Raw genomic sequence first — 109279 nt, forward strand, 5'->3', positions numbered from 1 at the left:
TTAACCAGCATACGGCGTAAAAGTTCTACTCCTAGTCACTGAGCTATAAGGAAAGTTTACTTATAGCTCAGTGCTCCTAGGGAAACCCAGCTTTATAGCAAAACTAAAGCGGCTTGTTGCAATGTTTAGAATGTTGAACACTCAGACCGCGCATGCGCGTGATTGGCGCACTCTTCTGGCAACTGCTGGATGGTGCCAACATATCCCCTTTCAACGTTTAATATTAGATATAAAGAACGAAAATTTTGTAAACCTTGCATATGACATCAGTATACTCAGAGAGATATTGACCGGCCCTTAGACGATTCCGTTTTTAAAATTGAACCACTTCACGCCCTGGGCTCGTCCCCCCCCCCACTCCTACCCAGCAGCGGTCCCGGGTATCAGATAAGAATAGAAATGGGGTACTAACGCAACACACAGATTCTTCGGGCAGTAGGCTGTCTTCGCTAGCAATATATTGAGGTTCGAGAGTATGAAGCGAAAAGAGCGAAGCGACAGCACAAACTATTTAAGTATTTAAAAACCCGTAAGGGTGCTAGCTCTTACAAGAAGGGTAAAAACTGAACAATCTGCACAAACACGCTAATGGCTTCACGCACATTCGCTAAGCAGGTGGCGAAGAGAGATGAAGGGGGTATGGGCACGACCACCTAGATAACCTACAATAAGGTTATATAGGAGGTCGTGGTATGGGCCGCTATCACAGCGGCGATTGGGACCCCGGCCCACCAAGTATGGTCATGGTCATATTAGATATATATATACTTATTAATTCTCCGAGAGATCGGTTTACAATTAGTCGAATACCGTAATAGCGAAAATCTCGTTTTAACGAACACTTTTCTAATCCCCAAATAAGTTTGCATAGGCACAGTGCAAAGACCTGGAATTCCATTATAACGACATTTCGTTTTAACGAAGTGATTTCTTCGGTCTCTTGGAGTTCGTTATAACACGGGATTCAACTGTAGTACAGTGGTTAGAGCATGAGACACACATAGCGAAGGTTGTGTGTTTGATTCCCTCTAACCTTACGGGGGCCGCTCCTGTACAATAAATTATCATTTATTGATTCACTAAAAAAAAAAAACTTTCATTTTTTTTCTCGATTTAACTTAAATGTGGTTCAGCTGCATGAAGTTGCCAATAATATAGCTCCTAATATTATATATACCGGAGGTTCTCAAACTATGCGCCGCGACGCCCTGGTGAGCCTCCAATCTTTGTCAAGAGCACCGCTGTGACAAAGGTTATTTTGGAAATATCCTTTGTTACAGCTCTGGGGGAGCCGGAGGAGCTCGCGGATAATCACTGAATTAGGAGAAGAGGCGCCGCGGGTGGAAAAAAATTTGAGAACCCGATATATACTATATATTATACGTTTGGCGATAAGGTGCTAAACGTAACAGCCGGAGACACTTTACTTCAGGTGTTCTTAACCTATGGGTCTCCGAGGCTTCTCAGAAAACCTCCAAAAAAATTTCTTTTTTCATGCTCAGCATTTTCATTTTTTTTTGTGTTTAACACGTGACAAAACATGGAAATGTGAACATTTTGAAGAGTATGAATGTAAGTAGCAATTTTTTGAGATTAACATCTGTCAATCCTTTCCCCCACACACACACGTCTGATCTCGTCCCGCCTCTTCTCTTCGTGGAGACAGTCTGGGCAACACGCCTTGATAATCGAAAGGCGTCAGTTTTTTCTGTCCAGCAAGCTACTCCTGCTTCTGTTATGTAACTTGGAGAATTGCGAAGGAAAATAAACCGCACACTATTGGAGACGATTTGGTTGAGACAGCAGTTATGGATATGAAGGCTTTTTAACAACTGGCTGTTGCGAAGATATATTTTGGAAAGAGAGGAAATTCAACTGCCCCTGCGAGGAATCGAAGTCAGCAGTTGTGAGCTTGGCCTGTCTGGTCCGCCCGTCTATGTACGGTCCCTTTCAGTGTACACGAGCTCCAAGGAAAGATTGAGAGATCTATGCCTCTGTAGTCTAGTGCGTTCACCCGGAAAGTGAAAGGACGTGGGTTCGATTCCCCACAGGGGCAGTTGAATTTTTTCTCTCTTTCCAAAATATATCTTTGCAACAGTCAGTTGTTAAAAAACCTTCGTATAGTAGCGGAGAGTGAATGTCATCCTTGCAGTTATGGATATGGTCAGCATTACACGTGATGAAGAATATGCAAAAAATATTCAACAAATGCCATTGTCCAATGACACAATACGCACGCGTGTTTTTGATGTCTACAAATATCAAAAAACAAGTTATTTCATCCATCAAAACAAGTGGAAAATTCAGTCTGCAACGGAATAAAACCACTGACGTGAGTGTGAAGACCCTCCACTAATTGCTTCGTACGATATGCTGGAGTTTTCGAAATGGAAGAATTTTTATTTTGCCTCCCACCAGTACTACAGGTGCTGACATTTTCAATCTACCGGATTTTCTGTGTCTGTACTGATTTAGGTACCGTCTATGCTTGGGGCACACCAGGGATTTCGCGCAAGAGTGAAGTTATGGAGTTTGTCTTCTGCACAGAGAAAAACTTGCATCCAAGAGGCTATCAGAAGATTTGGGTGTTCTTATGAAAGAGATCATTCAAATTGTTCATTTCATAAAAGCAAGGTAACTTAATAGAATATTTAGCCAAATCTGCTTGGAAATTGGCGCTGCATATACCCACTTATTGTATTATTCTGAAGTGAGATAGCTATCTTAAGGAAATGTTCTTCAGAGAGCTGTTGTCCTGCCGAGGAAATTGAAATCTTTTTGTCAGAGAAAATCATCCTTTGACCTTTCGGATAAAGAATGAATGTTGAAATTAGCCTACCTTTCTGATATATTTGCGGAGCTTAAGTTAAGCACCTCTATGCAAGGCACTGAAATTGGTTTAGTGGAAAAATTGACAGCTTTCAAAGGAAATCTAAAATTGTGGAAAAAGAAACTAAAGTAGCTTCCTTTCCGAATTTGAGACTATTTTTAGATGAACAAAACAAAAACTGTTCTTTTCGGATATAAGTTTGAAAGAAAACCCCATTCTCTTCAATGAAGTTATGACCCCATTTCCTAGTACGTACCTAATGTGAAGCTAGCTTCTCTACACTTGCTGTTATGAAAACTAAAACTAGAAGCATATTACAGCCAAAACATGATACGAGATGCTACCTTTCAAAAATACATCCAGTTTTAAGAGCTCTCAACAATTATGCAAAATCAAGGATCACACTGATGTAAAGTAACTGAAGTTATTTCATAAAAATATTCGTACTATATATCTGCTTCTAGCACATTAAATATATTTTGCATACCTTTCTATTGTATGAATCAGTAATTATCTTTTGGAGACAGGCCAAATATATTAAATTTTTATGAGTCAAGCTCTTTTCGGTCTCGGAAAATTGTCTACAAAACATAACAGGACATTCATTATCTTACGGACGGTGTGACCAGTGCCGTTTAAACGCATGGGTTGACCCGGGACTCAAGAGGAGCCTTAGGAAAAACTCTATTTCAGTCTCAATAAATAAATTAGAGCAGTGTAAACAAAATAATTCCTCTTACTAATTAAAAATGGCACTACAATTTTTATTTTTCGTCCCCATCAATGTGTGCGTTTCCAGTAGTTCAAATGAAAAGTTACCTAGAGCGCAAATTTGAAATCCGTCTTGCGATTGATTTAGAGAGAAGGCAAACACAACTCGTACGATCATTTTTTGGCGATGGATTTCACCAGTATTCTATTCACTGCAGTGGTTATCAAGCTATCCAATCCGTGGCTCTTCAGAACAGTCTGACAAAGAACCGCGGAACAGACACATTATCAACAGCTTGCCAGGACATGCACTCCAGGGCAGAATGCAGGATCGACTTTTTGAGGGGCCGCTAAGGAATGGGGCACACAAGAAATTTCTTCCAGAGAAATTTTGAGTTACCCACCTACAAAAAGCATTTGAATTAACAGAGATTGATTAAAGTAAAACATAAAGATACTGTATTTTCTTTCAATATTTTAATACTTTTAATTGTGTTTGGGGGGGGAGAGCATGAATAAAATTATTTGATGCAAAATACCAGAAAAAATAACTAGATTTATGCATGGTTATCAAACTACTTATAAATTAGTAGTGGTAGTTACTTAAAATAAAAAAACTTACATTTGTTTAACCAAAATTCCAAGCAAGGCAGTAACAGTTTCCTTTCGAGGGCGCCCAGTGTAAAATTTGATGATTTTTATGACATATTTTTGTTCCCTCCTAAAATTTGCCATTCCCCAAAGTTTGCAGCACAGGACAGCTGCCCCCATCTAGTTCTAGCAGGGTTCCAGCATGTCCAGTTATTACCAGGTGTTTTCAAACCTTTTTCGCTTTAGTGGCTAAACGAAAGAGAGCTCCCAAATATTTATCAGGCATTTCTCAAAAGCCAAGAACTGCTGGAATATCAGTTTCAAACTGTTCAAATATTTGACAAAAAAATTACCCATGCAGTTCATGATCATATATCCATTTTGATGAAAAGAAAATTATGAATGTTCCACGAAATCATGGAAAAGTTATTATTCAGCTGATATATTCTAAGATATAATTAAGATATTCTTTTCTGAACAACACATTAAGACAGGCGAGTTGAAAGACTTCGCAACAAGAAAAATATATACGCATGGGCTTTCATGAATGCTGAAACATTTTGAATAAGATGAATGATTTTAATAGAGAAACTTGAGAAAGAACACCACAAAGAAACCAGAGACAGAATATGAAGGCACAAGAACATGTTTACTTCTTTTTGAAAAAAAAAAATCAAAATAGGAAAAAATAAAGGAAAAAAAAACCAGCAAATGGCCAATATTACATACAATAAGAAGCCATCATATATATTTTCTTAAAACTACAATGTAAACAAATTCCATACACACATTGACCATCCATTTTCTCAAAGCCTAAGAACATCCCTCTTCACAGATTTAAAAAAAAAAAAAATGTAAACTCCATACACACTCAAATACAATGCCATTTTCACAATAATGGAAAGGAAAAAAAGCATTTGATAATGTCAACACCAACCAACAATCCCAACAATGCATTATATAATTTTTTTTTGTACATTTGATGATGTTTCTTGTTTTTTTCTTTCTATAAAAAGAAAACATATACAATAACTGTTAAAGGAAGGAAAAAAACCTCAGGAAATAACTATTATCTACAGAAACATACTGACAGCAATCAACATTTTTACAATGCAATCGAGAAGCAGTCAATCCATACAGAAACACAGTGCATAATTTCTGTAAAGGTTTAGATACAGTTATAGGAACAATGTATCACGTATTGCATATAATTTCTGAACATAACAATCATTTTAGAACTAAAATGTCAGCATTTCTGATTTAAAATGCTAGAATGAGATGTAGATTAAAATGAGTAAATGTAGAGTTGTTTATAATTTGGGATTGGTAAAAACTTGTTAGATAAAATCACACAAACGAAAGTTTCTGTCATACCTGAAACATGAATGCTAATTTGATAACTGAGCGTAAAATAATAATGAAGCTCAAATAAATATTAGGCAGGATAAATTCTACTATAAGTTGTACTGATAGAAATGGCTTGAGGAAATCATCTTTTGAACACAAAAAAATTAAACAGCTGTGAATTTTATAATGGAATTTCTTACGTATCACAGCCTAACTGGGACTGAGGATCAGCCACTTGAAAAAATTGTGGTTGAAGGCAGTGGTGCGTTTACTGGGAGTGACAGCAGGTTTGAAGAAGCAAATTTGAGTAATTGGTGGACAAGAACATTAAAATAAGACCAAGAGAAGAGTGACAAACTTTGAATAGCCCACATACAGAAAAATCATAAATCTGTTTCTAGTTGAAGAAAGAAGACTGAAACCGGGGCGGGGTAAAACAATTCTCCTTGTATTGCAATGTGGTATGACTTGGATTTTATTTGAAAATCAGGCAAATAAATTACAATTAAGACAGTGATTATCAAAGCTAATGCAAAAAAGCCATAGGAAATGGGCCTTCTAATATTCATTTACTGCGAAAAATTATGATTAGTTGATTAATGGTTAGATGTGGATTGTATCGTAAAAGATTTTACGTTACATTTTTGCATTTCAATACCAATAACTTCAACACTTTGTGATGATGTGATGTAAAATATTGCTGATATTAGATGTTCTCTAAAGAACAAAAACAAGTGGCAAGTAAAAATCCATCAACACTTTCAATTATCATGATTATTGCCACATGATCAAGAGGCGTGAAATGACAATGATAGAATTCTGACATTGAATGAACCTCTTAGGACATCTGCACAAGTTTGACCACGAATAAATTACACTGAAATTTAAAATAACCAAGTCATAAGAGAGGAGAAAAAATAAAAAGAAAGAAAAGAGGAAAAAACAACAACTATAGTATAAGTGCAACTAACTATCATATTGCCAGCTGATTAGGCCGAAAAAACCACGTAGTTATCAAATTGTTTTTATTTTCAAAAAGTTTAGATGACTGAAATTATGTCTTAAGTTGACTTTCAATAACCCAATAAAAGTTAATGTATGTGATTAAACTGAAATGGATCTGAGAAAAATATTCTTAGTGGGAGTTACCTCATAAGCAAATGCAAAATTTATTATTTGAAATGTTTAAATGGCTGAACAAAAAATAAACAGATACAAATGAAAATAATCGGGAAAAAAAAAATTTAGAAAGAAATTGGTGAAATGGGCAATAGTGTAGATTGTGCAAACTACCGTAATTAACAAGATAGCAAAGTGGTTCTACAGAGGAATGATGTCACGCATGAAGTCAGTTGATACAGACTGCGATGGCTCATAAGACAGCCCCTGCACAGGAACGAAGACTAATATTGCCAATAGGTAATTCCTAGGCTATTCCTTGATTGGTATGGCATAGTGATAATGATGATGCACAATATTGCTGATATTAAACACCCTCTAAAGAACACAAACAAATGACAAGTTAAAATTATATGCAACACAATTAACAATTTTGGAAGATGAAAATGCATTGTTAGTTTGAAAATCTCTTTAAAAAATATCCTTATAGAGGATTTATCACAGTAAATGATATTGTTATATCAAGAGGAGTTTAACATTGCACTGTAGGCAATTAACAAGATTTGAAAAAAAAAAAAAATTGTTTTAAAGGGATTTACTGTTGTAACTGAGTATTACTGTAGATGTCCATGTTTTGAAGAATGACAGAAATCTTCTTAGTTTGAAGTGCAAAAATAGCAGAATTTTAATTATTCTAGGGACAAGGTAAATCAAAACATGTTGACTAACAAACAATTAAAAACTTTTTCTTCTTCTGAATCATTGAAAAATTTATGAAAAAACATGAAGGATGCAGCTCATAATAAATTTGCATACAATAATAAAACAGCAACTGGCAAAACATATCCAGCAAACATAAAAAAAATCTAAAATAAATCCTCTCGCACTCCATCTGCATACCAATTTTTTTTTGTCACAGGCACACACTAATATACATATATATATCTATTAAGAACATCATTAGTAAAAATACAGTTGTTCATATAAATGCTTAGTATATATATACAGACGCGTAAAGCAAAATAATAACACGACAAGCGGAGAAAGAAAAAAGAATTCGAACAAAGCACCCTCTAATTAGTTATATAATCACAATATATATATATATTTATTTATTTATTATTAATACCATTACGTCTCGATAGAAAGTAAATATAACACTTGAGATTGTTACATTAAAAAGTGACGACATTATTTATATATATATGTATGTATATATTCTATTAATATCCCTAAAAATACTTCCCTAAATACAAAACTACAAATTTTGCTAAGTTGATAAATTTCTAAAATTTTCACGACATCGTAGAACGAGGTGATTATAATGATAAATTCATTAGCAGACAATTTTTTCCATAGGAATAGTATAAAGTCGGATGAACATGAATTGGGGAAAAAAATAAAATAAAAACCACAATTATATTAAAACATAATTAAAAACTAACAAGTGTCATTCTCATTTTCGCAGCTATGGTGTACCAGCCTGTCTGCTATAAATGGAAAATTGGTAAAAATAAATTGATAATTATGATAATGACAGCTTTAGAAGCTTTGAAAGGAGAAAAAATAGTTCAGTTTGAAAATATGGGATGCTTGACTCGCTATCAGTACCTAAAGAATTGTTCTTTATAATGTAATCAAATTTGCTCTATGCACATACCCTTGCTATGAATAAAAAAAATTTTCAGGCTCCTAGATCGCTGTAGATAAGGAGTTTGCGCTCAAAATTTCCAAATCCTCAGTGGTTGCGGGGAAAACGTGATTCAATGCCCTTAACACTGGCACTGGAAGTGTGGTACATAATACTGATACTTTCAGTATGATGGTGCAGGGCAAATGGCACCATCCTGAAAAATAGCCAGTACAGAGTTCTTCATCAAACTGATTTACAACCTCTTGGAAGATTCACGCATAGAATGTGATATCCTGTTGTATCAAACACGACGGCAAAAATGGGAACACCTTGGTAAATCATACTCTTTCTCCACCAGGAAGAAGTGTTTCATGCATGATTTTCAGGAGTCTGAAGCTGGAATTTAGGACCTCACTCAAACAAAACCACGCTTCATCTGAAAACCACAGTGTAGTGAAGAATTTCCATAGGGTAAGTTTATCGCAACAACCACAACCTATTGTAGAGCTGCGACTTCTGAAGTGTTGGTGGCTAACTTCTGTGACACAGAGAGACATGTGCAAGCATTCACTTTTTCTAATGGTGACCACTTCCAATATTTGCTGTGATGTCCCAGTACATCTTGTGTAACAATGTATGTAGCAAATTTCAATCTATCTGATAATCAAAAAGGCAACTTGGAACACATGCCAAGGGAAAAAAGTGCAAAACACAGAAGGACCAATAAAGCCGCTAGTTTTGCAAAATTTCCAACCTTCTGAAGTGCATGACCTCACCAGGCCTAAATTTGGTTTGTGTAACAGGAAATGGTCAAAGGGTCATGACCTTAAGGGGGGAATCATGGCTTCCAAAAGATAAATTGATATAATCATCATAAAAACATCAGCAATTGGTAATCATAATTCATAACATAGCCTAACATTCAGCCTAAACAAACTGTGAACGAGTGGAGTGGTAAGATGCTTGTCTACCACTGTGAAGGTTACGAGCGGATCCCAGGTTCGAACAATATAGATAAGATATTTTTCTTAACAGGCTTAAGGAGACCACAGATAGAGGGTGCCTTCGATTCCAACCGAACTTGTCAACAGCAGTAAATTGCAATATAGCAGAAGTTTGAGTATTGTGAAGTAGCAGCACAAACAAACTACGATAACAGGCATTAAAAATTATAGATATGATTATAAGCTGATATCATATCGTCGTTCAGCATATAAGAATCCAGTAATCGTCAATAGTCTTAGTATATAAAATAAATCACAGCAATCATAGTATTAGCTCTAAGACCATACTTACTACCTCTTAATCATATATACACCTACACATTCCTGAGCAGAATTTCTACAGAATCGGTACATGCTGGAATGTGTTGTGTATGTATATGCATAGCCCTAATGTATTTATGTTGTCAGAGTTGTGCTTGGTTCGTGTTCTTGCTGGTGCTGCCACCTGACCTTACTTACTGACATCGTGTCTAGGTCAAAAGAAATCAATTCATGACAATATTCTCCAAAATAAAGTCTCTCAAAATCTGACAGCTTTTTTGCAAGTGAAAAATAAAGGTAGGTACGTCTGCAGTCATGCCCACTCCCCATGATTAAACTAGCTCTTAACAAACTTAAAATTAGAGGGTTATTAGATTATAAACTAGTAAGGTTTAGAATCTAAAGCAACAGTCTATAACTACGATGCTTCTTCAAAATAACAAATTCAAACAATTCAAAACATAATTTGAAACAGCAGCGAATGACAGGCTGGTACAATAAGATCCAAACAGTGAACATCCCATTTATCACACAGCATCATATTATGGAGGGCAAAGTACTGAAACGTGTAACACATAGCATACGATCAATTAACCATTAGCAATGAATATATATAGATATACTTACAAATATGTGTTTTGCTAATCTCAATGTAATGTAATACATACACACAGATCCATGAAAGAGTATTTTAAATATACCACATTTAAAACTAAATTACAACTACAGTAATTTCTTTCAACAAAGCCACTGGGTACAGACAGAAAAAACTAGTGAAAAAAAAACAGTTAAAGCAGTTTTAACTGCAAAATCTCCAACACATGCACACTCCCACATTGTACACAAACAATCACAAGAAATTTGCAGTAAAACCACACTATATGCAACGCACATATACACACACATGTGCAGACGTTTTTTACACATTTATGAAGGATTAAGCTCATTTATTTACAAGTATAAAGATGGACTTTCAAAATGGACCCTTGAAGATAACGTCAGAATTTTTCTTTCTTCTTCAGTGTCAGCTACAAGTGTGCTTTTCAAATGTGAAAAAGTTTTTTTTTTCCAATAATGTTTGAAGCTATTGCAAATGTTATAAGATTCAAGATTAAAAATATCTGGTACGAAAAGTGCTGGTGCCAGAAAAAACTTCGTTCTAAATATTTATGTATAGTCAGTTGTTGGTGAGCTCTTAAATACAACTTCATGCAGTCCCTTCCTCCTTTTCCGTTTTTTTATGATTCTTTTATCAAAATTTTCACAAATTTGAAAGGCATCTTACTACAAACTTTATACCTATTCATTTCTTTAATGTGCAGTAGAACCTGGACCAAATAGAAAAAAAAACAGATTTCATCGCAAAACATGTAATACAAAAGTGACAGCAAATTTCTTTAATTTCTGAATATGCAAAAAAAAAAAAAAAAACTTGTGAAAAAAACATACCTATATTTTGTATTAGGCTGGCAATAATTAGGTTAGAGCGATAAGTAAATGATTTTCTTTATCAAATTCCTACTACACACACACACACAGTGAAAACTATTATTTTGTTCCAACTCACATATTTATTCAGTATTTAATATAGATTGATATTGGTCTTTTGAATGTATCATGTGATCCTGACTGAGCATAGCTTTTTCCACATGATGGGAATGGGTGAACTCCCAAAATTCAAAAAGCTGATTCTCCCAATTTTTACTGGCATGCTGGATACAGTAACAATACCAGTAGTTCGCAATGAATACTAGAAAGAAAAACAAAACATATATCAGGGGATCAGTGACTTCTGAGAACTTGATGTTTCTATGCACGTGTCTTATGATAGACAAAAACCTGTTTTTGTTGTCAATAGTTATCAATAGGAGAAGGCAGAGTTCAAATTCTAAAAATATAGTGCAAACCATCATCCCCTGCCTCACAAAAGTAAAAGCATAAACACTACTACTAAACTGCACTTCCTTCTCATAAATATTCCTCAGAGGAATTTCTAACGAATCAGGAAAAGCATAAACACTGAAAAAAATGTATTTCATTAATGTTGGAAAATTAATGATTCATTAACATAATCTGCCATGGTTATTATTGACATTATGATGACCATCATGATAACCTATAGCATTATGATGACCATCATGATAACCTATAGCATTATGATGACCATCATAACCTATAGCATTATGATGACCATCATAACCTATAGCATTATGATGACCATCATGATAACCTATAGCATTATGATGACCATCATGATAACCGAGTTAGATTGCATTTGTAGATCATAAAAATCAGAACTAAATGGACAAGAGTCAAATAATACACGTGACTTCGAGACAGATCTTTTCAGCATTACTGAAAATCTTGTACAGAAATAGCTCACACGTCTGCTTGAATTTAACCAACAACTACAGATAGAGAAAATTTAATTGTTAAAAACTGTACATTATCATCATTACTAAGCCATCTTTCTATACCGACCAGATTCTACTGCAAAAAAAAACAAAAAAACCAGTTTCCCCTAGTCAGACATCCACAGAAACAAAATATTTTCCTGACAGTAGTTTTTGCACATGATAATGCCCACATTTGTACACACACGAACAACTTTCAAACAACCACTCCTGATATGTTATCAGCATTTATACATTTATATACAAATTCCACAGAATTGAAAAAAAAAGATAAATAAATCTTAGCCAAACGTTGCTTAGATGTTTTGAATGAAATACAATTTTCTCATGATATAAAAATGGATGCAAAATGAAATAAAAGGAAAACTAAATGAACGAAGCAACACAAATTAGTCTAAAATGAAATATTTTCCCCACGTCAAAATGATGTATATAAAACAAAATCATAAATAAATAATTGTCCCGAAATAATCCTCAATTATTCAAAGAAATGAAAATCCACAAACAAATAGGTAATGAAATTTTTCACACAGGAAACTAAACTATATCATTATTCTTTGCCATTTCAACAAAAACTAAATAGTATAAAATACACATGCATCAAATAGGACTAAAAATGAAAAAAACATGCATTGAAATAATAAGTATATAAACTAACTATATCATGATGTTGTGTTGTTACCATAAGGTGTATAGAAGCATTAAAAAAAGCAATAACATTACCAACATATGTATATATAAATCAATACATAAGACTGCTGATTTTATATCAGGATGCCCCAAATCATTATCGTTTTGATACTCAGGTCATTAAACATAAAAAAAACATCAGCGAAATATATGAAAATTTCATCAAAAACTTTATACAGTAGAACCTTGATGCCTTGAAAAAAAAAAGTTTTCTCCTGAACATTAGGTATCAATCCAATCTCAAAGCATTTCCTTTTCAAAATTGTTGATTTCTCATCAGCAAATTGAACGGTATTCACACGATATTCTTTTGGAAAGTGAATTGTGATCTTATCATAAACTTAAGCAAATACGGTCTAACTTTCACCAAGTTCAATTAAGCTCCTTGCGGCATTATATTATCGCTATAATTATGACTTATAATAATAACTCTTCTCATGCAAATGCCAGAACTAAGGACGATTGGGTTTGACCCTTGTAAACTCTTTTCAAGATTATAAAACAGTTTTTGATGGTTATGGTTTAACCAAAGACCAATCAGGACAGTGTTTTTCCCTAATGAAAATTTTTTATAGCTTACAAAGCTATGATCACATTAGGAAAAAGTGAAATCTTAGGTCGAGGTCTTGCAACACCAGCACGGCAATGAAATTAATTAATATTAATTGATTATAATTAATACAGAAATAGGATTTTATTTACCCCACTTAACTTGTGGGTGTGATATTTACTATTTTACTCAAATACTAACTGATTTTTTCAGTTCTGAGGTATCAAGGTTCGACTGTTTATCGCCTACCCCAACTCTACCACCTGGTTCAAATCGAGAATGAATTTCATTAATAAAGCTTATTCAGTCTACTTCACTGAATCTCAAATATATTTGAGCTTTTGTCACCATCAAGCGCCACACATACACGCAAAGAACATTCAACAGAAGTTTGCTTCCCCCCCCCCCCAACCAACATTACACACACATTCTTTTTTTGTTTTTAAATCGGAAATGGAGTTGTCAAAATTCAATCACAATATTTTTGGAGCAATATAGCTGAATGATGGTAGTACACAAACATTATGTTATCGTAAATGATTGAAGATTGTGATATACACGAACACACATACACACAGACATTATATATGTACACATGAACAGCATGATGATGATAAATGGTGTGAATATGTTTTCATCAAAACTCTCTTCCACGGCCAGATACCTAAACATCTATGGCTACACATACACACAGCTGTGAGTTCACACACTCTTTATAAAAGTGGGCACGTACACATAGTTACATGTTTTTTTTGACCCGAACATTCATCCAAAGATTTGTTTTTTGCCTATATATAAGCATATGAAATATATATATATATATATATATGTATGTATAATATAGTATATAATCTTTTCTTTTGCACCACATATAAAATTCCAAGGCATCATCTAAACTATATATATATATATATTTATGTATAAGAAACATCCACTATAATATGTCTACATCCACAGTAACATCACAATAAATACAAATTTTATCACCTACTCTTTATACAAATTCATCGATCATTTATTAATGATATCTTACGTATTACATAATTATGGAGAGACTAGCAAATGAAAACAAACACCACAACATTATCACGATATATGACACAAAAAACAACACTTAAGATATCTAAAAAAACCCTACAAATTAGAAGCAAAGTGAATTTTCCGAGATAAGTAATAACAAAAACTACATTATCCCAGCAAGAAAATAAAAACCAAATAACTTTCCAATATGGATCACTAAATTAAAAAAAAAAGTGTTCAAAAAGGCTACTATATTTCCTATTCTCCAATTTGGAAAATAGACCCATAACTCGAATGGAACTATTGAATCTAACTTCACAAGAATCCATGGGATTATTAAATTATTTCACTCTCCAACATGCTTGTATTGAGGTGATTGGACAAGGTTATATATGTACAATACAAATGCTAACAAGAGTTTTGTCCATTGAGTGTATTATCTATTATTTATTGTGAAATTTTTTTTTTCGTAGCTTGGCGTTTTCATCCAGTTGTAAATTTTCATGTCATTTGAATCAATACTTATGACAAGCATTAGAAATCTGTAACAAGCTAGTCATGTTGACCAAGACAGTCATGCATTATACAATACAGTAGGGCTAGTAAAATAGTTTATTTCATCTTTGGAAGTTTAATGTATTTCAGTAAATGATGCAGATTTGCATAACGCAAGATTTTTTTTTATGCCAGCATTTATAGATTATGTGTTTCAACCATGAGCATCATTTTACAAACTATGGATAAGACAACCCTACTGTACTTTGAACTCCTACTATATCAAAAATGCAAAGCTTAACATGAGTTTTTGAAATTACTTGATGTCATGATTTTTTAATTCTCGTAATTTATAAATCATTCTAATGGTTAAAAAAAACTTGAGTTGAAAAAAAAAGAAAAGATTCTTTTCCAAAATAAATTTATAATTTGAGAATAGTTGAATTAAGAGCAGTAAAATTCAAAACAAAAATTTGTAAATTAGTGGATTTTTACCATGCATGACCATGATGTAAAATGTCAGACATTACAAGAATCTAAATACATATAAACCAACCAGGTGGTGTCTGGCACAGCACGTGTCTCTTTTTCACAAGCTCACCGTTGAATATATTTAATTTGAAGAACATTATAAAACTTCACCCATTCCCTGAATGGTGCTCGCCAAGTGACTACTATCGATAAAATCAAGCAAAATTCTAAAAGCAATACTAACATCAGCACATCAGGCCATTGAGTAATAGAGAAAAAGAGTGAGGGAAGGAAGGGGGATGCGAGGTCAAGGACAGCATTTACGTGCATGTAATAAAAAATATAAAAGCGTCACTGCACAGGAATTATATTTTACATAATTTTCCTTTTAAAAGAAGCAAAAAATTTTAAAATTATTTACAACAACAACAACGACTCAACAAGATCAAATACTTTTAAAAAGTACACACTATGTACAAATATTTACATCATCTTCATCCGTTTTAGATTTTTTTTTTCTCAAACTGTACAATCTCATGAGCATAAACCTTTATGTTCAGAGCAAAGCAAATCATGAAAACAAAAACTGGCAACCATTATACTACAAATAGCGAAAAACTAGGAATTATGAGGTAAGTAATTATCCCATTCGCAAAACGTAAAAAAAGACAAAATCAAAATCTTTTCATCACGCAGAGCTACAAAATAAAAAAAAAATAGTTGATAAAATCTCAGCAATAAAAACATTTTTGTTTTCGATTATAAAATAGCGTGTACTTGAAAAAAGAAAGACAAAAGGCAACAATGCTTCAAGAGCTTCCTTGAAAAACAGTCTTACACTTCTTATATCTAAGAGAAATCTATAAGAATAATAATGGTAGCATTAATAAAAATCAAACATTGCAAGATCATGAATGGGTTACATCATCCCATCAAAGGCAACTAGCCATAAGATATATAAAAAAACAGAGTTAATTTAAAGTCCCCAAACAGATCAGTCACTGAACATCTGATACAAGTGCTGATAAGTTGGTTTACCTGGACTAAGCGAACTCAAACTGTACGCATACGGAGGAGGAACAAGAGTCTGGGCACCAGAAAATGGTGCGATTGGCATAGTGGTGCTTGGAAGAATAGCAGCAGGATTAGGAGGGGCAGTGGGCTGGAGATGAGCCGGAAGAGGAAGTGAAGCATTGTGTGCCGCGGCGGCTGCTGCTGCAGCTGCAGCGGCAGCATAGGGTACTGCAGCTGCTATAGATGAGCGGCTGGAACTATGATGGTGATGTGCAGGAGGAGGTAAAGGCAATGCATTTGTAGAAAACTGAGCTGCAGCAGTAATTGGCCCAGGAGCGAGAACATATTTCGGCGGTTGACTGACTGAGGTCGGGAGGTGATACGCTTGGTGAGATAAATTTGAAGTGACGTAAACAGCTGGACGACAGTATTCCCTGGATAAAAAGTAAAAACATATAGTATAATTACATATATTACATTTAATTATATTTAAAAAGTGACCATAAATTTAAGTTCAATATTGATATAATTATTGTTCAATAAGATATTACTGTATTTTTCAGAATATGTGCTACATGTGTTTCTCCGTTGCAGGGTGGGGGGAAAAAAGTAAAATGTATTAATGTATTTATTTATAAGCGCTGCTACCTCACGAATGTAGAACAGCTCAAGGATAAAATTAATTTTCGTTTACTTACTGTTTACTTGACTCTGCAAATATTTGTTAGCAAATGCCAAGCTGAATGCTTAAAACTACTTACAAATAGTTGAAATACACATTTATTAGTCAATATTTGAAAGTTATAATGTTCATAGTCAATTTTTTGTGGAGATAGTTTTTGTTTCAAAAATCTAACTTGGGTGGCACAAGCCTACAAAATTATGTCACATTATGTTACATATATTACATTACGTTAAATTATATTACATTTACATTTTTAAACGTAACTGCTGCTGCAGATAAGCCACAAAATGCAGTATAACTGATTTTAAAATCTGGCAAAAAAGTTAAAAAAAAAAAAAATTCTAATTTTATCCAATTTTTGATAAAACTGATGTGAGAAGTTATGAGCGAGTAGGTTTTTAGTAACAAAATAAAATTTTAGATCTATTTGATTTTTTTTTTTGTGCACAGGTCCGTGTATCACATTATTCAATAATAATATTATGCATAATAAAACATCAAAAAAATTGAAAATGGTTGAGATTATGTAAATACTAATTCAGAGCAGAGATTAAAGGACTGTCACAAAGCAATTTCTTTAAATAATGCTTCAATACACTCGAAAAAAACCCATCAAATTACCTGTAAAAATCAGGCTGCGTAGTCAGGTACAATGGCTGGCCCACTTGTTGCAAAGGTGAAAGATGACTCGATGTTATGACATTCTGACGACCATTTGACCGACTGTGACTACTACTAGATGAATTAAGGCTTTTCTAGGGGGAAAAAGTAGAAAAAATTAGTTTCACCCATAAATGTAAATTGTAAAAATTGTAACCATTGCAACTTAACTTTGTCAGATGTCTTCCAGAAGTGTAACAGATTATTACTACTAGGGCTTAACTAATCGGGGAAAAATTTTGGTGTCAGACAAATTCCTCAAGACTCACATATTTTCTCCTAATAAAAATAGTTCTAAATATTCTTCTTTTTTTTTTCTACTTTTCCTGAGACTTGAAACTACCCTTTCATGTTGGAAGACATACAATGGAATCTGAAATTTTTGTGTCAATCTTAGAGTTCTTCGACCATCCATCCATTTGGGAAAGAGTGCAAACCATCCCAAGATGGTCTCTTTGGGCAGTCATGTCTGTCTGTCAATCTTAGACTCTGATTTAACAATCACATAAAGAAAAGTTTAGGTGCCAATACCAATTTTATAGTTGCCACGACGATCTAGCATTTGTCACGCTCTGATTACTGGGATAACTACTAAGGAATGTTCCTGGCAAAGTTGTAAGAATAACTGAGATTCTATTGAGAGAAAAATCATAACGTTTGTGTAACAAGTGCTTCGACCAGAAAATCCCAGGTTCGAAGCAGAATTAGTTGTTTAGGGATCGGTTTTGGGTCCAATTTTTTTCACTTTGTTTCCCTATAACATTACAGATTCCTCTATGCAACTTGCTGATGACATGAAATTATATCAAAAATTTTGGGGCATGAATGGCCAGTCTTATTGTAAGAGGCTGGAATCTTTGGAACCGCTAAAATGAAGCAGAGTTGTTGAATCGTAAATTGTATTACGAACTAATCCACTGCATGATTCCACTGCCAACTATTATTTTATCAAGATCATGGACACACAAAGCAACATGTGCAGTTTGGCATTTTCAAAGTTAAAAAGAAATTCAAGTAGCCTATCGTTCAATTCTTATCCTGTTTAATATGTATGCACAATTGATTGAAAATAGATGGTTTATATAGAACGTGCACATACATAGACAGTCAGACTCAATATTTTATATGTAAGTTTATACTACACAGTAAAACCTTGATATAACAATATTAAATCCCTCTACAACAATATTTTTTCTCAAATCATGTTTCGAATTGCACGCATTGTGTAATTCTAAACTCCTCTCGATACAATGATATCCTATACTATGATAAATATCTCTGCAATAGCATTCGTTAACCAGGTTTTGAAATTGCTACAGCAATATTTTATCATGTCTCTCTTAAAATACTTTAATACATTTTCAATTTCTCGATTGTTTTTGGCCTTTCGAAGATGTTTATTAAAATCAATATTTTGTATCATCTACTAGCGGAAAGTGTTAATGAAACTGCAGCGAAGTTAGTTTCTGTGTAGTATACAAAAGTATGTGATAAACCACTTAAAAGGGGTGAAACAAATTATTAAATTTCATTCATCCATAGTTTTCACATTTTTTTTTGTTCATTGTGTCCCTGTTTATATATATTCTTCTTATTCTCTCCCCCCCCCCCCCTGTAGAGTGATCCCGTAGGATTCTATGTTATATCCATAACTATTATTGTCCCCCTCGGAATGCTGCATTATCCCCAGGGGTGATATTTTGCACTTTGGGAAACACCGAACTAATTTATTAGAATTTTTGCTGCAAATAAATACTTATAATTGCATTTTATGATGGTAAACAAAGCCAATTAAGAAGAGATGCTGACAACAGTATGAATTGGGCAGTGCCTGATGATAATGCCATCTCTCGATATAAGGATAATTCCTCTAAAAAACAATTTTTGTTTTCTTGATCCACAGAGTATTGTTATTTTGAAGTTTTGCTGTATCTTAGAGAGCTATAAGAACTTATAAAAATCATAAAAGTAAAATTTTGTTTTTCTTGCAATATTAAACTGCTAAAAAAAGATTAAGATACTAAAATTTACAAAGCTAAAAACGATACTTTCTTAGAAAGATCTTTTCAAAAATGATTTAAAGATAATGGGGAAGGAAAAAAACCCGAAATATTTACTTCTTTGGTTCGCACAGGAGAATTGGTGCATTTGATGAGCTTCTGACCTTCTAAGCTTTGCACCTGCTGTTTTAGATATTGATGATTGCTGCCATCACCCTGATGACGACTTGATGATGATGACGAAACAACTCCATTAGATGGTACGTGCAATCTTGTCTTCACATTATCTACTTGGCACTCAGATGAGGTTGAATGGTGGTGTTGCAAGCAATCATCTTGACTTTCTATTTCCTGTTTTGTTGAAACAATGGCCTGAATTTCTTGACTTTGATATGGGGAAAAACGCTCAGTCAAAGACTCAGCTTGGACTTTTTCCAGAAGTCTCTTCTTCTGTGAAGTTGCTTGAGTGCTGAGGGGGAAAAGGGAGAAAGAAATATGAGAAACTAGGAAAATGTTCAAAGACCATTTAGCTACGCAAAACACAAGTTGATTTGAATAAAAACTCGTACATTTTGATTTCACAGTGCAATAATATAGGAAATCACATCCTTTCCAAATACATTAATTACATCAGTAAATAATCATAGTTCATTAGTCAAATTACTACACAAAGACCATTTCAAACTTATGCTATGATATAATATGATCAAATAAATAACAATATAAAGTTACGATAAATTCTGTATTTACAGTGATTACAGAACCATACAGTATTACAATATTTTGAAGGATATTAAATATAGAACTGAAACTACTTATGCTACGTGCACCTAAAACATTCCTTTTTGAGTGAAATAGACAGATGCTTGAATTTTTGTGTCATGTAAGTATCATGTTATATAATTCTGTCTACTCTCGATGGAAATTATAAATCTGTCTAATCTCGTTCTATTGGGGAAGCAGAAATCCTTAGGGGATACAACAAATTTAGGAACCTGACAATATGTAATACAGTAAAACCTGTCTTAAATGGAATCGCAAGAGACCAAGATTTCTGTCATTGAACACTTCCAAAGGTTCAATTGACATAATGTATAAAATTAGGTTTTGACAGCATCTGTATAAAACTTCACGCTGTTGTTCTTCTGCATTGACAACATTTGCATTCTTTTTGACTTTCTCTAAAATTTGAAGGCGTCAATATCTGTCGTGTCAGATCCAGTTCGTACAATGTCGTCTGTTTATTTAATCCTCAGCACCAGGGCCATAACTAGGAGTTTTGTGGGGGGACGTCGATGACGACATGATTTTGCTACCCTACCACTGTAAAATTCAATGATTTTATAAGTGTTTTTGTCCCCACTTAAAATTTTCCACCCTCTTCAAATTTTGCCACACCCTCATTAGCCCCTTTCACCTCTCTCTAATTCCAACCCTATCAGCACTGCAATCATGGAAAGCAGCTTGCATACAATTTTAAGTCTTGCATATCATTTGGAAATCCAACCCTTGCACTGATTTCTCCCATAGAAAAGCTTGCTTTTAAGAAAAATTTTGTTACAATCTCACAAAGTAATTGCTTCACTACATATGGCTTATTAAGACCACAGCAAAAAGTATGAAAACAGTTTGTGCTAATCTATAAGTGGACAATATGTAGAAATCGTGTTAGCAAGCACAGATTGTATAAAAAATTTTGGTAGAGCACTTCAACATTTTGTATTATCCTTGCTTTATTGGTCACGAAACACTTGAAGTGTCTGCATGAAATTTTCCATTAAGAGTGCACAATTGAAGTGTTCGGCCAAACGGTCCATGTTGTTTTTTCAAACTTTCAAGGATACACCTTTTTGCCTAGATTGTAGCTGTGTAAAGGGGCACAGCAACATCATCTATTGGTTTCTGCAAAAACTTACTTTAGGAATGTGTAACGGAAGATATATATAACGTTATTTTCAGTAAAAAAACTGATTTCACAGAAATGTTATAGACTGTTGTTTGGCCAAGCACTTTAATTTTTCTTTGTTTAAACGTTAGACAGGTTTAGTATAATTCAGGTTTTGAATGTGTACTTTGGCATTGGGATCGCGAGACCAAGATTTTTCCCATTAAAGACAGGTTCTCTTTTTATACAGGTTCCGTTAAAGAAAGGTTTTACAGTATATGAAACTCAATGCATTTGGTTTGCCACAAATTTTAACAAGCTCACTCACTACTTTTAAAATCAATTCATGAATAGCATTTTAGACAATATCTTGAGCTCCCAGAGCTTCCTTTTAATACATTATTTCATTCTCTGAAAACTACACAACAATCATTACCTAACCCCTCCAATGCATAATCAATTTTTCAAAAAAAAAAAAAAAAATCCTCAGAACACCCTGGGCCAACACTGATTAGAAGTCGGTGTGTGTGTGTTCATATAATTGCTCATTTATATAAATGGTAATTTCCTTATTCATGAACAATAAACTTAAAATATCATTTGCACATTAAAATAATGAATTCAATTCGATTCAAGTAAAATATTAAAACTGGTATATTCACACACACATTATCACCCCCCCCCCCATACATTGTTGGTGTCAACTAACCTAGTAGCAGGTGCTTCTTTTTGTGGTTCAGGCTTGATTACTTTGCCCATGACAGTGGCAGTGAAATGTGGTAAAGCTTGCAGTGGACTATAATAACCTTCTGAATCAGAATCTGGTACTGTGACACAGCTGATAACATCTTTGCGGTGCTGCGTTCTTTTAGAGGTTGATAGAAAGGCACCTATCATGAAATTAGAAAATGAACAATCTGGTATACACTAGACAAATAACACTCACTGTAATATCAACATAGTAGAAGTGTGTTTTAGGCCTTGGGAAAAGAGCTATAAAATAGTTCTTGTGAACTTAATTTTCAATGGGGCTGGAAATCTATTAAAATTTTTAGCTGGTTAATTAAAAAAATTTTAATCAATCAAAAATTTTCAAATGCTAACTATTTTTAACAAACCTAATATTTATAACTCTATAATTTGAAACTTTAATACATTCAAATCACGTTTTAACGCATACAGTTGTAGCGAAAATCTTGTTTCAATGAACACTTTTCTAATCCCCAAATAAGTTTACATAGAAACAATGTGAAAAACCTGGAATTCCTTTATAACGAAATCTTGTTATAACGAAGTGATTTCTCCGGTCTCTTGGAGTTTGTTATAACGGAATTCAACTGTATAAGAATACTCTGCAGACCAAGAAAAATGTTGTAAAGGGGGTTATCGTTATATCAAGAGGAAGTATTATCATTAGTTGCCACCGAATTTATGTTGTCATTGGCATTTCTTTTGAATTAGTGCTGTTAGCACCACCATAAAATGTATTTATAGAAGTGGTTCATTGTACAATAGTTTTTGGTACTACACAGAAAGTGGTTTCCCTGCAATGTAATTAAAACTTTCAGAGGGCAAATAGTACAAAATACTGATTTTATTAAATCTTAGATTCAATATCCTCAAAAGAACAAAAAAACTAATACTTAAAAATATATTAAATATACAGGGATGGGATTGCTGTTGACTCGTTTTGGAGCAGTAAAGTTAGTGTTTCGGAGCAGCAATCAGTGAATTCAGAGTGATGCGCAGAATCATTATTACCTTTGTGAAAAATTAAAAATTTTTGAACTGAGATAATCAGATTATTAAATTTTGAACATTTTAACCAGTTATAGGATTCCAGCGTCAAAAATCAGTTTTATATGTTTGATAAAACTTACATCCACTTGTAGGGACGTAAAAATTAACCATAATCCAAGCTGGATGTAAAAAGAAAAAATAATAGTTTACAAATCAAACAAGTAAGCATACATTAAAAAAAACCTCATGACATTTTGTTGACTTTGTTTCTGTTGACTCATGACTGTTTTCCTCTAATTTCTCAAGAACAGTACAAATTTTTTTTTTTCGGTGTTTTCAGCCGAACTTGCCCACTTTCAATGTCTACAAAGTTTTTTTTATCTTTATCCCCACTTCTATAATTTTCTCTGCAGTGTTCAGCATAGTTTTTGATGATAACTGAATTTCCAACTCCTTTTTCTACTTTTAGTCTTGATTCTCATCTGGTCGTGGAACTTTCTTATCAAAAGTTTTTTGGTGCTGAAGTCTGTCTTGGTACTTCTGATGCGAGCTGCGAACAGCTTTCAGAAGATTGGCATCAACATCAATATCTTTAGCATTTTGAGAATCAGGATTCAAGCTACACACAAACACAAAACATGGCCCCCGCTCTGTCCCTTGTGGTTCAAGCTACGGCCACATTTTTTGCAAAATGCGAAAGAAGTGATGGTCACTTTCGCAAAAATACGTACAGGAGGTACGGAACGAGTGGACATCCAACCATCAATCATTAGATTAGCATTGTAGCATTTTGCTAAAGCTTTTCTCCCCATTATCTTTCTTATCAATTCTGGAATTATCTTCCATTATAATGCTGGAATTATCGCTTTCATTAATTTTGGAACTAACTTTCATCAATGTCGAAATTATCTTTCATAAATGCTGTAATTATCACTTTCATTTATTTTGGAACTGAAATTGTCTTTCGTTAATGATAAAATTAGCACTTTCATTAATTTTGGAATTTTATTAAAAATGCTGGAATTATCTTCCATTAATACTGAAATTCTCTTTCATTAATTTTGGAATTATCTCATCGATGCTGAAATTATTTCTTTCATTTATTGTTTTAAACTCCTATTTATGCCATAAGAAAATAACGGGGGATTGTGTGTGTTTTCACCGAGTCACGTGATCTTCCGACGAATGATGTTTCGGACGACGTTCTCAGCACTGCCAAGGTGAAGACCACTGACGTCATACTCCCTCCAGCTCAATGGTGCAAACATGGTGTGTTCGTATTTCAGATTCTGAAAACCAGCGTTGTCTATGATTGGTTAAAAACCCAAACTTTTTTAGCTCGAAATTTGGTTTTTTAATCAATCGGAGACAACGAGGGTTTCTGGAATCTGAAACACGGACGCACTATGTTCATACCCAAATACAGGAAACCTTGGCAGAACCGGTATCTTGATGAATTCTACAAAAAAATTGGAAAATACACAACGGTTTTTTATAAGTTATGGTAGCAACGCCGAGGTTGACGTCATTGAAAGCGAAAGTTGGTTGAAGAGGGAAATTTCGGAGAACCCGATTGGCGCAGAAGCACCAAACTTTCTCGGAAAATTAACATTATGGCGCAGTATGTAGAAGGAAATTGCTAATCGCAACAAGCCCATTCCTGAATATATATTGGAGGTGAATTTGGGTGAAATATACAAAATACTGTTGTAGCAGTTTAAAATCTTCTCAAAAATATCATCATAGAGAGATTTATCATAGTAAAGGATATCATTACATCGAGGAGTTTAACAAAGAAGGTTTGAAAAAATATTGTTGTAGAGAAATTTATCACTAGTGAGGTTTCACTGTAATATTAATTGATGCTATAAAACTATTTTTTATTCACTTCATGCACCTGTTCGCTAGATGTAAACAAATACAGTCAAATCCCATTATAACGAACTCCAACAGACCGAAGAAATCATTTTGTTATAAAGGAATTTCCGATTTTTAGAATTTTAACATTCATGATTATAAAAAGAATGAACTTAAATTCAAAAAATAGCTCAAACAAATTAGGCATTGATTTTTTTTGGATAAGTTTCACCTAACATTTGAGGCAAATAACCTGCAACCATTATTATTATTTTTTTGTACAAGCTTTGTGAAAGCCAAGTAATCAACAAATTCCTTTTAAGGAATACATGTGCTCAAACGCTCGAAATGCTTGAAACATTTAACATTCAAAAGCGCATGCAAATTCCAACGTCTTTCTCATGAGTGGACTGGTAACCAAAATTTTCCAGAAAACATGTGTTTCTTGAAAATGCCTTGAACTAATGTCCTGAAAAAACAGTTACACCCACATCTTGAAAATTTGAAAGTCTAGTCTTTTTCTATGGGATCCTATAACTTCTCTTCTTAACCAGATCATCTTCTGCTGCTCTGTCTCAACAGAGATATAAGCAGGTGGTCAAAGAAGGCTTAGGCCATGCTTGAAAAGGATCCTACAGATGCTGTTTGAATCAGGGTTGTAAAAAACCCGGGTTTTTTGGGGAAAATTGAATTTCCTATTTCCCACAACCTCAACATATCTAATTTAAACATGTATGTACATTCTTTATGTGTACATCTTATATTATGTCTAAATATACATTTTTGGTGCACGTTAAACTATGTATTTGTTTAATAAAATTGACATAAAACAAGGGAATAATTTTTCACACACAAACACACCCACTTCTGCATAATTGTATCTGAACCTTGAGCTGTATGCAGAACTGCAGCCAGAAAATTATTTGAGGTAGAACAAATGAATTTGGATAATGAAATCATTTGATCATTTTTTATGGCAACACGGTCACTTTCTGCACACGAGGGCTAATTAGACCGGGATCTACAATTTATTGCTGATTCCGAACGGCAGGCTTGTTTTTTATACTCATCGAGAGTTGTTTTTTCTTGACAAGGACGAACCTGGTATCGAACTCGGGACACCTCTAAACATCCTTTGGTACTTTAAGTGAGTATCTTATCGACCGGGCTACCACACCCCTGGATAATGAAAATTGTGAGAAATCAGGATGGTTCCTGAATTTTTTTTCTTCAAATTTTTCAAACCCTGCAGAAAATGTATTCGAAAGTGTTGTGATCCATCAAAAATAAAACCTTTAGCTTCATAACCAGAACCATTACGTTTTTCTTTTTTTAATCGAACCCAAACGTTCAGGAGCTGAAGTCACGTGCTTCTGTTTTTCTTGAATTCTTCACTGTTGAAAAATATCCCTGCTTCATTAAATTAAATTCTGAAATATTTTTAAAAGAGCAGTAATAATTAAAAAATGATCTGGTTAAGAGGAGGAGATAGCAGTCATTATGAGGATTCATTACTCTGCAGGTGCTTTCCACTTGTCCAAATTAGCCAATTTTGGGAACTTACAACTACAAAATAACTTGACTTATCATTACATATACAAATGTCAATAACATTATTGTACATTAATATCACTTTATACAAGACAACCTGTCGTGTATAGTAACAGAATGTCATGTGGCTGACGATTTTAACAGGCTAATTTTCGGGGGAGGGGGTTGGGCTTATGTGCATCGAAAAATCAAGCTAAGGCTTATTTTCTGGTTAGGTCTTATTTTTTTGGAGAAAAACTATACTTTTTGTTCTGTTTCACTTGAAGGTGTTCATTACCAATATTCATTTCAAGAACCTCACAAAGTTTTTTTTTTTTCGAGCTAATGTTATTTTTGTCTCTTGATATTTCAGTTATGAAAGCCTGATGTACCTGTATAAAACTTATAAAAATGTAATGCAAACATGTAAATATTTTTTGAATGAAAATTCAGTTTATACATACATTGGTTTACTTCTCCACAGAGGCTTCAATTTATTTATACAAGGATTTGTGTGTGTGTGTGGAAAACTATTATGTATTATAAATAAGCAATAATTTCTTTGGATATGTTTATCATATATTACATATCAGGTATAATACATATATTACATATCATATAAGTTCATGGTTACATTTTCTGTTTGTGGTTTCTTGTAATATTTTAATATGTGAATCTTGTACCTAAATGCTTACCAGGGTTGGTAAAAAAACCAAAAACTGGGTTTTTTTGGTTTAAACTGTTTTTTTTTTTGTTTGGTTTAAATAGCATTAACATTAAAAACAATAAAATTTCAGAAAAATCATTTAAACTTTTAATAATTAAAATAAGTAATTGAAGAAAACCTGGGCAGCACCGGGAATTGAAGCTAGTATATTGATAAAGGCAACCATTGAATGAGATTTTAAAAAGCTTCAGAACTATAAATCTACTGATTATTATAAGTGACTTTTTCCTAACCTTACTCACTTTTTTTAAACAACTGTTCATCACTTTGATAAGTCTAAAATGTTTTCATATAATGTTTATGCTTTATTTTTTCCTCACAATATAACAGAAGGTCTGGAGAGTCGTTACAACATACCACGTACTCACATATTACAGGTGAAAAAAAAACACACAATTCACAAGTATAAATATATATAACCAACCTCTTTGCGGAGTTGATCTCAAACTATACGATCCTTCATCATCAGGAGTAACAGGCAGCACACTTGCACAGTTGTTGCTGGTAGTGGTTGTAACATCTGCTGTACTACTACACCGAGAGCGATCTTCTTTTGATTTACATGGCTTACAACCCTTTTTACTGCAGCTTGAATATTTGGGGAAGGACAAATAAAAACATGGATTAAAGAATATTATTTGCAAATTCATTCCTCTGCAATACAAGAGTTATGAGACAATGATTTTGAATTATGTATAATCTGCAATATATACCATATAGGAGCATCTGCATCCTCGTCAGAATCAGAACTTATGACAATCACACTAACTGGGCTCGGTGTATCATGTATGATTATAGTTTGCTTTGGTCGATTTCCTTCAGATGGTCCTTGTACTTTTGGTCTGTATTAAATCAATGAGACACACATTATTATTAACTGGAAGAAGTTCAAACTATTTTTTTATAATTTCAAAAAAAAATTCGAAACTGCATTTATGACATAGGTGTGCTGTCATGTAAAATATATTCTTTTTACCCAAAGGTCTTAAAAGAAAATGTGAGAGAAGATAAACTAATAGAGACAAGTAACAAATTACACTACCAAATTGAAAGAATTACAAATTCCTTAGTCATTAACATGCACTTCATTGGATAAAATAAAAACGGTATGAAAAAATTGTGTTTAAAAAAAAAATCATTTTTAAGCATTTTTAAGAAATTTAATTAAGCATTAATGAATAAACTACAAAAAGAGCTACAAGCCAGAAATATAAACACCAAAAATCTGTGTTTATGCAACATGAAAGATCATTGAGCTCAAATTAACTTCATGGATTAACTTTTTTTTATAGAAGAAAAGTGCTTTTATTCATGATCCTTCCCCTTCCCCCGTTAAAGTGAATGAGTGGTGACAACTCAGCATTACGCATATGGTGCAGGTATTCCAATTCACTGGATGCACAAAATAAAGCTTTATACAAAAAAATAATACCTTTTCTTTTTAATCAGGGGAACCCTAGTGCCACATTGAAATGCATTGAAAAAGCTAAATGCCAAGTTCAACTCCCTATATTCTTCTGCCATTTTTTCCATGCACAAAATCTGTAAATAGAGCAGCTTTCTTTCTGCACTGTATCTAGGGATAAAGTTCAAGTCTATATTTACCCTTAAAGATCTATACTTCTTTTAATCACGAACTTTACCACGTATCAGTTACATGCATACCGTATCAGAGATTATTTTTACTTCAATATCATTGAAGTTATGTGAAGAGAAAACAAAATTTAAATTTTTGATTTAAATCAATGATTTAAAAAAAATCATGAATTTAATCACGATTTAAATCAGCTTGTATTTAAAACAACACTATTTAAAACATTTAATATACAGTGGCATTTTTATGTACTGATGCTCAAAGGACCAGAGTGTAACAAATACATTTACTTCAACTGGCGGGGTCATGTTAACAGTGTGTTGACAGACTCTGTACATGAATAATATTGATGAATTTTGTTGTTGTTGAGACTAATTCTCGGATAAAATAATACAGTGAGAAAGCAGTTACTGATCAGTGTAGTGATGATACTAAGCACTATTGTGACATCATACAGAAATTTTCAAGCCCTGCCAAAAACTTATGGCTGCCAACAGGTGTGCTTATGCTGTATTGTTAGGCATGCTGTTACAGTGCCAATATAGCAATGGACATTTGGAAGCAATTTTGCTAGGGTCTTACGGATCCTCCACCTTGCAGCTCAGATCTCTCCTCTTGTGACTATCATTTAATTACTGAAAGAGACCATGGAAGGCAAGGGCTTCACCTTTGATATGGCTGCTTTGTGAAACTGTAAAAAAGTATCTAAATCTGCAATCAGCTTCATTCTGTAGAAAGTAGGGAGTTTTTTCCAATATTGGGAAAGACGCCTAAAAAATGGGATGATCGTGATTATCTGATGTTTAGCAGCATGCTGTTATGAAATATGATGTTATATAGTTTCTCTTTGCATAAGTATTTTCAGACCCGTCTATGAACTGTACAATTTGTATATTGAAAAAATAGCTTTGTGTTTGAAAAAAATTATCATTCGATATAAATTGATCTGCATAAAAAATTGATCACCTCTCTTGTGTCTTTTGATGAGATGATTCCCACTGAGAGAATGGTGGGCAGCAGTCTTGAGAAAGTTGCGCACGATCATTACCACTGTTGGGATTATGCTGGGAACTCTCCCATTTAGGTGGAGAGCTTTCTTTCACACGTTTTTTCACCGGAGACAGTTGGCAACCACTTACATCTTTATCTTTCCCAGCCCTTCATTCAAAACATAAATGAATGAATAAATAATGAATGATCGGGCTTTATCAAGATTTGCCTTCTATACATAAAAAAGTGAAATAACAGAATAAGTTAAAATATAAAAATCTCACCTGAGTTTAGTTTGTCGCTTTGATGATGATGAAGAGGATGATGAAGATGTAGATGAAGTGTGAGTTGCAGTTCCTCCCGGCAGTCTATGAGTAATTACTGCCTGCTGCCTGGTAGGTAAGATGGCATTATGGGACAAGTTTGGGTTTGCTGCAACTACACCCCAAGATTGTGGAAGAGATGGAGCAGCCAATGCAGCAGCCTGCTGAGATAACAAAGGCTTCAGCTGGCCTCCTCTATCTCTTATATGCTCATAAACAGTAGCATCATGAAGTTCCTTTAAAAAATAAATGATCTTTCAATAATTGGTGGAAACCATATTATCCTATGCATATACTAACACTATCCATATAAAATATAGATTCATTGCCACAAATAAACCCTTTAAAGATGCTTTTACATGTACACATATACATACAAAAAAAAAAAAAAAAAAAAAAAAAGAAAGAAAAAAGTGATCAACAACTTCTATTGCTTGAGATTTCATTATTGGTGAATAAAATATGCAGTTATGCAGTGTATGCTGCTACAGATTACAGAGAGGAAATTATGTTTTTTTTTTCGCATGCAAAGTTTTTCTACATCAAGATAATTGTTTTTTTTTTCTTTTTACCTGTTTTCCTGAATATCTGTCCAAAGGAATGTCATTTTTTAATAGTAATATGGTTTATAAATCTGGTCTATCAAAAGGAACAAGCTGTTTGCTTTCAGAGGCATGAAATCAATGTTCACATGCCTATCAAAATAGATTAGAATAGCAGGTGTGTGACTAGTTGCAATGTCAGTAATGAGCACTGCTTTCAGAAATTTTTCTTTTTTCAAGGATGGCAATACATTTAGCTTGAACTGTGAAGTGATGATCATAGCTGTCTTCAAAAATAGAAGCTGTCACTTAAGCCATTGGATTTCCATTTCAAATCTTTGACAAAGCTTCAATTTTTTTAGCTCCCCACATTACTTTTAACCACTCAAAAACCAAATAGCTTGGTTACTTAGTGTTCTGACTGATTGGACAATTATTGATTATCACATCCATAATAATTATGCTTGAATTCAAGAACTGTACATTTTTGTGTGCAACTTTGATAATTCTTTAGCTCTGAGCCGGGTATTGCTGTGTTTTAATTACAGAAAAGTAAATATTAAATATTAAACATTTCAGTAAAAAACCCTTTTTTCAAAAGATGCTCACCACGGGTATGACAGCTGATTGATCAGACAATAGTGCTGCACGTTCCAGCACTAACGAACGATTCCAGGGGTCTGTGTCAGGAATCAATGGCTGTTGAAGACCTCTTTGTGATGATAATTGTTGCCATGATGGAACAAACATCTGGCGGCTGCTTGGCCATGCAGATTGGACAGCATTCTAAGACAAAGATAATTTTAAAAATCACGAGAAAAAAAAAAAGTTATCATACTAGATAAATAAATAAAAAAAATTATTTGTTGAGAATCCATTAAACACTTATAATCTAAGACTATATGATTCATTAACACATTATGTATCAATAAAAAAAATATGAAACTAAATACACTGCCAGTACAACTAAACATGACCAAACTTTAGAAATACATCATTTTTTCCCCAAGGGATTTAAAAAAAAATGGCTTGCATATTCCCAGTATTTTGCGAAAAAATTTCATCCCAAAATTACACAGGTTTAGATCAAGAATTTAAAAACATTGTCAGAAAATTTAAATTATTATTAATTAGAAATGGATTACCTTTTTGTGTTTGATTATCCGATTAAATAATCGACATTTGGGTGTACCCAAAATTCCAAAACGAACACGGCTATACGCGTTTTATATGAAGTTCCTTCATCAGTAGCAGAAACAAAGAAGAAAATATTGAAAAACTCCTTATAGCGGGAGTTACTCGCTGTTGTAGACAAGAGGAAGGAAAAAAGAAAAATGGCAGAGCCAATCGCAACCGAGAACGTGATAGTGATGCTGATGAAAAAGAATAATTATTGCAGAAACTGTTGCCAGATTTTTGAGAAGGGTGGTGTGCTAGATAGGTCGTTGACCAACTGGTTTGTGTTTTTGTTGATGTGAAATGATTCGAAGAAATCCAAGTCAGATGGTGAGGGACATTTTTGGATGATTTTGGCAGAAGAGAAGTCAAATTTATGGTCAAAGGACCAACAGTGTTGGGCTATGGATGAGCGGTTAAAGTCTTGGTTGCTTACGTATCTTCTATGCTCATAGCCGTGTTCGTTTTGGAATTTTGGGTACACCCAAATGTCTATTATTTAATCGTATTATTATTAATAATTTTACAGCTTCACTGTACAAAGACAAATACAAATTATAGAATTCAGCTTATATGAGAATTACAGCTTATACATGTTTTACAGCAACTAAACAAAAAATCTTTTTTCCCCAGACAAATGGGAAGCTAGTACTTCCAGGGTTCATACAAAATTTTCAAAATGAAAAGTAAGGAGTTTTTAAGGAGTTTCAAGCTGTTTTTAAGGAGTCATGGCAAACTTCATAACTCAAGTTTTACAGCAAAAAAAGGGGCGGGGCACATATGCAAATTTATTTTTAATTTGCAAACAAACTTTCCCTCTTCTCAAAAATATAGATGTAGAAGTGGTTCAAAAATTACAAGTTTTGATTTGTTACCCAGCATCATAAGAATTCATAAAATAATCAATCCACATGAATGCTTTCTGTTGTCACCAAAGTGTTCTAAAACCTCTAAAAGTGATAAAAATTCTAAAATTCTAACTATAAAAATTCTAAAAGTGATATTCATTCCCCCTCCAATTATTTAAAATAAAAACCACAGCCAACAAAGATTTTTCTTACAAAATTATTTATATTTGCAGCAACCCTAGGGGCACACACACACTTCCAGCACAACTTCCTAGATAGTAAATTGCCCATAGATGGTAATAGACCTGAGTTGTGCTTGGTTTGAAAGAAAGAACGCCCCCTCCCTGCCCCCCGGAAATCATTCACTCAAACAATCTGGGAATGTGCCGCAGGCCGCTCAATTGAAGTAAGAATTTGCCAGCAGCACCTTGAGGCAGGCCACATTTAGGCCATGTGTTGAGCACATGTATGGTTTAAAATAAGGGGCTGTTCAAGCAAATTTTCAGCAATTTTTGACTCACCCCTCTTGTCAGAAAAAGTCAGCAAAACTCTCACCCTCCCCCTGTCAGCGCTCTGTCCCCTTCCTCCTAGTGCTTATTGGTGGAATCTGAATTGGGGGCTTCCCCCCAGATGATCAAAAATTTATTTTTTTAATCCACAAAATATTTTTTAAAAGAATTGTAAAAATATTTTTTACAATTTCAAAACAAAATATCTTTATATGTTATTATAATCAATTTTTGTTAATTTCAATGCTATTTGAAGGCTAAGAACCCGAAATTGCTCAAGAAATTCATTGCGACCCTACCTCTCTAAGCCCTTGGTAACCCTTGACCCGCGGCAAACATTCGGCCTGTGCGGACCAAATGTGGCCCTGGCGTTATGATGTGACCTGCCCCTAAATCTATTTTTGTAACAATGAACCAAGTGACACATTTACAGATCGCTTAAGTGACTCGTGGCACAATTCCAGACCATTTAAGCGATCTGTGGCACATTAAGCGATCCCTTGAGTGACATGTGACAAAGTTTTAGAGCATTGGTCCTGCCACCAGTGCGGTTCTTCATCACTCAAGTTATCCGCAGCACATTCCCAGATTACTTAAGTGATCTGCGGCATAATCACGGTTCACTTATATGATGCGGGGCACAGCTCCAGAGCATTCAGATCCGCTAAGTATTTGAAGATCACTAGAGTGGCTCTGTAGGGGACTCAATAGGGAGAATGTTAGTTCAGGTGCCCACAAACTAGTGAAAAGTTTTACTCGTTTTTCGCGCACCGAGTAAGATGCCATTAAGAATATTTCATATTTTTTTTATAAAGGGTGGTTGATGACGTAAGAATCTCCCCCCCCCCTCACGTCATCAAGTCAGCAAATCGAAAATCCCCCATCCATGCTGACATAATACTTGAATGACCCCTAACATAAAGATACCCTGAAGTTATTTTCTGAAGGTTAAAAAAAGTGGGTTCAGCTATAGCGGCTAATTGGCTCGTCCCCCCCCCCCTGTAAAACCAGACGTGGCTCGGGCTGTCACTTTTAAAAGCCGGGTTTTACTAGCAGGTTTTCTATGCCGCGCAACGTGAATCACCCAGCGCGACATGCCGTCTATTCATCAATATGAAAAGCAGTACGACTGTTTTCCTACAGACCGCAATACAGCTCACAACGCTCACGCTTTATGTCGGACGTGATTGGCAGACTGCTTCTGGAGGAGTTAAGCGTCGTGTGCCACGCGTTTCAGCAATCTTCCCTTCAATTTCGTGTTGTGTCTCTTCCCTTTAAACCGGAGCATGCAGCCGATAGAGTATATGAAGCCAGGGTAATATACTATATAGCCGTTCTGAGCCGATGTGCCACGCTTGGAAAACGCAAATGCGTAACGTCATTATGTAACTCATTTCTGCCGACACGAAATGATCCAGGTTCACGCGGCGCAAAAAGCCTACTCCTAGGAAACCCTAGCTTCAGGGATGAACGCTCGTTACAGGATCCCAGGAGAGAGAAACCCATTGTCTCTCATAGAATCTCTTGTGTGTGGATAGAGCCTGTTCCTCTTTTTTTTGCCTTTTTATTTACGGCAACCAATCTGCGAAACAGATTCGCTTTCCCCACTGGACTTCAGTTTTCAGCACTTTAAGGCGCGGCAGCGAAAAGATACGCTTGTCGTCGTCCCTTACTCCAGTGGAACTGAAATTTTTTTCCCTTTCTTCCTTTTCAATAGCGAGTTGTAATGTGAATAAAACACGTAAAAAAACTGCGGAAAGCAGTGACATTTTGCGGTTTCTCAGAATTTTCGTAGTGAGATATTGGCTGTAAGCAAATGGGAAGGAGGGATAAAATAGGAATAGTAGGAGAGAATTGCAGTAAAAAAAAAAGACGATTGCAGCGAAAGTAGGAAAATAGTAGGAAAAATAGGAAGGCTGCGAGGTCTGCACTCAGTATACTGCGTAATATAGGAAGTTCGAGACATCGTTTCGCCACATAAGTAAAAACTTAAAAAAACTTTCTCACCACTGGGCATGGGGGAATTTTCGGCTACTGGTTCAGCGGAGTGATGTCGTTCTACGGACCATCGATTTTCAACGCTGACCAGTTTGCGACATAGGCAGGAAAACACATCAAAACTAGCGATTCGGGAAAAAATCGCATTTTTAGAAGCAAAAGCGTATAATCTTATTAATTTACTAAATATGACAAAATCGTAACGGTTGGCAGGTATGCACAACCATTGGATGTTCCAATCCCATCCCCTGCTTTCACATTTCCTATTACAAAGGGAGAGAGCATTTTTTTTTCTCTTTTCTTCCTCTTATTTTTCTAGGAAATGCTATTCATCACCATGGGGAATGCCTATTCTAAGAAAGATCATCCATCCCTTCAGAGAAAAAAAAAAAAACTTTTTCAGGCGTGGATGCAAAAAGTAAGGAGTTATAAGGACCCTTCCAGAGGGAAATGAAAAGTTAGGAGTTTTTAAGGAGTTTGTAAGGATGTGCGAACCCTGACTTCTGATTTGAAACCATTGCAAAATCTATATTTTTTATCACAGAATAGACAATGTAAAGCAAATAATAATCTTACAGTCAACAACATTTGCCGTCCATTCTGCTCCACAACAGATACTGGAACATACTGCTGTGCACCAACCTATTTAAAAAAAAAGTGATTTTGAAGTGACAGTACCTCAAAGTATTACTGATAAAAAACCGTAACTAAAAAAAATGGGGACTGGAGAGAATGAGCTAATTCTATGAAGGGCATTGATTGGGTCATTGTCAACAGCCATGATAGCTTATGCTTATAGTATGCTTTATATATGTAAGTTACATAAAAAGAAAGTTATTATAAACTTGCACAGTAAAAGTAAAGCCGAAGTGCAGTTGTCGTTTCCCCCAATAAAAGTTGAAGTGCACAGAAAACATTACAATTTACAATCATGCACTAATTCAATTTTTTATGGCTATAGTTAAAAATAATGAATATTATAAAGAGCACAGGGTTCATCATCAGCCACTGAGGCAACACAAAGAAAAGGGTATCAATGCCCAAAATTTTGTATATGTGATTACGAAATTACAGGGTTACAAAAATTAAGTGCATACAAATTTTCTAACGCTTTTAATGGGTGAAAGTTTGGTTAATTCTCTTATCTGTTGTGGTAATGTTAAAGAACATATTCTTAAATTTAATTTGAGATTACAATTTTTTTTCCACCATTTTACTTTCTGTGACAAAAAAAAAAGAGCCAAATAATAGTGTCACAATCATTGCATTTCTATCAGAAGGTTGATAAACCAAATTGTGACATTGCAAAATCTCTCAATATTGCCCATTCCCTTTTTCAAAGGCAATTAATCAGTTTAAGGAGCTAGGTCATGAAGGTGACCATCCAAGGTTGAGGAAGAAAAAGCACTGCCAACAAAACTAGGAACTGCCACCTCATCGAAAAAGTGACATTTGGAATGCAAGAGTCTCGATGAGAAAGATCACCTATGAAAGGAGCAATAATGCAGAATCAGTGTGTTTGAAAGCAAAATAAGAAATGCGACTGACGGCTGACCAATTCTGAAAAATAACAACTTACTGATGGAAAATAAGCGAGTATGGCTAAAAAGATGTCGTGCACTGCCACATTGGGCCGATGGGAGAACATTCTTTCACAGATGAAAAGCACTTGAGAATGTGCACAATCATCAAAACGATAGACACCGGTCTTCAGATATTATAGGATCATTGGTCTTTGTTCCATGACATCAATATCCTCAATCTGTTATGGTTTGTGATGGAGCGTTTCCTCTCATTTATGTGTGAAAAATTATCAAAATCGATCAACATGTTTACCAGGAAGATATTTTGCAAGCTATTGTGCTTTCACGGTGCCAAAGACATTTTGGAAAAGACCAAAATTCAGCGCCAGCACAAGAGGTATCCAACAGTGGTGCAAGGATTATTTTCTTAATTTCATCACATCTGCTGAATGACCACCATATATATATTACCCCTTACCGCAATTGGATGGATCACTGCATGTGGTCCATTTTGAGAAATGGCTTGCGCTAAGAGCTACCAAAGTTTGGTATCTCTGAAGAAAGCTCTAAGTTGCGGATAGGATAAATTTTCTAACAAAAAAGGCGCAGCACGAACCTCAAAATTTAACAACGCGTTTGAAACTTTGTATCGCAGCTAGTTAAAATTATAATTTGAATTTTTTCCATTTGTCAAGCCCTAGGAAGGAGAACATTTTTCCTGTTTACAGCTCAATTATTCATGCATTAAACATTTAAAATTCTGAAATAAAAAAAAACAAAATGATTACCTGAGTTAGTAGTGATGACTGAATGTGAAGAGCCGGAGGTTGGGCGGCTTGAGCTACAACAGGAACAACATGCTTGGCAGGTGAATTAAGACCTTAATGTGTTTTTTAAAAAATGTAATTCATTTTTATTTCCATTTAGAGTGATAATATCATAAATATATAATATGCATATTTTTTTTAAAAATTTTCTCATATATACCTTGATATGGGGAGCACAGGATGGAGGAAACACACAGTGATTGTGCAGCTTGCTGAAAAGGATCTGTTGCAGTTCTAGCAGCTGTTGCTGCAGCAGCCGCCGCTGCAGCAGCAGCAGCGTACTGATTAGTTGTTACAGCAGCCACTCGAGGTTGAGCTTGCTGCTGAGTGAGGTTGACTCGTGGAGCTGCTGCTGCAGCAGCAGCGGCAACCTGGTGAGCAGGCTGATAAAAACCAGCTGACTGTAGCTGATACTAAGGGAAAAAGAAATGATTTAAAATTTGAAATGAAAATTTTTTTGCAGGCAACAAAATAACAATAGAAAAAAAACATACGCATGACCTCAAGATATTCAAAATTATATTTTACATACAGCAAAACCTGTCTATAAAGATACTGCAGGGCTCCCACTCAAAAAATTAGAAAAAGTAGGATGTTGTCTAGGGGAGGTACCCTAGACCTACTTTCTGTGACAAAAAAAAAGCCAAATAATAGTGTCACAATCATTGCATTTCTATCAGAAGGTTGATAAACCAAATTGTGACATTGCAAAATCTCTCAATATTGCCCATTCCCTTTTTCAAAGGCAATTAATCAGTTTAAGGAGCTAGGTCATGAAGGTGACCATCCAAGGTTGATTATGTTGTCTAGGGGAGGTACCCTCCCCTAGACAACATAATCATAACATAAAAAAATCCCTAAACAATTTTTTTTGAAAAATTTAATTTTTTTTTTTTTCATAGCACACTATTTCAGTATCCTGCAAGATTGATTTGAACCAAAGCAAAATGACTTGGTTACAAAAACGCTTTTTGGCCAAAATAGAGTACAGTCAAACCTCGTTAATGAGTCACTCTTGGGAGAGCACAAATATGATTTAGTAAGCAGAGTGACTCGTTAAATGGAGTAAGCCATAGCTGTGCCAATTCCTGCCTGAGGACAATTGGGAATTCCAAAAAGTGACCCGGTAAGCGGAGTGACGTGTTAACCGGGTGACGCACTGACGAGGTTTGACTGTACTAGCAACCACAGATAAATCATTTCTGTCTCTCCTCACAATATAAATTAATTCTTTTTTTTGGAGTCTTTGAAAGTGAAGAATCTGTCAACCCTCTTCGACAATGCACAGAAAATTATGAAGGCATGCAAGTTGCTCAAGAATGACGCTCTTTTGAGACCACTTCCAAGAGCATAGTGCAATTATACAAGGTCTGACGTAAATAAGTCAAGGTGGACCAGATAGTTTTACTGCGTTGTTCATCTCTTTTTTTTAAAAGGATTTGTTTAAATTTTAGTGCTCAACACCAGTGTAATTGTTTATGACAAATGAAGCACTTTCATTTCTAGCTCTTTGCAAATATTTTTTATGCCTCTGCATGCCCTAAAAATACAGAAGACAATTGAATGTTATTGGGTAGCATCAGAATCATGAAACCTGGAATAGGTGGGTGAAAAAATTATGTCCCTTAAAAATATATATGTCAAATATCACAGAATTACCCAATATAAAAGAATATCCAAAAAATATACAGTAGTCTCATTTATCCAACATCCCAATGGGGGAAAAAATAAAAATCAATTGGCAACAGGCTGTCAAAATTAAAGAAGGATAAGACACAATTGAAAAATTGAAATGCATCAATACAAAGGATGCTGCTTATTGGGTTTCAAGGGTCTGGGCTGACGTAAGGGCGCCAACAATTGCCAAATCATGGAAGAAGCTGCTAGGTGGTGATTAAGGTATAGAAATGGAAAGCACAAATGAAACCGACCGAAGAAACCATTCTACCTTTAGCACAACATATCTTTCAATGTGAGGATGCATCTTTGCACGAATCAAACAAAAAGTTTGATGAAGGATGATGATCAGAATGAAGCAATTGTCACTCTTGTCAATTGCCATGAAAACAAAATTTAAGATCAAGATCAAGCACCAACTATTGAGCCTCTCAGAATTTCACATAGCATTCGAGTTAAGGCTCTAGAAACTGCAATGAAATACATTGAGCAACAAGAAGCTAAAGGAATCAACATAATGATGTTGCAAAGATGGTGAGACTTGGCAGCAAAGAAACAGCACTCATCAGGAAAGCAGACTACGATCAAATATTTCTTTAAATCATCACAGGACTGAACTTTTTAAGTTCTGTTTAACTTCAGAATATTCTGTAACTAAGTTTAATTTTTTAGCTAATTTTTTGTTTCGTTGTAAAACATGATTATTATTAATCATTACTAATACTCATGTTGTAAAGCATGATTATTATTAATCATTACTAATACTCATGTTGCAAAGCATGATTATTATTAATCATTACTAATACTCATGTTGTAAAGCATGATTATTATTAATCATTACTAATACTCATGTTGTAAAGCATGATTATTAGTAATGTGTAAAATTATAACAGTTTGACATTTATGGTTGTCTTATCTAAGTATGAATAGCTTCTCGATTATCTTGATTTATCTTACTATGTCTACCTTACTTCTTTTTAAACGTATCAATTGTGTTAGAATTCATAACCCCCGGAGGTAAGCTACTCCATTTATTGACAATATAACAGTTCAGGAACTGTCCAATGCTTTAAATGTTCCAGTAGGTGGTGTTTTAAAAAAATATTACATCAATAAATACATATTCCTTACAACTTCATATTCAAAAAATTGATTTTAAAATTTTTCCTTTTTTTCCCCAGGTAATCATAACAATGTTGGGCCTAAAATATTGAACGAGTTTTGGTCAACAATTACATTAGATTTATACTTCACCTATCGTACAGCTCAATCATGTGAAAATTATTTGTTTCTGAAATTGGAAGTCATTGTTGGGAAGAAGTTTTTTGATTCTACAGATGTGATGAAACAAGTAGGGGCAATTATCAATAATATCACTGGGAAAATGGCCCCCATTATGTTCAAAACCTTTTCTCAAAAGGAAAAAAAAATTTTTTTTTTGTAGTTCAATTAAATGAAAAATAAAGAAATATATTTTGTGTAATACCTGACTTTGTAAACTGTTGAGCTGGCTATTCAATGCCAATGCGACATTAGATGATGACAAACTGCTTACAACAGACACCTGATTACCACTGGTGTATGAACTGCGATTTCTGCGGCATGTTTCCATCATTTGCTCAGAAGCCTTTACACTAAAAATTTATATTCATACATAATTTGGATGCTCATTTAGAATAAAATAGTATGATTTGTTACATTCAAATTGTCTACTTACTGAAATGGATTCAACTTTATGAACTGGGAAATTTGGCAAGAAAAGGAGTATATTTTTCTTTTAAGTTGAAACAAATATAAAAATTACAGTTGGATATGCATCATTTTTATTAAACATTTAATTTAGAGAAAATGACACTCAAATCGAAATAAGAAGCTTTGAAAAAAGGGAGGAGGAAATTTTTTTTTTTCACTCCCTTCCTACTTACTTGCTTAAGTGAGCATAGTCAAACAAATGAGTCAGGTTAACAAAAGTGTGGTTGAGTGCTTCTCTGGGGCCAACTCTGCGATCTTGATCAAGAGTCAACATACGTTTCAGTAAATCAATGAATTCCCTGCGATCAGCTTTTTCAGCAAGCAGTTCACCCCCTTCAAGATCTGTGGGTACATTCACCTGAAATCAAGAAAAACCTGTCACTACTTTTTGCTAAAGAGCAGGTGAAAATACACAAGGAAAAATTGATTGAATAATTTAGAGGTTAACTCAGAGAAAAACATATAAAAAAAACCCCTGTGAACAATTTTTTTTTTATCAAGCAAGGCAAAGAACCTGTTCGTAAAACTATGTTTTTACCTGTGCCATATCATCCAAACAATTAAAAATATATTTTCTGGCTTCCTTAGACCTGATGTTTGTTTCCATTTCATGTTCTTCAGGAGTCTAAAATAAAGAACAAAAAGAAAAAGGCAGTCAGAGGGAGAAAGATTCTTGAATCAAATTAACAGGTAAGTACAGCAATTAGAATATAGTTAAGTTTTATGTTAAAGAATTTAACTGATCTTTTTTATTTTAAAAAATGATAAAAAAATATAAGGATGTGAAAAGACACGAGAAAACATGCCTTCAATCTCCAGAAAGGGTAGTTTCTGTCAGTTTCACGGAAAAAGAACCGAGTTGTCTTAGTGGCAGCATTCAACATATGCTCTGCTGGTATGCCTTGTGTTTGACTGATGTATCGAATCTGAAAATACAAGTTTTTCAAACACTTAACATACAGAGCAATTTTCATGTTTGGTTTCTATCCAACATGGAATTGGCGCCAATCAATAAAAAATAAAAATATTGCCAAAACTTAAAACTTACTTGATCGTATTCTGAAGAACCAGGGTACAAAGGCCATCCAAGAAATAATTCAGCAATAACACAGCCAAGAGACCACATGTCTATTGCCTCACAGAATGGCAAACCTAAAATTATTTCTGGAGCTCTGGAATAAAAAAGTCATTGTTATAATACTCTAAATTATTTTAAATGAATTAAAGATTGGCAACTTCTACATTACAGTTGAGTGAGTATGAGAAATAATCAGAGGCGTACACATTTGTGTACACATGTTTAACATAATTTTACAAAGATTTTAAAAAATATTTTATATTTTGGACCTTCTTGGTGTGGGGGGAATCCTCCCTACGCACGCCTCTGGAAATAATCCATTACATCCAAAAAAAAATACAATCAAATAATTTAACATTTCTACCACATCAAAAATTGAGTACAAACTAATGAAATTAGCCTCTCCCTATTCCATGGATATCAACAATAAGAAATATGGATGATATCTTGTGTAAATAAAAAAAACAAGGGGAATTCAACTCATTCAAACATGGTTAATTCAACTAATTCAAACATGGCTAATTCATTTAATTCAAACATGGCTAATTCAGATCAGGGTTGGTAAAAAAACCAAAAAACCGGTTTTTTTTTGGTTTAAACCGGTTTTTTGTTTTAAATAGTATTAACATTAAAAACAATGAAATTTCTGAAAAGTCATTCAAACTTCTAATAATTAACTAAAATGAAATGGTTATTAATGTAATTAACACTATTATCAATAAATATTTCTTACATTTTAACAAAAACCAACTTTTGCAATTTAATTATTTTTTGCTCAACTCAATGGATTACTGTGTGTTTGAAAATTCTTTCAATGTTATTATTAATCATATAGTATATAAAGGTTTTTCTCCAGTTACTTTTAGTATGCTTAATTAGGAAGCTATTTTGAAAAAAGTAATAAAAATTAAGTGAATATAACGTATTTAATGAAGCATAAATAATGCAGATTAATTAGCAATGATTTACGATATACAGGGTGATTATAACTAAGGTTCTGATTTCAAAACACTGTAAAAAAAGAACGATTGTCAAAATGACTTGAAAATGGACATGAATATTCCTGAAAAAATGCAATTTTATTTGGTAAAGGGGAAAAAATACTTAAAAATGTAAAATTAATGATATCATCCAACATGTGGGAAATTTGTTCGCAGAATGAAAACGATAGCCAGTCATGGCAAAATGATACCTTAATTATAGCATTCCACGATTTCATAATTCATGGAAACATCACAAAAAACGAAGTAATTGAACAAATAACTACAACTTACTTAAGAAATGTTAAATATGTTGTCCAACCTGAGGTTGAAAGCACAAAAATTGTTGTTCAACAACAGAATCGGAGTATGCCATGGTCATGATGTGGATGTGCTTGCAATTCAGCTCCATTAAACCAAATGCGCCCCCATGTTAATATTCCTGAGGAACTTCTAACATATAGGGGATGTGATAGAGATTGCAATTCACTAAATTTTGCAATCTGACCACTGTTTATGACATTTTGAGGTACCCCCCACAGCCAGAAGTTAAAAGGGTTAAGGTGCATCCTGTCAAAATGGGTTTTCAACAGCTGCTTTGCTGGTATTGCAATGTGCACCTTGATAGAAGTTCTATCCACACACTGATGCTGTGGAAGTGCCAAAACGATGTGGTTGCACAAAATAGATTATACTGCTGGAGAGTACAGCATCATCTACCTGCACATTTTGCACTACTTGCATTTTTTTTTTCCTTTTGCAAAAGAAACTTCCATTGCTTCAGAAATATTCATGCAAATATTCAAGTCATTCTGACCAGTAGTTCTTATTGAATAGTTATGGAATCAAAACTTCAAATTATCATCACCCTGTATATAGCTGATTATTTTTCATAAATCTGTTATTATCATTCAGTAGAACCCTGATTAAGTGGGCTTAACAGTGTGAAAGTATAAAAAAAACTACTATTGAGAGAGAGAGAATATTAAAACTGGGAGATATATAGTAGGAGACGTGCTACTTCTTATGGGAAAGAAAATGAAAATGTATGTGAGGTAATGTAACTACTAGTACACTGGTCTTTGTCCTTTACCGACAGCTGATGTCTTTATTGGATTATAGTACCACCTGCTCCTAGCGTGATGGTGTCACTACTGTTGCTGCTTCTTTGTGAAGGGAAAAAGAAACCCTGTGAGATAATACACCACTACATTTAGATGTGTGATGCAATCCTTATTCATGAATTTGCTGAAGATAGACCATCAGAATGTAGCCAAAGGTTAAAAAATGTTGTAAGAATGAGAAATTTTGGTATAAATAAAAAAATATAACTTTAAATAACTAAGATACTTCATATGAAAAATATATATATATTCTGGCCACTTTTATGAGACTTTTTGAAAAAAACCGCTTATAAAATCTTATGTCATTTAAAGATATACCATCAGAATGTACCCCAAGGATATAAAATGTGGTAAAAATGAAACATTTTGGCTAATAATGAACCAATATGATATTTTTCAAGGAAAAAAAATTATATTTAGGCAACTTTTATTTGATTTTTAAAAAACCACTTGGTTAAAACCAAACAACCCTGATTCAGATACATGTTATAGTTAATGCGTGCAACTTTGAATAATGGTTTTTCTACTGATGTTGATTATTGCTTATAGGGAAAAAAATTATAACCACTTAGAAATTTTTTTTACCTATAATATCGTGATTGGAGGTACGTAGAACAGACTGCCTTGTGGGTGTAGCTTGCAGAGCCAAAGTCAATTACCTTCACCCGGAAAGGATAACGTCCTGGGTCAACTAACATGATGTTTTCTGGCTTTAAATCTGCATGGATGAGGCCTAATTGCTAAAAACAAGAGGATACACAATAAATATCTTAAATAAGAGGCCCAAGTCTTTGCAAAATAAGAATTCCCCCATTTGAATCTTTTTTAAAGCAAAACAAATTTCCTTAAAAAAAAACTTACTTTCAGTTTCAACAGTGCTGTCAGAACTTGCTGCAATATGGGACGGATACATTTCAATGGTAGAGGACTGAACTTGTTTTGCTTGAGGAAATCATACAAATTCTGCTCCAGCATCTCAAACACAAGGCATGTATGATTTTTATGGTTGAAACACTCATACACACGTACAAAGTTGAACTGGAATAAAAAATAACAGTTCAACTTTAACATTCAGGAAAAAATGTGTGTACAGGTGTCCCTTGCTTGAGGCGACTGATTGGTTCCACCAAATAATCGTGCAAGACGAAATTATGTGGTGAGCTGAATTTAACATAAAAAAAACCAGAATTCCAGCAGCAAAATAGTTTAATGGATTAATTACCACGTCAGATTTCACTACACGTACACGCACATTCCCGCATGTACCGGTTCGTTGGGGGGGTTCCGCGAGGGGGGGGGTGCATGTGTGGTGTAGTAGTAGTAGGTAGGGCCTCCAAAAAAAATGGCTCGGGGATCCAGGATGTTCTTAAGTCAGCCACCTCGTTGGGCAATTTGCCTGTTGTGGCGTTGTATTTGTATTTGTATTTGTATAATTATTCAAACTTTTGAATAAATCTTGTGAATTAAGCTGTATGAATTTAATATTTTTCACTTCTGCTTTCAGCACTTCTGATTAATTATAGTGTTCCTCCCTCAAGAGCCTGGTATGGCACAATACTGACATAATTTTAACATAATTAACAACTGACATAAAATTTTTTAATGAAACAGCCATGATTCAGGTGACAAGTAGCATTCTTCATCTCTTTATGAAAAATTCAGTACCAAATGAGAGAGTTTCCAGAGAGTTCTGAATATCCCTCACAAATACGAAACTCTAGTTTCATTAGGACCATTTTCACTGGTTAAAATTTTGATAGCATTGTCAATATTATCAAGATTAATTGGGTTTCACCGTTTGTTGTACATCTAAATCATAAAATTAAATGGATTTTGTCATTTCACCCACATCATAGCTTTAGTTTACAAGCCAATTTTCAAGATTAACATCAAACTCCTGGCCAAATCCTGCAGGTTATATGATTTTTAAAATAAACTTTTCAAAATTGTGCTACAGCAAAATCGTGTAAAGTGAGAGAGCGGGAAGCAAGGGATACTTGTATTTACAAACAGTACAAATTTAAATATTTTAATATGTATAAAAATATTATGAAGATTTTCAACCCAAAACTTTTTTGGAACTGTTTCATAAGTATAATTCTAAAAGTTAAATCTTAACAAAAACAAGCTTCATCTTCATTCACAATGAAAGATATATGTCATTTATACATTAAGAAAATTATAAATATCAATGCACTTGCAAATAGTTTAGTGACAAAGCATTACAAAATGTATTGGGCTATCAACACTTCAACTACTGGGCCCCCCAGCTCATATATTATCAGTTTCATTCCACAGACCATCCATTGTGCAAGCTAGCAAAGTGAGCAAAAAGAGTACAAAAATAAAAACAGGTTGGTCTGTCAGAAGGTTTTCTTCCTATGGTGGTACTCAAAGAGATAAAATATCACACATGGAGGGGGGATTTAGCCAGCATAATTTGCAGCATGATGGGCAAACTTTTCTATGAGAGGGCCAAAAAAGAAAGATTTTGGCAGGCCAATATTAATTTCATAAAAACTCAAAATATACTATCCTATTATTTTAAAATGGAAACAGTGAATACCTCATCAGCATTTTCTTGACTTAATTTGTGAAGAATGCCAACTTCAATTTGACCTTGCCGTGCATAGGAGGGATGGTTCTTCAGAATTTTAATTGCAACAATCTCATTGGTCCCTTTCTTCCAGCACTTAACCACCTATGATGGGAAGGAAAAAAACTACATTTAAGATTTTTAAACAAAATAAGGATTGAAATACTGATAAATCAAGAAAACTGATTTGGAATTGCTGTAAAAAAAGTAATATGCCACTATGAATATGACAGCATACTAAATGACGATTGTCTGTGTGATGACATTTTTTTGTGGCTTGAAACATTACTAGTAGTGTCTGTAAATACATCTAATTATTTCTCTACAACTAGAATTATTTAATATGAACATTGGGATATGCATACATATTTACACACTTTTTTTTAAATTAAAAAAACCCACCTCTTTTTGGCATAATGAAATTATTAAAATTATGAAAAAAATTTCAAACAAAACTCAAACTTAAAAATTTATTCTCCAGAATGACAATAATCATAGTAAAAGTATGGTCTTAGAGAAATCCCGTAGCTCATAGGTGTATTGGCACAGATATGCACTGCTATTTTGAGAAATCCATTACCATAATCTCATGCTTAACTTTTTATTCGACTGTGCTGCTCTAAAAAGCAACATGGTTTTCTTATATTTTTCAAATAAAGGCATCGTATATTTTGAGCTCGTTTTGACATTGATGCTTCTTAGCAACTCATTCTTTAACAATGATAGAAAATAAGTTTGTAAACAATAAATGGTATTTTTATACTATCCAAATCTATGTAAATTATATACATACAGTGTGTTTCCTGAATTGCAACATCCCATTTTTTTTAAATATTGGCAATTTTTTGTGTCATGTAATATTATTTAGGGAACCTCATTTTCTATATAAATGAAGTCCCCCCCAAACTTTTTCTCTTCTGGATATTTCAAATGCTTACCAATTGGTTAAAAAGGGTTAAAATCGTCAGATAAGGATTTCACTCTACTTAGAGGAAAAACATCATTGTATAAATTCACAGTGGCATACAGTTTGCATACATAAATTTTCATTCACCAATAATAAAATTGCAAGGAATGTAACGGGATGTTGGTTCCGTTTTCATGAAATAAAAGAAAATATTGATTTTTTTAGTCTTGTATCTATAGATCTTTGAAACAAACTATTTTTCATTTGATAATTTTTGTTGCACAACGGTCATTTTCTGCACACGAGGGCTAATTAGAGCAGGACCTACAATTTATTGCTGATTCCGAATGACAGCCTTTTTCATACTTGAGAGGTTGGTGTGCTAATCCCTTGATGTGGGACTCATAACGGTAGCAATCTTTTTCTCTTGCCTGTTCTGTTACACCCGTGCCAGGAGTCTATGACAAGGATGAACCGGGTATGGAACTCGCGATACCTCTAAATATTGTTCCGTACTTGAGGCGAGTATCTTATCAACCTGGGCTACCGCCCCCAACAATTTCTTATAAATTAATTTTTTAAAATATCTATTTATATTCTAACTCTCCCCCAGAACCAAAAAAGCTGCTGATAATATGCAGCAACATACAATCCACTTACAATGCTGAAGGTCTTTGTGTCATTAACAAATGACAACTTTTTCAAAAAAAAAAAATTCTGGTTTTAAATTGACTGAGAAAGTGGCTGATTTAGGGGGGGGGGCAGGAGGGCTGGGGTTTGGTGAAGACAACTCAAGAAACTGCAATACATTTTTATATGCCCCACATTTGAAAAAAAAAAAGGAATTTTTTTGCAAAAACATATTTTATAGAAACTTATTTTCATCAAGAAAAAATTCCCATCAGATATCACACTACTAGAATCTAGTCCATGTTAACCCTTTAAGCGAGTTTTCAAAATTTTCTTAATCCACATTATAACTGCCACAGTGGAAATCACTAAACTTTGTTTTTCTGATTTTGTGCAACTGAAGTGCTTAACCTCTCCATCATAAATAACAATAAGAAAACACAAGGATGAGGAAAGAATCTATATATTTATCTATTATTTATACAGTATGGATGTTCCTATACAATCACCAAAAGGCATCTAAATTTGCTATCTGGCACATATGATCATATAAAGATTAGGTCTCTCCCCTTCTGTTACACGAATTTGAACAAAAGCAGACTCTGCCCACTGACAGGTTGGGGGGGGGGGGGGGAGGGAAATAGAAATATACTATAAGGAGAAGAACACTTACTGGTATCTGGGCTTCACATTGTCGAAATAAGGTTTTAGGGAAGCAAGATATCTGATCATAGCTCCTGTAAGGGTTAAATACATTAATCCACCCCCCCCCCAAGTGTTTTTGCTTTTCTACAGAATCATAATAATTCTGTGATTTTGAATCATCTTTGAATGTTTCTAATCATTAAGAAGCAAATCGAGTTAAATAAAAAAGCTTAAGGATGAAATGCATCAGATTTTTTTCTCACCTGACCAAAGGTGCCCCGGCCAAGGAATTCCAAAACTTCATACTGGTTCGAAAGAGAGTATAAGACTTCATGCTGGACGAGCTGATAGTCACCCTCGCTGTTGGAGGAATTGCCTTTGGTAGCTGTTGGCGCCGTGGTGAAGGTTTTGGAGGCTGCAGCAAAACGTTGAATGGAATCGTGAATTTAGATTCTTGGTTGACTTTGTAGTTGCAGATCAACCAGTTTGTAAACAAATGGAGCATTGTCCACCCTGATTAAATGTCTGAATCAAGCCTCTCCACTGAAAAAAAAAAAAAAAAAATTTAAAAACCAAACATCTAACATCTGGATTAAAACCCATAAATTAAAATTTAAAAAAAGAAGAAAAATTCAACCTTTTCATTATTGTTTATGGCTGTGAATGTTCAAAAGTAGAAATTGATATCAACAGAAAAATTACAAATACTTGCTTTCAGTGCTTAATTTTCATACATTTTTTGTTAATCTTACATATTTTAATTGTGTTTTTAATATGGTCATAATTTGTTATATGGATATTTCTCAGCATTAGTTTTTGAAGAAGCAATGGATGTGGTTCCCCTCCTCCATAAAATCAGAGCAGAAGGGGGTCTTAAAAATGTTTTCGGTGGCCCAAAATTGTTGCAGGGGTGGGAAGTGACTAAGTCCGCTTTGGAGCAGCAAAATTCAGGATTTGGAGCAGTTGTGGAGCAGCAAAATATGGGATTCGGAGCAGATATTTATAAATTGGAGCAGTAAAATTAACAAGAATATTTTCGTTAACCCTCAACCCTTTTCAAAATAAAACTGCACTGTCTTTTGTTATCAAACATCTTTTCGTCAACTTAATTTTTGTTTTTGGTGTTTTAGGTTTTTGACACCTTGTTTGAAAGAGCGGCTGTCATAAAATGTTTTGCACCCGTCTATTTAAGATGATTTTTGCTTACTGCGGGCACTATTTGCTGCCTTGAACAGCAGCACTTCAAATGAGCTAAAAAAAATTTTATAAGTTTTTAATTTTTTTATACTTGGAAAGAAATTGTTGCAAAATGGGAGAGAATTTTGGAAGAATCAACTCGATGTTTGGCGATTCAGCACTCATTATCTGGCAAGATTGGCGATCTGACACTCGCTATTTGGCGAGATTGACTATTTAACTCTCGTTATTTAGCGATATTGGCGATTTAACGCTCGTTATTCGGCAATATTGGCGATTTAACGATCGTTATTCGGCAACATTGGCGATTTAACGATCGTTATTCGGCAAAGTTTCTAAACTAACATTCGTAATTCGGCGGACATGCGCTTTTTACTCCCGGAATAAAAATGTTTCGCACGAAACATCGAGATTTAACACATGACAATCGACTACAGTAATTTCTGCTGCTTCCAGTGACGCCTTTTTTTTTAAAACGGAAACACTCGAATTTGCACTTTAACGCTGAAAGGCATTGCAAACCATCTTCAGTTAAACGATCACGGACAATATCGGGGTTTCGCGATGGAAAGCCCGATCAGGGGCCGATATTCTAAGGCGATAGTTTAAGTATAGTGGAATAAAACACGCTCTTTCTCGTAAAGAAACGTTTCGTGGCTAGCAGGAACAAAAATTTTTTGGCGTCCTTTCCGAAATTCCGGGCATATTGAAGCGAAATTCGCTATTTGGCGCAGAAAAATGCGAAAATACGCTATTGGAACAGAGCGCAAGATATTAGTTTTGGCGCAGTGCGGCGCAATTGGCGCAGAGTTCCCACCCATGTTGTTGAGACGCACCTGGCCTTGCATCTAGTAAGAGCAGCCCTGGTTTTACTGGCTGCATAGTATATCTTTTGGAGATGACATGAAAACTGAGTCATATTTGTTATGGACATCTTTTTCTCAGCCACCTTGTTGAGCATTTTGCCTGTTGTGGCCCAGTATTTGTATTTAACAGTATATAAAATAAAGAAAGCACTTTTCACTTTTTCAAAGTGAAAAAAGTTTAACATGTGACAACTGCTTTACAAGTTCAATAAATAAAATAAACACTTAAAAACATAAACAGAATTTTTTGTGTAATCAATATACAAACAGCGTAAAAGAACTGATATTGATTGGAAACTATTATAGAATTAAACAAGCACCCAAGTTTCAGGTCTAAATTCCACTCAATTCTTAAAACTCCAGAGCAGCTGTTGGCACCCTCCATCTATTTCGAAACCTGTTTAGATAGACTAAGTAAGACTTAGTCTGAGAAACATTTTCCTTTAAAAATCCTTATAATAAACACTCATTAAAATAATACAATAGACTTCTGGTCACAGTGCTAGGTTATTAGGAACTAGGGTTGGGACAAATAGTGATTTTGGCGAGTAACCGAATATTCGGTTAATGGTTTGGCTAAGTGTGGAATATTTGGCGGCTGGTGATCAACTTTCTTATAATTCATCACAATTATAAATTAAATTGGTGTTTTCAATTGAAAATAAAGTTATTGGCAATTTGAAATGATTAATATTTAATTTTTCTCTAAATTAATGTCAAAAACTGGTAATTGAAAGATTTTTATTGCCACGATACTGACAATCAAATTTAATTATGATACACAGTAAAACCTGTCTTCAACGGAACCTGTATTAAGCAGAAACCTGTCTTTAATGAAAAAAATCGTGGTCCTGTGGTTTCAATGCCAAAATAAATATTAAAAAACCTGGATTAAATGGAACCTTTCTAATGTGGAAACGGAAAATTTTACCCTTTAACAGAAAATTTCACACAAATGCTTTGACTGTTTCACAACCAACTGACCAAAGGATTATACAAAATATTAGTTCCTATCAAAAATTTTTAATGCAATGACTGCTTGCCAATGCACAAATTCTACTTCACCCATCTTTAGATTTGTAAAACCATTAACATATTTGATGCTGTGGTTTTTGAAAAGCCACACGTAGTGAAACAGTTGCTTTCTGAAATTGTACAAATTTTTTAGTAAAGCAGGCTTTTCTACTAAAGAAATCAGTGTAAAGGCTAGATTACCAAATGATATACCAATGACTTATAAAATTATATGCAAGCTGCTTTCAGTGATCGCAAGTACTGAGCAGGGCCGGTACAAATTCAAGAGAAAGTACAAATACAAATACGACGACGCCACAACAGGCAAATTGCCCGTACAGTAAAGCAGAATGTATATGTAGTCATTTAAGATGAAAAACAATGTAGGTAAAGTTTCATACAAATGCTGTGAAAAAACCTAAATATTTAGTAATTGTAAGAATAAATGTGTACACTATTTTATGTACATTTAAATTAATTACTTTATTTTCATTATACTGTAGTTCAATTACATATGAGATCATTACATAATTTTACACATTATGTCAATTGAACCTCTATTAAGTGGAAATCTGTGTTCAATGGGAAAAAATCTCAGGTCCTTGTGATTCCGTTGAAGACAGGTTTTACAGTATTGTTTGATAATATTACTTACAGAACCAATTTTTTTTTCAACATTTGCTAAAATTTTACATGCGATTAAGAGAATGTCAACCGTTATTTACTCTCAACTAGCAATGCATCATAAAATTTACGACTCATATTTTCTTGGTTCTTCTCTTTAGATGTTCTTTGCCCCTTTTGCCTCTTTCTGCAGCTCAATAGGTATCTTATCTAGGTAGCATCCTACAGTCAGTGAAGTTGTGGATAATTCTTGCTCATTTTCAAATTATTGCAGTGGGATTTTATTTTCAGTTTAATGTTTTCCCTTATCCTAGAAATTCATCCTGACATAACCTCTTTCACGAAGAGCTGCGGTATGAGAGAGAAGCGGTATGAAATTTGTCCACAAGTTCTGCAACTCTGCTAAACAAGAATTTTCACTCCAAGTGGATACAAAAGAACACATAGTTTGAGTAAAATGTAAAACAAAATTTATGACATCATATCATATTTGCCCAAGGTGTCTGGTGTAGTGGCAACTATGACTGTTTAGATTTCTTTCTTTTCATGAAACAATATTTGATGTTTAGTGTACAAAGCACCACTTATTATAAGTAGACTTCCTTGCCCATCTTCATTTTTGAACACGAGTTGCACTTTAGAGTTTATAATATCTTTATAGGATATCCTCTACAAATAGGGTTTATGATGAATAAATTTAGGCTAGATTAAAATAATGTGGTATATTATGAGCATTTCAAACACAATACATTGAATGTGCACTCACCTCAAACACAGATGGCATAATCTGGAATATGTACAATACAGAATTGTCAATTGGTTGTGAGAAAGCAAATAATTTGAGTAGCAAGCCATTATTATTATTTCACACTTTTTCCCTGACCACAGCAGCGATAGAAAAATGACTGCATCAGGAGTTAGTAGACTTCCAAAGCACCAATAGAACAGAATGACACATTACTCTGGAGCCATCTGCAGTAGCACACATTTCATATTGCAGCTATTCATACGCATCACTGCAAAATAAAATAATGAATTAAACTATAACAAATAGTGAAAAAAATAATATTCAAGTTGAAATCAATTCAAGCATTATGAAGAAAATAAATAAACTTGAGTAAATTAAAAGCTAAGCAATACAGTCGCCCCCCCCCCCCTGTATTCGCGGTTTCTATATTCACAGTTTTTTTTTTTTTTTTGGCAACACTTAGCAATCGCCATTCACAAGTTTTGTTTACAAAATTTGAGTCGTGTGTGTTTAGGATGGCTCATTTTTCTAGCGCTACTGATAATGGTTCAAAAAAGACAAAAAAAAAAAAGTGAAAAGTTTACAAGAAAAATTGGATATATTAACTATGGCTTGGCGAAAGGAAGTCAATTGCTGCTGTGGTTCGCAATTACGGAATCAACAAATCTACAGTGAGATATAGCAAGAAAAAGGAATCTGAAATTCGTTCAGCTGTGGTTGTAGCTGCACCTGTGGCAGCGAAAACTTTGCACCGCCTATGGGATCCATATGTTTCTCGTACAGAAAATGCTGTTTTTTTGTAGGTACAAGATTGCAACAAAAATGGTATTCCAATCGATTGTAATATTATAATGGAAAAGGTGAAAAAAATTCACTCTACTATATAGGAAAGATCTGATGAAACCTCTATTTTGTAAGAATTTTACGCAAGTAAAGGTGGGTTTCATAGGTTTAAGAAATGATTCAGATTACGCAATGTGAAAATTACTGGCGATCAAGCCTCAGCCGACCAGGAGGCAGCTAGAAAATTTCCAAAGACTTTGCAGAAGATTATTGAAGAGAAGGGTTAAACACCTCAGCAAGTGTTTAACGCTGACGAAACTACACTATTTTGGAAGAAAATGCCGCAAAGAACATTTATCACCCAAGAAGAAAAGCGAGCCCCTGGTTTTAAGGCAAGTAAAGATAGACCTACTATGTTTTTTTGTGCAAATGTATATGGGTACATGATAAAGCCCACCATCATTTTCAAATCTGCGAATACACAAGTACTGAAGAGAAAGGATAAGTCAAAGCTCCCAATATTTTGGATTAACAATAAAAAGGCTTGGACATTAAAAACACTTTTCCTGGATTGCTTTAAACAGTGTTTCATTCCAGAAGTCAGTTGGTACCTCGAGAGTGAAGGCATGCCATTCAAAGTTCTTTCGAAACTGGAAGAAGAAATAGCAAACAGAAATCACAATGTTCTTTCAGAAAACATCGGCAACAATCGCTGCATCTTCTTTTACATTCCCTTCTACCTCTGTGTCACCCTGCTCTTCTCATGATATTCAATAATCGAGATAAACAAAAATAACCCATGGTTTCGGTTATTCGCGGATTTCCGTATTCGCGGTCACCCCCGGAACGTAACCCCGCGAATACTGAGGGGGGAGGGGGCAACTGTATATTTTTATAAGTGACAATATATTTTTATGATATGTATTGCAATGGAAACTATTTTCACTCCCCCCCCCCTAAATTTGCAATCTACTAGTTCACCAAACACCAACTCTGGCCATATCGCAATTTATTGCCATTAATGAGATGGGTTGGAAATGAAGGCGCTACCTATCGTGGTTACCTCAAAAGTTTATTAGGGATAATATCTATATCCTCCCTCCTGTTTGAACATGGGACCGTGACAGCAACCTTCACTGTGGTAGATGAGTATCTTACCACCACGACACTCAGACGGCTAAATTCGCTATCTGGCATGTATGATCACATAATGATTAGGACGATGTGTTTTTACACTATATACAAGTGGATTGATTATTCTGCTCTTAATGGTAAGGGACACTCACAAACTCGATTACTTCACTTCCAGGTGCCATGGGTGGCGGGAGGGAGGGGGGGGGTTGGAACAGTTAACGGAGGAAAGAACATATAAGTGGTTTTAACTGCACACACCCCCGAGCTATGACAATCAACATAGGTCCTGGATACTATACAAAATGATGCTAATGAATCTTGCATTCAATGACTTTGCTCAAGAAAAACAATCCTATAAATAACTTTTTCTTTTCTGTGACTAAGCAACTTATTTCCATGTTGAAAGATGTACTGTAATGAAATCAGAAAACACACACACACTTTGTGCCATCCTCTATATATAAAAATTTAGTCACCAAAATAGATTTTCTAGTCACCATGGGGACCTAATACCTGGGGGTTGTCAAGCCCTGATTTATGGTATAACAACTTGTGAAAAATCATATACGGTCAATTGTTTTGAGGGACACTTTGAATGAGAGGCAGATGTACTGATCCATATACAACTTTTTTGGACTCATCTACCTTTGAATAAACACCTCTATTTAAGGGACCAAAAAGTCGATCTGAGAGGTTGAGGTCTGAGAGATGTCCCTTACTGAGAGGTTACATTGTATTGTAAAAATTTTTTAAAACTGCTCATGATAATACATACAAGTCATGGTTCTTTTTTTCTCCTTTCAACTTCAAACTATCTAAAACATTCAAAAAGCAACAGAATTAAACAAGTAAGCTTCACGTTAAACCAGATAGAAAACTTGAAGGATTTATAAAGATCAGTACAGTTGGCTCTTGTATTCAAGGATTTTGTGTTCACAGTTCCCCCCCCCCCCCAAAAGAACCTTTTACCACAAGTTTGTGCGCCAAAAGTAACTTTCATTTCTAGGGAACCAATCAAAAAAGATCATAAAAAACATTGTCATGTTAGCAAAGCAGGTGGATGTAGATGGCTTTGATGATATGGATATAGAAGAAATCCAAGAATTAATCAAATAGCAATTAAGATACATTGAACAGAGGATGAATTAATCGAGATGATTGCTCCTGAAATTGAAGTCATACCTCATTGAGAAGATCAAGATAAAGAATGGAAACAAGTTCACCCTGAGCAACATAGTGAATGGGTTTCGCAAATTTAAATTGTCAATGAATTTATGACATAGAAATAACCCATGGTATTTTCCCACATGTGGAAAAACTCGGTCGATGAAGCTTTGTCAATATGCTGAAACATGTTCAATAAAATGGCAAAACAAGCTCTTGATTTGAGTTACTCGTGGATTTACTGTGTATTCGTGACAAACCTCAGTCAGAACGCAGCCCCCACGAATATCCAGGGATGGCCGACTGTAATAACAAAGCTCCATTGCAGTTCACACAAAAATTATTTACTACTTAGATTATTCATAAAACTGATAGCAAACCATTATGAATTTCCCCAAGGAAAAAAAAGACCAGTCTTTCCTTGAGAAATTTTATGGTATGAAACTAATTTTGAACTTTTTGTGACTTTTGAAGTTTTTTGTGATCAGAGAGAATTATTATTCTGTCCTGAATCAAGCGTTTCAGAGAACAATTTTTTTTTATCCCCAATTATAGACCAAAGAAGAAAAAAAAACTACACATACATTTAAAACCTACTTCAAGTCCTCTTATATATGGCGAAAAACGAATGACGTTTACAGAGCAACAGGCAGCGAGGTGAAACGGGGGCAGATTGTTTACTTTTTTTTTCTTTCCGAGGCATTTAAAGATCCAAAACACACTGATCCCAACTGACTGACGCGTCAAGATAATAATGAAGAAACATAAAAAAGAAAAGAAAAATTATCAATTTGCTTCTGCCGGAAAAAAAGACAGTAGGAAAACAATCCTTTCACCAAAGTGAAAATTTTTTAATACTCACGAGCCATGTTCCCGATATCCATTATCAGAATCATTTTATTATTACCACGGAACCGAATACTTCGTCTCAAACAAACTCGTACCACCGGAAACCAGCCCAACTCGTCGACGCAAACTATACCACCACCAGTTAGGCGCGCGGCAGCAGCGGTAATCTCTCGCCAAGATTCCCTACGACTACACGATCGCCAAGAATAACGAGATAAAAAGCGGGGGATAGAAAACGCATCGCATTCGAAGCCTTGGCGAACGATCATAGGTTGGGCGCCAAAAAAACAGCTCGGGTCTTTTTTTCCCGGAAACGTCATTCTCGATGACGTAGTGGGAGGGGGGAAGGGAAAGAAAAGGTGGGCGGAAAAGATTTCTCACGAACTCCCATTATTATCATTATTTCTATCTCCCATTTTTGCGCGCATTTATTTTTTTAACGTATGACGAAACTGTGACACGTGCCAAAAAATGAGAAATAAAAATAATAAAATATTGTAATAATTTTCTTCCATGTTAAAACAAGGGGAGGAAAAAAATTCTTGAAAGAGAGTCCGATTACAAGAAATCTTCCACGTTGGAAAATTGACAAAACAATGGTGAGGGGATAGTAGGGAGTGAAGAGAAAAAAAAAAGATGTAGCAAAAGAGGAGGGGATGTCATTCTGAGCAAAATGACGCATTCCCCCGTTCTTTCAAACAAACGCTGCATTTCCGCGAGAATATTTTGAAAAATACAGTGTGCGAAAGGAATTTTAGTTATTTTAACGAGAAAAAAATGAAAACCGACTATGCTGTACAATATTGAAACCATTCTACTCGCAATCTCTTAGCCCTCCAAGCCCAAGATGGGATCAATTCGACTCAACAGCGTGCTTATTACATTTTTTTTTTCCTCACAGACATACGCATATATAAGAAATTTCTATCTACTCAAGGACAACGCATAGCGTACGCATGTAGACGCACAATAGAAATAACGAAACCCTCAGTAAAATGCCACGTCTTTTTTCAACAACGAGGAATAAGAAATATCTACTTTTTTATACGGTACTCATATACCTTTAATATCTTAAGGGGAAAGAGGAAAAGTTCTACTTACAACGACTCTTTCCTTATGTTATCAAAACGTGAACAAAAGCGGACCCACAGGCAGATCATCTTACAGGTTCGGGGTGAAAATGAGAATCACATTCTTACGTAAGGCAAAGTTATAAAGTATCTGGGCTGGCCATTGCCCAGAGGGTTTTCAAGATGGCGAGACATCTAACAATGGCCAAAATACAAAGCATCAAGTCAGGCAAGATATCCAAGGACGACGATTAAGTGCTCGTGAGCCCAAAATCTGACACGAGCATAGAGCACTAGTGGTGTTTTAGGGAGCAAGAACAAACAGGTTGAAGATTTGCCTGACTTAACCGTATATGTGCACATTCCTCTGCGGAATTTCGAAGGAATTGTGGAATTTGCTCTGAGTGTATGTGTGACCCCTAAAGTATTTATGTTGTCAGACTTGTGCTTGTTTCGTGTTTTGCTAGTGCTGCATCTATCTTCCATACTTCGAAGTGAAGATGTTAAATGCTTGACTTTTCATGTTATGTAAGTATGGCGTTGAAGTTCTGCCTGCCTCTCTGCGGAGAGATTTTTCATAAGTTGGAGAGCAGGAGAACAGCTCGTGTTCGTGCTTTGACTACAAAAATAGGATTTTATGCGAGTCTTCTCTAAGATAAGTTTCTTATATTGATTTTCAAATGAAATGTGTTGAAAAAAAAATCAGAAATGTAACTACGACCCCCCAGCTTCCAGACTAGAACCCTGCCAGCCTATCTAGTATGGAAGGGCATGGCGGAAGGTCTGATCCTACAAAAACCGATATCAATTAGCTAGCATCCTCCCTTTTTCATCCAAGTTCAGGTCTAAAAATCGAAAACCAAAAAATTCAGTAAAATCTTCGATGATCGCCTAAATAAAATAAACTCAGCTAATACTTTTTTTTCAACTTAACTTCCAAGATAATCTTAGAAGAAAGAAAAGGAGGATAAAACAAATCACACCATCCTTTTTATGCTCCGCTCCCAAAAGAGGAAATCAAAACAAACTGCTCCGGACAGTGTTTTTTCAGAGACTATTTACACAACTGGCGCCAAGAAACAATTTTCAAAATCCCTCGGACATGTCCGAAAGTAGTACGAGAAGATGGAGAATAATAATAAAAATCAGACTGCAGTATAAGCTTATGCGTAGTAGTCAATACGACATTTTCAGACAGACAAAGTATAAAAAAAAGATTTTCTTCCGAGTCACTTTTCTGCCAAAAGGCTCGAATACTTCAGTTTCTCAAGAAAATTAGAAGACACCAAAGACACTACCATACCACCAACGGCCACCAAGCAGGCATCGCTCCCTATCACTATGGCAACAGACAGGCTCCTTCTCCCGGATACTTGGAAAGAAAAAAAACAAATGTGGGAAAATAAAATTCTTGGATTCTCGGAGGCATTTTCCAAGCATCGATAGAGAAAAGACGCTTCCGCAGTTGTTTGTCTGCTTAAACCGTCCTAAACTTACGTGTTTTCTTGGAACAAAAAGGAAAAAGAATGTTCCAGGAAAAAACCTGTTGTTTCCAGGTTATTAGCGCCCTCTTCAAAATCGACCGAAAAAATGAACTTCCTCAGCGAAATTCTACGGGGCCCTTACAGCAATGAAATCCCTAAGAAAAATGTCCACTGAAGTGTATTGTAAATTTCCCCTAAACCCTTTCTGAAAATCTGATAAATACACTGTTGAAACAGACAATATCAAATTTTTAATAGGAAGAAAGTTTTTCAATAATTTCGGGAAAACTGAATTTTATCACTTTTTTCTTTGAGAAAAACATCAAAGCAAAAAAATCAAAATTTTTTAACTCCTTCACGTACAGAATTTTGCAACAAATTTGGATGATCTGTATCTGAAGTATCGGCGATCAAAACCGAAAAAACAAACTGGTTCTCTTGTTTGTGTGTTAGAAATAGAAAGAAAAGAAATATCAGTGCAGTAGGTTTCACTTTCGCCCTCCCCCTCCTCTATTTGTTCTCCTCTCTTATATAGTAGAAAAATGCATTATATGTGGGGTAAAATCACTAAACAGAAAGAACGGGGGGGGGGGGGAAAACAACATCCGTTCATAGGGTTACAATGAAGCTTCGCGATTATGGGAAAAGGGTAAAAAACAGGGAGAATTGGAATGAATTTCTTCCATTTGCGTTTGAATGAGATATCTCGTCCCTAATCGTTAAATGTCAGTGTAACGTGCTAACGTAATTAAAATTATTCCGCAACTTAAAAGGTTGTAGCAGCGATATTTAAAGTTTAAGGCACGTGTTACTCACGCGGAACAAAAGTGTCTTGAGAGACGACTCTCTCGACACTAGTCAAGTTTTATTGTACGTCAGGACATCATTTAACTAACCACCACCAAGTAACATGAATATAGAAGGCAGGCTTTCACGGCCGGAGTTTTATAAAGTTCTTATCTTTCGAGCTATTATGCCGTGTCAAAGAAGCCTCGAACAAGGCATAACAGCCCGAAAGGTATGAACTTTATAATATGAATATAAATGATACAAAACGCCGGGCAGCTGGAGTAGTAGAGGCTGGTATACGCCGAGATTTCCATATAAGGGACAGACAAATCAGAAAGATAGGGATGATAGAGATCTTGCATTGAACCAATGCGAGATGCTTTTTGAGGATGATAATCACAGACAAAACACTCAGCTTGCAGAGAAATTTATTGGGCATGATCCAAAACACACATTTTTGGAAAGATACTAAAGAAAATTGCTTTCATTCCCACAAATACTTTAAAACGCTTTTCTATAGGACAATATTCAATTGATGTAGAGGAGGAGAAAGCTTTCCAAATACGACTTTCTACGCTAATTCACTACAATATTATAACATACTTTTTTTCCGCTTACCCAAACAATGAAAATTACCTACTGGCGAATTATGTAAGGCCTTTTTGTTCTTTTTATGAATATTCATTTTGAGCAAGAAGGGAAAGTTTTGAGCTCTATCTAAGCAAGAAAACTATTCATCGATTACACAATTCAAGCTAGGTAAGATGGAATCATTTCACGTTAATGATTCCGAAAGAACTGAAATTCAATTAGTCAAATTTGAATACATACTTTGATGGTGGAAAAAAATAAATACAGAGGGACCTCGAAACGACGAACTAAAATTCCTCGATTTAACGAATTTTTTTAGAAGTGTCTGAGTGCAGATATTTGTGTTTATTTCAACCTCTGTCTAACTATTTTTCTCGATTTAACAAATAAAAATGTCAGTTTTATCTGATTCATTCAACCAGGGTTCGGCTGTTAACAAAAGAGGGGAAAAAGGTTTTAACTCTCTGCTCACAAAAAAATTTTCCTCAGCCGGGAAGTGGTTTGGGGGTGGCCGATTTGGAAAAATGTTTATAAAATGCATTTTTCGCGGACTTCAAGACTTCAGCAGGCTCCACGCGTTTTTTTTCTAGTACTGTACACTAACAGTGCAAAATTTTTCAAAAAGATGAATGTAAAAGTCGATTCACCCCCCCCCCCCCAAGGCAAAAGTCTCACCAACTATTTACTTCCATCCAAAAGTCTCACCTCTCCAAAACTGACTTGCTTCATTTAAGGCCTAAAAAATTATTCTGGTGGGCATCGTGCTGTACTCTGATCGTGAAAATCCAGCAGGTTCGAATCTCGTTGGCCGTTGGCAGCACAGTTACGGTCGGCTGAAGATGGTTTTTTGCAGTTTTCCAAAGTTTTTGAAGTGCAAATGCGAGTCGGTCACACATTTGAAAAAGTCTTTTCATAGACATCTGCCAGATCACGAAAATTCAAAAAGCATTTACTATCTCCACTTCAAGATAAAGAAGACAGATGGCAGCACCAGAGAGAACACGAAATAAGAACAACTCTAACAACATAAATACCTTAGGGGCCACACGTACAACTAAACGCACATTCCGACACGTACAAATTCGTTAGAAATTCCGCAGAGGAATGTGTACGAAGTGTATGTACAGTTAAGAGGTAGTAGTAGATGATTCGTGTGATCACCTTTTGAAGATGATCATCACAGACACCGCACTCGCTGATTCTGGCGATCAGCACGATAACATACAAAAGCAGATGAAAAATGTTACGAAAGCAGGAGATTGAGAGATTATTTAACGGCTTCAAGTAAGTAGCTTTGATCAGCAAGGGTTGTACACTCTCCGACCAGCGAAAGGTATCATGAAAGAAAGTGCCAATCCAAGAAATATAAGTACACCAGTTTTATGGTCTACGAGCGTATACGGCCTAGCATATCTGGATAGCAGACCGAAAAGGTTGTCCGAAAATCCCTGCTATGCAGTTTCTGCCAAAAATTTTTACCCCCTTCAGTTGGATGGTATTTCTTATCCTGTCAGCATCATATACATCTGCGTCATCAGCTCTCTTCCAAAACAAGCCGAGTGCCTGCTCAAACACGATCACGACGTAAGAGATCATCCTAACACTCTGCTGCCGCTGGTTAGATAAGATAAGCAGAGCAATACAGGATTGGTCTTTATGCTGCTTTGAGAAATGCAGCTATAGCAACATAAGAAATATAATGTGAGAAGTTTTCACTTTCTCTTCAACAGAAATTAAAGTTCGGGATTTGGAGCTTCGCGGACACAGCAGATGCTGAAACAAGTCTATGAAAAAAAAAACATAAGAGATTAAAGAGAGAGTGCTAAATACAGAGCTCAGAGTATGTGAAGTTCCTTACTTTTTATTTATCCACATACAGTGGAACTTCGGGTAACGAGCTTAATTCGTTCCGCGAACGTGCTCGTTAGACAAATTGCTCGTATATCGAATCAAATTTCCCCATAGGAAATAATGGAAACTCGGATAATTCGTTCCACACTTATTCATTCACATAAAAATGACTAATAAAAACGACATTCAATCAATAAATAATACAACAAAATAATAATATAATAATTAAATATTAAAATAAAGCATATATAATTTAATAATGGCATTAACAAACATACAGTACGCTAATGTACACAAATTAACTCACTCTAAACGAGTCAAGACAGGACGACTATCGTTTAGTACGATTTACGGACTCTGTTGTTCGCAAACTCATTCTTCTTGTGTCTTTAAAAAAGAACCTATCCTTGCTTTTGCTTCCTGCTTAGGATTTCTCGGAAATGAGAGATCGTCTTTTTGTTGGACAATAAAATTCATTGCCCTTTGCTGTATGTAGCTTTATTTGATTGGTTCTTTTCTTCTACAGAATTTCGTACAGATACCCAAATTTTGCACATCTTTCTAATTTCATTTGAAAAGTGAGGGTCTTCTCTCTTCCTTAGATGAGATATCCTCCATAAACTCTTGCTTTGCATGCTAAGAAGATCCATGTACGGTCATCCCTCTTGGCTATGCTCTACCACTAGCTTTTGAATGTCATACTCATGGACCTAAAGTTCCATGTTCTTCACCAAGAAAACAATCTCTTCGACAAATGTTGGCTCCGCTCATGAGCAAGCCCCCCCCCCCAAAGTCACGTGCAATAACGCAATAATACCACAGTTTTCTCCAAGAAGAATTAGAAAAAAAAAGCTTTAAGCTCACACGCGTGGTAGCAAACTACATCTAGTTTCGTATCGTAAACAGTCATAGTCGCATATGTGTTTATTTTTAAAGTGAGGCACGCTGACCGGAGACTCGTAGGAGAGAATATTACTCACAGTTCCACAGTACGTGTGTAGACGAAAACGAAAAATCACCAGCTCAGTTGTGATAACGTGAAAATAAATACACAAAGAGCAAACTTTTGCTCCTAATGCGAATCATCGCTCGTTAACCGAGTCAAAATTTGTTTAAAATTTTTGCTCGTTATGCGAATTGCTCGTTAACCGAAGTTCCACTGTATAAGGTATATTTGCTTTAGGGCAATTTACAATTGTTCTACCTCCGAAGCAGTTGTTGCGCCGCAATCGTGTTTTTTTGGCACCAAACTGTGCATGTTGTGTTTTACGGTGCTGCCATCCATCTTCCGAATGGCAGACTTGCAATGAATAAATATTTTCATTCAATTGCAGATGCAGACCTAATGGCTTCTTGTGGAGAGACCGACTGATTAACAACCGAATACAGAAATCTATTTTTATTTTATTGAAATGGCGTTGCTCTTAGGTAGTGTTTATAAAGTAAGATCACATTTTGAGCTACACTCAAAATACAAATGATAATTAATTAGAAAACCTTAATTATTTAAATCAGGGTCTGACGAATCCCATCAGCCAGATCATCATGGCGAAAGAAAAATTGGTAACGACACCTACATTTTTCGGCGTGCGATAACTAGCTCAGACAAAAAAAAAAGAAATACGCTTGGCTTCAAAAATATATGGTTGGGGGCTTTTATCAAGCCCTGCTTGAAACGGTTTTATAATTTTCACGTATCCGCATTATAACTAGATCATATTTATATTAGTTGAAATCGTATGTCGGGTTACATAAATAGCAGTTCTGGGCCATATGAGGGTAGTGGATTGGCCACCCATGCCTTAGCACAGTTGCTCGGAAAGCGTGGGTCGCGACCATACTCCTATGAACTGGGGGGGGGGGGATCGCGAGAGATTCTCAAAAATGAAAACAGCCGAATGAGAAATTCATTTTTCACAACGTAAATAAACATGCCAAAACTAAAAAATGCCTCAACTCAGATGAACAGATACTAACCGTACATGGATACGTATCATGCTCTCATTTTATCATATTCTACATGTGCAATAACCAATAGGTCAAACTAATATTTTTTTACGGGGGGGTTTCAGAAAGAATCAACCGATTTTAAAATATTTTTAAAAATTAAAAACACAGAACGCGACGAGTAGTATGTGAATGTACATTTTCTACATACATACAATCTACATTTTAGATTATGAACAACTAATAACGGTAACGTGTCGTTTATGAAGCTCTTCTGATGAAGAAATGAAATTGTTAGTGTGTATTAGACAAAATATGTATAACAGACAATGTATTAGACAAAATATGTATGGCAGACAATGTATTAGACAAAATATGTATGGCAGACAATGTATTAGACAAAATATGTATGACAGACAATTTATTAGACAAAATATGTATGACAGACAATTTATTAGACAAATGTATTTGCCTAATTACAATGTTTTATATACACGATATGTTAAGTGGCATTTCAAAAAATTCCCACGTACATCAATTGGGTGAAATGACACTTTTGCCAAAATTTGGAATTCCAGTAGGAGTGAAAACGTCGTGTAGTTGAAATTATGTGGTGCATAAATGAAATATTTTAACAGTAAAAATTATAGAGAATAATTGAGCGTCAAAAATAAACGTTGTATAAATAAGAAAGTATTATAAATTAGAGTCCACTGTAAATACGTGATTTCCCGTTCGCGATGGCTCCAAAATATCGGGAATTTGGAAACCCTACTTCGCAGGATGCAAAGCTGAAAAACAAATGGGTAGTTTGAAACCTCATAATAAACAGTTTTGCCAAAAAGAATTTGACTTCATTCATCACTGATTGCGGAAAGTGAAGCACATTACCAAAAAAAACAAGAATGTTTACTCACCAGATTGCGGTATATATATATTAGTGGATTGTGCATGCACTGCTTGTTCATTTACTTTTTCGATGCAACCGGTTTTAATGAGAATTGCCATCTGTTGAGTGTTGATGACGTAGATTGTCAAGCCATATTTTCTATTTTGGAACCAAAAAAATTGTGTGTATTCGTGCAGTGAGTTTTATTCATTTATTCTCATCAAATACCTCAAGGCAAACGATAGAAAACAAGCATATACGAAGTATCATAGCAGCTTCCAATAGATGACCGGCTTGAGAGCCAGAGTTTAAGATGGGACGAAAGTAGCATATTTTATCCATCCGTTCGCTTTTACATCACTTCGGATAAATCCAAATACATACATAAACCGCACAACATCGATAACCACTTCACCATAGCATCTGGTGATGCATGTCAAACCAATACCTCAACCTCGGTTTTAACAACACACCAAATGAAAACGACAAAATTTCCCAGTCCCCTTAAATAACAGTTTAACAGAAAGAAATATCAATGTAGAGCTCTAAACGAGCATGACTGATCAGAATAAATGAATAAAACTCACTGCACGAGTACACAAAAAATGTTTGGTTTCAAAATAAAAAAAAATATGGCTTGACAATCTACGTCATCAACACTCAACAGATGGCATTTCTCACCAGCATGGTAAACGAGATGGCAATTCTCATTAAAAAAGTAAATTCACAAGCACTGCATGCACAATTCAATCCACTAATATATATACCACAATCTGGTGAGTGAAAGCATTATAAAAAGACAAACTTCTAGTAACCTTTTTCAAGGATGCGCAAAAGCACAAAAAAAAGGAAAACAAAAGCTCATTCCAATTCAAAATTAGAACTGAATGATGCACTAGATAGCACTAAGTCCCTCAAAAAAAAAGCCACAATGTGTAGTATGTATTGCCATTCAGTGTATTTACAATTTATATTCTCGTTTCCTCGCTGGCGAGGACAAACTATCCGCCAAAATTGCCAACAGCGTTGGCGAGACAGACACACACAACGCATTTTCACGACCACCCCCTCCCTCAAATCCACTTGTCTCACCGACCGAAAACCCTTTACTCAGAAAGGCAGTGAAATTCCGAATCAAAACGGAGCTGTTGCCAAGGGGGAGTAAGTGACTGTAAATTGATTGCGAACAAACAGCACAACAAGGGAGAGATTTTGCGTAAATGAAGAGAAGCAAGGTAATTCATTCTCGTCGTAGTCGTTTGATATGATTAATTGGAAAACAAAATAATATCAAGGAGGAAAAAAAAAAATCACAGATGGACTTGAGCCATTGTTTTCGGAAACGTCAGCTCGATAGTGAAAACGTCATAATGAAAATGAGAAACGTAGGTCGAATACAAAGACTGAAATACAAAAAATTCGAAACTCAAACAAAATGAAGAGAATAGTCAAACTCGGTTATAACGACTCAAAAGAAGACGAAAATTATGTCTTTTAAAACAGAAATATCAGTATGAACTATACAATTCCTGAACCCCGCCAGTCTTAGGACGGGATTACACTATAAAATTTTTATCAAATTTCTTTCATAAAATTTGGAAATCGGAACCAATAAGAGTATCCGTTACATTCGAGCAAATGAAAGCAATGGGCTTATTGGTTGTTTTTATAAGTTTGGAAAAAAATCTTTTATCAAATTTTTACAGTGTAATACCGGCGAAAATGGAAGCCAGATGCCATGAACACGAAACAAGCGCAATTCGACAACATAAATACGTTAGGGGGACAAGCAGAACACATATTCCGGCATGTGCCGATTCGTTACAAATTCCGTAGAGAAATGTGTACGAGTTGCAGGTTCGGTTAAGTAGTAGTAGTGTAATACCGGCGTACGAAGAAAAAACTACAAAAATAAGCTTGAAATGCTTCACCCATCATCTTACAAACCATTCAAGTAAAAAATCTATAAATATAAAATTGATTTTCTGTGTGTCTGTTCTATATACAAATCTACAATTTTAGATCGATCGTCGCCAAATTTTGCATATATATCAAATAGGACCCGACTTGAACGATAGGCTACTTTAAAATTTCGTCAGATCAGGGCAAATGCCCCAAATGGACAAAAACTGTCGGGCAACAATGGTTTTTGGCCCTCAACAATCACTTTCCGAACGTTTACTTTGGTTACTGTGGTTCCCTAGCAATGCGTTTCAGACGCCTTTATAATGGTTTGCCACTTTTTCAATTTTCCCACTAATGAAGCTTTTTGAATAGACGTCATAATCATCAGCATCGCTTTGAGGGTCAGAAAAGGGTGATCCTCATAGAAATCAGTGTTAAAATTGCCGATTTTACTGTAGAAATAGGTAAATTTGGTGGGGTTTTCTGTCACATCAATAATTTTAAAAATTGCATAGAATTCTAGATTTTTGAAATATTGAGTTCGATCAGAGATATACGAAGCCCAGGAGATTAAATATGAAGTAATTATCCTGACCTACTTTTGAGTTGGATATTCATGCAATAACATTGATTTCAACCATTTCTTTACATCTTCTCAAGCTCGAAAATGAAAATGTTTCTGTAGTGTCTTTTAATATTCAACTGCATAAATTCATATCGTTTAGGTTGTTTCAAAATTAGTTATGGGCCCAAAAAGTACATCGAAGAAATTCCACAGCTTTAACTAAGCATTTTTGGAAGCAGGCAGATGGATAACTTGAAGTTCGGGAGGGGGGAATCAAAATACCTCCCTAAAAAAGGAAAAAAAAATTCATTTCTACGTTTCTTTAAATCTAGATTTGTTTATTTCATGAGTCGCGCAAGAAGTCGCCATATTGGTTAACTTAGGCATGGTTTGTATGTCTCTCAAAGAGATCTGATCCAAAAAAGCCTCATTGAAGAAAACACGGGCAGCGCCGGGTACTATAGCTAGTATATATACAAGGTGATTATAAAAAAACTATCCCGACATATGGGCCCCTAACTATCATACCATTCACAGAAACTGAATGAAATTTCGGCATAAGGTATTTTGATGTATGCGCTCAAGAATGATATGTAAAACAACAGTGTCACTCTAACAGTTACGGTTACAGTGAGAAAATTTCGAAAATATCAAATGGCAACACCAAGTTTTTTGTATTGGAATGTGATCTCCATTGTGAAAAACCCTAAATAGCATTCGAACGGCAACTGTAGCATGAAAATCACCGGCGGTAGATAGGCTAAAAGTGAGGTTCGAACCCCACAGTGTTGGTCGGCTGAAGTTGGTTTTCTGTGGTTAACAACTTCAAGGCGCGAATGCGAGCCGATCTCTCCGTTAAAAAGTCTCGCCACAGAGAGCAACAGGCCTACAACGTTACAAATATTCAATCATTACACTTCACTCACAATTTGAAGTATAGATGGCAGCACTGAAATATCATACACAACACTAGCTACACACTCAGACTATTAGGTGCACTCACTTTGTTCCAGACTCTGCCACGAAGCTGGGCTGGAAGAGATCTCGACAACGGGATAAGTCCGGTGGCAGAGATCCTGGCGTTCATTGTAGGCTAAAAGTGAGGACAACCAATAAGGCCAGAGAAGCAGCATAAAATAAAGCATTTTATTGTGTTTCACAAATTTTCCACATGACCTTGTGGAGGACTAATCAGGCTGGGATCTCAGCCGAAGAAACGGTGTGACGAATGAAACGAACATTAATGCTCTGGTGCACGGCAAAGTCCTTTTTACTTTTTCCTTGCCTAGCTCCGGGGATTTTCGTGCTACAGGTGCCATTCCAACGCTATTTAGTGTTTTTCAGTATGGAGATCGCATTCCAATACAAAAAACTTGGTGTTGCCATTTGATATTTTCGAAATTTTCTCACTGTAACCGTAACTGTTAGAGTGACACTGTTGTTTTCCATATCATTCTTGAGCGCATACCTCAAAATACCTTATGCCAAAATTTCATTCAGTTTCTGTGAATGGTATGATAGTTAGGGGCCCATATGTCGGGATAGTTTTTTTATAATCACCCTGTATATATACTAGCTATAGTACCCGGCGCCCATATGTCGGGATAGTTTTTTTCTATAATCACCCCGTATATATACAGAGTACTAGGTAACAGGGCGTATGATACAGTAAAACCCCCCTTAGATGCGGTCACCCGTCTTTTGCGGCTAAATAATAATTTTCCCTTTTATATTAAAAGTATGAATTTCAAACCGCTGATTCACGGTCACCCCTCTTTTACGGACGAAATTTTTTGTCCCACCAGTATCCGCAGAAGAAAGGTTTTACTGTATTTTACTAACGAACCGTTGATCTTAAAGGTACACTTCTACTTAGGGAAAAGTATCGAAATAACGTGTAATACAGTAAAACCTCTATTTTACGGACACCAACTGGAAAAAAAGAATTCGTCCGTAAAAGAGGTGACCGTAAATCATGGGTTTGAAATATACTTTTTTTATACAATGGGAAATTATCATTTGGCCGCAAAAGAGGATGTGACCGTGAAGAGGGGTTTTACTGTACTCAGATATGCGATTCATGTTGCAAGGGATTGTGTAGTTATTGAATAAAAATGTTAACTTTTTATAGTCCCCGTATGCTCAAGAACCCAATTACAAAGTTGTTGCCATGTCTCTTCTGATGCCAAATCAAAAATTCCACTCAATGATCTGAAAATGTGCCGCATGTCACTCAAGTGCTCTGTAAATTAATATGCCGAGGGTCATACAAGTGATCTGGGAATATGCCGAGGGCCACTCTAGTAACTCCGTAATCTTTTGTAAGTATATAACCACTATTTAACCAAAAACAGGGCTCTTACTCCAAAAATCAGAAGTAGGAAAAGTAGGATGGGGAGGGTACCCCAGTTTCATTATTTATTTTTTCAAGCACTATTTCAGTATCCTATAAGATTGACTCAAGTTAAAGCAAAATGACAGAAATGACTTGGCTACAAAAACAATTCTTGGCCAAAACAGTGCACTAGCAACCACAGATAATTCTTTTTTCTGTTCTCCTCACAATATACCGTAAATAACACTTTTTTTGGAGTCATCCACAGTCCAACCTGTCAACTCTTCGAGAATGCACACAGCAAATTATGAAGGCATGAAAGATTTTTAAGAATGACGCTCCTTCGAGACCACTTTCAAATGCAGTGCAAAATGTCTAAATTACAAGCTCCGATGTTTATTTACATCGGAAGTCACGGTGCACCGGATGGTTTTACAGCGTTACCATCCCCCTTTTTTTTAAAGGAATTTGGTTACAATTTTACTGTTCAATCAACACCAGTTTTTAATTATGAAGCATTTTTATTTCTAGCTCTTTGCTGAGTATTGTATACATTGCTTATGCCTCTGCATGCCCTAAAAATACAGAAGACAATGAAATGCTACTGGGTAGCATCAGAATCACTAAACCCAGAATAGGCCTATGTATCCAACTGCTTTGAAATGCAAACTGTTGTTTCACCTACACACAAAATGTGCACCACAAATCAATTTGAATGATGAATGCTAGTTAATGTTCCACCCACACGGGTAAAGGGCTTACATCCCGGAAGGGAGAGCCCGGGTCGTGCCTGGGATAACAGTTAATGTCCAAGACCATGAAAAGTAAATACAAGATTATTTTTTAAATCCAGACAGAAGTTTTTAATGACTACTCTACTTGTTGAACTCTCAAATTAAGCAAAAGAAAAATTAATAAACCAAATGGGCCACATACAACCCCAAAATAACCTTGAAAACGATACAATTTCTGCTTTGGCAGAACATTAGTTGTAATCTACAACATTTGTACTATTTGGCAATATATCGATGATTCCCTGCTCAATTAAAACCAATTAAACGAATTTTGTAGATAGGATTTGGTAGGAAAAGGAGGACAAAAACTAGAAAGTAGGAAGAGTGAGAGCCCTGCAAAAAACACATGCATGAACAACGTGATTTAGTTTATTTTTACAAATTTATGTTCTCGGGCCACATCAGACTATGAGGGACCACATGACTATGAGGGCTACATTTGGGCCACGGGTTGAGCATGTATGCTTTGAAGCTTGGCCAGAATGATGCGTTCTGATGAGGAATAATCAAATTTTTAATTAAAGTACAAAAAATTTCCTGGTAGTTACAAAATTTAAATTGTTATTAAGTTCATATTCAGGAAAAAAATCTTCAGGCACTAACATGTTAAACAATAAAAAAAGCTTTAATTTTACCGCGGTAATGACCGAGTTATGGCATGTTAATCACGCTTCAAGGCTGCATATAAATTTACATACAGTAATAACCAACATGATTGAGATTTCATTTGATGTCACAACACAAGGAGTTGTTAGTGATCTTAATGAATTAAATTTGACAAAAATACTCGTCTAAGGGAATAATTTTATGTGAGTCATTTTTTTTTCATCAAAAAAGGCGCTTCAACATAATTAACGATCAGTTCCGATCACTGATGTTCTTTCGAGCACGCACATAAATTTAAATTTTTAAACTTTTTAAAAGAGATATTTTATTTTTTTTTTAGTAAGACGGCTCTTAGGATGATGGCTGACAACAATTGTTGCAATGGGAACTTTCCTCTGAAGCCGAGCCAGCAATACGCTTCCTGATAACGTTAAGCAAGCAACCCCTAACGAAGTACTACTCTACGAGATGAATTCTAGAGGAGTATCTTCAAATAAAAGGCAAAACTTTATATAGAGATACCAGATGGAAGAGATACCAGAACGGATTAAATTTGAGTAAAACGATCTCGATGCTTGGAACGATATTTGTAGTCTGCTAAGGACACTAAAAAGAAAACATATCAGTAAGAATTCACTTCAAGGCACTCTGCCAATTTCCGATTATCACGCAACGAAATCCTGTTTTTATTGTCACACTTATCAATAAAAAAAATGCAGACATACATTTGTATCAATGCGTTGATTTTAAATTCTAGACATTTCTTTAACCCATTTGTATCGCATGATGAGCTATTGTACGTACTCGCATGAGATTACAACTGAGATGCAATTCAAATATGGTGCGAATGAGTTAAAAAACCACCACAATAGCGAAAGTAATGTGTAAAATATTTGTTATATCCGACGTTTTGCATTTTGGTTGACATTAAAATTGAATTTTATCAAAACTATTCGCAATGTACTGAGAAATTGAATTTTCTGGATGTTAAATGCCGGAACTGATATTTGGAAAGAAAAGTATGTCTCCTCCGGGAATCGAACCCGGATCCCCTTGCATACCGGGAAAGTGAACGGCTTCGATTACCGGAGCAGACAAATCCCTTTTTTTTTCTTCCAAATATCAGTTTCAGCATTTAACATCCAGAAAATTAAATTTCTCAGTATATTTCGGGCCAAAAAAATACCATCTATTCGCAATAGTTCACCGACCAAGATCACAGCTTATTGACGTTTTCGCCGTGGTCACGATATTGCATTTAACTGTAATAGGTAAAAACATTCGAAGTTAATGTACTTTTTGGTACAAAATAACATTAATACCGATTAGAATAGTAGAAAATGAAGAAAATTAAAATCAAATTTTTTCAAACATCTACATAACCACTTTTGAATTCAAACTTTTCTCTGTGAAGTCAAAAAGTCAATAAAATTTCAAAGTATGTCTTTTTTTTTTAAATCACTGATAAAAAACTTAATAAATTTTGCGATAATTTCATTTGAAGAAAACACTACCCTTGAAAAATTATTGCATTGATGAGTGCGATGCCTCAAATAATGTGATTAAAAAAAAATCAGTAGCTTGAAATATGTTACAATGACACACATAAATTTAAGGCGCGTCTCCCACGAAAGCACAGAATTTTTCCTGGAAAATTCGAGGCTTTTAGATTTTTTTTTGGGGGGGGGGGGTTCATGATAATCGAGATCGTTATAACCGAGTTTGACTATATCCATCCATGCGGAGTAGTTCAGTTAGCATGCCTCTAAAATAAACAATAAACAGATATATACATTTCTTTCCCCAACTCCTTCCTTCCATGCTATTTTAGCGCTCTTCGAAGGCTGCTCTAGACATAAGTATAGTCTCGCGCCAGCCGAGCGCCAGTGTTAAGCCACATGGAGACAAAGAAAACCCCAGTTTTGCTAAACATCAGATATTAGCTGTCAGTGTTCTAATTTTCGAGCAAACAAATTGCAAAAGCTTCGACTGTCCCCAGAGATGAAATTTCGAATACATTTTCAATTCAACTCTTGCATAGGACAACAACTCGAACAAAAATGGCTGGATAAAGTTAGCCACAAAAACACACACGCACAATGTGACCACCCCATCATTTTTTTTCCCAGCGAGAGTCCAACTCCAGCTAGATAGAGGCTCGAAACGATTTTTTTCGTTAAACGAACTATTAAAATTTATTTGTATAATGAAACGACGATTTTGATGAATGGATAGCTTTGTCATTGGATGTCTGGACATCTCGATTTCTTTTAACAGGGGGAAAAAAAATCAATCCCTATTATTTTAATCGATTTGTTATGGCGACGATCATTTTTGTAACCCCCCCCCCCCTTCCGGAACAGTCTAGACTCGACCCCCCTTTCTAGACGAAACACTCGCGGGCCAGACTTCAAAAGTCCCACAAATAAAAACAACTATGCCATATAGCACTTATTATCAGACGACCGACTACGTAAGCCCTTTGTTCCAATTGTCTATGGCGCAATTTCTCGATTGTCTCCCAAATGCCCGATTTTTACTGCCCCCCCCCCCCGGTCATTCTACTGGAAAAAGTTTCGCATCAACTAAAGCAGAGTTTTGAATTTCGAACTTATCTGCACGGGAGGCGATATCGCCCAATGTGTGTGTAAAAAATACCGAGCTAAAAACGTACATTTCCATTAAATGTAAATATATATTTTATTATATAAATAAATATCATCTTTCGGACACTGACGAAAATGTGTTAGACATCTCCATTCTATTGGTTACGAGCACTGCGGTGCTACGCTACATGAAGCAATCGTAAGTTCCCTGCGTCCAATTTCGCGGCAACAAGTGTTTGATTATCTCCAATCAAACATTCTTAAAGTGTTTGCATTTTGGAAATGCATTCAAGAACTAGCATTATGCAGATATGAATTTGAGTAAGTAATATGAATGTTCTTTGGTAATGGATACGTGACATGTTTCCTTTGCGAAAGAAGTTAGATATTTGGTGTAGTGCGATAATAAAGCCAGGTCCATGTGAAACGGAAGTCTACGACCGAGTGTCCACTAGGGATGAGACGAATACTTATCCGGTATCCAGCCCTTTTTCCGAATATCTGTGCTTTAAAAAATCCCCCACATCGGGACTATAAAGTTTTTTTATTGGTGCCTAAAATTTTCCATGTACGATTTCTAAATTAGAAACTAAGAAATACATAAAATTTTCTGAATTTATATCAGCATGTCAACCAGCATACCAAAGGTATCGATAAATTCTGGAAAAATGAGGGAAAATATTATTTTCAACCTTTTTTCCCCTAGGAATAAAAAAAATTCTCGGCTTTTTTCTTCTTCTGATTTGTTAAGACCAAGTATAACTAAAATTCACAGAACCAAATGTCCTTGCAAAAATACTGATACAGTAATACATTAGTTTAAACATATCTAATTGGTGCCAATGTACTTCCTGAATGACTATGTTATCATTGCACTAAAACCAATGATGTATTATATGATTCTAATTGGTCCCGGACAAGTTTTGTACACACATGGTCCGAAAGTATGAAAGAATATTGATATTCTAACTCATCAATTTCCAACTGGCGGTCCGTGACAGCTTTTCTTGGGGTTTCGTGATCAGAACCGCCACGGAACCCGGAGATCTTTCAAAGAATGAAACTTTCTTGTTACACTGATACCGGCAAAGCAATTTTTTATTTAGAATTTTAATGAGATTGTGTCGTTTAGTAGAAAAATCAGACCACTTAACAACATAGAAACTGTTACATTTGTTCACATCAGGGTTGGTAGGTTTTGCTGCCATTTTGACACATGGCAGTTTAAACTGTGACATCAAAAACGCTCCGTAAAAAAATTTTGTTAAAGAATGTTTTCGGAAGCCTAGGCGCCGAATCCTGGGAAGAGCCTTAAGCCAACTCAACGTGTAGCCCCAAAAAATTAAATTGCGGGGAGGACAAATGACGTCATGAAAAAGTCAGCCTCTATTGTGATACCACTTCAATGTTTCTTACGGGAGAATTTTGTTTTTGGCGAAAGATGGCACAGAATTGAAGAATTTAAATAATTTTTGTACGTTAGATGGATTGCACATTATGGATTATTATAATAATCCATACTACAGCAATAATGGATCATAAAACAACACAATTAAAATAATTCATTCTAAAAACATCAATAATATAACCATTCCTGTAATCAATTTAAAAATACATGGGAATACATACTGTGGGTGAATTCTGCGTTCGACAACTGATTTTATGTGTTTGGATCTAAATATCTATATGTATATTTTATTTGCTCAGATTAAAAATATCTATATATATATATATATATATATATATATATATATGGCATTATAAAATATTAACCAATTAGTACTGTAACAAGGCTGTTGCATAATTCAATTAACTCTCTAATTTAAGTTATATTGATCTACTGGAAGGACTATCAGTCCCTTGGGGTCACAGTGTCTGTATCATCGTAATGTTGCTTTTTGTGGAGTTTATTGTTTTGTGTTTTTCTCAGTTTGATTGTATATTTTATGTGTTGTGTTCAGTCCAATAAAAAAGTTTTTTGACGGTTTTGTAGCAGAATGAAGCAAACGTCGGAAATTGTAGCAGAATGTAGCAGACGTCGGAAATTTTAGCAATTGTAGCAGATTTTCCACCCCCTGCATAGGAACTGGCACAATGATTTATGACAATATATATATATGAACTCAGAGGTGGTGTCTAAACCCTCTTTCATTCTGCCCTGGCGCTATAATGATGTTGAAAAAAGACAGTAGGGACAGAATTTTTTTGGATTCAAAAATTTGTTTGGAGTTCCGTAGAACAGCATGATCAAGGGTACCGCGAGAAGTTTTACGTTGGAAACTCCTGTTGTAATCAATGCGTTTCAGGAAAAGATGAAATGGATAAAAAAAATATTCTTAATTTTTTATATACTTATCACAACAAAGACGCTAGGATAAATATACGCTTAATAATACATTTAGCTTTAAATAGTGCTTTTAATTTGTTCTAAAATTTGAATAAGTTAGAAAAACAAATGCTTTCAGTAACATTGAGGTATGCTCATTTAAAATTATCCTTAATTTAATTTTCAATCTTGAACCAAAACACCAATTTCATTCAATTGTCATGATTTTTAAGGAAAGCTGATATTCGGCCACAAAATTAACAAAGTATTCGGTTATCGGGTTAAATCACTATTCGTCCCATCACAAGTGTTCACCACGCTTTTTCTTGGCACCTGGGATCAACAATTTGGTATTTAACACATAACAATAAGGCGACCGCAACCTTCTCACTTCCTTACCACGCGTTCCCGCAACCCACATAAAGGATGAAAATCACTGATCTAAAATGATGTGGAAAAATCAGAGCTCCCACATCGAACTTTTGTAAACTGTCTACTTGTTGCTTTATTTGCGTCACTGAAAACCTTTGAAGAGTTTAAAGTAATCGGGGCACAATAATTTCACGACATTCACTCAAAATACATACATATTCTATGCAAATTAAAAAAAAATGAAAGAAAACAGGAATACTATACGTTTTCTTCTCTTCCTGCCGCAAGATAAGCAATGAGGTAAGCAGAAAATAAATGAAAGTAAAAAAAAAATTATTAATTCTTGAAATTGTTCTCGGGAGGGAGAGAATGAAGGAAGAAAATAGAAATGAACCAACAGCCATATGATGGACAGAACCAACAGCAAGGACAACTTTATGAGCAAAGTGCCACGCACATGTTGCAATACGCCCTTCAACGCTGTAACGGGTCTGCAATAAAAGAACGCCTTGCCTCCATCGAAACGCTTACAAACATACGAGAGAGGAAGAGGAAAAAAGTACTATTATTTCTTCAGGTTGCGCTAATCATCGATGTTTTCGCAAGCTTTGGGACTTGGGAGATCCGACGGCATCGGGAGATGTTGGGAAACCAAGAACAGTTATGGGAATTCACCTTGAATGAAGCAGCCATCACAAATCTTGCGAATTTTTTTTGTAGAAAAACCAAAACAGAATAAGCTAATACACGTTTTCTAAGAACCTTCAACAAAATAAGATTTTTTTTCTTTCAGATCGATCATTCCCCTGTAATGCATGGGCCACCTTAAAAAACAGGGGTCTTCAAACTCAGTTACCGTACAACATGATTACAAAGAGCCAGACCAACATCCGGAGTACACATCTCCATCATTGCAACCTCGGATCATTTATGAGCAAATATTGCAAAATATCCCTTTACTCGTTTTTGAAGGGCCATCGAAAATAGAATACCATATTCAAATCAAGCTAGTTCTTGAAAAAAAGCTAATTACTGAGTACGTAATTTTTAAAAAAAATATCGGAATTTCTCGCAGTTTGTAAACCCGTTTCTAAATTTGCATACCAATTAAAAATCTGAAAACAAAGGATTGGGGACTCTGGCGTGTCTAATGCACACTGTAAAATTATCTTTAAATTTTTGAACAATCTCTTAACTATCGTTCATTTCGCCAGGACCTGTTAATTTTTTCTACGGTTTCAACTCGAGATATGGAATTAAAAATTAATAAGATAAATTTGAGAAAGTTATATAATATTCTAGGGATTTGGAAATGTCAGACAGTTTGTTCTGAAACGTTTTCTCTCTTAGGACGTAGGAGCGTGCTTGACATCGCTTTCAGCAAAGCGCCAGTGAGATAGCCACACAATAAAAACATCTCGAAAAACACACACACACACGAACGCATGTTCTAAAGACTATTCTCAACCCAGCACGAAGGGTTTCGCAACGTGATCAACAGCAGGAGTCCCGTATGGGTACGGGCAGCAGCAGCACAGAAACGGTCGGCCGAATTTCTCTGGCAGAACGACGGAAGGGAAAAAAACTGTCCGAATTGACGGTCAATAACCTGCTGTAGAAGCACGGAGAGGGCTATAGCACAGAGAGAGAAGTTGGGGTTGGCACAACGCAGTGTTGCGCTTGCCTGGCTCGGAAAGAAGCCCCGCGCCGACCCCAAAACATGAAAAATAGGACACTATTTGGTCGGTCGGTCGGTCGCAGCGGAGATACAGGCTCTGACTTTTGTTGCAGCAACCAAATACGCGTTCGAGGTTTGTTTTCGAGCCGCGAAGTCAAAGGGCGGAGTGGAAAACAGACTTTTGCGGAAGCGGTAGTGCGTTCTGAATACAGTACTTTGTATCCCAGTAACGGACATACACATACAAGAAAACTCCAAAGACACAAACAAAATCGTTGCACAGGTACTCGGTCTTTACGCAAGAGCCTCGCCGCGCGCAAAAAAATGACTCACTAAATAAAAATATCTATCAAGATCACACGCTGCTCATGACACATAATCCCGATTGGTCCCTAACAACAGGCAGTCATAAATAACTAGAGACCTGTGGTGACCAAAAATGATTTCTTATTTGATGGCACGAAGAATCATTTCTCACGTCATATTTATTAGACGCTGGTCGATAGCGTACCTTTTATTGGAAACACTCTTGTGAATTCATTCCAGATTAAGTTTTCGCTTATTGACGTACGCATACATTAAAACCCCTCTTAACGGTCACCCCTGAGATGCCGTCACCTCTCTTCTGCGGCCAAATACTAATTTCCAGTTGTATAACAAAAGTGTGCATTTCAAACCCCTGATTTACGGACGATTTTTTTCGTCTCGTTGGTGTCCGTAAAAGAGGTTTCACTATGAGTAAATATATGAAGCTCTTGTATTTTTCCAGCCTTTCTAAACCAGTTGTCACACACATAAATGAAAGTAATAATAATGACACTCGTAATGGAATCAACACAAAAATAGGGCACTGATTTTGACTGGACAGAAAGAATGCAATAACAGCATAATAATCTACATACACAGCCATATAGCCATACTATACTATAAAAGCCGTAAGTCAGTGTTGACTTTGAAAATTTTTTTTCGAATTTCTATAAAAAAAAAAGTAGTAATCAAGAAAACTTGATTACACTGTTCTGAAACTTTGAGCATGCAAAACTAATGCTTGGAGTATTCACACTTCCCAGTGAAGATTTACGCAAGTGCACATTTCTGGGGGAATCAACAAGAAATTAAATAATAAAATTATGTTTTTCATCAACCCCTGTATCATATAAAAAGCTGCAATGATCAGTAACTTTCTTACAATATGTTGCTAGGTTTGTTCCATACCCGTCAAATTATCTGCAAGTTTTGTAGAATATGATTAAAACTATGTTGTAAGTAAAAAACATGCAACGAAAATAGTAATATTTAGAAGAAATGTTTACACCTTCGTGAATATAGGTTCTATTTTGACAAAAATGAATATGAATATTGCAGAAAGCAAGTAAAATATTTTAAGAAAATTATAAACAATTTGCAGCTTTTGATGATACAGAGATGCTGAAAAAAGTTTTCCTTATTTTGAATTCTTATTGGTCCCCTAGATACACTTGTGACTAAATCTTCACTGGAAAGTGTGAGAATGAGCATCGGGTTTCATGCCCCGAATATCAGAACAATTTATCCTGTACAGTATTTCCTGAAAATTCCAAACAATGTCAAAATTCCAAAGTGAATATTGATTTAGTGTATGTGTGTGTATCTCTACATTGAAAATATATGCAGGGTGCATAGGTAACAGGGCATATGGTATTCTACTGGCAAACTGTTTATCCTACAGGCATACTTCCAAGTAAAAAAAGTATCCATACAGTGTGTAGTACTCGGGTATGTCATTCATGCTGCAAGGGGTTGTATAATTATTAAAATAACAAAAATAGTTTTTTTATGCTGTCCTTGTGTGCCAAAAACTCAATTACAAAGTTGCTGCCCTGTCCTTCCTGATGAAAAAAAATTCTAAGTGCAATATTTGCTGAGATATTCAAATTCAAAAAACAGATGAAAATATATTAAATATGGGTAAAACAGTTTTCTTGCAATTAATACTGTTTTTTCCCCAGAGCAGCAAAATAGATAAGCCTCTATTCCAAGATGAAAGGCCAGGCAGAAAGTGGTATGATTCTTTTATGAAATGGCATCCCAAAATCTAAGTAAGAAAGCTGAGTACATAAATAAAGCACAGGCAAATACTACTACAGAGGAAAAAATCAGACAGAAACTATGGGAGGAGGCAAAAAAACTGGATTGCAAAATTTAAGGATGTAAAAGCAAAAAAGTTTAATGTAACAGAAAAAAACCCATCATATGGATGTATGAATTTTCACGGGGTAGGTACCCCTCTTGACAAAAGTTCTAGTTACGGCCCTGACAAGGGGACATCAGAATTTCAAGGTTTACGTGGGGCTAGGTTAGAAACCACTGAATTAGGTGAACCTGCCTCATGCAATGATGAATATTTTTTTATGTGCATTAATTGTGCTAATTTCAAGGTTGACTGATGAATTTAGCAATGGACTTGATCAATGTTGCTACTTAATTTCACTATGTATTTTACCAACCAAATCAAATATTTTTTCTCTGCATTCATTCTTTTTAACTCAAATTTGAGGTTGAAAAAAAAATAAGAGCCCTTGATTTTTTGCTTGACACTCACTAAAATGTTTGTTGAATAATATGATATTGGAGTGGCCAAAACTGGTGTAGAGGTAGGCAAAAGTGGTACAAATTGGGATAAATTTATAAATTATTTATAACTAACATATATTATGATATTCTCATTGAGAAGAATATACTATGGAAGGACTATTATAAATAACTTGGAATATTCTTATAAATTCTCGATGAGAATATTCTACTGTGAAATATGAAATAAATGAGAATATTCTCCTAAAGATTATTTTTGAGAATATTTAACATCTCTAATTGGAAATATCAAGAACTATCAAACCCAATGTTTCTATAGCTATTATGGAGATCGTGGCAAACAATGGGGGGGGGGGGGGGGAGAAAGAAGGAATCTTTTTTCGAGTAAAAGTGGGTCTTTCTCAAATAAAATTAAAATTGTTATTTTTCCCATCATTCATTGGTACCCCTGTGTGTATCAAACCTAGTAATAACTGATTTAAAAAATGTGTTATCCACGGGTTCGCTATAAAGAATTTAATTTACCAGTTTCACTAGGTTTAGTTATTTTCATTGCTAAATATTCTACAAGCAGAGAAAACTTGCAAAGAAACTAATAAACACTATATAATAGGGCTTGACAAATCCCAGGCAAATAGAAAATATATATTAGCACCTAAACTTTTCTAAATTAAATAGCTAAATTGGAGTCAAAGTATGACACAAAATTTTCTGATTTTATTTTACAGTACGTCTTTTAACATGGGAAGGACTTATGAAGTCCCAGAAGTCTAAAAAAATATTATTTAGGACAGTTTTTCTCCAGCAGAAACCCTACTTGGCTGCTAAGAAATTTTGTTAGCGATTACATATTTTTTTGATTGGTCAAGCCCTGCTATTTAAGGTGTCCTGTCTTTATCTCATCAGCTGTTCTTCATCGAGAAAAAGTTTCAATTTCAAAAATGCTCAAAATGTGTTCAAGAATCACCCTGTACCAGTTTTGAGAGTGAAATATAGTGTAATAAAATAAAAAATTTAAATTTTATGCGGTCCTACTGCCCTTTAATTCCCAAATTAGAAAGTTGTTGACCTGTTTGTCCTGAGGCCAACATAAAAAATTCCATGTTCCTAAGTGTAATATTCGCCGAGACATTCAAATTCAGAAATCGGAGAAAAGATAGGAAAGAACTAACGGGCAATGTTTTTTTATATAGATTTTCTTATTTTATGACACACTGTATTTTCATTCTAGAAACAGGTACAGTGTTAATCACGCACACATTTTGAGCATTTTAAAAATTAGAACCATACCCCTCTCTCTACAGTAAACGGTTGATGAAACAAAGGCCGAATTAGGACTCACAGGACACCCCTGCGTAATATATATAAAACTAATATAATTAATTTAGGCACATTATATATTCACTAATCACGGTTTTGGACAGGACATGCAGGATAAACTGTCCAAAAATGTCTAAAACTGTTTGAAACTGTCCCCAGAACCTCAAACTTTCAAAATGTTATGTGGAAACCTATAGATTTTTTTTCACGATACTAACATTAAAAAAAAATACTATCACAATATAAAACTGTCTAACTATATCAAAAATATATCTAAGGCCGGGAGTACACTATGAAAGCCTGATAAAAGATTTTTTTTTACAGAACTTGAAAAAAACAATAAGCCTATTAGTTGCATTCTCTCAAATGTAGCCAGCATAGTTATTGATTGCATTTTTCAAGTTTTATACATGAACTTAAAGCAAACTTTTTTATAGTTTAATCCCGGCCTAAAGGTGTCAGTCATACAACCCCATATACTGTTTTGAATTTCAAAAATATATTACATTTAATATGAAATTAAATTAACTTATATAATATAATTTATTATTTAATTATAGAAGTTATTTCTTCAGATTGTGAAGTTTTTCACTCATAGTTGTAAAGCAGAGGTTTACGACAGAACGGTAAATACCATGGTTTTTACCACACTGTCCCTTGCCAACCCCATCGCTAATAAATCTATAGATCTCTTCTGATTGGTTTTCTATTCCGAACTCTTCGTCTCCTTCAATAATATCTTCTGACTGATCCATTTAAAGCACAGTTTAACAAAATTTTTGTTCCATTCACCCCTTCTTTGGGACAATGTCACCCACTTTGGAAACACTGATTTAAAGCAAATGATTCCTTTGAAGATTACCTTGATTCATATAAATCCTTGCAGAGTGATTTCCCATTGGAATTATTTTCTTTTCCTTCCCTGATCGTCCACAACTCTGGCCTATGATCATTTAACCATTATGTATTTCCTACTTGGATATGGGAGCTATATTTGATTTGTGTTGGTGAAACCTAACAGTGTGCTTGTGTATCTGGCATTGTGCATGTTTACGTGCATTGTGTATTGGTTGATGGGTTGGTTCAAGACAGCAACAACTCTAAAAATTACATTTCTGAGTATCCCCCAACTCTCCCCCACTGTAATTTAATGTGAGCCAACTCCCATTGAGTTCCATACAAAGTGAATAGTGAGTAGTTGAAATCTTGAACCAGCTCATCGCTATGCAATTATGATCAGTACCACCTCGATTCATGGGTCCACCATGATGACCTGGGGGAAGGGGGGGGGGTCTTATGACAGTGAGATCTTGGTTTAATTTTTGTAAATAAGTATGTAAATTGTTAGGCAATTACACAGTGATGCCATAACAAGAAATGCTATGGGTGCTCGAACACCCACAGAATTACAGTAATTGGCTAAGATTGGTTGTGACGCTACGCAAGGTTGTGATGAGTTTGCCGTTTCTTTTGGTCGCCAATAGTGCTTTCGGTCGGTTTGGCATTTCTTTTGGTAACTAATAGTGCACCTTAGTGTTTTTTCAATCAGAAGAAAAATGCTTCAGTGTTTAACAGAAGTCCCCCCCCCCCTCTCTCTCTCAGTGTGATACTGGCACAAAATACCAGTTTCTTACTTGAAATGTGACACTAAAATAGTTTCAAACAGCGATCGGCATGTAAAATTCAGTTGCATTGAGTTTCCCATAACAGGTGCTCCCAATCCAAATGTAATGCTTTGGTGAACCACACAATTTTTTTTTATGGTTCCAGAATTCCTCACGATGTCCTCGCTATTGTTTTTGAGTTTATCATGAAATTGCTGACAGACTTTCTTGTGGAAATCATTAATTTCTTACAATGATTGGCGAGCAAAAAATTTGTGTCACTAAGGGAGCGAATCTAACCTAGGTGGAATTAAAAATCATAAATTTGGCCCAACCACTTTTTCTAAATCTTAGCCTAATAATTAAAAAATCTCAATTACTAGCCATGAAGCTCTATTTGAGCTCTCATAGATCTAAAACATTTCAACCCCTCGCCCCTGTAATTATAGAAAACTCCTCTATTGCTCTATATACAATGGAGGGACAAAAATAATTTGTCCATAAAAGAAGTGGTAAACATTAATGAGAGGTTTGAAATGCATACTTTTATTTATACAAGGGAAATTACTAGGCTTATTTGGTCATAAAGAATTTGTGCCAGGGATTTGGCACAGTTACAGTATAATCCTTTTTTTCTTTGGCAACTCTTTTTTTGGAGATTTCCTTTTCAGTCGCTTTTCGCATTGCTGCCGCTTTTCTTCCTGGTTGGATATTTTCTTCTGTTGCCATTTTTTTCCCTTTGCCTATATCACTATCATTAGTTCCTTCAGCTTGTGGATTTGCCATTTCTTTTTTTCACTGTTCTTTATTGTTGATCTGTTTTGTCATTAGTCATAAGGTAAGTCACCCCAAGAGATAGTGAGTATTCAATGTTATCCGAAAATATAATTTTAAAGAGAAATTTCAATACTCTCTAAAATATTAAGGGACAATTTTGAGAAAAACAGGGTGTTTTTTTTTTCCATGAAAAACAGATATAACTCTTTTTAATAAAAAAATATTACCTAAAATTTGAAAGAGTATTCTCGTTCCGCCAACATTATTTGGAGGGGTCAAATTGAATTTTGATGTGTATCTGCAAACATTGATGATAATTAGACAAAAAATAATACATAATAATAGGCTCTCGTGTTGAGAGCGCAGAGTTTGAATCCATTACAATTCTTAAGCTTATTTTCTGTCTTGTTACATTGTTTATACGCATAGGATTTAGGATTGACTTGGAAGTCTGGGGGGGGGGGGCAAAGTCATTATTGCTGGGGGCATGATGATGTCTATACATTAGATCAGTCGACTCCATCTTTGACGATGGGGGGGGGGGGGCATTGCCAAAAAGGGATTATACTATATATATATATATATATATATATCTGTTCCAAGGGTTTTATTATACCTTCGAACAGGTAAGAGGGTGCCCTTAGAAAAATCACTGCCCAGGGAGCTCATGATGCTCCTAAGACAGCCCTGATTATATTATAATATATAAATTGAAGTTAATTAATTTCTCAATTGAGAACTGAACTTCTCATTATGTTCTCTTTGATCCCAAAACAAAACCATATTTTCATGAGTATGAACAAAGTGATCATGCTGATCCGAACCCATTGTATCATATTCATTCAATAGAAGTATACAAATAGACTGATCATTTACCACAGTGTTTTGAATTCTTCCACCAACAACTAATGGATTGAAAATTATATTTACAGCTACAGCAATCTCGATTTATTAAAAATATTGCATATAATTATATAATTTGTTTGCATAGATTAAAAAATAGTTTTGACGTCTGATTTCTCAAATTCGCTCGGTCCTGTATTATAATCTGCTCCCATAAGTATGCCCGTGTCTCTTTCATCACTCACATATTTTCAAACCCTCTAGGTCACTATTTTTATCACTCCCATGCTTACATACTCTATGTCACTCTTTTGGTAGCACACAGACACAGTTCCTTGCTGTCTATGTCACTCTTGTCATCACTCCCACACTTACACACTTTCTAGGCCACATGTTAGGTCCTCATGCTTACACACTGACCTACAGAACTGCAACTAGGGGAGGAAAGAAGGATCTGGTAACCCGTATACTATAGATCAGGAAGGGTGTCGAGTTTACTGTGGGTAGCATGGAGTTTAGATACCCCTTCAGAAAGTCACAAAATGTGGCATCTTGGTTACGTTTTTCTCTGTGCTTGCCTGCTTCAACTGGATTTTACTGTCTCGTTTGTCTACTAGGGGCTTTAAACCTGCTTAGTGAAATGGTAACAAGTGCCATTATAATAATAATAACACTGATGTGATATCAAAATAACAACAGTATTTCTGGTTTATACAAATTCGGTTCAGGTACATCAAGTTGACAATAATAATGTCTCACAAAGCAGGGCCCTGCTATTGCTTACTGATTCACAGATATTCCAATATATTTACATTGCGGTGGTAAGCAGCTGAATTTCTTATTCCTGACAACAGAGTAAATTTTTATTTCTAGTTGTAGCCAATCTTTAGGTCACCGACATGCTTACACACACACTCTCTGGGTCACTGTTTTGGTCACTATCATGCTTGCACACTCTCTATGCCACCCTTCCCCCCATATACTTACGAACTCTCTAGGTAAGTCACTATCTTGGGCCCCTCAGTGACCTACAGTGCCAGAACGAGAGAAGGCCAAGAGAGGATTTGGTGCCCGGAGCGATGAATCAGGAAAGGTGCAGAGTTTACTGTTTCTTTCATTCAAAATTACAAGGGTGCCAAAATAAATACTGGGCTCAGTCAATTTTTGTAAGTCATTGGGTCAAGTGGAGCCCCAGAAAAAAAAAAAAATCCCTTTGCCCAGCGGAACCTATGACGTTCTCAAGACAGCCCCGATATTAATAAATTGTAATTAATTAATTTTTCAACTGCGATAACAAATCCCATGAAAACATCAGCATGCATTCCTCGATATCAAAACCATATTTTCATGATTATCAAACAAACTGATCATGCCATATTCATTCAGTAGGAGTGATACAAATAGACTGAGCGAGATCATTAATCATGGTAGATAATAATCATCAAGATAATTAATTGATTTTAAATTTTTTTTTTTTTTTTCACCACAACAAACGGATTGGATATTATATATTCAAAATAAAATCATATGTACGTCGTCAAAGAAGCGCCACACACGTCATTCAAATATGTCATGACGTATATTTTTTGAAGATTAAAAATAAAGCAAACGGAACACTTACTTTTAAATTTTCAGTTGAAATTCTTTAAGAAAAGTCGCAAACGTTAATTACTTTTAATTCGAAATTTCGCAAAGATTTGAGTTTTTTTTTTTTTTTTTTCAAACACGCGCGAGACGGATCTCATAGAATTCAATCACGAATTTATAAAACGATCAGCAGCAGCAGCGGCCACGTTCCTTCACTCGATCGTGTGCTCGTTACTAAGCGCGCACTTCTAAATATTCATCCACTCCTAACAAGTCGTCTGCCTTTACACGAAGAATGGATTTTTCCTGTAAACCTTGCTTGGTGCCATTTCTTTCGAGTCGCTCATGATGAAACTCTTCCGTCGTGTCCGATGATTTCGCAACTGAATCGCGGATTTCGCTTTAGTGTTATTACAAAACACATACTTTTCATGATGGCAAGGCAAGTCCTATCCATTAAGATCTGTTCGAAGGATGGCTAGAGCGGCTTGGACCTTCCATCACATTGGGAGATTGCGTGTGACCATATTCGTTCGAGACATTTACGGGACGTTCCCGTTTCAGGCAAGGATGATGTCACTTTCCATCCGTGGACGATTTCAACCACGCCCCCCCCCCCCCCGTCCTGGAGCAGGGCCAATAGGCTGGGATTTTTGCGGGCCCCTCAGAGCAGACTTTCATGGGTCTCCTTCATGATGAATTTATAGAATGAAAAAACAAAAAATTATGAGAATCATTCCGGACCCCAGGGCTGTAGCCCTACCCATGTGGAGGCTTGCATAAAGATTGTGTCTGCGACGCAGTGACGTGCTTGCAGAGACGGAACAATTTCGTTCTTTAACAGCAAATGCATATCGCTTCCCGGTGATCAAACATGTTACTGGACCTGTAGAACGTGGGGACCGAAAATAAATGATGCAGTAAATCCATCATTTCTATCATGACATCTATACTGACATCTATACTGTCACTTTTGGTGAATGCAGTGGAACCTCTAAGATGACTTGCAGATTTTCTGGTTCCCCACTTCGGAAGTTATGAATATTGACTATTATCACTAAACTACACATGCACCTCGTCCATATTCCTCTACGGAACTTCTAACGAATTATATATAATAAATATTATATGTTGGAATGTGCGCGTTCGTGTTGTGAACCTAATGTGAAGCTAGTTTCTGTGTAATGCTTGTTGACTGCACGATCCCAGTGAAAATGTGTGTCCAGAGGATATTCCAAGGCCATTCTGAATCGACCTCAACACGAGCTAGAAACTGCAGTGAGAACCGAAGTCGAACGTTATGATCATGTGGAAGCAACCGCTGCACAAGTGAAAGTTTGTACGGATAATATCGGGGGATATTCCACATGATCTTATGGACAGTTGAACGTGGCCTATCCAACGCTTGTGCCACACTCCTAACACTAGAATTTGAAGCTCTGTCCTCTTCCACCTGGAGGGAAACCTCCTGTACTGGGTCTATAAAAACGGGTTTTTTTTCCTCTTTTAGGACGAACAGCCCACGATCCTGTGGTTTCAAATTTTGTTACACTCCGAAGGTTTTTTACATTCATTGGACCTTCTCGAATCCTCTTCCAAGTCCGATATTTCCGTAGAGCACTTCCTGCGGAATTGCTGTTTTGGTAAAACAATTTGACCAAGAAAGCGCGATCTCTTAAACTTATCATCATTGTGAGCTGCAAACACATTGAGAAACGAGATCTCCGCGAATGTTTCTAGCTTTTATAACAACTGCTGCGTGACATCTCATAAATTTGTATGTGTACCACATAACTATACCCCTCTTGGGTAAGTGAAAGTGAATAAATTTATATTCTTTAAAAAAAATATCATATAATGTGGCTCTGATCACAGTATTCCTAACTTCTACCTGATCATCTTGATCCATCGTTACGAAAGCTATGAGCTTTAAAAAAAGCACTTCTCTGAATGCCAGATAAATAAAAAGTTATTACTATTATACTCCCGCGCGTTGCGTCTGTCTCTCTCCGTGGATTTGAATAGACTGAAGCGCGCATGCACTAACTGCGCTCACCTCCGTAAAAATTATCCAATGAGCGTCTACTTACCACTTATCGTGTGGACACTTTCAAGAAGAATCGATAAGTTAAAATTAAGTTACCAACTAAAGCACTTGCCTCGTGTAAACGGGCCTTAAGCGAGTCAGGGATTGAAGTAACTTAATTCATCTTTTTAATTTAACATTTAACTAAAATATCACGGACCAGCCGGAACAAACTATTGATAAACAATAAAACAGAACAATGTGGGATAACATAACAAAAATCAAATATTTTAAAGAAATGACGCATGCGCATCACACGACACAAATCACCCCATAAGCTGTGACGACGGAACATCTTCATTTGCATATCCGCCACATATCTATGCGAGCAAGCCTTTTCTGCTATACCGACAATAAAATACAAAGCAAGAAATAAACTGCGACTACTACTCAACCGTACATGCAGCTTGTACACACACCTCTACCGAATCTCTAACGAATTGGTACATGCGGGAATGTACGTGTATATGTTGTGAATCTAATGGGAAATTTGTTTCTGGATAATGCTTCTTATGTGTGGTGCCAAGGGCGTAGCCAGGGGGGGGGGGGACTTGGGTGTCTGGTCCCCCCCCCCGAAATGTGAGAAAATGACCGAAAAAAGGGAAAAAGATGGCCAAATCCATTGTTCTGTCACTTTGGTCCCCCCCCGAAATGAAAGTGGTCCCCCCCCCGAACGAAATTTCTGGCTACGCCCCTGTGTGGTGCTACCATCTGTCAAGAAATAGACTGCACGACATTGAGGAAAATTTACGTGTTTCGTTGCCAACTCTAAGGCCTGATTTCAAGTATCCGTGCTTTAAGCATCAATCACAAGTTTCATATTAATTAATGATTAATCGAACAAAATTTTATTAAACTGCATTCTGTATTCAAGGAAGGGTGCCTCAAGGGTTTTTAAGGTTATTCCCGAGGGTGCCGCGAACTTCAAAAGGTTGGGAAATACTGTGTTAGGGAATCACGCCGCAAGAAGTCTCCGGCCTTGAGGGGGATTCATGTCAAAGAGGACTTCTCGGCAGCTGCCCGCAAAATCAGGTATTTGCTTCACCCGCTAATGGATTCAAGCATCAAGTCAGGTAAGATAGTAAGACTCATTAATGATATTTTATATATCGACGGCGAGATGTACACAGAGTACACCAACGACGCGACGACTCAATAATGAAAATTGAAAATCCCACGTCTAAGGAAAGATACCGACATTCTGTCGAAGGGGGAAGAGCCCGATCTGTAAAGAACCTCTCTCCGAAAAATCAGATAAGTCAACAAACAATCGATTCCCTAAATGTTGCTTTTATAATGTGTGCGCACTCAATTTAGATTCTTTGTACATGAACTGCCGCAATTCTTATTTTTGGTGTAGATGTAACATTTTGTACTGAATCCGATGTGAACATTCCGATCTGGGATAATTTTCAAATCTTCACCTCACCTGGAAAAAAACTAACTTAGGCTGACCTAGTGGAGGGATACTTTTCGCTATCCATAAATCAATAGAAATCCTAGAACTAACTATGCTTAATGATTTCGCAATTCTAATCATCAGATTTTCAGTCAAATTTTTGTCTTCCGATTCGACTGAAATCGTCATAGGTACTGTTTATATCCCACCCGCTAATGCAAATAACCTTAAGTTAACCGAAATACTTGATGTGTGTGACTGTATTGAACATGGGTAAGGTGTTCATTATTAGGGCTGGATTAACCCATATGAAGGCCCTAAGCACTCAAGTAATTTTGGTGCCCTGTCCCGTGTATCTTTAACGTATGCCCCCCATGCACTCAGAAAAATAGAGGGGATTCAGAAAAATCATTTTGCTCGAAGCCTGTGATACCACGACTTGAGAGCCAGGCGGCCAGGCAGGCCTCGTGACAATTTGATCTGGTTTAAAACCGAGCACGCCCAGGCTTTGCCGCTTCTGCGATATAAGCTCGTTGATCGTGAGATCGGGGACGTGCCGGAGGAAACTCAAGCCGGCCGGGAAGCACACCCGATTCCGACCAACCCCCAAACAGCACAACCACCAGCAATCCCCGGGCACATCACTGCTCGACAAAGTCGAGCAGGGCGACACCGCGGGTAGGACCCCACCCCCCCCCCCCGACACCCGCGACAAGGCCCCGCGAAGGGAGACCACCCCCAGGAACCTCTATTGTTGATATGAGAGAACAATATGTTACAAGGTTATATAACAATATGTTACAACTGAAGATCTCTGCCTCGGCTTTATTCGCAGCTGAAGATGCCTGTACCTCTGCTCCATTCGGAGCTGAATATTTCTGCCTCCACTCATTTCGGAGCTGAATATATCTGCCTCCACTAAATTCAGAGCTGAATATATCTGCCTCCACTCATTTCGGAGCTGATTATATCTGCCTCCACTCATTTCGGAGCTGAATATTTCTGCAGCAGTTTAAGATGTCTGTCTCAGCTTCTTTCCTAGCTGAATATTTCTGCTTCTGCTTCATTCGTAGCAGCTGAAGATGTCTGCCTTTGCTCAGGAACGGATCCAGGGGTGGGCACGATAGGTAAGAACCGAATAATATTGGAAAATTTTCCTGTCACGTAAAATACGGGACGATCCAACGAACTTACACAATTCGCTCCTCCCGAAACATCGACCTGGATCCGCACCTGGCGGTGTCCCATGCAGCCGCGCAGGTCACACGGCCAAAGAACCATCCCTAGTTCAGAATTCGGTTATGGTTTCGATTACCATAAGATACCACCGATTATGGTTTCTTTTCTAAATTATTTCCAACTCTGCTTCAACATTACAAGAGGGTGCCAAAATGTTTGCTTGACACAGCTGACCAAACCTCTAGGTTTGTGGCTCCGGGTTTACGATGGTCTTAAGGTGGCCTTGATGTACAAATGGGTAGGGACAGAAAACAGAAAGGAATCTCTGCCCATGTGGGATATATTTTTGGTGCCCCGATGGCGTTTCTCAGCTTAACAAATTTTTTTTTACCTTCCAACTTGGATTTGGCACCCTTTCTTAGAGAGGTACCCCATATGGCTGCACAGATCGCACGGCCTCTGTGGGGGCTGAAAGACTTCAGCCTAGTTTCTTATTTGTTTTTTTCATACTATAAATTCTTTATCGAGGGACCAGTGAAAAATCTGACCTCTAAGGTCCCAACAAATATCCCAGCCTAGCGACCCCTACTGCAGGACGTGGGTGCGATAAATGCATCCAGTCTTCCCGCTAGGCCAGTACGTTCTATAGATATTGTATCTAGGAAGTAATGGGTCCCGTATATACCGGGTGACTCGAAACGTTACGCCGTCCACCAATAGCCGTTTTTTGTTTCTTTTTGCCTTGTAGTATTTGAAGTGAATTCACACTGACACTAACAATTTTAAAGGAATTAAAATTAATTTAATAGTCTAGAATACTTCATGACATTCATTTTTAAAAATATTGTTGGTGCTGCTATCTACTTTCAAAATCAGAAGTGCCTTATGTGGTGATGACGAAGCTCAGGTATAAAAAACTAAATTCTTCGTTCAGCTTTTTGCTCCTTGTAAACAAAGCTTATAAACTGACCTGAAAGATGAAACTTCCAGTTCAGTAATTTTTTCAAGACCTAAGGAAACGTCCAAACAACGGACCTCCATGCAAGCAGAGGACAGGTAAGATCGTAAAAAGTGAATTTTTCCACACTCCACTTTATAGTAATGTGCTGTCATCTAGTCTAAAATTTAAAAGTGACTCATACGGTGATGAGGAAGTTTAAAGTAAAAAACTATATTCTTTATTCCGCTCAGTTCCTTGTAAACAAAGCTCATAAACTGAACTGAAAATTTAAACTGAAAGTTCGATTATTTTATTTGAGAATAAGGAGACGTCCAAAACAAATAACCTCTTAATGAGCAGACGACAGACAAGAAGTCGGTTCCCTACAAGCTAAGCTCACAAACAGAACTGGAAGTTCGAACTGCCAATTCAGTAATTTTTTCAGGACACAAGGAGTCGTCCAAAACAAACAACCTGGAGAGAAGCAGACGACAGATTCTTGCATCGAGCTTATATTACTGGAGGGAGCATCCAGCCGCCGCGACAGCCAGCAGCTGCAAGGAAATCACGTGACTCGGTGAAAACAAAGTTCCCGCCTGGCAATTTGCCTATAGAAATGTACAGTTCGGTCTCTAAAAAATTAGGTTTTAAAGATTAAGAAAAGGATGGAGAACTCTTCTAAAGGTGAAAAAATATTAAATTATTTATTTCATTAATACTGGAATAATTTCTTTCATTAATACTGGAATAATTTCTTTCATTAATACTAGAATAATTTCTTTTATTAATACTGGAATAATTTCTTTCATTAATACTGGAATAATTTCTTTCATTAATACTGGAATATTTTCCTTCATTAATCCTTGAATTTTCCTTCATTAATCCTTGAATTTTCCTTCAGTAATCCTTGAATTTTCCTTCATTAATCCTTGAATTTTCCTTCATTAATCCTTGAATTTTCCTTCATTAATTCTGGAATTATTTCTTATATTAATGCTGGAATTATTTCTTTGATTGATTCTGAAATTATCTCCTTAATTCTGGAATTATCTCTTTTTCCTTAATTTTGGAATTATCTCTTTTTCCTTAATTTTGGAATTATCTCTTTTTCCTTAATTTTGGAATTATCTCTTTTTCCTTAATTTTGGAATTATCTCTTTTTCCTTAATTTTGGAATTATCCCTTTCCTTCATTCTGGAATTACCTTTCATTTTATTATCTCTTTCATTAATTTTATTATCTTTCATTAAAATGCTGAAATTATCTTTCATTAATTTTATTATATCTTTCATTAAAATGCTGAAATGATCTTTCATTAATTTTATTATCTCTCTTTCATTAATGCTGAAATTATCTTTAATTAATTTTGGAATTATCACTTTTATCAATGATGAAATTATCTCTTACATTAATTCTAGAATATTTTCTTTCATTAATTCTAGAATATTTTCTTTCATCAATTCTAGAATATTTTCTTTCATTAATTCTAGAATATTTTCTTTCATTAATTCTGGAAATATCTCCTTCATTAATTCTGGAATTATCTCTTTCATTAATTCTGGAATTATATCATCGATGCTGAAATTATTTCTTTCATTTATTATTTTAAATTCCTATGGATGAAATAAGAAAATAACGGGGGATTGTGTTTGTTTTCACCGAGTCACGTGATGTTTCGATGAAAGACGTTGGTCATTCTAGTGCAGTGGTTCCCAACCTTTTTCAGTCCGCGTACCCCCAGCTGGCTCGGTTCCTTTCTGCGTACCCCCAATCTGTTTTACCCATTACAGTTTTCGAAAAACTTCAATAAAACGTACATGTTGAATTAAATTAAATGGTCTATTTTTCATTATTCAGATTTTTTATTTTTCAAGTAAGCAAACAAATTAACACAAAGATTGGGAAAGAAATTAATGTGATGTTTGGGACTGTAAATTGAATTACAAAGTTTTGAAAAATTAAGCTCAAAAGAGGATAAATACAAACTCAAGTCCGGAGCGCGCTCAGTTTGCTTCTATATTTATTTTTTATGTAAGTATACGAAGAAAACGCCCGTTCAACAAGCTCCGTGCTAACAAACGGCAACAAAGGCAATGTGGCTTTTCTAGAAAGGTCAATGTATTCATCACCGCGGCAAGCGCAAAAACTGACTAGTTTCACCATTCCGTCATTGAAGAGGATCTTCAGAGGGGTATCTGATGCGAGCTCTAGCAATTTCTCCTTTTCTGAAATCGCCAATAGATATAAAGCCGGTTCAAAATACTCTTCTTTGAAAAGATTATATGTGTCCACCGATCACCCGTTTCCGGCTCTGAAAAATATTTTTCAAACGAGCATTTTAATCCTTCGAAGTGGGCGACTGTTAAATTTAGCTCAGCTTGTGACAAGAAATCGTGAATTGTTTCAAACACTTCCAAAAAAAAAAGGGCTATCTCGTGCCGAAGTTCAAACAGCAACGTCAAGACTTAACCCCGGGACAACCACCCAACTTCAGTGTGCAAAAGCAAAGCGTTGTGAACTCTGTGCATGTTTTCACACAGCAATTTAAACAACCTGTAGTTGGTACGATTCACCTCGACAAAAAAAGTTTTGACAATCTTTACCGCTTCACCAAGAACGTTTCGCAAATTTGGAGATAACGGTTTTGATGCAGGAATCTATCTGAATATGGCAGCGAGTCCATTTCATTTTGGGGGGCGACTTCTGCCACGACGGCCTGAGTGGCAACCTTCCGGCGATTTCCCTCCATCTGTTGTGAGCCCAATGCATTTTGACCATTAAATTCTTTTTCCAAGGAAATAATGATTAATTGCTTCAAATAAGTTTTTAACAGTCCTACGACCCCTTCAATGGGTGACAAATAAAAAGATTTACTTCGAATTCTCTTTCAAGTACTTAGCAATTACAAGTAGCAGAGAATATTGCGCAACGTCGGTACTTTCGTCGACTTGGATAGAAAAAAATTCACAACCTTTGACGTGACTTATGACTGTGCTCTCAACATCATCTGACATGTCCTGTATTCTTCGAGACACCGTATTACTTGACAGAGATATTAAACTCATTATAAGGGCACTTTCCTCTGCAAACATGCATCTGACAGCATCTTTTCACCAATAGTGTGATTTTTTCTTCGTCTCGCAATACGATACCTAATGTAGTTGGAGGTTTCGGTAGCTTTGGCAGAATCACTTTTGGAAGATTCAAAATATGTTTTCACGTTTACAGGGGTGCACGGTATTTCATTTTGGTGTTTCAGTCCGCTTCCACACAGATCTAGTTTTTAGACACTGATCCATAGTGCAAATCACGTGAGTAGTAGGTGCTTGGTAGAAAAGTTGACGTGGAAAATTGCGGGAATAAGCAACACCACACTAAATATAATTTCTAGTGTGGTGTTGGAATAAGACGCACACGTCTCAATACAAACGCCCACAACAAAAGTTAAACACAACACGAATTAATTCTTCGCTTTTATGCACAGCCCGTCATGTGTCAACAATCAAATCTAAAACACGGAAGAAAAGTGAGCCGAGAGGAAGGAGTTCACGAATCCCGATCATAGGTTGGGCGCGGGCGGGAAGGCCGAACCTTCCAGCGGACGCAACCCCCTCTGTTATAGATTATTGTTCTCTGTTATAGATTATTGTTCTCTGTTATAGATTATTGATAGGGAAGGCCAATATATTACAACTGACAATATTAGTAAAAACCTCTAACTACTTTTAAAAATTCTTTCTAATGTTCTCTTTTTTTAGATGGATGGCCGCCATTACCATTTTCTTTTCGCGTACCCCCTAACAGCCTCTCGCGTACCTCCGGTTGGGAACCGCTGTTCTAGTGGCTATAGACGTTGGGGTCACCATTCTCAGCACTGCCAAGGCGGAGACACTGAGCTATAAGGAAAGTTTACTAATTATAGCTCAGTGTAGAACTCCTTAATACACGGGCATTTGCCTGTTGTGGCGTTGTATTTGTATTTGTATAAGTCGTCTTAGCTCAGTGGGCGGAGACCGCTAACGCCATATTCTCTCAAGTCGGGGCTAACTAGGCTGATTTTTCCTTGAAAAAAATACGGGCACTTCAGCTTCGAAATACGGAACATTGCCAATTATTGCCAAAAACTAAGCAAAGTCGCCAACTCATGCTAAAATAAGAAGTCGCGGAAAACGAATGCCACTTCAAATCTCAGTTGAATCAGAAAGAAAAGAAAAACAACTGTTTGAGATGAATATTCTTGTTTGTAGTCGTAGTTATCATAATGCAATTTTGGAGTTAGAAAGATAATTTTAATCGTTGATTTGTAGAATAAATAGTCAAGTTGGCTTCGTTGAAAGTACGTGAAAAACCGGGACATTTTTGCAAGAAAGTCGGGATGACAAAAAAAACAGTACAAACCGGTACTTTCCCGGGAAACGAGAACTCTTTCTCGTTAGCCTGCTCCATCAAGCTTATATTACTCGATAAAAAAGAAAGTAGGTAGCAGCACGAGTATTCGCGGTGCTTTTTTTTTGCGCTCCTAAAATGAGTATGCAAACACCAAACATGGCCCCCGCTTTGTCCCTTGTGGGATATACGCAGGTCACCTTACGGCTGGGCCATGCTGGAAAAAGGAAAGCCCGCCAGCCACCAAGAACACCGGCAGGCATCGCACCACCGGACCTTCGACCCACGTAAAGGACCAGTAAGAACACCCTGGAAGCCCAAGGTCCCACCCAAGTCAGGGGGTGCTGTACTCGAAAAATCAAGTGACGTCACCCGATTCCTCACGCGACCGTCTCCCGTTGGAACACTGAGTAAAATTACGGTTTTTTGATAATTTTTTTTGCATAGTTCTAATTCACAAAACTCTATCATTTTTTCAGAGTAGATGCCACAAATACCGCTAATTATCAAAATGTATTTTTTTTATTTTTTTGAAAGTTTTTTTATTTTTGACAGATTTTTTTTTCGACCCATGTATGCAATGTTAAATCAATGGGAAGTATGCACGTTTGTAAAATCGAAAGGGGAAACGGAAAGGGAATTATCAGAATGGGGGAAAACATTTTCCCCATAAATGATGGCCTTTTGATGTTCAACGTTCAGTGGGAATGTTTGGAATAAATTTTCATCTTTTTCTTATAACTCGGCCTTACATTCAGAGCCGCAACTAGGGGAGAGCAGGCGGGTTTAGTCTGGGGAGGGGGCAAATTTCACCCTTTCACCTCTCCTTCAATCAACATTACAAGCAGGGCCGCAACTAGATGCTTGGTCACCCAGGGCAAGTGCGCATTTTAGCGCCCCCTAGTAATATTGAAGGAGAGGTTTGGGAATAAAATTTGCTCCCCCTCTGGTCCAGCGCCCTGGGCCATGGCCCCCACATCCTGGAGTTGGGCCCCTAGGCTGGAATATTTTGCGGGCCCCCCCCCCCGACCAGACTTTCACGGGCCCTTTTATGATGGATTTATAGCGTGAAAAACAAAAAATAATGAAAATCGTCCCGGGGCCCCAGGGCTGGAGCCTTGCCAGCCCACCCCTTGTGGGGGCATGCCCTGGGCACGAGACCCACCTGCCCTCTCTCCCCCCCTAGTTGCGACCCTGATTACAAGGGAGCGCCAGAATATGTACTTGCTTGGCTGACCAAACATCGGTTGCTGCACTGCCCACATTACTTGTTGAACATACAACAGGGCCTGATTTCCGCATGGGGAAGTTAAGCATTTGCCCTGGGACAGGACCGCAAATAGATGCTTGGTCGGTCCGAGCAAGCAAGTATTTTGCGCGTCCCCTTGTAATGTCGAAAGAAAGGTTAGAGGATAAAATTTAGCCCAGGATCCGGAGCACCAGACCCACCCGTTCCCCTCCCGTTCACGGCCCTGCCTACTAGCTCCAACAATTAAACAACATGCGTTCACTGATTAACAAAACGTCTTTGATCCAGGTCACGGATAATCCCCATGTCTGATTTGAGCCCCGACATAGATGTTCAAACTCTTAGGTTTGCGGGCCATATGACAATGAAAACAGAGATAAAATTAATTTCAAAATGTTTAATTGATGCTCGAATACTTTCTGCATAGTTACTACTGCATCACAATCATTAGTGCATTATATAATATAATTCGATTTCGCATACGTGTTACCCAGGGGTGTACTTTTTAGCTGCTGGACACAAACTCTCTCTGATACAATTATCGTGTTGTAAGCACTAGGTACTTTCTTAACAACACTTTTTCGCGAGCCGTATGGAATCTTGTCATCCCACCACTATGGGTGGGGGACTGGTAGTGCCATATATACGGGACTCTAGCCCTTATGCGGGTGGGACAGTGGTTGTTGCATTGTATATTTATTTATTATGGGGAGGGTGCTCAGCCCCCTCGTAAAATTTATTAGGGGGGGGTCGAACTGCCTCAACCCCAGGTTCCAGTGCCTATGGCCCGGGGGCAGGACCGAATTTAGTCATTCAGCGGCCCGGTGCAAGAACAGTTTTGCGGTCCTGGTGATAGGGGTTGGGCCCAGAGGTTAACTAATTGTTGCTCTATAAATCCACCGAAATTTCTTTTAGGGGCTTGGGAGGGTCTTCGAATTCGGATCCGTAAAAAATATTTCCGAGAAGGAGGCCCCAGTATGTAGGGCCGTTCTAGCGCATGGGCAGACTGGGTATGGGCAGTGCAGGTGGTTACAAAGCTTCACGTTCACGAGAAATATGTAAAACAATATAATGTCTAACAGGGCTGCAACTGGGGGAGGGGGTGCAGGTGGGTCTGGTGCCCTGGGCGCTGTGCTAGAGGGGGCGCAAATTTCACTCTTTAATCTCTCCTTGAACATTATGAGAGGGCGCCAAAATGCATGCTTGTCCCGGCTGACCAAGCATCTAGTTGCGACCCTGATGTCTAATACTGTGAAATAAGATTTTGAATCGGGATAACTGCCGCTTTAAGTCTGATAGGGTGAGTCCCTTGCACCGAGGGCTCATCACAGTGTTAAGGCATGGTCAATTTATGGGAAAGGCAGACCGGGCTGTAGGGGCTTTAGTTATCGGTCTTATGTTTATATAAATATATAAAAATATAAATTTTCTTGAATTCCAACCAAGAAACCAGATAAAAATCTTAGTTTGGGGGTCCTTTCAAAAATTAAGGCCCCCATCCAAGGATGTGGCGTGCTGCAGATTCACTACCATATGTGTGTGTCTTTTAATAAATCGACGTATTTTTCATCAATGGATTCAATAAAATTTCAAGTTTTGCAGCTGCCTAATTTCGGCCATGGGGGACCGGACGTTGTGCACGCTAGGTTTAACCAAACGTATTATAAAGCAGGGTTCTTCAAAAAATGCACCAGAAGCGATATATGTGTATACATATATTGAGTATAAGTTCTTTGTCCCCCCCCCCCCCGGAAAATTTTGAAATGACGGGCATCCCACCCCCATCAGAAAAAAAAATGAAACCCCGACCCCAGCCCTGGAGAAAATATTGCGTACGCCTATGTGTAGTAATAAGACAATTTTCAATAAAAGTATCAGCAGAATATCAGAATATTTGCGGTACATATAGCAATGGCATCTCAAGATGATGTGGCTCACCATTCGGGAATCACAACCCCCGTCTCACTGTCTTCAATATAACCCCTAACATATCTCGCGGCACTGCCGTACTCAGCGAGAAGAGCAGAGTCGTCCTAAGAGCAATCTTGGGGTCCCCGGAAAAATTGATTTTTTAAGACCTCCCTACCTAACTAGAAATGGTTACACAGTGCCGCAACTAGATGATTGGTCAGTCGGGACAAGCACGCATTTTAGTGCCTCCTTTTAATATTGAAGGAGAGGTTAAAGGAATGGGAGGAGATGCGTGGGGGGGGGGCATTCCCCCCAACGTCAAAGGTGGAGTCGACTTATCTTATGTATATATGTATATATGAATTGGCATCATCGTGCCCCCCCCCAGCAATAACGACCTTGCCCCCCCCCCCAGACTTCCAAGTCAATCTCCCCCTATGGTTAAAGGTTGAAATTTGCACCCCTTCTGGTTCAGCGTCCAGGGCACCAGACATGACTGCTTCCCCCTCCTTGCGGCCCCGTGATTGCTTACCAATTTGCATGCTTAATCTCGAACGATATCTCATTATCATGTGGGCCACCTCTGCGTGAGACTCCCAGGCCGTGTCCGGGTGGGCCCATGCGTTAAGACTACACTAGGAAAGAGCGTGATTACTTTTTTTGATGCAGTTAAAAAACGAACGAAAACCCCTTCCTCTTGTTATTGCCCCTTACACACGGTTCCGTGACACCCTGTTTGGGAATCAATTTCACTACATTATAACTGTTTAAACAAGTTCAGGTGTGAGCGAGTTCAAAATAATGATAATAATAATAAATAATAATAAATAATAATAATAATTAATAATAAATAATAATAATTAATAATAACTGTTATTACCAAGAAATTTTTTTTAATTCAACCAAAATTATTAAACACTTTCAAATGTATCTAATATTTTTCTTTCCCTGTATGTTTTTTTCTCCGTAAAGACGCGTTCCTGATAATTTCCCTCTCATGGTTTCTAGAATTTCCCTCTCGTGGAAGAGAGGAGCTGCTTCCATTGACTTAACATTGCATACATGAGTTGGGAAAAAATTTCATTAAAAATCAAATAAATTAAAAAAAAATATCTTGACAATAAGCGGTTTTTGTGGCATCCGCTCAAAAAAAATGATGAAGTTCTGAGCGTGAAAACTATGCGAAAAAATTCATGAAAAACCAACAATTTTACATTATGCTCCCGTTTGAATGGGTCATGTGAGGAATCGGGTGACGTCAAAACCAGTTTCATTCTGAAGCGCGCGCTTGCTAATACTTAACCTTATATATTCTAGAAACCTTGGTTAAGACGCCTTCATTAAGGAGTTCTAGGCAGTGCCGTCTTAACGCATGGGCCCACCCGGGCACGGCCCGGGGGCCTCAAGAGAAGAGGGGCCTCACAAAAATGGGATCCGGTTGAAATTTTCTAGGATTTACCAGGTAGGGCCTCCGAAAAACCACTTGACCCGGGGGTCCATGATACTCTTAAGACGGCTCTGGTTCTAGGTAAGGTATGGCTGATTTTTTTTCTCGCTGAGAAAAATATTTTTTACGTATAACCGTTATACGTAAAAAATATTTTTTATACGGTATAACGTAATAAATGCGTGTAGGAAAAATTGCAGTGAATTTGTTGAAGGCTATTTTCGGGGTAAAAAAAAAAACTGATTGAATATTCGTCTGGGTGTGTAGGCCTATAACTACATGCAAAACTGAATGAAAAATTGTATCTATTGGAAAATTCAATTAAATGTTATAAAATATGTAATTGTGCAACACGAAAAAAACATGACGGTGACATTGGCGGGGAAATTTTCTACTATATTGCGCCAAAATGTTGTTTTGGTTGCTATGGATTTTTGATAATGGTAACCAATATTTTTTTCCAATTTAAAAATTTCAAAAGAAGAAACCAGTTCAAAATGATATTTTTTCATTATTTTTTTTCAAAATCATAAAAAAATTTGAAATATTCTGTGTAAATGATCATCGGAACTATATTTTGCCTCGAAGGAATACACTCTATACCTTTCTCTTCACTGCACAAAGTTGACGTGAAATTCGTTTCTGCCTGTTAGCGCGTGAATTTGTGTCGTGATTTTCTTTAAAGCAGATAAATTTAGCTCCTAGTATATGCAAGAAAGCACCGAATTGGTGAGTAAAATGAAGAATAGATTCTTCGCAAACCTATTTAGCGAAGATTCAAAATATAATAGTGTTTTAATGACAAAACGAAAGTATGATTCCATAATTGAAGATGTAAAGCGAATAAAGGTTTCGAAGAAGAAAGAATCATCTCGAGACTATCGAATAATTCAAAGGTATGATGTGTTGACTGTACAAGGCTGTGAAAAACTCATTGAGCCGTTGTCAGATGCGCGAGAAAGTGTGAAAAAGTTTGTCCATGCTGAAGAATTGTTTGACATATTGTATTCTACTCACTTGCCAATTGGCCACGGTGGAAGAGACAGAATGATCAGGCAATTAAATACATGTTATAAAAACATAACCCAAGCCCAAATAAAAATGTTTTTGGATTTATGTGAACCTTGTCAACAAAAGCAAAAAAGTGCAAAAAAAGGGATTGTTGTAAAGCCTATTATTTCATCGCATTTCGATAGCAGATGCCAGGTGGATCTCATCGATTACCAATCTCAACCAGATGGAAAGTTTAAGTTTCTTCTCGTATACCAAGACCACTTAACAAAATTTGTTGTATTGAAGCCACTCACATCAAAACAGGCAGATGAAGTAGCCTATAACTTGCTTGATATTTTTCTCCTTTTTGGCGCTCCAAGTATTTTGCATTCTGATAATGGACACAAATTTTGTAATAAAATCTTAGAATGTGTAGCACAGTTGTGGCCAGAAATCAAAATGATTAATGGCAAACCTAGACACAGCCAAAGTCAAGGAAGTGTAGAACGAGTGAATCAAGACATTAAAAACATGCTCACTACTTGGATGGCTGATAACCAAACTAACAAGTGGAGTGAGGGTGTACGATTTGTACAATTCATGAAGAATCGTACCTATCATTCTGGAATTAAAAGAAGTCCATACGAAGCCATGTTCGGTTGTCCCGTAAAATTGGGATTGTCTTCTATTATACCACAAAGTGTATTGCATTCGCTAAAAACTGAAGAAGACCTTGAAAAATTAGAAGATTCACACAGTCAAATCTTACTCAAGAGGACATTCCGTTATCCCCTGCTTCTACAGAATCACATATAGAAATACAAGAATTTAGCGATAGTAATCTTAAACTGCCTTCTACACCTTGATTGAGGATACAGTTATGAAGAATATTCAGTTACCCTGCACCTCCAAGGAATCACCTCTGCATGTTGAAGAAGTCTTCACCATCACAGTTTCGTACAGAGCCTGTAAAGAGGACTATACAAGACATGGTCTGTATTGTTTGCTCAAAAGCAGCATCAGGTGCTCACAAGTGTAAATCACGTAATTTGTGGCGAAATAGATCCTAAAGAGGAAAAGTATGGTAAGAATGTACTGTGTAGCATCTGTAAAAAGAATATGGATTAGAAAATACAACGTGATGAAGCCAAGAAAGGTTTAGAAAAGCAAGCAAAGAAAATGTTAGCAGTTTCTAATACAAAGCACCCAAATGTCGATGAAGGTGTCACTGTGAGAATTGGAAGTACCCGAAGTAGACAGAGCAAAAACTGATGTCCTCTCGATTTTAGCTGTGGTTCTTAGTAAAACAGAGGATGGCTTTTATAAACTTGGTACTAAAACAGGTATTTGAAAACAATTGTATGCAAAATCTGAATTCAGTGTTTGTAAAGAGATTTTTAACGAAAAAAGATGTCCCTGCTGTATGTAGAAATATCTTTACATCAAACAGCAATAAAACAATCCTTGGTACTGGACAGGGTTTCAGAAAAAATATGACTGCGAATATAAATCTACCACAAATAGGTGTGCTTGTCACAAAAACCAATTGCTATGTAATTCAAAGTGTCACCAATCTTTAGATTGCACTAATAAGTAAACATAATTTTATCATGTTTTGCAAATTCATTTCCTTAATTGTAATAATATTTTAAACCGTTTGATTATTTTTATTATAGTTTTTTTAATTGGATTCTATCAACTAATTTGTTGATTGATTGTAGTAACTTGGTTTTTTAGATATCAAAAAATGAATAACATTATATTAATTTAAGCATACGGAAACGTTGCTGTTGTTCCAGCAAAGATCTTATTTTCACTTTAACGAGTGCCTAGTAGGTAATGTGCACATTATCTAGGTAATTTGAGAAATGAAACAATTTTTGGCACATTAACGGATCACCCTAGTTAATCTGCACAATACCTAGATAATCTGTAGAATGACTGATTTCTGCACTTTAGCGGTAACATATATTGTATATATGAATTGACATCATCATCATGCCCCCAGACTTCCAAGTCTATCTCCGCCTATGGGGGGCAGGGGTTTTTATGTGGTTCTCTGAAGTAAATTTTTGTATAAGACTAATGTATATTTTATATGAATTATAGTTTTATGTCGAAATTAAACAATTATTGAATTCCGTCATGACAGAGAATTCATTGTGCCCCCACATTAAAATTGTTTGAAGTATGTAATAGATCAAATATGAACATAGAAATTTATTATTAAAATCTGTATACTATCTATTTGAAATTTTACATGCTATGAGTTAAAACTTGACTGAAACTTCAATACAGTGATAATTGGCCATATAAAAATATTGCTCTTGGCACAGTATATATATATTCTATACAGTGTTAAGATTAAATAAATATTTCATTAATATTTTTGAAATATGATTAATATAATTAAAATTTAATGAAATACAATTTTAATATTTCATTCATATATTATTTTATATTAATTAAATATTTCATCAATAACAATGTAACTCCTTTTGTGTCTCACTGGCCACATTCCTTACTCTCTAGGTCACACTTATGCTTGCACTCTCTAGGTTATTCTGTTCATCCCTTGCTCACCTGGGTCATTCATTTAGTTGCTCACTGATATGTTTCCTTATTTTCTGAGTCATTCCCATGCTGGCATACTCTCAAGATAAATCATTTTGTCACACACTCACCCGATTTCTTGCTCTTTCTAGGTCACTCCCATACTCACACACCCTCTAAATCACTCTTTTTGTTACTCCTATGCTTGCGCACTGTTGTACTCGTGCTTGCTCACTGTTTTTGCAGCGGAGTGAGTGACTTAGTTCGATGATCTTGTGATAGAAGTGGATTTATGTTTTAGCCACCCTTCTCCCACTTGACCAGTCAACCAGTCAGGCTTAAATTTGCAGCCCCTTTGTGAATATGCCACCGGGGGGGGGGGGGTACTTTAGCGAAGATTCATGTCTAGGGGCCATCTTCTGTAAAGAGGGGGCATGCCTATTAACTATATATAGATCATGGCCTCTGTTCTACTAAGCTGGACCCATAGTCTGTCAGGCAGGATTTTTTATGTGGTACTGTATAGTATATTTTTAATGTAAGTGAACAGTGATTACATTCTTTATCAGCTCCCCTTTCCACTCTATATGCAGGGGCTAGGCCTATGATTAAAATTGTTCAAAGTACATACGTGAAATTTTAATAAGCAAATGTATACTTTGAAATTTTTATACCACATGTATACTTTGAAATTTTTATACCACATGTATACTTTGAAATTTTTATACCACATGTATACTTTGAAATTTTTATACCACATGTATAAGTATACTTTGAAATTTTTCTAGGAGTTAAACATGACACAGTGAAACTGCGATACAATGATAATTGGCTGTATAATGATGCTACTCTGCTGTCGTCTCACACTATTCCACCAATAAATTGTGTGCAACGATAAGTATTTTTCTCTTTCTTTGAATACCATTAAATTGGAATTTTACCTTTTATGATATTTTATTATTTTAAATGAAAGTTGTAATTCTAAATAAATTGAAACAATTAGAAATGTGATTTATAACCTTTCCATATAATCAGTTATACACTAGTCAGAAGTTGTGCCTTGGATTAGACTAATCATAATCATCAATAATCGTGTGATAAGCGATTATTACACTTGATTAAAATCAGAAAAAAAGAGGAATCAACATGCGTTCTAATCTGTTGGAAACTGATGTTCAGCTGCTATGTTAGCAAATGCGGTTAAAATGGTAAACTTGTATAACACAATAATGATGGTAATTTTGTATAATTCATAAAATATATAATTTGGATGTACAGTGTATATGAAGTTCATGCATTGAAAGATTAAGCTCTGAGTGTGATTGTGCAGCTGAATGCTGTACAGGGTTGTCATCAAGGAAATATTGCTGAGTTTGAGTATTCCTCGCATCCTATATATGGCTTTGCTACGTTGAAATAATTGTTTTTACATTTATTTCATAAAACCTTGACATGAAAAATCCAAGCATATAGGTTTCCATACAAAACTAACAAAAAAAATAAAAATAATTTGAATTTTACACAAAATGTTTTCAAGGTGGTGCATTTGTTTGTAGTTTATGTGTACAATTACAGATTATTTATATAATTTACAATAAAATAAGTATTAAGAAGACACCAATGACCAGACCACCAAGAATAAGGCAAATACACGAAAAATACAAAAATTTGTACTTTTCGTGTATTTGTCTTATTCATTGGTGTCGTCTTAATATTCTTGGCAAAGTTGATCAACTCTTCCAAATACAACATTTGAATGAAGTACAACATTTGAATGAAGTACAACATTTGAATGAAGTACAACATTTGAATGAAGTACAACATTTGAATATTGATTAAAATCCCATTTTGTTGGGTCACAAATAAAGAAGATTGAATTTTATGTGGAACTTCTACAAGCTTCCCTGCTATAGTATAAATAAGGTACCTACTCAAATTTCAGGATACAATTTAAAGAATATTCATAAGTTCAGTATAAATGTGTTGTTTTTTTAAGTTAGTTTTTCCTGTTGCAACTGTGCTTACATTTTTGAAAACATGATTGTGGAGATTTGAGCAACAATTAGTGGAGCTTCTACATTAATTTTAATTTCAAAAAACCATGTTTTGAAAAATTTAGAGTGAAAATTAATTATCAAATATTTTTAGTATAGACAATTCCTATAAACTGAAAATTAGTTTATCAAATGAACAAAATATTGCTTTGAATCTTGATCTCGTGCAGAGATCAAGATTCAAAGCAAGATCTGAGTATATTCTTGAATGTGTGCACTAACATAGTTTGTAATTTTTTACTACATTTTGTCTTATTTTCATTCTATAAAACTGAATTAGTTCAGCTAAGAATCATCCACTGAATTTTGGTCACTGTTTCGAATGTCCAAATCAATCCAGAAATCAGATTTTTTTAACATGAAGTTCAAGATGAACACTGGATGATGCAAAACATTTCCCACATCCCTGTTCCAGTGCAAATATATTAGTAGCTATTATTTTTTTGTGGTATTCATGTGATTGGTCTATGAGATTATTTTGATGTTAGAGAATGTGAATTTTTCACACTATAGTCATAAAGTTATCAAAGATATTGGAGGGACACCAGCTCAACATTTCAATATATACCTATTTAAAATTATCAAGATTTTGTGAAATATTGTTTAGAGGGGGGGCTTGAGCCAGTGAAAAGTTGCATCAGTGATTCATACTCATAAAATATATTTCTCTAATGTAGGCTACTATCAAAATATTCTCAATATTCATTTAATTAAAAGAAATGTATTTTCAATGTTTTATAGGTTTTGTCTGAAACATAAAAGATTGCTGAAATTTTTTGCTGGCATGAGGGACCCAATTCCATCTACAATAAAATGTCTTGTCATCTTACCTACAACTATATTAAAAAATTTATCAATATTTGAAAATATTTCTGTAAGAACTTGTATATGGAGCAATATTAAATCATGTCTAATAATTCTATTTGTGCTTGCTTTATCTTTGCTCTCTTCATTTAATCCCCAGAAAACTGGAACCAGTTTTATTTGAACAGGTATAAAATGCATTTAAAATTATTGGTGATGTGTTCCAAATGACCTGAATTTCTAGGATCCTGTACGTACATAGTGTGAGGTAAGTACACCAGTAATAGGCTTCCTTTTTCAAGTTTTAAAAAATATATTTCAAAACTTATGAGAAAACTAGCCTATTGTACCATATACCAAGCCATATTCTTTCAGTTGCCGTTTGGTGTCCCAGCTGGTTTTGGGGGGGGGGGGGAAACCCACGTAGGAAAAGGAT

General features: G+C 35.8%; 1 protein-coding gene across 4 annotated transcripts; it reads right to left on the reverse strand.

Annotated features, from left to right (window-relative positions):
• Positions 1 to 14638: 14638 nt before the first annotated feature.
• LOC149078402 (uncharacterized) lies at positions 14639 to 88327 on the reverse strand. Of its 4 annotated transcripts, none has more exons than XM_089242051.1 (23): positions 87877 to 88327; positions 53421 to 53670; positions 49217 to 49496; positions 46742 to 46876; positions 45037 to 45213; positions 44761 to 44915; positions 42042 to 42165; positions 41800 to 41919; positions 41532 to 41618; positions 41167 to 41351; positions 40728 to 40875; positions 37725 to 37977; positions 37526 to 37617; positions 35791 to 35856; positions 31293 to 31469; positions 30103 to 30377; positions 29795 to 29986; positions 27948 to 28076; positions 27659 to 27822; positions 22090 to 22270; positions 19613 to 19964; positions 17457 to 17590; positions 14639 to 16584 (listed from the first exon to the last, which is right to left on the reverse strand). In XM_089242051.1, the coding sequence occupies exons 5-23, from the start codon at positions 45148 to 45150 to the stop codon at positions 16131 to 16133; spliced, it is 3402 nt and encodes a 1133-aa protein (XP_089098177.1). In that variant the 5' UTR covers positions 45151 to 45213; positions 46742 to 46876; positions 49217 to 49496; positions 53421 to 53670; positions 87877 to 88327; the 3' UTR covers positions 14639 to 16130. The 4 variants fall into 4 exon arrangements, with proteins under 4 accessions (XP_089098177.1, XP_089098179.1, XP_089098178.1 ...); XM_089242053.1 differs by having other exon boundaries at positions 37526 to 37578; positions 87877 to 88305; XM_089242052.1 differs by lacking the exon at positions 87877 to 88327 and adding an exon at positions 57346 to 57469.
• Positions 88328 to 109279: the final 20952 nt, after the last annotated feature.

This window comes from Pholcus phalangioides, unplaced genomic scaffold (assembly GCF_987345545.1).
Source record: "Pholcus phalangioides strain wild (caught in Gottingen) unplaced genomic scaffold, Ppha-v1.0 ptg000014l_1, whole genome shotgun sequence".
Taxonomy (NCBI): Eukaryota; Metazoa; Arthropoda; class Arachnida; order Araneae; family Pholcidae; genus Pholcus; species Pholcus phalangioides.

Excerpts from the sequence above, each read along its gene's own strand:
- LOC149078402 (XM_089242051.1), bottom strand. The coding sequence starts at position 45,150 with ATGCTGGAGCAGAATTTGTATGATTTCCTCAAGCAAAACAAGTTCAGT. Across the intron at positions 30,378-31,292 it reads AATCAGCTGTCATACCCGTG|GAACTTCATGATGCTACTGT; the intron begins GTGAGCATCTTT and ends TATTTTTTAAAG. Across the intron at positions 29,987-30,102 it reads AAGCGACAAACTAAACTCAG|GGCTGGGAAAGATAAAGATG; the intron begins GTGAGATTTTTA and ends TTTTGAATGAAG.